Source organism: Hippopotamus amphibius, chromosome 7 (genome assembly GCF_030028045.1).
Source record: "Hippopotamus amphibius kiboko isolate mHipAmp2 chromosome 7, mHipAmp2.hap2, whole genome shotgun sequence".
In the NCBI taxonomy this organism is placed as follows: domain Eukaryota; kingdom Metazoa; phylum Chordata; class Mammalia; order Artiodactyla; family Hippopotamidae; genus Hippopotamus; species Hippopotamus amphibius.
The window spans coordinates 86,034,113-86,149,490 of NC_080192.1; the positions used below are offsets into that span (position 1 = coordinate 86,034,113).

At 45.3% G+C, this 115,378-nt stretch overlaps 1 protein-coding gene across 1 annotated transcript; it reads left to right on the forward strand.

Annotated features, from left to right (window-relative positions):
• Positions 1-20,847: 20,847 nt before the first annotated feature.
• On the forward strand, positions 20,848-113,795 carry SLC4A5 (solute carrier family 4 member 5). Its single transcript, XM_057741229.1, has 26 exons — positions 20,848-20,861; positions 33,253-33,333; positions 38,490-38,660; positions 51,412-51,541; positions 72,138-72,298; positions 73,067-73,222; positions 73,939-74,034; positions 76,463-76,518; positions 79,817-79,974; positions 80,406-80,493; positions 81,457-81,611; positions 81,978-82,190; positions 83,788-83,962; positions 85,795-85,928; positions 86,617-86,888; positions 91,165-91,223; positions 93,341-93,541; positions 95,633-95,746; positions 97,152-97,313; positions 98,117-98,295; positions 99,535-99,607; positions 107,733-107,801; positions 108,283-108,456; positions 110,782-110,934; positions 112,592-112,676; positions 113,761-113,795. The coding sequence occupies exons 2-26, from the start codon at positions 33,255-33,257 to the stop codon at positions 113,793-113,795; spliced, it is 3,348 nt and encodes a 1,115-aa protein (XP_057597212.1). The 5' UTR covers positions 20,848-20,861; positions 33,253-33,254.
• Positions 113,796-115,378: the final 1,583 nt, after the last annotated feature.

Below are 115,378 nucleotides of genomic sequence, written 5' to 3' on the forward strand. Positions count from 1 at the left end.
TTTGTTGTACAGCAAACACTGGCACAACAGTGTAAAGCAATTATATTCCAATAAAGAGCATAAAAAAAAAGAGAGAATAGATTTTACTGTATATAAATTATTTTATTTTATTATTTTTAACACATGCTTTTTTAAATTTACTTTTTGAAGTATAGTACATTTATAATATATTAGTTTCAAGTGTACAACATAATGATTCGATACTTTTATGGATTATACTCCATTTAATGTGTATACTTTTTTTTTAGTAAATTTTATTTATTTATTTATGGCTGTGTTGGGTCTTTGTTGCTGTGCAAGGGCTTTTTCTAGTTGCCGCTAGCCTGGCTACTATTCATTGTGGTGTGTGGGTGTGGAGCATGGGCTCTAGGTGCACGGGCTTCAGTAGTTGTGGCTCATGGGCCTTAGAGCACAGGCTCAATAGTTGTGGCACACGGGCTTAGTTGCTCCTCAACGTGTGATTTTCCCGGACCAGAGCTTGAACCCGTGTCCCCTGTATTGGCAGACGGATTCCTAACCACTGTGCCGCCAGGGAAGTCCCTAATGTGCATACATTTTAAAAAGTTAATTTAAAAAGAAAAGGGAGTTCCCTGGTTAAGATTCCACCTGCCAATGCAGGGGACATGGGTTTGATTTCTGGGCTGGGAAGATCTCACATGTTGTGGAGCAACTAAGCCTGTGCACCACAACTACTGAGACTGCGCTCTAGGGCCTGCGAGCCACAACTACTGAAGCCCATGTGCCTAGAGCCCGTGCTCTGCAACAAGAGGAGCCACTGCAATGAGAAGCCTGCGCATCATAAAAAAGAGTAGCCCCCGCTCGCCACAACTAGAGAAAGCCTGAGCGCGGCAATGAAGACCTAATGCAACCAATCAATCAATAAAGAGAAAGAGAGACCCCAGAGAGCTCTCTGATTCAAAAAAAAAAAAAAGAAAGAAAGAAAAAGAAAAAGAAAAAAAAGGAGCACTTCGGTTATCAGAATGACAAAACATGACCACAGCTTGTTAGAATTTTCCTACATATTTATTCAATGATATTGGAAATTCAGTTTTCAGTGGAAAAAAATCCTAACTTTCCATTTTGGAATGTAGGTAGTTAGGCTCCTGTTTTAAATGAAGATATGTCTGAAAAAGAAACATATCCACTGACCTAGGGTCAGTGGGGGGACAGAGTGGACAAGGGTGCAGAGACTGGAACTTACTTATGCATCCTACTCTTGATAGACATTGGGTTGCTTCCATGTTTGAGCACCTACGAACAATGCTATGTAAACATCCTTGTTCAAGTGCCCTGGTACACACATATACAAGTGACATTGCTTGGTCATTCAGTATGTATATTTTCATCTTTATTAAACATTGCCATATTGTTTTTGCAGAGTGGCTGTGCTGGTTTACACCCCCACCAGCAGGGCGAGTTCCCTTGGTTGGATTCAAGTGCACTCCCTTTGGGAGTGGGGGGAAATCAGTCTTGGAAAAAATGAGGAAGCCAGGCAGGGATGGCCTTGGGTGCCAATCCAAGGAATTCAGACTTTATTTGACTTATCTGTGAAGCCACTGTCTATTTTGGAACAGGAAACAAAATGCAAAAATGAGGTTTTAGGAAGGTGGGTCTTTAAAGCTCTCAATTTGTTTGTGTTGTGGGGGAGAGTGGTGATGACGGTGGGGTTGGCTTAGGCCAGCGCAGGATGCAAGCTCACAGGAGAGAGGAGAAAATTTGTGGGGAGAATGTAAAAGGGGGATACTGAGCAAATGCCAGGGGGCAGAGACCCAGAGCATCCCAGATCTACCAACTCTTGTCTTTAGATAATCTAATTAAACTATGGCACACTGCTACAACCCCTCTGGAAAACACTGTGGCATTATTTAACAAAGATGAAGATGCACATACCCAATGACTAAGAAGTCCCCCAAATTTACCAAAACAAACAGGCAAAAAAATCACCCCAAAAGAAGTGATTTCAAGAAGGAAAGAATTGCCAACAATGTCAAACATACAGAGAGCTCCATCAAGAAAAGACCTGAGAAGCATCCACAGACTTTGGCAATTAGGATTCTGATGATGAGCTTTACTAGAGAAATGTTTGTGACACCATGGGGGCAGAAGTCAGAACACAGTGGCTTGAGGGGAGAGTAGGTAGTAGCAAAAGGAGACCGAGTGTAGAACATGCTATCAGGATGGTTGGATGAGCGCAGATGCAGTACACAGAAACATTTGGTATGTGAGAAAGATAGTATTTTGAACCAGTGGTCACAGGGTACAAAGTTTGACAAATGGTGATGTAACACGGGAAAAATAATAAAGTTAAATCCTTATCTTATAGCATATACCAAATTAAAGTCCAGAAAAAACAAAACCAGAAAAGAACTAGAAGAAAATATAGGTGTACATAAACTTGGGAATAGTTAAAGCATTTCTGAGATTGACAATAAACCTAGAAACCTTAAATGAAAATATGGATAAATTTGACTTCCTTAAAATTCACACACACACACACACACACACACACACACGAACTAAACACTTCTCTAAGGAAAAGAAGAAAAATAAAAGATCATAAACAAGAATAAATGACAAATGACAAACACAGAAAAATATTTACAATAAATGGTAAAGAATTCCTATAAATAAAGAGAAATACAGCAATATAAACATGGATATGAATGTCAGTTCACAAAAAGTGCACTTGCATTAGGGCTGGACCAGAGGCACAGGCAGCGCTCCAGCCAACTCTCAGTGGACGCTGGGCACAAGGAGGAAAGCACTTTGCTGCCATCAGGAAGGATCCTCAGCCTGCAAACCTGTTCCCTTTGTGCATCCTAGAGGGAAAGCTACGCATCCCATATCCTCTTGTTCCCTCCCCAGCCCAGGCTAGAGTTCACCCTCAAATACCTGTATGAAGTAAAAAAACAAAAATGAAAATTAGAAGCTAAAATAATCTGAAGTAAATGTCTAAATGGTTTAGACAAAAGCTGGGTAGGTAGAAACTAAAGGTTTTCACTTGAAGGCTTGGCAGTAATGTCCCCACTGGTCTTTTCACCTGTGTTGCAATCCACTCTGAAGCCAATTATTCTGTTCTTGTACAAAGTCCCTTTCCACATTCCTTTGGGTTCAGACACATTTGCTGATGTTTATGCCTCTCCCTAGAATGGGCCAGCCCATCTTATAGGCCCAAACCTTTTTCTCCCCAAACTTGCCCCGTGCCAGGGAATCTGCCTCCATGTTCCCAGGATACACGGTGTTCTTCCACCTTTCAGTTCTTCATGCTTATGGCTCCTTCCCTCTGCCTCACACACCCTTAGAAGGCAAGAAAAGACCATTTGTGGAACGAACTAATTCTCCAAACACATATAGTTTCTCTTTCACTGAATGCCTTTCTCCCTTTGTGTTTCTTTATGGGCCTCACACTCTTCTGCTTGTGAATGTGTCTAATCTCTGGCCGGCCGGAAGCTCCCCATGGAGTGAGACTGTATGTCTTCTGGCCTAGGCTGTCCTGGTCTGCCTGAGCCCGAGGGGTTTACTTGGTCACTGGTCTTTTCAGTGCTCAAACCAGGAAAACCTCAGGCAAACTGGAATGAGTTGGTCACCATGGTCTGGCTAGTCTTTCCTTCCAAGGATTATGAAGAGAACTGGGATGTATGGTTAATGCGATGGCTCAGCCATGGCCTCTGGAACATGTTCCACTGTCCCCTGCAGGCAGGACTAGGTCCAAGGGTGTGGCTTTTCCACTGAGGGAAAACTCCACATGATCTAGGAATAAAGTGAGACTTTAAACCAGGGGATTAATTTCCTACATGAAGGGGATGTAAACCCTGAAACACAGGTCTGAAGACAGAAAATCCACAGAAGTGCCTGTGGAAGAAGAGGAGTAGCTTCCAGCCCCAGCTCTTCCTCCTATTTCTATGAGTCCGTGGGCAAGTATTGTATTCTCTGAGCTTCAGTTTCTATGTCTACAAGGTTGGGGATGAAAATGCTGTCCTGGCAGGACCATTGAAGGAGTTAAACAGGGGAAGGTGTGTGTAGTACCAAGCCCAGCACTTGGTGTCTGGAGATGCCGAAACTGCCAGAGACTTCCCAGCATGCTTCCTGCCCCCTCTGCACTGGTGCCTGGCCTCCCACTCCCACTTGCTTCTTTTCTTTTCACTTCCCATTCACTGTCTCTCCCCCTTCTCTCCTCTCTCCAACCTTCCTATTTTCCACTAATTGTTCCCTCATCTTATGTTTCCTACTTATGAAAAAGGAGTTAAAATGAGGGCAAAAATCGGCATAAAACCTACAAAAATCAGAAAGCACGCAACAATTTCTTGCAGGCTTTGGTTTGTTCTTTGGTTTTCCTTGTCTGTATCCTTCTCTGAAAAGTCAGGAATTGGGGTTTGCAGAGCTGGCTTGGCAGTGGGATGTGGAACGTTCTCCTTCATCTCAGGCTTATGGAGAGAAGAGGCAAAAGGTCTGACGTCTTTCCCAAGGATTGCCTATTTTAAGGAGCTGATTCTCACTGAGTGAATGCCTCAGCTGGCCCCGTTGTGCTTGGACAAGCTAAACCAGCAAGTATAAGCCTCCCTAGGACATGCCGATTAGATAAGCCAATGAGAATCACGGAAGACTCATACAGCAGATTAAAAAACATAAAATGAACGTTACTTTTACAGTGTCTATGAATAAACAAAGACTTTTTGGTTCTAAAATAGTTGGTTGGTGAGGCAATAGAGGAGGAGCTAATTCAATAGGAAAGGTAGAAAAAAGGAGTGGTGGGTGGGTTCCAAATGCAAGGCCCACTTTAAAGGAATTGGAGTCAAGGGCCCAGGAGCAACAGGCCACTGCGCTGGGGGTGAGTAGAGTGAATTTTAAATACATGGAGTAACAGCTTGGTTGTGGGTTTTGGTTTGGGGATGTGAGTGAACAAACTGAGTAGTATAGGTAGGGATCCCCAGCTCACCGAGGGTCAGGTAAGAATTGTATTGCTTTTTGCTAATGTCTGTGCAAGACTTAGAGAACAAAGGTAAGGGACAATTTAATTGTTTAAATTAATCTATAACTATTCCGGCACAGTAAAAGACAAGTAAGAGAATGACCAGTTTGTCCTGTAGTAGTGTTGCTTTTCTGTGCTCCCAGCTCTGCCTTTGAAGAAAGGATCACGTATGCGTGTACGCATCTGTGCAATGTCAGACTTCTACAGTGAGGGACTGAGATCTACACCTAGTTATATTCTCTGCATGGAGGTCTAACTACCCCTCTCCAATCCATGCTTTTCAGCCACGGAAGTCACAGTGGTTGGTCCTGTGCCTACTTTATGATTCATTCAGTTCAATAAGGATTATTTACAGCATCTTTTTGAAGGCTCCTAAGAACCCAGGAAACATGGGACTTGTATAAAAATCCCCACTTCAGCTAAGCTTTCAGTCCTGAGGGAGGCATCCTTTTACGAAGGATCTGCTTCTTGGGCTCTTGAGGGAATAAGAGAGAGGGGATGCATGAGAGGCCAGGGGGTGAGTCCCCATCTGTCTCCCTAGACAGAACAGGCTGCATAGTTCTTGTGTATCAGGACCCCTTGGGATCACATGGCTTTCCAAAGAAAGTGTCACCCAGCCCTTGATGAAATTCTGACCTAGGAAACGAGAGCCCTTGGCTCTGTGGGCTTCTCTCCCCAAAAAAGTGTGTTTTACTTTCTCTCTAAGCAGGCATCCTGGAATTTGGAACTGAGCTGTAAGCTCATGAACTGAGGGATTTCCTCGAGAGTACCCTAAAGACCCATCACCTATGATCTTTCTCCCTCTTACCCCCCAACTTATTTTGGATGGACCAGTCTAAGGAGAGACATCTTTCCCCATCAATTGCAGGCACCCAGTAAGTGGCTTATTGCTTGACTGAATGCCTGCCCACTCTTCCTTCAGCCAAGTTCGTTTTCTCAGAGAGGCAGTAATCAAGCACTTAGGCTTAATAATGGAGGCACTCAAACATCTCTTTCGCCTCCCAGCTCTGTGAACAGGGATGGTGCCCATGCCAACAGAGGAGATAACTTCAGCATGAGTGATGTCATCACAAGAAACAGACAGTAGGGTGTGTTCTCCAGTGTTATCATTCCCCAAACCAGAAGCGACTGGTCTTGGGTTTCCTTTTCTCAACCTACCTTGTAGAAAAGATTGCTTCTTGAGCTACTTGAGATCTATTTCTCTATCTAAAGAATTGGGCTCTGTGTTTCTGTTGATTTATCATCTCAAAAGTACATGATTGAAGATGACTTTATATAATCTTGAGGACAGGAGCCCTTTAAGTTTCTCTTAAAAATGAATTCAGCTTGGTTCGAGACCTAATACTCGAGGCACTGCAATACTCACTTCTGGTATCACAGGTCATAAACTGGGTCTAACTCACCCTCCTCTTGGGTTTTAGCCTTTCTCTCCTTAATCCAGTACAAGAACAGCCCTAACAGAGAAATGGAAAATGACCATCCACACCTCCTTCATCTCTGCCTCTTTTACCTTAAGTCTGTGCAACCTGTAATATCATTTTATATCAGACTTCGAAGAACATAGGCTCTCTCTTTCAGAAGAGTCATTTCAACTCAGCCAGGGCTTGTTACTCACCTGCTCTGTGCTGGGTACTGTGTAAACACACTATGGCCTGGTGCTGCCTCATATGCGATAATCCCTCTTGGTTAGCAATTTAGTCAGCAGCCATTTCAGTGCCTACTGTGTACATGCAAGGCCCTTTGCTAGGCTATGGGGGCAATATGAGGATGAAAAGCACATGGGCCCTGCCTTCAGAGAGCTTACAATCTAGGGGTGGTGTAAGAAACATGCCTTTCAGTTAACAACTGAAAATAATACCGTGTAACTATTCCATTGAATAAGCATGACTCATCTGATGAAAACAGAAAGTAACTTGATTTCTTGTTGCTTTTTAAAATTTATTCTGTAGGTCTAGCTCTTGCTCTGCCACTGGATGAAATTTAGACAAGTCACATGATTGTTCTGGTCACCCTTGGTCTCAGCTTCATGTCAGTAGTGATAATGTCCATCCCAGTTAGTAACCCAAACTTCAGTTTCAACTTAAAATTGAAAATTCAGCTTCCCAGTCCCAGGTTGGTGTTTTGAAGAAGAGAAGCCTATGGGAGTTGGTGGTCTGTGTGGGGAGTCTACTCTTCCTCACTTATTTAGCTACCAGGAGTCTGCAATCCCTTCAAGGTTGTTGCTTGGAGAGGGAGAAGAAATAAGAGGAGAGGGAAAATTCTCTACACATTTGTGATCTCCAGCCTCACCAGGCTCCTCAGTGGAACGTGGTGATTCTTTTTTTTTTTTTTTATAAATGTATTTATTTATTGGCTGTGTTGGGTCTTCATTGCTGCACACAGGCTTTCTCTAGTTGTGGAGAGTGGGGGCTACTCTGTTGTGGTGTGCAAGCATCTCATTGTGGTGGCTTCTCTTGTTGCAGAGCACAGGCTCTAGGTGTGTGGGCCTCAGCAGTTGTGGCACAAGGGCACATGGGCTTCAGTAGTTGTGGCTCACAGGCTTAGTTGCTCCGTGGTAGGTGGGATCTTCCCAGACCAGGGCTCGAATCTGTGTCCCCTGCATTGGCAGGCGGATTCTTAACCACTGCACCACCAGGGAAGCCCCAAATGTGGTGATTCTTTTACACATCCCTGGACTGACCCCTCTGTTATTCCCCTCAAAGGCCAATCTTTTCCAGCCCCCTCAAAATCTAATTTCCAGCATTCCTCATGGAGAAAGTCTATGTGGTCTGGCAGGAATTTCTTCCACTTCTGTACCCACCCATCACCTCTTCCCTTCCATTTTCTTCCCTGTCTTGGATGAAGCTGCCCTCCTGCCCTGGTCCTGGCTCAGCCTGTCACCTCTGCTCTGTACCCATTAAACACTAACTCCCCATTTCTCCTTCCCCCATCCCCAGATAATCACTATTTTATTTTCTGTTTCTATGAATTTGGCTATTCTAAGTATCTCATATAAGTGGAATCATACAAGTATTTGTCCTTTTGTGACAGGCTTATTTCACTTAGCTTAATGTCTTAAAGTTTCACCCATGTTTTTGCATGTGTCAGACTCATCTTCCTTTGTAAGGCTGAATAGTATTTCATTGTATGGATAAGCCATGTTTTGTTTATACATTCACCTATAAATAAACATTTGGGTGTCTCCACCTTTTGGCTATTGTGAGTCATGCTTCTACAAACAATGGCATACAAGTATCTATTTGAGTCCCTGCTCTCAACTTTTTGGACATATACCCCAATTTGTTTAATTGTTTTTAACTAGAGAATACATCCCTATGGTAGACATTATTAAATGTACAAGAGGTTTTACAGTGGCCCTTGAGCTCCTGCCTCTCAATTTCCCTCCCAAGAACCGTTACTGTTACCAGTTTCTTGTGAATTCATCCCTGGAGAGACTACACACCTATAGGCACACCCCACACACAAATGGTGACAAATCACAAGCATTTGTCTACACTGTGTTTTTCATCCATTTAAAAATATTTCTAAAAGATCATTCCATAGCACTGTTTAAAGAATATCCTCATTGTATTTAAAATCTTCGTGATTTTCCAATGTGAGACAAAACTTACCAGTTCCTTATACACATTCAAGTTGTTTCCAATGTTTTGCTGCCATGAACAACGCTGCAGTAATAGCAGCCGGCACTTACTGTGCACTTGCTCTGTGCCAGGCTTGCTTGCTTTTTCTTTTCTTCCTTCCTTCCTTCCTCCCTCCCTCCCTCCCTCCCTCTCTCCCTCCCTCTCTCTCTCTCTCTCTCTCTCTCTTTCTTTCTTTCTTTCTTTCTTTCTTTCTTTCTTCTCTCTTTCTCTCTCTCCTTCTCTCTCTCTCTCTCTCTCTCTTTCTTTTTGGCTGCGTTGGGTCTTCGTTAGTTGCAGTGAATGGGGGCTTCTCATTGCGGTGGCTTCTCTTGTGGAGCACAGGCTCTAGGCTCTTGGGCTTCAATAGTTGCAGCACGTGGGCTCAGTAGTTGTGGCGCACGGGCTTAGTTGCTCTGCAGCATGTGGAATCTTCCTGGACCAGAGATTGAACCTGTGTCCCCTGCATTGGCAGGCAGATTCTCAACAACTGCACCACCAGGGAAGTCCCAGGCTTTCTTTAAAATTCTTTCCATGCATTATATCATTTAATTCCCATAATAACCCTCTGACATAAGTGCTGGGAGGTGAGTTGCCTCAGACCACACATGTGTCTTTGTCCACAGGTGGGAGTATATCTGTAAGACAATTTTCTAGACAAAGAATAGCTGCTACCCAAAGGTATGTGCAATTTCAGGTGTTATAAATATTGCCGCAGTGGCGCCATAGAGCGCATCTGCAGTCTCTCCCACCAGTGTGTGGAAGAGGGCCTGTTTCTTTCCACTCTTGCTATTGTGAAACCTTTTGATATTTGCCAATCTGAAGGTAAAAAATGATATTTCATTGTGGCTCTAATGTGCTTCTTTTCTTTTCTTTTCTTTTTAAATGAGTGAGGTTGAGCATCTTTTCAAATGTTTAAAGGCAACTTGTTTTACTAGTGGGGTTTTAAAACCTTGATAAAATGATTCCACCGTTGATCTAGGCGCCTGAGTTCCTTTATATTTTAATTTCATTTATATATTTTTGAAAAGGTAATATAGTAACAAGATTCAAGATTCAATAGGAGTAAGAAGGTATAGAGTAGCCAGCCCCGCTTCCATGTCTCTTGCTAGTTGCCCAATTCCTATCCCCAGATGCAATTGGCTTCCATGTCTTCTGCCTGCTCCCATGGTCATAACTTGGGCCGTGCTGTTACCCTGTGCTACTCCATGTCTGAAATATGAAGTTCAAACATCCCACTCTGACCCCCACCACTGTCCTCTCAACTCCACACAGCACCTGACCTCCAACCTCACCATGACTCCTCTCATCACGCAACACCTGCCGCTTCCTCTCCTGTCCAGGTGAGATTCTCAGCCCCTCTGGAGCTTCACTGTCCCACAGCCTCCAGCCACGCCTGCCTGGAAATCCTTACTTTTAGTTTCATGGCACATTGCTCAGAGTTGGTCAGCCCACGGGATCACTCATTTACAAGTCTTAAGCAGAGCCCCGTGCTCTGTAACGGCCTAGTTGGGTGGAATGGGGGGCGGGGGAGGGAGGTCCAAGTGGGAGGGGATGTGTGTACGCGTACGGCTGACGCACGTCACTGTGTGGCAGAAACGAACACAGCACTAAAGCAATTACACTCCAAGAAAAGAAAAACCTCAGGCAGAGTAACCATATACCTTATTGCCCAGACTGGATCCCTTTTGCGAATGAAAGAGGGCACTGCTAATAATGAAGCCTAGACAACAGGGCAGATGATGACTGTGCAAGGCAAACTGGGATGTAAGTTCAACCCCAATCTAAAGGGACAAGCACTTTTAATTTCAGAGCAGAGATAAATGTGCCGAGTCCAACGAATGATTAAATTTCTGCCTTTGTCTGCTGCCCAGTCTTCTCTTCTAAATGTAAGTTTTGAAATACTGCATTTCCCCAACATTATTTTCTTAAAAAATCTATCCTTTGGAATACCAGTTTTGACCCCTACACTCAAGGGTGTAAGAAACATTAGTTTCTAAAACTCTCCATCTATATTTTGAGCCCTCATTTTAAAAAGGTGCTGACACTTAATCCCTGTCAGTTCTGAGTGTCCCTCGGGGTTTCCATTTTGGGTTTGGAGTGGGGTGCACTGCAGGGTTCCAGACTCCTAGGGACCTACATAGGTCCCTACACCTGATGTCATTTGTTCTTCTTCCATATAGTCCTTGTTCATTGGTGCCTGCAGATCATTGTGGAGCTTGGAGTCCCCGTCCGTGTTTCCATGTGGCCTTGAATGAGGGGTAGGGGACAGCCTTGATCTTTCTCTTGAACATCCTCTCCTACACCTCAGTCTGGGTTAGCCAGGAGCCTTTTCTCTTTCCCTAAGGGAAGAGTCTCCTTTTGTCTCTGCTTTCTGCTTTCACACACACTCCCTGAGGCAAAGCATGGAATAGTCTGGTTATTTGAATGGGGGAAAGAAAAGAAAGGAGGCAAAGAAAATATCAGGCTGGAGAAGGCATTGGCTCATCTGAGGAGTGGCTTTACAGGGTGTCCCAGGTTGGCCCAGGTGGCCAGAGCATTGTCCCCTGGCTCAGGAAGTACAGCCTTGGGGAGGGGAGGGGTGGACTGGCCTTGCTCTGGGTCCCTCTTGGGGTCTGAGGGATGAATTCCTAGGTACCCGCAGTTCCTCTGTGGTCTCAGCGATTCCCAATCATGTTTGCCACATGATGGCTCTAGTGGCAGTTTTGTCAAGGGCCAAACTTAAGTAAAGGGACTGCCATCCAGTAAAGCCTCCTTCTTCCCTAGGAAATACACCGTCCCCAGAGTCCCTAGCACGGTTAGCTGTCACCAGCCTCCAACCAGGACCTCCAGAGGGCAACAGAGAGCAGGCGCAGAGGAGAGAAAAGGACCCTGGTTGAGAGCCTGCAGGGGGATCTTGGCTCCTGAAGTAACAATGAGTGCTCCGTTCCTGCAAGCTGCAGGAGTGCCACTCTCCACCTCCTCAGAATACGCTTGTTGTGAGCTTCCTGGGAGTGTAAGAATTATAAAAATATTCCTAGTTAATACTAATTATCTCATATGGGTCAGACATTGACCTAAGATTTTACATACAGATTCAATCAGTTCTCATAACAACCCTTGAAGTAGATATAATTATTATTCTCATTTTTCAGCAGAGGAATATGAAGGAAAAAAAAGGTTAGTTGCCATAGATCACATATTTAGTGGAGCCAGGATTTGAACCCAACCATTTATGAGTCTCTATTTTTTAAATATATATATTTTTAAATTTATTTATTTTATTTTTTATTTATCGGAGAGTCTTCGTTGCTGGGCACAGCCTTTCTGTAGTTGCGGAGAGCAGGGGCTACTCTTCATTTTGGTGCATGGGCTTCTTATTGTGGTGGCTTCTCTTGTGGAGCATGGGTTCTAGGCGCTCAGGCTTCAGTAGTTGCAGTGCATGGGCTCAATAGTTGTGGCTCATGGGCTGTAGCACGCAGACTCAGTAGTTGTGGCTCGCAGGCTTAGTTGCTCCTTGCGTGGCATGTGGGATCTTCCCGGACCAGGGATTGAACCCGTGTGCCCTGTATTGGCAGGCAGATTCTTAACCACTGCGCCACCAGGGAAGCCCTGAGCCTCTATTCTAGATATCAAGGATAAATCAGTGAACAAGACAAAATCCCTGCCGTATTAAAGGAACAGACGATAAATGAATAAACAAACAAACACAAAATATGGTTTTGGATAGAAATGTCATATAGACAAGGAAGGCAGAGTTAAGGACTAGAGAGGGCCATTTTAGATGGGTTGGTCAGGGAAGCCCCCTTGGGTAGATGGCATTTGGTTAGAGAGCTGAATACACAAGGGAGAAAGTCATGCTGAAGTTTAGGGAAATAGTAACTGCAAAGGTTCCAAGTAGGAATGAGCTTGCAGTGTGGCTGGTAGACAGTGAGCTAAGGTCTCTGATGCTGCTGGCCACAGGCCACAGCAGTGATCAGAGGGTAGACAGAAAGGTGCAAGGCCAGGACCCAGCCCCTGCCTAGCCTGAGCCTGGCCTTTTGGGTGTCTCAGCTTCCCTTTAAGATATCTACCATGGTTTGCTTTGCCCTCCTGTACAGACTTGACACCATCACAGTATGTTCTCTCCTTGACCCTGGATACCGTTCAAAAGCAGCTAAAGTTGTCAAGAATCTGGAGCAGCCAGTCTTGTACCACCTGCCAAAGCTTGGCACAAACAATCTGAGAGCCAAATATTATACATACTGGAGTGAGTCTCGCCCAGATCATGGAGAATTTCTTATGGATAAAAGTTCTGGATAGGCCTGCTGGGGCCTTGAAATGTGTTCTTATTCCCACCAACAAAAGGACCTGAACCATGCAGGCCTCTTCAGGGTAAGAGACTTGTTCTCTCTTTATACTTTGCCCCCCATGCCAGGATCCTGTGTCAAACCTGCTTAAACCCTGCCATATGTTAAACCCAGGTGGGGTTCAGCTGGCATCTGGCTAGGAGCTGGAAGGGAATCTGTCCCTGTGAGTAGCCATCCCTCTCTGCCAGGTCTCTAAAAGGAAATGGAAGCACAGACATCAGAAGCTGCAAGTTACTAAGAATCTTTGCCCCTCCTTCTTCCTTGTACAGCCCAGACCAAGATGAGCCCATGTGCAATGCTATTTTGGCCTGGGTTAGAGATAGCCTAGAGCCCCGACCAGAGGACACTGAGCTGTCTAATCCAGGACCTCTCGACCTCAGCACCATCGCCAGTTGGGCCCAGCTGTTTCTTTGTTGGGGTGTGTGGGAGTGTATCTCTTGAGGATGTTTGCTAGCAGCATCCCTGGCCTCTACTTGCTAGGGGCCAGAAGTACTCTCCTCCCAGTGTGACAGCCAAAAATGTCTCCAGATATGGCCAAATGTCCCCTGGGTGGGGGATACCTCTGACTGAGAACCACTGGGTCCAACTTTTCCTTTTCCCCTAAGCCGATGAGTGGAGGTCTGCTGTTACCACTCTGGTGATTAGGAAGGACCAAAAGCCTCCAAGCATTTATCCCAGAGCTTAAAGTCAGCTGGGTGAACCAGCCTTCTTGGAAATAACATGGAGAGAGACGTGGAGGGAAGGGAGTGGAGAGAAAAGGGATGGCCAGATCTTCTCTTAACAATTTTTGGCTCGCAAAACTAAATCATGGGGAAGGGCATGGATGGTGTTGGCCACAGGCATCACGGGGTTAGGTCTCCCCCTCCTTCCCCATTCTGTCTGTCCGTCTCTGTCTCTATCTCTGTCTCTCTCTCTCTCTCTCTCTCTCACACACACACACACACACACACACACACACACACCCCTGCCACTCTGTGTATTGGCTTTGTTCTCTACCCTTGAAGACAGAGCTTCTCCAGAGATGAAAGGGAGCTTACTGCTGGAGAAGGTTAATGGGTGGCTAATTTAGAACAAGGGATGGGAAGGGCAGGAGCCAGAAGTTATGGGTGTCATTGAGGGAGGGGTGAAGGGATTCATCATGGGGTCCAGATCAGAACAGGGAGTAAATGAAGCCATGAGGGGCTGGTGGAGAGGGAGAAGAGGAAAATGTTTGAAGACTTGAGGTCTTCTTTGTGTTGAGAAGCAGGAAGGAGGAGAGTCAGAGATTAGGAAGTTGTTTGCTAAGGGTCTGATTTTTTCCAGAGATATAGACTTATAGAATCACAGGGTGTTAGAGCTTGAGGGAAACTTAGAGACCACTTGGTCCAATCAACTCTATGCAGGCTCTCTCATTAATTCACCAGCACTGGAATTTGAGAGTGATCCTTGTTCCCAGTCGTTCTCTCCATGCTTGGAATCAAAATGAGAAATCAGATACAGGGGTCAAACTCCTAGAGATTAAAATAACTTCATAATAGATAAAGCTGATTGGAGACTTTGGTTTAGAATGTACAACCACAATCAGGCTTCCTAACTCTTTCCCCAAGAACCAAACTTATCTTTCTAGCACTGAAAGACTCCGTACTTGCAGGACAAGAATCTGCCCTGGAAAGTTTACTTCCCAGGGAGGAGGGGAGGGCAGATTGGGCCTTCTCTGGTGCAGGCAGTTCTCAGAAGGATCTGAGTCAAGGCACGTGCCCATTTTATTCTCTCAAATTCATCAAGCACCTGAGCCACTCCTCATCCACTAAGTAGGAGTAAGTAAGGAGGTAGAGAGGTGAGTGGAGAGTACTTTCCTCAAAGCTTCAGAAAGGACAGAAACTCCTACTTTGTAGGGAAGAGTAAAGTGCTTGGAGGGAGAGAGATGAGTTCCCCTAAACAAGCCACTGTTTATTAAATGCCAATTCTGCTCCAAGAAGACTGAAGCCCAGAGAGGTGAAGTATTATCTCGAGGTCACACAGCTTTGGGGACAGAATAAGGTTCTCCAGATTCCTAATGCCAAGGCTTTGCCATTTCACATGTGTAATCACAGAAAGTCAGATTCATGCAGGGTCATCAGCATAATAGTAACAAGAATCTCCTCCATCATTTAGGAGGTCTTCTTACCCTTTCCTCCGTCACCACCACTGCCTCCACCACCTCCGTCTACATCTCTACCATCTCTATATACACCTCCACCATCTCCACCTCCACCACCTCCGTCTACACCTCCACCACCTTCACCTCCACCACCTCCATCTACACCTCCACCACCTACACATACACCACCGCCACCACCTCTGTCTACACCTCTACCACCTCCATCTACACCTCATCACCTCCATCTACACTTCCATTACCTGCATTTATGCCCAACTACCATATTGCCACTTCTACCATTCCACCTACCACTTCCACCTCTACCATTTCCTCCATTCTTATTACCACCTCCCCACCCCCCGCCTCTTTTTAGCAGGCAGCGAGCACAAACCATTTGGGTGGAATGGCAGATGTGAGCTAGAAGGTTACCCATACAGCTCTGGTCTCCAGAAGGCTTCAAGATCTTTGAGATCAAAGATTTCCCAAGCTCATGACATTCCCTGATCCCAAAAAGATCATCTTGGAGTATTTTATGAAGATTGTGATAGAGATACAAAATCCTAAGTACACATGTCTATACAAAAACTCATTGACCACAAGTACAAATTGCTATAATTTCTAAGCCATGCCCTAATCCGATAGCTGCAGGTTTAGGTACCTGCAGTGTAAGATTCATTTAACTGGCATCTCAGCAGTTCTCAAAGCTCTAAGGACCTAACGGTTGAAGATATTCAAGTGAGCTGTAATACTGGTGCCAGCCAGTCTGGGTCTCTCCAGCATACATTCCAGACCCAGGCCTCTGCAGGCTTCTAGAAATGCTATTACCTGCCTATAAAATGGGTAGCCCTGGGGCAGAAAGGGATCATCTCTAAGGTCCCTTAGACCTCTACCTCTAAGAGCCCTCTAAGACAGAATTCAAAAGGATCTGGGATAGAAACCATGCAGGGGGATAAACCAGCATTTCAAAATCCAGGCTGAAACAATACTGCCATGTAAAATCACCAAGTTAAAATCTAAGAAGAAACTTAGAGCAAAGATGTCTGCTTATGATGCTGGGCAGCTCTGTTCAGACCTTGCACTACCCTGGTCTGTCAGCCAGCCAGGCATCAGTCCCTCACCCTGCGGGAGTGTCCCTTCCCCCACCCTGGTCACATGGCTGGCCGCCACTGAGCCCCACAAGTCAATCTCCAATGCCCCAAATACTGTTCAGCCTGGAAATCACAGAGCGTCCTTCTCGCCACCCAGCAGCAACGGAACGAGTGGGCTCTGGCCTCCCTGAGATTTGGACTGTGGTTTCCAGTGCTAAGAACTTGAAGGTAAGTTTGCAGCATGGGCTTCAGAGATAGTAGACAAAGCTACGCAGATGAGGGAAAATGTGCTTTACAGTATGAGCACAGAGTATTTAAGAGTGAGCTTTACATACACTGAGAAGGAGAATAGCATGAAAGCTGAGCAAATCCTCCAAATGAGCATTGAATATTTGCCTTTCCTTAAAAAAATTATAGTGTATGTCATCTTGGTGCCTTGAGTTCACTGGTTTGATACATATACCAAATGAACAGAAATGACAGGAGATCATTCTCTCTGACACCCTGGTGAGTTCTTTTTTGTTCTCATCTGATGGAACTGAGACTCTTTTTCTTCCAGGCAAATAAATTTCTATTGTCTTTGCCAAAGTTACAAGACTGATTGAAGTATTTATGAAGTAGGCAAAAACCCCGAGACTTGCCTCTTCCTTGGAAAACTATCAGACAATAGATTACCTCTGTTAATGTAACATCTTGGGATTGAAATTGAATCATGGCTAACCTCCTTTTATTAGACATTTCTGTTGTTAGGTTTCGGATATGGTGCCTGGTTTTGTTACTGCAAGTTTGCTTAGGGATATTCTGTTGGCTTGTTTTTCTTTGCTCTCCTGGGGCATGCACGGCTGGGCTCTGGTAAGCCCAGAGGCAATAGATAAACTATTGGTTGTGAAGGCGGCCGTTCTCTGGCTTCTAGCTTAGTTGTTTTTAAAGCCCAGTAGGACCCCATGTCATTCTTGTCAATTCAGTTCACAGAATAAACACAGGTGAGCCCTTGGGGAGGTCCTTTTCTTAAACACTTTGGGCAATCAGAGGGATTCACTAGATACCATGTTGGTCTAGTCCCAGGTTCTGAAATATAATAAGGTCAAATGGTTCATAAGATGAGGTGAGAAGAAAAGCTCCCAAAAGGCTGACTTTTGACGAACGTGGCACAATTTCTTTTCTAGCTTTTTTTTCCAGAGACGTAAATATCTAACCTTAAGGATTTATTACCATATTTTGCCCTTCGTCCCTAATAAACTATTTTGTTCTGTTTGTTTGCAGTGTCTAGCGCAAATATCTGGAACAAAGTGAATGTGTTGGATTGAAGTGATGTGCCCTTGTGGAAGGGAGATTGGGGTGGGGGTGGGGAGGTGGGGGGTGGGGTGGGGGGAGTGTTTAAATGGCAGATGATTCAATCGCTAGGGTTTTGATGGTCAAAACACACCATCCACCTCTAAGACTGGCTGTATCACCACCTTGTTGCAGTGGACATGAAGGCTGCTTGGGCAGGGGCCCTGAGTGCTCGCTGGTGTTGCACCCTGGGCCTTAGCTTTACAGGCTTAAGGCACTGATTTTGTCAGTAGGGTTTGGATTCTCAGGGTCGCCAGATGTGATTTCATGCTGGTAGCAGGGGCAGTAAAGTGGAATGGGGCCCTGAAGTGACTTGGGAGAGAAGAGAATTTGGTCTGATCCCTCACTGGTAAAGCCATGCTCATCCCCAAGACGATCTATGATCTAAAGATGGCTGGGAGGATACTGGTGAGCTAGTTGGGCAGTGGAGGGGCTGGTATAGGAAAAATTGCTGTTACAAGTTCTTTCATTTGCTGTATGCTGGGGCTGCTGTGTTCTAACACAATTGCTTTGGCAACATATTGAGGTGGATAGCTGGACTGGTTAATACTCTTTGGATGCAAGTAACTCAAATCAACTGAAGCTAGCTGAAGAGAAAATGGGGTTTAGTATAAGGCCATTGCGGGGGCTTATGGTTGGGACCTGAGGAAGGGTCTGGAATCCAGAAGTGAAAAAGTCTTCTTCCAGACCCCCTCTGTATCTTGTTTCTTTGCTCCTCCTCCTCCCTCCCTCTCTCCCTCCCTGTCTTCCTTCCTTCCTTGGGTCCCAGAATCAGAGAATCCAGTTTGACTCCTGGCTCCATCATGCCTGGCTCTGTGACTCAGGAAAAATTACTTCATTTTCTGAATCTCCATTTCCTCATCTATAACGCGGGGATCAAAATTATGCACCTCACTGAATTTTAGTCAGGATTAAATAAGATTATGAAAGCAAAAATATTTGACAGTCAATTAATATACAGTATACGAAATAGTGGCTATAGAACTTCTGTTTCAAAGTTTAGGGCATGATTGGGAATTTTTATGATGGGCCATGTAGCTTCTGTGTGGTCAACACTCTGCTTGAGTTGTCCGAAATGGATGGCTTTCTTTGAAGATGATCTGGGGCAGCCTGGGTTCTTCTACTGCTGCATACTCCTGGAAAGGAGCTTCTCTCAAATTGTGAGGAAGCGGGGCCCAGCACAGAGGAGGTGAGGAGGGAATGCAGAGCTGGAAGTTATGCGCCTACCTGAATATGAGCTACCTTATAGCTCCACACCTCTGTAGCTCTGGAGAGTTTTCCTCTCCATTTGCATCTGTGTTCTCTCTTTTTTTTTTTTTAAGCTCTTTATTGGAATATAATTGCTTTACAAGTATTGTCATTTTGTATTCATTTTTGCTTGGTTTTCAATCTGAAGATCCATAGAACTTCAAATATGACAAAACACATTTTTAAAACATGTTGGAAAACTCTTACTTCATTCATGTTACTCAGGAACTGTTGACTGCAAGTGTCAGAAACCCAGCTCGAACATGAGAAAAAGTAAAGTGAATTTATCAGCTCAACACAGCTGAGAAGGCCAGTTCAGAATTAACTGACTCAGGAAGTTACAGTGTTATCAGAACTGTTTCTCCACTTTCCTTGGATACATCCTCCACAGGGCAGGTGAGATAGTAGCCCCCCAAGCCTCTCAGCTTCACAATGCCAGAACCAGAGCAAAAGCCAGAACAAGGCAGTATTTTTGGATGGTTCAAGTGGAAATGTCCCGGGAAGAATTCTGATTGGCCCAGCTTTGGGCATGGGGTCATCTCTGAGTCAGTCTCTGGGACTGGGGACTGGGGAGTGTTTGATTGGCCAGCCTAGGTCACATGGCCTTTCCCTTTTGCGGTTGGAGGCGGTCTTTGTGGGAAAGAGGATTTGTTAATCAGCTTCTCATTACTCCTCAGCTATGCCTGAGGGGGTAGATACCTACTTTCAAAAAATCACCAACCTGTTGGAGCTATCAGTGTGTTCTCACTAAGCTTTCCAGTTCACAATGCTCAGTTTGAAGGAAAAGATGTGATATTGTTATGTATGTAAACCTCATGTGAAGCAAACTCCATGTGTGGTGATTCAATTTAATAGAAAATATAATAGGAGCTATTTCCTTAAAACCATGGTTCTCAAGGTGTGGTCCCTGGATCATCGCCAGCAGCATCAACGGGAAACTTGTTGGAAATGCACACTCTCAGGCTTCACCCCAGATCTGCTGAGTTAGAAACTCTGGGGCGGGGCTGAGCAATCTAGGCTTTAATCAGCTCCCCAGATGACTCCGAAGTCCACTTAAGTTTGAGAACCACTGTCTTAAAAGTTCTTATTTTGTAGGTCTCCTGAATATTTTAAACATGATTCAGTTTGAACAAACAGGTTTAACCATGGATTTTCAGGGAATACAATTATCACCTAAAGTGGGAGCACATATTAAATTATTTGTCATATTAATTATTTGCTTTAAAGTGTTTAAAGTAAAAATAATATATAACCATAATTTAAAAATCAAGTAACACATGTAAGAGCTTATAATAAGGGCTTCCTAGGTGGCGCAGTGGTTAAGAATCCGCCTGCCAATGCAGAGGTCACGGGTTCGATCCCAGCTCCAGGAAGATCCCACATGCCACGGAGCAACTAAGCCCGTGTGCCAAAAAAAAAAAAAAAGAGCTTATAATAAAAAGCAATAGAACTCCATCCCAGCTTTCTGCACACCCCACAGTTCCAATTTCCAAAGACAGTCACTTGGAATTATTTTTTTAAATTGAAGTAGAGTTGATTTATAATGTTATATTAATTTCAGGTGTACAACATAGTGATTTGATATTTTCAAGGATTATACTTCATTTAAAGTTATCATAAAATATTGTTTATATTCCCATGCTGGACATTACATCCTTGTATCTTATTTATTTTATACCTAGTTGTTTTTACCTCTTCTCTCCCCCTATCTTGCCCCTACCCCCCACCCTTCTCTCCACTGGTAACTATTAATTTGTTCCCTGTATCTATGAGTCTATTTCTGTTTTGTTATATTCATTGGTTTGTTTTATTTCTTAGATTCCACAAATAAGTGAAAACATACAGTATTTGTCTTTCTCTGTCTGACTTACTTCAGTAAGTATAATACCCTCCAAGTCATTCCATGTTATTCCAAATGGCAAATTTTCATCCTTTTTTATGGCTGAGTGATATTCCATTGTATGTATATGTGTGTGTGTGTGTGTGTGTGTGTGTATCACATCTTTATCCATTTGCCTGTTGAAGGACACGTGGGTTGCTTCCCTATCTTGGCTGTTATAAATAATGCTGCTGTGAACATTGGGGTGCATGTATCATTTTGAATTAGTGTTTTTGTTTTCTACAGATATACACCAAGGATTGGAATTGCTGGATCATATGGTAGTATTATTTTAAACTTTTTTTAGGAACCTTCAGATTTTACCATAGTAACTGCACCAATTTACATTCCCATCAACACTGTATGAGAGTTCCCTTTTCTCAACATCCTTGCCAAGATTTATTACTTGTTGTCTTTTTGATGATAGCCATTCTGACAGGTGTGCGGTCATATCTCACTGTGGTTTTGATTTGCATTTCCCTGATGCTTAGTGATATTAAGCACATCTTCATATACTTAATGGCTATCTGTATATTTTCTTTGGAAAAACATCTATTCAGATCCTCTGCTCATTTTGTAATTGTTTTTTTTTTTTAATATTGACTTGTATGAGCTCTTTATATGTTTTGGATATTAACTCCTTATCAGACATATCATTTGCAGATATCTTCTCCTATTCAGTAGGTTGTCTTTTCTTTTTGTTGATGGTTTCCTTTACTGTGCAAAAGCTTTTAAGTTTGATGCAGTCCCAGTTGTTTATTTTTGCTTTTTTTCTCTTGCCTGCGGAGACAAAGCCTAAAAAATATTCCTAAGACTTAGGTCAGAAAGTATACTGCCCATGTTTTCTTCTAGGATTTTTATGGTTTCTGGTCTTACATTTAGATCTTCAATCCATTTTTGAGTTTATTTTTTTATGCGGTATGAGAAAATTTTCTGATTTCACTTTTTTACATGTAGCTGTGCAGTTTTCCTAACACCAAATACTAAGGAGACTGTCTTTCCCCCATTGTATATTTTTGCCTCCTTTGTTGTAGATTAATTGGCCTTAAATGTGCAGGTTTATTTCTGGGCTCTCTATTCTGTTCCATTGATCTGTGTGTCTGTTTTTGTGCCAGTGCCATACTGTTTTGCTTACTGTGGCTTTGCAGCCTGAAGTCAGGGAGCATGATACCTCCAGCTTTGTTCTGTTTTCTCAAGATTGCTTTGGCTATTCGGAGTCCTTTGTGGTTTCATACAAGTTTTAGGATTAGTTGTTCTAGTTCTGTGAAAAATGTCATGGGTATTTTGATGGGGATTGCATTAAATCTGTAGGTTGCTTTGGGTAGTATGGACATTTTAACAATATTAATCTTTCCAATCCAAGAACAGGGATATCTTTCCATTTGTTTGTATCATATTCTATTTCCTTCATCAGTGTCTTATAGTTTTCAGAGTACAGGTCTTTCACTTCCTTGGTTAAGTTTATTCCTAGGTATTTTATTCTTTTCGATCCAATTGTAAATGGGATTTTCTTGCTTTCTCTTTTTGATGTTATTAGTGTATAGAAAAACAACAGATCTGTATGCTGATCTTGTATCCTGCAACTTTACTGAATTTATTTATTAGTTCTAATAGTTTTTTGGTGGAGACTTTAGGTTTTTCTATACATAGTCATGTCATCTGCAAATAGTGAAAGTTTTACTTCTTCCTTTCTAATTTGGATTCCTTTTCTTTCTTTCTCGTGCCTGATTGTTGTGACTAGGATATCTAATATTATGTTAAATAGAAATGCTGAGAGTGGGCATCCTTGTCTTATTCCTCATTTTAGAGGAAAAGCTTTCAGTTTTTCATCATTGAGTATGATAGCTGTGGGTTTGTCATAAATGGCCTTTATTATGTAGCGATTTATTCCCTTTGCTGAGAGTTTTGTCATGAATAGGTGTTAAATTTTATCAAATACTTTTTCTGCATCTATGGATATGATCATGTGATTTTTATCCTTTGTTTTGTTAATGTGGTGTATCACATTGATTGATTTGTGGATATTGAACCATTCTTATATCCATGGAATAAATCCCACTTGATCATGGTGTATGATCATTTTTATATATTGTTGAATTCAATTTACTAATGTTATGTTGAGGATTTTTGAAACTATATTCGTTAGGAATATTGCCTTTTTTTAGTATTTAGTCTGATTTTGGTATCAGGATAATTTTGGCCTCAGAATGAATTTGGGAGTGTTCCTTCCTCTTTAATTTTTTTGTAACTGTTTGACAAGGATAGGTAATAACTCTTCTTTATACGTTTAGTAGAATTTCCTTGTGAAGCCATCCAGTCCTGGATTTTTGTTTGTTGGTAATTTTTTTGATTACTGATTCCATTTCTTTTCTTTGGCTGTGCCACACAGCATATGGGATTTTAGTTCCCTGACCAGAGATCGAACCTGTTCTCCCTGCAACGTAAGTGCAGAGCCCTAACCACTGGACAGCCAGGGAATTCCCCACTGATTCCTTTTCAGTACTAGTAACCAGTGTATTCAGATTATCTATTTCTTCCTGATTCAGTCTTGGAAGATTGTATGTTTCTAGGGTTTTATTCATTTCTTCTGGGTTGTCCAGTTTGTTGGCATTTAACTGTTCCTAGTATTCTCTTATGATTGTATTTCTGTGATGTTGGTTGTAATTTTTTATCATTCATTTCTTATTTGGTTTCTTTCTTTTTTCTTAATAAGGCTTGCTAAAAGGCTCATCAATTTTATCTTTTTACAAAATCAGCTCTTGGTTTCATTGATCTTTTCTTTCCTTCCTTCTTTCCTTCCTTCCTTCCTTCCTTCCCTCCCTCCCTCCCTCCTTCCTTCTTCTCTCTCTCTCTCTCTTTCAGGGGTGGGTCTCTATTTTATTTATTTTCTCTCTGATCTTTATTATTTCCTTCCTTCTTCTGACTTGGGACTCTGTTCATCTTTTTCTAATCCCTTTATTTGGTAGGTTAAGTTGTTTATTTGAGATTTTTCTTGTTTCTTGAGGTATGCCTGTACCACTAGAAGCTTCCCTCTTAGAACTGCTTTTGCTGCGTGCCATAGATTTCAGAAAGTTGTATTTTTTATTTTCATATATCTCAAGGTATCTTCTAATTTCTTCTTTGATTTCTTTGTTGATCCATTGGGTTTTTAACAGCATGTTGTTTAGTCTCCATGTGTTTGTGTTTTTCCCATTTTTCTTCCTGTAATTGATTTCTAGTTTCATGCTATTGTGGTCAGAAAAGATTCTTCATATAATTTCTATCCTTTTATCTTTTTTTAAATTGGAATCTAATTGCTTTACAATGTTGTGTTAGTTTCTGCTGTACAATGAAGTGAATCAGCTGTATATATACATATATCCCCTCCCTCTTGGACCTTCCTCCCACCCCACCCCCATCCCACCCATCTAGTTCATCACAGAGCACCAAGCTGAGCTCCCTATGCTATACAGCAGGTTCCCACTAGCTATCTATTTTACACATGGTAGTGTATATATGTCAATCTAAACCTCCCAGTTCCTCCCATCACCCCTTCCACTCTTTGTCCACATGTCCATTTTCTAGGTGTGTCTCTATTTCTGCCCTGCAAATAGGTTCATCTGTACCATTTTCCTAGATTCCACATACATGTGTTAATATACCATATTTGTTTTTCTATTTCTTTTTAAATTAATTAATTAATTAATCTTATTTTTGGCTCCATTGGGTCTTCGTTGCTGTGCATGGGATTTTTCTAGTTGCAGTGAGCGGGGGCTACTCTTTGTTGTGGTGCACAAGCTTCTCATTGTGGTGGCTTCTCTTGTTGCAGAGCACAGGCTCTCGGCACGCGGGCTTCAGTAGCTGTGGCTCATGGGCTCTAGAGCACAGGCTCAGTGGTTGTGGCACACAGGCTTAGTTGTTCCGTGGCATGTGAGATCTTCCCGGACCAGGGATTGAACCAGTGTCCTCTGCATTGGCAGGTGTATTCTGAACCACTGCACCACCAGTGAAGTCCCTTGGGGATTCTCTTGTATGTGACTCCTTTTTTTCTTGTGGCCTTTAGAATTCTCTCTTTAACTTTTGCCATTTTATTTATGATATGTCTTGGCGTGGGTCTCTTTGTGTTTACCTTGTTTGGGACTCTGTGATTTCTGTACCTGGATATCTGCTTCCTTCTTCAGGTTCAGGAAGTTTTCAGCCATAATTTCATGAAGAACATGTTCAACCTTTTTCTCTTTCTCTTCTTGTGGGACTCCTTTAATGTGAATAGTAGTATGCTTGCTGCTGTTCCAGAGGTCCCTTAAACTATCCTCATTTTTAAAAATTTGTTTTCCTTTTTGCTTCTCTGATTGGGTGATTTCCATTATTTTATCTTCCAGATCGCTTATTTGTTTTCCTGTATCACCTAGTCTACTGCTGATTCCCTTTAGTGTATTTTTCATTTCAGTTATTGTATTCTTCAGCTCTTCCTGGTTCTTTTTTATATTTTCTAGTTCTTTGTTAATATTCTCACTGTATTCATCTATTTTCCCCCCAGTTCATGTAGCATTTTTATTCCTGTTGCTTTGAATTCTCTATCAGTAAATTATTTATCTCTGTTTCATTAGGGTTTTTTCTTGTTTTTTTTTTTTATTATTATTCTTTCATTTGAAACACAATCTTCTGTATTCTCATATTGTTTATTTTTCTCTGTCTCTATGAAATTAGGTGAACAGTTACCTATCCTGGTCTTGAAGTCATCTCATTGTGTAGGAGCTCCCTGTGTAGTCTGTGTGTGTTCAGTGGCTTTGGTGGGAGAGCTGGATCTGAAGTGAACATGGGCAGTATCCTCCCCCAAGGTATGCTGGCAGCCACAGCCTTGGTGGGAGGCAGGGATGGAGTGGGAGGGGCTAAAGCCAGAGACTGACTGAAGCCATGACTTATCCTATGCTCAAACAGGAACCCTGAGGGAGTTGTTTCTTCCATGTGTGGTGGACTTCACTGAAAGCGTGGCTGGAATCCGAGGGCTTGGGGCTGCACTTCTGTGATGGTTTCACTCTTTTCCCAGTGTGCACACTTTGGTTATAGGCTGGGTTGGGGCTGGAGGAATTAGTGCCATACCACTGGGATGGCCCTGCACCCTCCTAAGTGTGCAAAGGGATGTGTGCCTCAGCAATGGTGGTCTCTGCCTAGGAGCTAGCTTCACTCCTTTCAGGTGTGCAGGTCTAGAGCAGATTGCTTCTCCTCCCTTCCAACCAGACTCCATGTGGATCTTTCTTTACAACTTGTCTGTAGAAGAACTGTTTTCCTAGTCCCCAGGTAGCGTTCAGTGAGATTCACTCTATATATAGTTGTAGGTGTTTTTGTTTGTTTGTTTGTTTTTTGTGGTGCTTTTTTCCCCATCACCGCAGAGCATGTAGGATCTTAGTTCCCTGACAGGGATTGAATCCTTGCCCCCTGCAGTGGAAGCACATAATCTTTACTGGACCACCAGAGAAGTTCCTGTATAGTTGTACTTTCTTTTTTTTTTTTTGTATAGTTGTATTTTAATGTGTTCATGGGAGAAGGGGAGCCCAGTGTCCTCCTACCTGCCATCTTGATCTCTCACTTGGGATTCTCTTAGGTTTTTTTGTTGGTTACCTACACCCCTCTAGTATCAATAATAATAAATCTCCTACTAGTTATCGTTAGATATCAGCCACCGACAGGTGGATATTTAACTATTGTACACCACACCCATCTCCTCTTCTTTAGCCTTCCAATGTAGATATATCACTGCTGTTTTTAGTTAATTCAAAAATAAGTGTTTATACTCTTATGATCATGTATATACCATAATCACATTTTATTTCATGCGGTTTTAATTTTCCCCTAGTGTTTCTAATTGCCTTTCTTTTTCTTTGCACTTTCTGTCTTTGTCACTTCCTTAGTTGTTCCAAATTCTTAAGGAGTGTATCAAATCTCTTGAATTTCATCTTTTCCTTGGTGATTCCTTCTGAAACCTCATTTTTAGCTATTTTGAGGACTGATTACTCTCTAGGGCTATATTACAGCCGTTGTCCAGGGAACCTCCTTCATTATTCTTCTGGTTCGAACCATCTCTCCTGGATCCCATTGTCTTCCCCTTTGTTGTTCATGGAAGTAATATAATATACTTACATAACTTCCTAAGAAGTTATGAGAGAGAAGTGAAATTTTTTTTTGAATGTCAAAAAATGTCTTCTACCCTCACTCTTGACTGGTGGTTTGGGTGAGTAGAGAATGCTAGGCTGGAAAACATTCTCCCACAGAATTTTGAAGGCATTGGTTTCTCTTCTCTTGTCTAAATTGCTGAAGAGCAGTCTTCTAATAGTCTGATTTTTATTCATTTGTAGGTGACCTGTTCCTGTTTCTTTGAAAGTTTTTAGAATTTTTCTTTTCTTCACACTTAATATTCTAAAACTTCATAATGAGATATCAAAGTGTGAGGATTTTCCTTCCCAATCATTCTTTGCGTAGAGTACTCAGTTGACCCATTTTATTTGAGACTACTATGTCACAGTGTTGGGGAATGATCTTATTTATTATTTATCTTATTTATTTAAAAACTAAAATTTTAATAATAAAATATTTCAAACCTGTAGAATGATAGATATTCATACATCACTGCTCAGAATTAGCAGATGTTAACATTTTATCATATTTGCTCCACATCTATATCTATCCATTAAACATATCAAAGATACATCACCATTAAACCTTACCTGTCCCCTTCAGTACTAACTGAAGTAAGTGTGTCTCATTCCCCTGCAAGATTTTATGCTTTTATTACTTATAAATGTAGCAATAAATAATATTGATAGTTTTTTGTGTTTTAAAGTTTTATATAAATAATTTCATTTTGTTTGTATCTTTTTATAACTTGCTTTTTCATTCATTATGTTATTGAGATTTATACATGTGATATGTAGAGATCTAGTTCATTCATTTAAATTCCCTATGCCATTCCATTATGTATCAGTTAGGAAGACCTTCAGCTAAAAGTAACATAAAACTTGGCTAGTAGTTTAAATATACTAGGTAGATTTTTTTCTTTTCACGTAACAGGAAGCCCAGAGATAAACAGTCTAGAGCTCAGTGATTTTATCAGGATCCCAAATTTATTCTGGCCTTCTGCTTTGTCCTTAGCCTGTGACTTTGGTCTTCATACCTATCACATCATAGTTGCAAGATGACTGCTTCATCTCGAAGTCTCATATCCAGGGTCTGTGAAGAAAAAGGGGGAGGGTAAAGGGCAAAACATGCATTCCAACTGTGTCTGTCACTTTTTTTTTTAAGCTCTTTATTGGAATATAATTGCTTTACACTCTTGTGCCCGTTTTTGAGGTACACCAAAGTGAATCAGCTGTATTTATACATATATCCCCATATCCCCTCCCTCCTGTGACTCCCTCCCACCTTCCCTGTCCTGGCCCTCTAAGGCATCACCCATCACCGAGTTTACCTCCCTATGTTATGCAGCAACTTCCTACTACCTATCTATTTTACAGTTGGTAGTGTATATATGTCAATGCTTCTTAGTCTTACTTTGTCCCAGCTTCCCCTTCACCCCCTCCCAACCCCATGTCCTCAAGTCTGTTCTGTCACTTTTTATTAGGAAAATAAAAGTTTTCCTGGAAACCCTACCCAGTAGGCTTCCATTAAATCTCATTGGCTTGGTAGGGTCACATGACTACTCCTAAGATCAGTTACTGGCCAGGGCCATAAGATTACCATGAATGGTTTAGACAGATCACAATTTATGCCTGGGGTTGGGGAAGGTATGTATAACAATCAAGGGTCCTGTGTCTATACCTGAGCAAAATGGGGTTCTATAAACAGGCAAGAAGAGGAAGGAACGAATGTTGGAAAGTGTAGCAAACGCTGCTGGATGAGTATTCAGTGTCCATTCTCCCCCTTTTCCTTACTAGCAGAACCCAACCTTATTTCTCCAGTAAATACTTACTGTCCCAGGGTCTTTTGATTCAGGTGTGATTTTGAGTAACAGAAAAGCTAACTGTAAAGTTAGTGGCTTAGTTGTTTGCCATAACAAGAAGTCCAAGTGTGGGCTGCCCAGTGCTGGTAAAGTGGCTCAGTGAAGATGTTACGGACACAGATTCCTTCATCCCCTTGTATCCATAGTCAGCATACGGCCTTCGCTCCCATGATGACAAAATGGCTGCTGCACTTCTAGGCATCATTTTCCAGGCTCCGGATATAAGGATAAAATATAATTTGCCAGATATAATGCAGTTTACCAGATAAAATACAATTTGCCCAGTTAAATTTGAATTTCAGATAAACAGTGAATAGTTTTTTAGTATAAGTATGTCTCAAATAGTGCATGGGGTATACTTATACTAAAAATTATTTATTGTGTATGTGAAATTCATATTTAATTAGACAAACTGTATTTTTATTTGCCAAATCTGGCAACCCTATTCAGGAAGGGAGGAAGAAGAAGGAAAAATTAAGGGGGTTTCTTTTGCAGAGGCTTTATTCAGGAAGGGAATCTTTCTCCAGTTTCTTTCACCTATATCTCTTTAGAGAGGGATTGCTGAAGGTCATCTGGGGGAAATGATTATTTTCAGGGCCACATTGCTGCCCTGAACAAAATAAGAGCGGAAGAGGGGACGGATATCAGGCAGGTAGCTGGCAGGGTCCTCCACACACATATCTCTGTGCACATCACCCCCTTGTTTCCCCATCATCCCCAAATAGCTATATCCAGTGGGGACGTTCAAAATATTTCACAACCAATATATCACCAACACTAACCAATCAAAACGAATACCCAACTGTTAAGAATGGATACCAGTCACAAACAGAAGCCATACTGGTGCATATTAGTAGAAAACCAATTCTGCTTATATCATAATTTTTGGTAAAATTAACATTTATTTTTATTTATTATGCTTGTATAAATATTGTTCACAGTTGACTTGCATAGTGTACCATGATTGCTTTTCCTTTCTACAACTCTATTCTTTTTATTTTTATTTTTATTTTTATATATATATATTTTTAAGTTTGTTTATTTTTGGCTGCGTTGGGTCTTCATTGCTGTATGCAGGCTTTCTCTAGTTGTGGCGAGCAGGGGCTACTGTTCGTTGTGGCGCACAGGCTTCTCACTGCAGTGGCTTTTCTTGTTGTGGAGCATGGGCTCTAGGTGAGTGATCTTCAGTAATTGTGGCACATGGGCTTCAGTAGTTGTGGTTTGTGGGCTCTAGAGTGCAGCTCAGTAGTTGTGGCACACGGGCTTAGTTGCTTCAGGGCATGTGGGATCTTCCCAGACCAGGGATCAAACCCATGTCCTCTGCATTGGCAGGCAGATTCTTAACCACTGCACCACCAGGGAAGTCCCTACAACTCTTTGTTCTTGATAGAATCTTGGTATCCTCTTAAAATTGTCAAATACATGCAGATAATTGATCAGTTTTAGGTTTTTCTTGGAGATGTTCTGTCCAGTGCCTGATCTAAGATGCACCTGTTGATCCCTGGACTGCTGCACAGCTCCCCTCCTGGGACCTACCTGTGCCAATCTTTTGTCATGAATCCCATTTCCCAGATGCCATAGTCCTTTCTTGGATGCTCCTTCATCTTGCTTCAATCACTTCCTGAGAAAAGGTGCATAGGAAGTAAATTTTTGAAACATTTCATGTCTGAAAAATGCCCTTATTCTACTCTCACATTTCATTGATAGCTTAGTTAGGACTGGGATTCTAGATTGGAAATAATTTTTTTCTTGGTTTTGAAGGCATGACTCCCTTATCTTATAGCTTCCATTGTGGCTATTCAAAAATCAATGCCAGTTTTCATTGTGGATTCTTTGAAGGTGAATTATTTTCTTCTTCTGGGAGCTTTTAAGGTCTTCTCTTTATATGTAATATTCTAAAACTTCATGATGATGTGACTTGGAGTAAATTTCTTAAAAAAATTATTTTTCTGAGCTTTCAACAGGCCTTTTCAATCAGGAAATTCAAGTCCTTTAGTTTGGGAAGTGTTCTCATGTCATTTTCTTAATAATTTTCTCCCTACCATTTTTCCTGATTCCTGTTTCAGAAACTCCTACAACTTTGATTTTGGAAGCCCTGGATTGATCCCCTGATTTCCTTGTCTTTTTCCTAAAATTTTTCATTGTATTTGTGCTTTATTATCCGATGTATTTTTTTCAACTTTATGTTCCAACTCTTCCGACTCTGAAAATTTTCTTCTAACATATCTTTAATTTCCAAGAGTTCTTTCTTATTTTTAAAAGTTCCAGGTTTATAGCACTCTGCTTTTTTTTTTTGTCATGGATACAATATTTTTTTCTAGTCCACTTGAAGATATTAATTATACGGTTTTTAAGTGGTTCTTTGGCTGCTTGCAGTGCTCCTGTATACTTGGACTTTGTCTTTTCCTGTTTGTTTTGGTCTGTGTCATTCTGGTGATTCTGCTAACCATCATAATTTGGAGTGAAGCTGCTAAACAGCTGTATGACAGCCTGGACTTCTTGAATGATAGACTCAAGGTGGGCAATAGGGTAGAGCCCTCACCATTTTGTTGGAGATCTCCAAAATGTCAGAATCTTTAAGTCCTCCAATCTCCTGCCTGGAGTGTGTAAGCTTCATTAGAATTCCAGGAGTCAAGTAGTCAGAGGGCTGAGTGGTTAACTATCTTTAATTAAATCATTTTTGCCCATAGTGAAATGACACCTTCTCGTTCTCAGCTATCCAAGGGCCTTCTGAGTTAACCTTTCCATCTTCTTGGGTAGGGGAGCCGTTCTAGGAGACTGAACTAGGACAGAGGTCCGAGGGTTTAACTTAGACCTTGTGAAGATTTTCAACCGAATCTCCTGTTTTCAGCCCCATCCTCTATCCTGGTTTTCAAGATGTAATGATTGCCTCCAACTCCCCTTTCTCTACTTTTGAGAACAATTTTGTATAAGTTAGAGACTATGTAATACTTGAAGTTTCAGATAAAACATTAAAAAAAAAACTATCTGCTTCTGGTGTTTATTTTTCTTTACAGAAAATTTTCAAACTTAATAAAAATAGAAAAAATAATATGATGATTCTTTTGTATCTACAAAACAGCTTCAATAATTATCAATATGTGACTCGTTGTGATGCCTTTCCCATAATCATTTCAATTAATGGTTATTGGTTAATTCAGGGTTTCTAATTCTTTAAAGTTGTTTGATCATTTCTATTATTTTTCTAATCAAGTATGTGTTTATTAGCTTTGTGACTAAGAGCTATAGTTGCAGAAACAGACAGTGTGGGTTTGAATTGCTGTTACCCCATTTGAGCATCAGTTAAGTTCTTTGTGCCTCAATTTCCTCATCTGTAAAATGGGAACAACAATGTTACTTATCTCATAGCAAAGATTCAAGTAAGTCATACATGCAGAGCAGAGCATTTAAAATAGTGCCTGGCACATTGCAACAGTAGCTGTTATTATTATCTAAGTTAAAATGTATTAGTATGAAGTTTTTCATGGCATTTACTTATAATTTTTAAATTCTCTACTGTATTTTTAGTTACATCTGTTTTCACTCCAATGTTGTTTACTTATGAATATTCTCTTTTCTACTTGATTAGTCTTGCATGGTTTGCCTATTTTAATAATCTTTTCAAATAATTGCCTTTAGATTTATTATCCATCTGTATGCTCAATTGTTTTCTATTTCATTATTTTTTGCTTTCATCTTTTATATTTACATTCTTCTACTTTCTTTTCTCTCTTGTTTTTTTCTAAGTTCTTTAGTTAAATATTTATCAAATTTATTTTCCTTCTACTTTCCTCTCTCCCTCCCTCTTTCTTTCCTGTCTTCCTTTTTTCTCACTCTAAGTATGTTATATCCCACAAGTTTCAAGTTGTAATTGTTGACTTCTAAATATGTAATAATTTCCATTGTGATTTCCTATTAAACCCATCATTACAAATTATTTTTTGTTTCTAAATATATGTATATATATTTATTACATACATATTTATAAATATATGTATATATTTATTTATATATACAGTAATTCCTCAGTATCTGTGGGGGATTTGTTCTAGGATCACTCCCTCCATACCAAAATCTGCCATGCTGAAGTCCCTTATATGAAATGGCATAGTATTTGCATATAAACCAAGGCACCTCTTCCTGTATGCTTTAAATCATCTATAGATTATTTATAATACCTAACAATGTAAATACTATGTAAAAAGTTGTAAATACATTGTAAATGTTATGTAAATAGTTACCGATATATGGCAGATTCAAGTTTTGCTTTTTGGAACTTTCTGGAATTTTTTTTTTTTAATATTTTTGGTTCATGGTTAGTGGAATTCATGGATGCAGAACCCACAGATAATATGTATAGTTTTGGGGTTTTTTGTTTTTTGATTTGTTATTATAGAAGTATGATACAGATTCTTTAAAATTTACTAAGGCTTTCCTGAGGCCTAGTACATGAAGGTTTTCATGCACCTAGTGTGTATATATATATATGTGTGTATATATATATATGTGTGTATATATATATAAAATCGCCCCAATGTATATATATTTGAGCTTCCTCAATTTGTTTATATGTTGTCTTAATTTTTTTTGTCTGCACTAAGGTCTTCGACTATTGAGTATGGATTTGACCATTTCTCCTTGAAATTCTACATTATTGTGTCGTATACATTTTGAGGCTGTGTTCATCTTTTACTTTATAGTTATGAAGGTGGAGGAGGAAAAGGCTGGGGTAGGGAAGCTGGACCCTGCTAACTACAGGAGGCGAGGTCAGGATGAGGAAGGTAAGGTCATCTTGAGAACTTGGTGCAAATTCTCAGAGGGTCTGGGAATTCCTCGGATAGCCTTATAACAGCCCTTCCAGCTGGGGAAAACAGAGAGTTGGTCCCTTTCCCTGACCTATCCACTGTTCTCCTCTAAATCTAGTGGGACCAGCCTTAACCATGTCTTAAAGGGACTACGTAATCAGGTTGGAGACAGGTAACTGGTACTTTGCTAAGATTACGGCATAGCTTCCCTAACACAAAATTAAACTCACAAAATTTTACAAGCTCTACACATCATACCAAATGCCAAATAGCGACATTTTATAGATTCTAAAAATGGCAGCTCAGTTAAAACCAGTGAAAGAGGGTACTGAATGGGTATCCTCTGAGACCCTAAGTATCCTACATTCTACAGAAAAGCAGCCATAGAGTTTATGAAGAGGCACTTCCCCAGCCCTTTTGGAGGGAGACAGTAATCTTCCTATCCAGCTGGATGCTCCCTCAGCTAAGGAACTTGTAGAGCCACTCTGGGGCTGTTGATGGAGAAGAATGCAGTGAGGAGCTGGCACTGTCCTGAGCCAAACTACAAGATGTTCACAGTGAGAGGAGAGGTCCTGCAGAGCTAAGAAAGAAGCTGAGGGTGGGCTAGTGATTCCCTGCAGTTCACCAGCTAAACAGCTACAGTCTGATGGTTATAGTGGAGAAAATGAGACAAGTTAGATCCAGGACAGAAAGAAAATATTTCCTTGACAGCCATCCCCTGATTTCTTTAAAAAGGATGCTCTTTGTTTGTATAGCCCCTCACAATTCTCATAATCATGTTTCCATTCACCATTCCATTCTATCTTCTCAAAAAACATACCTAGCCAGTAGAGAAAGAATTTTTATGTCTGCACTATTGGTGAGAATACTGAGTCCCAGAGAGGCAGATGCGCATGGCCATACAGCAGGTGAAGAACAAGCCAGGGAACACCCAGGGCAGCTAACTCTTAGGTAGAGGGCTTTCTGATACATCTGCTTCTTCTTATTTCCATTCCTAGCCATAAGGGTGGAGAATAGGGACTCATCATTGAAAGAACCAAGTATGCTAAACCTGTAGAATAGACCTACTTACCTCTAAATATTGGTGTCCATGGCTTGCCTCAAATTACAGCTTGCTCAGTCTCAGAGTAGGGGAGAGAAGGAAGGAGAAGCACCAGTCATTCTGATACTGGTTCACTAGGAAGTAAGGCTGCTCTTCATAAAAATATCTACCTCAAATTTCTCATTACACTCAAGAAAGACTGAGGGTTGAGAAAAGCAAACAGTAGGATGAGGTGGGGTGAGCTGGGGTTCTAAAGAGATTTGGACACTGATGTCCACATAACCTTACTCTCCAGTGCCTAGGAATGCACCAGCCAGAGTGCATTCTCACACAGAATCTGCTCACCAGAGTGGACACTCAACTATCTCTAAAAGGCTTAGACATGCTTCTTCAAGGTTCAGCTTCATGTGGCTTCAGGATGATATATGAAGTCAACGATGCCTGGGCATCTAGTATCTCAATTTCATGAGTTTGAGCCAAGAGGCAGCCCTCTCTTCCAGGGGAAAAAAAAAGAAAAAGAAAAACAAACAAACATCCCAAAAAACAAACAAACAAAAAATCCCAAGCCCCCCACCCCAAAGTTAATGTAGATCTTGATGTGAGAACACAAAATCTAATTTCACGGTATGCTATAGACTTTCAAATTTTAGTTGCTATTCTTGGGCTTCAAAAATAGTCATAATGATCAATAGTTGTTGACCAGCCCTAGGGAAAATTTTTACCACAAATAATCAATGTGATGCACCACATTAATGAAATGAAGAATAAAAATTATATGACTATCTCAATAGATTCAGGAAAAGCATTTGACAAAATTCAATATCCATTCATGATTTAAAAGAAAAACACTCAGCAAACTGCATATAGAGGGAATGTACCTCAATATAATAAAGGCCATATCTGACAAGCCCATAGCTAACATCATACTCAACAATGAAAAGCTGAAGGCTTTTCCTCTAAGATCAGGAACAAAACAAAGATGCCCACTCTTGCCACTTTTTTTCAAAATAGTACTGGAAGTCCTAGCCAGAGCAATTAGGTAAGAAAAAGAAATAAAAGGCAAGAAGAAGAAAATTTTAAATTGGAAAGGCAAAAGTAAAACTGTCTCTATTTGCAGATGGCACGATATTATAAATAGAAAACCCTAAAAATCCCACCAAAAAACTGTTAGAACTGAAAAAAAAATTTAATTAAAATTGCAGGATTTAAGAAAAAAATCACATTATGCACTTTAAATATATGCAGTTTATTATATGTCAATTATATCTCAATAAAAGTCCTTAAAAAATCTAAATTCCAAATCTGAAAAAATAAAATAAAATTGCAAGATACAAAATCAGTATACAAAAATCAGTTGCATTTCTATACACTAACAATGAACTTTCAAAAAGAGAAATTAAGAAAACAATTCCATTTACAATTGCATCAAGAAGAACAAAATACCTAGGAATAAATTTAACTGAGGAGATAAAAGATCTGTGCACTGAAAACTGTAAGGCACTGATGGAAGAAACTGAAGACAATACAAATACATGGAAGGATGTTTCATGTTCATGGATTGGAATAATTAACATTGCTAAAATGTCCATATTAGCCAAAACAATCTACAGAGTCAATGGAATCCCAATCAAAATTTCAATATTTTTTTTCACGGAAATATGAAAAACAATCCAGAAATTCATAGGAAACCACAAAGGACCCTGAATAACCAAAGCAATCTTGACAAAGAAGAACAAAGCTCAAAGTTCACATGTCTTGATTTCAAACTATATTACAAAGCTATAGTATAAAAACAGTATAGTATTGGCATTACAGACATATAGACCAATGGAACAGACTAGAGAGCCCCCAAATAAACTCACACATATATAGTCAATTAATTTACAACAAAGGAGCCAAATATACAATGGGGAAAGGATAGTCTCTTCAATAAATGATGTTGGGAAAATTAGACAGTCGCATGCAAAAGAGTGAAACTAGACCCCTATCTTACACCATACAGAAAAATCAGCTCAAAATGGATTGAAGACTTGAATGTAGGACCTGAAACCTTAAAACTCTTAGAAGAAAACATAAGGGGTAAGCTCCTTGATATCAGTCTTGGCAATGAATTTTTAAAATTTGACATCAAAAGCAAAGGCAACAAAATAAAAAACAAATTAAGCTACATCAAGCTAAAAAGCTTCTACCCAGCAAAGGAAACTATCAACAAAATGAAAAGGCAACCTATGGAATGGGAGAAAATATTTGCAAATCACATATCTGATGATAGGTTAATATCCAAAATATATAAAGAACTCATACAACTCAATAGCAAAAAGCCAACAAACAACAACAACAACACCAAAAAACCAGACAATACAATTTAAAAATGGGAAGAGGAACTGAATAGAAATTTTTCCAAAGAAGACATACGAATGGCCAACAGATACATGAAAATGTGCTCAACATCATTAATTATCAAGGAAATTCAAATTAAAACCACAATAAGATATTACCTCAAAACTGCTAGAATGACTACCATCTAAGACAAGGGATAACAAATGTTGGCAAGGATATGGAGAAAAGGAAACCATTGGGCACTGTTTGTGGGAATGCAAATTGGTGCAGACACTGTGGAAAACAGTATGCAGATTTCTCAAAAAATTAGTAACAGAACTACTGTGTGGTCCACAATTCCACTTCTGGGTATATACCCAAGGGAAATGAAATCATTATCTTGAAAATATACATGTACTCTCATGTTCATTGCAGTATTATTTATAACTGTCAAGACATGGAAACAACTTAAATGTCCATCAGCAGTTGAATGGTTAAAGAAAGTGTGATATACACATGAATATTATTCAGCCATAAAAAAGAAAGAAATTTTGCCATTTGCAACATGAATGGACCTTGAAGGCATCATGCTAAGTGAAATAAGTCAGAGACAAACACTGTATGATCTCACTTATATATAGAATCTAAAAATCCAGACACATGGAAACAGAGAACAGGTTGGCGGTTACCAGAGGCGGGGGGTGGGAGGTGGGAAATTGGGTGAAAGTGGTCAAAAGGCACAAACTTTCAGTTATAAGATAAATGGGGATGGAATGTACAACACGGTGACTATAGTTAACAATACTGTATTGTATACTTGAAAGTTGCTAAGAGATTACATCTTGAAAGTTCTCATCACAAGAAAAAAATTTGTAACTATGTGTGATGGTGGATGTTAACTGAACTTATTGTGGTAGTCATTTTGCTGATATATATATATCAAATCATTATGTTGTACCCCTTAAATTAAGACAATATTATATGTCAATCGTATCCTAAGTTAAAAAATAATAGGGGAAACTTTATGGAGGTGGGGGTATGGTCGGATGCATGGAACTTAATGTACTATCTGCTCAATTATTCTGTAAATCTAAAATTGTACTAAAAAAGCTATTAATTACTTTTAAAATTGTTGAGCAACTCAAGACAGTACGGATGAGAAACTGGTAGCAGAACGTCCTTCCTGAGATCCATGGGAATTCTAACTGCCTCTGTGCACACAGACTTAGTAGCTGATTTACATAGCAGTCAGGCTTCTTAGTGGAATTCTGAATTAGGGTTCTTGGTAGCTCTAGTTCTTGAAAATTCTAGTTTACAAAATAAGCTTTGAGAAATCCTTAATAACTCACTTCTCTGATGAATAGTAGTTCACATAGTCCTTGGTTGTTAGTAAAAATGGAAATGCATGTGGTTTTCCCTTAACAATCGAAGCCGGGGCTTGGCATTTTGGACTAAATCTGTGACCCACCGAGGGCCTCTCTCCTGGACCATGTGTCATAAACCACATGTGGTCATTGCTGCTCTGAACTGGCAAGGATGGGGAGATGGGAGTTCTGCTCATTCTGACAGAATTCTCACGATAGGGCCAAGGGTCTCCCTTCCAGCAGCTGCTGAGCTGGTTCAGAATTGGAATTCTGTCAAGCCCAGTGGCCCCGTGCAGGAATCCCATGTCTTCTTCGATGACCTCAGCTCTTTGTAACTGGAGGATACCAAGGAGAAATGCCAATTTTCAGTAACTCTGCCTACCCTCTCTTTCATTCTGTCCCTGCAGACTGCCGTTCCATCCACATTGGGCTTTCAGTCCCCAGTTACCCTCACAGGAAAAGAGACCAGAAGGGACATCTTTCAGGCCTGCAGAAGGTCCCCTGGGGCTTGCGGCCAGACAAGCCGCAGCAGGGGCTGGCCAGTACCCGCAGCAGCATGGATCACATCAGCAGGACCCGTGAGTTCTTAAGGGGAGCAGAGTGGGGAGCCATCTGCCGGGAGGTCCCGACGGGGCAGGGCAGGGCAGGGGATACTCTGGCGAGTATGAGGAACGCCCCAAGTGGCTCAGGTCTGTCAGGCCCCTCTGCTCTGCTGCCAAGGCAGACCAGCCTCCCTGCTCAGGGACGCTTTTAGTCAGGCTGAGCCCCTGTACCTCTCTGGTGACCTTGAGACCTCCGCTCTGATCCATTCTGCTTTGATGTCATGGTTTAATTCTCAGAATTATTTCCTGTTTCCAAATTCCTAGGGGCCACGCAGCCGTTGCCCGAAGAGCCAGTAACAAACATGAGTGGCGCCAGGTGTTGTGCTCAGTAAACCGAATTCCTTGTTGCATTACCTCCTCCCTCTCTCTTCACCTGAGCTTGAAGGAATGGTCTGGAATTATCTGGGCACCCTGCACACCAGCTTGCAGAGTCCTGGAGCCTTTCTCCCAGGTCAACAGAGCCCCTGAGGCTTTCCTCGGCTGCTGAGGAAATCAGTTCTGGCCTGGTTAAAAATCAGTCTTTTGTTCCTTCTTAGGGGGAAGAAAAGTATCAATCTTAGGACTGAAAAGACTAGAGCACAACTGTGACATTTTATCCTTTTGAGCCCTCACTGTTTCTAGGGACATGATTTCAGCAGCAGCATATCCCACATCTGCATAACAAATGGTATCTAGTTGGTGTCTACTGTATCGCTCCACTGTCTTGCGCAAGGCAAAATGAGTTATTTTACCATCTCAACCTTCAAAGGGATGTCAGAGACAGTAACAGCCTCTTAACATGCCTGTAGGGGACCTGACACACACGCCTGAGAAGGCCATCTGAGTCACCCCCAACCCCGCACTGCCCTGGACAACTGCTGTCATTGGCACCAAGTCTGCTGCAGCCTGTGACGTTTCCAGAGAAAATGTGCCTATGTGAGAGAGGGCTTAACAGGGAGTCCTTTGGAGGTGCCTAGTGTAAGAGATAAGCTTTGATTAAAGTACGCGTGTACACACAGACACACAAACAGGCACGCACAGGCGTGTGCACACATGCATGCTCGGGGGTAGGCATACCAGAGACACAAAGGCGGGCAAGCCTGGTGGGAGGGCTTGCTCCCCATTTTGGATGTGGGTGCCTCCCGCTCACTCTCTGGGGCATTCTCCTGTCACCCCACCTCATTCAGGGGTGAAGTCAGCCTTTGAAAGTTGAGTCTGCTGGGTCCTTCCTGAGTCAGGGAAGAGGAAAGTGGGTTAGAGCTGGTTGGTGCTTTCTGATCAAAATTTGAAGGAGGTCTAATAAATGGTATATACTGATGCACCATGGTGCATCACAGAAGTGGTCATGAATCATGGATTTTATGTTGTTTTGGTGGTTTCTGGTTGAGGTAAGGGGACACTGGTTTTAACTGGAGACCAAAGGGAAGAGAATGGAGAATCCTTTGGTACATTCGCACATTCAGTTGATTCCCTTCACAGCCTGCTATTCCCATGCACATCACATGGCCTGGCTGCGGAACAGGGGAGAGAATGGCAGGGCCTAGGAGGACGGGAAATTTCAGGCCATGTCTTTCAAGCTGGAGTAAAGTAAGAACCCCCTTTAAAGGGAAAATAAATTATTGTGAACCCATGAAAATGCACTTGTACATTTGTAGAGCCCCAGGGGACCATAAAAATCCCAGTTTGAGAAATAAGATCTTAATTAGGGTTTTATTCCATAAAAATATCTTACAATTTTGAATTATAACAACAGAAAAGGTTGCCCTTATATCTAATGAAAGAAATCTTTTTAAGATTATCATCAAAACAGAAACATGAAATTTAAAAATTCTAACAGAACCCACCTACCCCTAAGAATACTTTCCAGAATCCAGTTCCAGACATGCTGATTTAAGGGAGCCACAAAGCCTGCTAGCAAAGTCAACAGCTGCAGCCAATTTTCTGTAGCCCGTGGGGGCTGAGTTTGTTCCCGCCATTCTCTTAGGGGTGGTAGAGGTTCACCCCTCAGTCCTTCACTTCTTCCAAACCAAACAGGGCATTGTGTATGTGATGCAAATATAAACCCTGATCCACCACATCCCTGGGTCAGTGACAGTGACCTGAGGAGGGGAAAACAAAACAGCACCCAAATAATTTTACAGCATCATCTTAGATAACTGCCTGAATCTGACACTTTTCTTTGCTGTAGGGCAACTGACCACATGTGTTTTTCCTCTCTGAGTGTCCTGTCTATTCTGTGGAAACATTCAGACAACCCAGGCAGGTGGTCCAGCTGGCCACAAAGTCCAAGTGGCACCTACCTCTACAGAAGAGGGGAATCATGCAGAATCGGGTGGGGTGGGGTGGGGGGGTGTCCAGGCCAGGCAGGGTGGCTGGACATAGCTAGACCTGAGAGTAAAGCTGTGCAGATGAAGGGTTGACAGGTGACTCCTTTAGTTCCCGTCTCACAAAACAATGACAAGAATCCAACAACATAGTGTACGTGAAGGAGATTTGTGCCATGAAATGGTACTTCATTATAATTTTGTTAACTAAATGTATAGTATTAATAAAAAGGACATATTATCATCCCCATCTTCAGATTGGGAAATCAGGGCTCAAAGAGATGTAGTGTGATACAGCGGTAATCGGTGAAGCTAGAATTTGAAAACAAGTCTGTAGACTCTAAAACCTGTGTGTCCCTTCCACTACACTACTGTCCTTTGTAAGTCATCACTGGTCAGTCACCATGTTTGACATGGGCTGAGAATTACATCCTTTCAAGCAGCCAAATTGCCTTATGATGAAAGGGATAGGTAGGTGGTAGTTATGCCATAGTGTGCCATAGCAGTTGGATTGTTCATCCCCTCTCCTTACCACCCCCTCCTCCAATATGAATAGAATTTAGGAAGTTGGTACTTAGCAACCCATCAATTTTGACTCTAGAATAGCACATGTAGGGAATAGAACCATCAAACTGTGGTGAGACTCGGCAAGAGCCATGCTTCCTTCCCTGGAAAAAATGCATTTTCTGGGCTCTCAATGCCTTCATCTGTAGAGTGAAAGACTGTTGTAGGGTGACCAATGGTTTCCGTTTGCCTGGGATGGAGGGCTTTCCCAGGACAAGGGATGTAGTACTGTCAGTGCTAAAACTGGTCAGTCCAAAGCAAACTGGGATGTTGGTCACACTAAGTTGTGAGCTCCTAGATGAAATATAAACAGACACGAAGTACTTCACATGGTGCATGGTGCATGACAGGCACTTGACATATGTTATATCAGTTGATCTATGTTAACCCAATTGAAAAGGAAGAAGCCCAAATCGTTTTCCTTTACTAGTGGACCTCTGGTTTGGCTGCCCTCATTGGTACTGGGAAGCTTATGAGATGCTTCTGGTGGGAGGAGTGTAGAAAGGTATTAAGGTCTTCTTCTACTTGTCAAGTGCTGAACAACTCTAGGGTCACTAAAAGATCAAAACCACCCCAAGATGAGCAGTAAGGGAGAGAAAGGCTGTTTTCTAGCCAGGTGTTTGAGCCTCATAGGATTCCAAGGCTTTAGGACCAAAGATAGATTTCATGTGGTCTTTCTTTCCCATTTCTGTTGAGGAAAGAGCAACGGTTGGGACAGAAGACAAATTTATCTCTAAAGCATCTCCTCCTCTAAGGAGCTCCTGAGACAGGCTGTGTTTCCAACACAGGAGCAAAGACAGTTGGATTTCTTTTAGAGTCTGAAGCTTTCAAATGAGGTGGTTTCCTCTGTCTACTTTACCAACTTGTTTCTGGGAAACAGTGGTGAAGAGAGGAGAAGAGAGAAAGGGGGACAGGAGGAAGGAAAGGAGGAAAGAACATCATTCTAGGTTTTTCGTGCACCCCACCCCCCTGCCACCCCTGTGTGTGTGTCTGTGTGGAGGGGGGAAGCTGGGCAGACAGGAAGGCAAATTTTTAAAATTCCCAAAGGAAGCCTGTATTTACTCCTCTCTCTTCTTGCCCTTGACATCTTAAAACCTGGATTTCCTGGAATTATCAACACACCCAGCATTCAAACAAACAAAAACCCCTATGGGAAGAGAATCCTGAATTAGTGACCTTAAGACCTTGAGGGGAAATTAGGGTTGAAAGCTCAAGTTGCAAGTGAACCAACGAAAGTTCTAATAAAGGTATCTTAACCTGTATGTTAGCTGGATTTACCTTATTCCTTGAGAGTTAGTGTCCTCACCTCTGCCTAAATGTCTGTGAATTTCCAGAGGCTTCCAGCCTCGGTTTCACTCTAGCTCCAAGTCCTGCCTGCTGGGCTCACAGTCTCACTTTCTATACGTGTTCTCTGCCCTCACCTCCAGGCCAGCTCCAGCTCAGGCATGAGGTTCAGTCCTCCTTTGGTCTCCCCCAGATTGGTCACATACCATATATAAGTGAGCTGCAGCATTTCGTGAGGTTCAGAACCATGGAGCAGTTTTACCATGCAGAGATACACAATTTTTTAAAATTAATTAATTAATTTATTTATTTATTTTATGGTCTGTGTTGGGTCTTTTTTGCTGTGCATGGGCTTTCTTTTTAGTTGCGGTGAGTGGGGGCTACTCTTTGTAGTGGTGTGCGGGCTCCTCATTGCCGTGGCTTCTCTTGTTGTGGAGCATGGCTCTAGGTGCTTGGGCTTCAGTAGTTGCAGCACATGGGCTCAATAGTTGTGACTCACAGGCTTAGTTGCTCCGCGGCATGTGGGATCCTCCTGGAGCAGGGATCGAACCCGTGTCCCCTGCATTGGCAGGCGGATTCTCAACCACTGCGCCACCTAGGAAGCCCCAGAGATACACAATTTTTAAAGTGAGATACTAGATATTCCCTTTCTCTAAAATCCCCTGGTCACCGGAAATTTCCTAATGGCCACTTTTCTCTGCAGTTTCAGCCTCCTACCATATTTTTGGCAACTCCCACCTCACCCCCACTCCCCCTCCCCAGTCCCGTTACATGTCCTGCTCCTCAGTTTTCAGCCATCCCACCAGTGTCTCCCCTCCCTCTCAGCACATACTCACTCCCCTCGCTTTCCAGCTGCATCAGTTTCCCTCTGCCCAGCTTACTCACCACCCATTTTTGCACAGCTAAAGACACACAATGTGTTGAACTAAACTCAAAGATCATCTCTTGTAAGTCTAACCCTTTAGCTAGACTTAACATTCTTTTATAATGCTTACATTTGCAGTTTTTGAGAAGGTAACAGAAGAAAATCTCCATACCTTAGAATTTCGTATAAGGGAGACCCATGATTAAGAAGGTAATTTGATCACAAGTAACAGAAACCTACTTGAGCTGTCTTGGGCAAGGAGGGCATAAGGGAGGGAGAGAGAGAGTTTATGCTACAAGAATAAAGGAGTTTCTCACAGTCCCCAAAAGAAAAACCAACCAGGCTCAGCAGGAGGACGAGCACCCTCTCAGTCCTCCTCTGGGACTCACGGCCTTCCCCCTGCTTGCCCTGTGAATCTGCTTTATTCCCCTCTCTCTGTAGCCTTTTTTGCCTCTCTGTGACCTCAGCTTCCAGTGTACATGCTCCTTCTCTCAGAAACCATCAGGAAACACCCAGCTATCTCAGAAACCGAATTCAAAATTTCCAGGCTTGAGTCAGGTGTCCAATTAACTCTTCCTGGTCCAATTAACCATGGCAGAGGAGTACAGGTCAAGCATTCCACAAACACGGCCACCAGAGACTCATCTTTTGGGTGAGGGACTGTATGGGCCGATAGACAACCCCAAACCTACTGACGACAAGACGGATTCCCATAAACACTGCAAGTCTGCAGAGTCTCTCCTTTTCCTTCCCAGAGAGTACATTTTGAGTTTATGGACTGCTTTCTAGGGAAAAAAAAAAAAAAAAAACCTTACTGTCCATGAAACTAGGACTTGGGGCCTTCCAGTCCCCTCTTGAAGACCACCTCAAATGACGGCAAGCGTGACTTTGGAGCTCTCAGTTTCTGTCTCTCCCACTACCCAGTACTTGAGCTTGGTCCCCTACCTAGCTCCATTTCCTTGTTCTTGCTGAGGCTGGTCGCAGCTGATATACTCATGAGCATTAAGCAGTGAAATTCACCTAGCAAACATTTATTGTGTGCCTATGCTGTGAGCTGAGAGCACCCCTGAAAGGACTCAGAGCTGAGGACCCCAGGTCCAGGTCCTCATCCTGACGGTCCTAAAAGCCTCCTGAGTCTTCTAGGAGTTGGAGACTTGCAGGTTGCAGTCCACACGATGATTCTGTGCTTTGCTCAACTAATGATTGGATAGGTGCCCCCTGCCCCCTCCCCAACGCCCCCAGTAAAAGCACGATTCTGTTTGCTTCTTTTCATGTACTTCCTGAAGCTTGCTCCTCCTTCTTCCAGAAACTACTTGGTTGAGTCCCTTCCTCCAGTTGGGTCATCCCTATGTGACTCTTGCTGTGAGCTATTATCTGGGGCCTTTCTCACTTGCAGATTAACTTGCGTGCGGGGCCCGCCCCCACAGTGCATTAGAGATGGCACTGAGACCCTGAAGCAGGAAGCCAGCACCTAGCAGTACACTTCTGTGGACCTGAGGGACGTGAGGGGCCTCTGGGTGGAGTGGGTGGGGTAAGCGTGGGAGGAGCATGGGTGTTTGGAAGCCAAAAAGGATTGAGCCCTTGAAAAGTTTAAAAGAGCTGTTATTAGGGAGGAACGTGTCAGACCTTTTGGCAACATCAATCATAGCGATATTTACTGGGTAACTGGCATATGCCAAGCACTGTGCCAACCACGTCACCTATATCATCTCATTTAATGGACACCACAATCCAGTAAAGCAGGTGTGATTATCCCCACTTTATAGATGGATAAACTAAGGCTCAGATGGCTTAATGCCTTACCAAGATCCCACTGCTAGTAATTACCAGATTCGGGAGCTGAACCCAGGTCTGGGCTCTTAAAGCACCACACGAGTAAGGAGAAAACTCTGGCGTCCTAGGTGATCTCTCTTTGGGTGTTCCTCTGGGATTTCAAGGTCACCCACAGCCCCTGACTCAGTGTGGCGTGCAGGGTCTGCCCAGTGGCACTCAGGAGGAAATGGGCCGACTTCAGCCACAGTGCAGTACGAACTGTAGAGCCTAGGACCCTTGGAGGGGCCCATCTCCTCACTGCCCTGCCCTGCCAAGGAGCTAACCAAAGCAGAAACTCCTCGGTGGTGGCATCTGCCGGGGCCCTGCACCTAAACACAGCCCTGGCCCTCTGCTGCTATACTGTCCGCTTTAAAGTGGGCGCACTTGATCCTTGAGCCTCAGGCATGAAGACTAGTGAGGGAGCCATCGGGCAGTGTGGGGTGAGGGTGTCAGCAGACTCCTGTCTGCTAGGCTCCCCTAACCTGGGGCCTGGTGGGGCCTCTGTGCTATAAACTAGGTCTCAGATTTCTCATCTGCGAAGTGAGGCGTTTGGACTCAACCATGGCTCCGCTCTCTCCCGGCTCTGAGGCTTAGAGAATTCAGGCTCCAGAGCTCCTTGGAGCAGCAGCCACTCATGACCTCTAATCAACCTTGGCACATTCTAAGTATTCAGTAAGCACTTGTTGAACTGAACCCAGGAGATTAGGAGTTTCTCAGCAGAGCAAAATAATTCCCCAGGGGGGTTCACCACACACCCCGAAGTGACCCGTTCCCACTGTCCCTGGGCTCTCAGCAAACACTCACTGAGTGACATTTGGCATTTTGTCTTAGAAGCAGACTAAGAGGGAAAGGATCAGGAGTTTGGGTTTAGAGTTGGGAGGGCAGAAACCAGCTGCATGGAACATTATTGAGGAAGGGTGAGTACTGTGAAACGTGAGACCTCACAGCACCTCTCCCCCTACAGCCTCCTCCCTGGGGCTGCGCGGCTGAGACAATGCACCTGCCAGGACACGCCCTGCTCCAGCCGGCTCACTTGCAGCCTGAAGGAGGCCCGGGGGAGTCTCAAGGAAAATCCCACCCTTGCCTTTATAAAGGGGCCTGAGGAGAGGTGCCTGGGCGCCCCTTGGGCCGCCAGGCTTAGTGGGAAGGGCTCATGGGGGAGGGGGAAAGGGGCCGTTCTGCCAGTCCTCTCAGAGCCTGCAGCTGCCACCCCTGCTGCTGTGGAGACCCGGCTGCCTGCGGGAGGTTCTGCCCCCATCACCGAGGCCTTCTCTCTCCAGGGCACCTGAGAACCTGAGCGCTCATGCTCTCTCTCTCTCTCTCACACCTGTGTGCGTGCACACACACACACTCACAATTCTCTTACACTCACAGTATCTTTAATTCACTCTCAATATTTTTTTCTCTCACGCTTACTACATCTTCTCACATACAGCCCTCTCTCCACTTCCCCAGTCTTTCACACATTCCTTCTCTCTCTCTCTTCCCCTCCCTCTCCCTCTCCCTCTTCTCCTCTCCCCACACCTCCCCCGGTGCTTAACGGGGAAACAAAAGTGGGTTTGTTGTGCCCTGCTGGTGGGGAAGACGACTGACGTGTGGAGGCCGCAGCCTGGGTGGCAGCCGCGGAAACAGGCTGGGGCCAGAGGCAGTGTCCGCAGCCGGAGACCCCAGCGCTCAGCTATTCCAGGGAGCAGGTAATGCCCAGGCAGGGCTGGTTCAGGCACCCTGCTCTTTGTCCTGTCTCATCATTTCATGACTGTTCCATTTATTTGCCTTCTTATTTGGCTTTGAAGGGGGAAAGGGATTGCAGATTTAGGGAATGGTAGGCACAAAAGGTCCAAGGGTTGATGTGGTCTCCTCTTCAGAGAACTGTGTGTGGTCTGATGTGGCTGGGGTCCAGGGCATGTGAGGTCAAGGATGGCTGGGGTCCAGGGTAGCTGGGGTCCAGAGCATCCACGGTCCAGGGTGGCAGGAGTCTGGGGTGTCTGGATGAGGAACATGACAGAACCTACCAAGGCAGGTTAGGGATGTTTTGAGCCATGTGATAGACCCTAGGCTTTAGGTAATAGAGAGCTATTGAGTGTTTTTCATCTGAAGAGTAACATGACAAAATCTACATTTTAAAAGAGTAGAACTACTCTTCAAGAACTACTGTTCTCCAATCCTGTGTGTGCCTTTTCAGTATCAAGCAGTCATAGACTTCTCCCAATTTAAGGAACACATGTTATTTGTTCAATTGTTAAATTTTCTGCTATAAAATTTTCTTAAACCTTTGACATCTGCTAGCAAGTGTCAATAATCAATGTCAATAAAAAGGACGTAAGTTTAAAGTGGTAGAAAAATTCAGAAATAAAAATCCATTAAAAAAAATCCATTTAAATACATGCAGTCCGTTGAGCTATATACAGATAAAGTGGTAGTATTTTCTGCTAGTAAAATTATTTCTAACTCATATGCACAATATTTTAAATAGAGCACCAAGACTCCCAGGAGTTTGCGATGTGAACATGATTGAAATGTCTTCAAAGCAAACTCTGCTGCTACATGGGGAATGGGATGGGTTGGGCAACCAGAGGCAGTGGGAACAGTAGGTAGCTCTTGCAATGACAGGAATAGGAGATAATGAGAAGCTGAACAAAGGTGGTGGCAATGGTGGGGAAAAGGGAGAGAGCTACAAAATATTCAGGAAGTAAGTGAAAGAAGTTAATGTCTGATTGGACATGGATGATGAGAGAGAAGGAGGGTTCAGGAGTGAGCCCAACATTTCTCCTCTGGATGGCTGTGTAGCTAGGAGCACTATTAATCAACGCAGAGGAGGGCAAGGTTGGGATGTGGGAAGCTGGGAGGCAGAGCTGCACTGAGTATGTTGAGGTTGACTTGAGAAGGCTGCAGAACTCCCAGTTGGAGCAGTCCACTTGACAGGTGGAAACGCTCAGTGTGGTCAGGACCTAGAAACACAGGTGACCTTGGCTGTAGGGTGACACCAAAAAGAACATGAGATGGTCCAGGAAGTGTGTAGAAAGAGAGGAGACAAGAAGACCAAGGAGGAATCCGGGGGAAGATCAAGACTTAAGTGAGACATGCAAGAGGAGCCAGGGGAGGACACTGAGAAGGAGTCCTCAAAGAGACAGGAAAAAAAATCAAGAAAGTGCTCTCTTATAAGAACCCAAAGCATTTCAGTTCAGAGGGAGCAGTCAGCACCACTGATGTCCCTGAGAGAAAGCCAGACCATAGCTTCACCGTGCTGTTGGCTTGACTGATTTTATTATTGACTTATTGATTTGAGAATAAGACAACAAGAGAGATCTGAGATCTGGGTTGTAAACTTGGGTGCTTAGCATAAATGAGACTAGCAGGGTATAGTAGGGAGTAGTGGGGACTGTGGCAAACTAAAATGCATATGCTCCATCATTCAGCTCTAATTGATAGTAGAAATATGGGCACTGTCATCAGAGTATCTGAATTTTCAAGAAAAGTCAGAAATCTAGATTTTTATATGAAATCTCATAATTTTTTATGTGAGCAATAACTTCAAAAAACGTTTATACTCTACGAGGGCTGAATTAGACACACCTTTGAGTTGCCAGTTTAAAATCTCTGCCTTGGTCAGTGTCCTTAGTGTGAGGGGGATGAACCAGTTGCTGCAGGTTGGGAAGTGATTAGGTAAGGAGGAAGTGGAGACAGCGAGTGTAGACCACCCCTTCAAGAAGTTGAGGGGCGAGAAGGGAAAAGGAGAGTTGCAGAGCTTAGAAGGCAGGCAGGATCAGGGCAAGGTATTTTATGGTGGGAAAAGCTGTTTATAGGCTGAGAGAAAGAGGGTGGAGGGAGAGAAGCTGAAGACCCAGTAAGGAAAGGCTGGTTGATGAAATAAGCATCCAGTAGAAGGGAATAGACGGGGCCAGAGATAGGCTAGAAGAAGAACTGTTTTGTTCAGAGATGGACTGCAACAATGGTAAGGACACAGAAGGACCAGAAGGGAGGAAGTTGATGGATTTCGTGCCTGGAGGTCTTTTTTTCTTGGTGAAGTGGGGTAGGAGACAGATCAAGGGGCTTGCAGAGAGGAGCAAAGTTTAGTGGTGGCATCGAGGAACATGGGAAAGGGCACTGATAAGGATGTGTGGAAATGGCCTCTGAGACCTGCTAACTGTGGAATCTGCCATTTGTACAGCTGGGTGGTTTTCTCCAGAGGGGCTCAGGATCCTGGGTGCTAGGGTTGGTGGCACCCAGGGGGATTAGCACCTGCTGTATTCCAGACCCTGTGTCACGTGTGTTATTCTCCTTAGCTGATTTATTGGGACAACAACCCTGTTCACTCAGACTGAGTTCACTAATGAGTAAGTAGCAGCTCTGAGATGCACACCCATGTCTAGCTGGACTAAAAGCCTTGCATGTGCCTTGCGTCCACCGGTACCACCATACTACATTGCCATTCCCTGCACCCCAGCACACACCTGCAGAGGTGGAGACTGGGCCAGTGAATTCTTGTTTGGGCATCAGCTGCCTGGTTTTTTGGGGAAGTCAAAGAGTAAGAGAGTGGGGACTATATTGAGAAGAGTAGTTGAAATTATTGACCATTGGGAGTCCATGGAGAAATAAGTGAGGGCCAAAGGGGATGATAAACTGAGGGGATAGGGAGGCTTGAAGGAAGAGGAAGACTTGATGAAGGCGGAAGACAGTCAATGAGAGACTGAACCAGGGCAGGGGCAATGAGATTGGTGAGGAAGGAAAGCATTCTCGAAAACTTTTAATGTGGAAGTTGAGGTGAGAGGAAGAGGTGAGTTGAGGATGATGCCAGGGTGTCTAGCCTGTGCGGTTGGGTGGACAGTTATGACTTTAACCAAGGCATTCAATGTTATGTGATACCTCTCTCTCTCTCTGGCTCACCGTGCTCTAGACACACTAACCAGCACACCCCATCTCAGGTCTTTGGCACACTTACAGCACTCTTCTCCCAGATATGCACAAGTGGCTCCTTCTCATCTTTCAAGTCACAACTCAAATACACCCTCCTCAGAGAGGCCTTTCTTAACCATGCTATCTAATGTAGCTCCGTGATCTTTATTTTTTTCAGAACACTTATTACTACTTATCACTGAAATGACTGTTGATGGATTTGTTTACTTGTTTACTGTCTGTATCTGCCCCTGGAGAAGCTCAAGATATCAAGGATGTATGGGCCTTCTTCACAGCTTCGTTTCCCTACACCTAGACCAATGCCTGGCATACAGTAGGCATTCATTAAATATTGAGTGAGAGAAAAAAGGAAGGGAAGGAGGGAGGGAGGCAGGGAAGGCAGGAGAAGCATGTTTGGGGAAGGGTGTGTGTTCTGTGTCAGAATGCTGACTTGAGGAGCCTGAGAGACACCCAGGAGGTGACATCCCCTGGGCAGCTGGAAAGCAGACTGGGACTCAGGGACAGCCTGTCACCTTGTACATGAAGAAGGTGGGCCCACGTGGCACCCTGGTGCAAGCACATCCTTTCACACAGCTGATTGCCCCTTCAAGGCCAATGTTGGGAGTTAACTGTTTGGGGCCCAGTGGAAAAGGGATCCCTCCGGGTTTGTTATGCTGAAGTTGGGACAGAATTTTCTCACCTCACTTATCTATTCTGTTCCCTGTCCTTGCTGCTGCCCTGGCTGTGGCCATTTTCCATCTTTCTTCAGTGTCAGCTACGAGACCCTGGAGTCTGAATACAGACCAAATCCTTTCATCTCTTTTATCTCAAAGGATATCCCACCCACATCCAACCCACAGAAACTTGAGTCTAGCTTTGCCCAGAAGGTGGACTTAGTTTTCCTGAGCTAGGAAGTATTTTCCCTTGCCCTTGGCTCCTGCCTCATTTCCCTTGGCCTCCACCTCCCACAGGGCACTCAGCAGAGCCTGCTGCCCTCCTCTTTCAGGGTCTCCAGCTGCTGAGCAGCTCCAGGACATCCTGGGGGAGGAAGATGAGGCTCCCAACCCCACCCTCTTCACAGAGATGGACACTCTGCAGCACGACGGAGACCAGATGGAGTGGAAGGAGTCGGCCAGGTGAGGCAGAGCCCCGGAGGGAGGTAACGGGGGCTTCCCACTGCCGTCTGCCTGGGCCCAGGCTGAGTTGACCAGTGACACCTCGTAACTTGACTTCTGCTAGGGCGCTTCTTGGCCCCCAAAGACCCACCTACCAGCTTTCCTTGGTGTCCAGAACTGGGCTGGGCACTATGGAGCAAAGAGAAACTTCTGACTTTGTCTCATCCTCAGAGAAATGAAAATCCAGGTGGGAGAGTAGAACAGACACCTATGAAACCGGGAGAGAATAACACAGGGGCACATATCCTTTCGTGTCAAATGGTTCAAACTAAATGTAGACGGGAAAGCACCAAGCAGGCTGGGGTAGACGGGAGTGATTCCTGGAGGAAGGGAAATGCGTGCCGGGAAACATTCAGTTGGGGTTCTCCAGTGGGCACTGAAGCGAAGGGACTTGGAGAGTCTGGGGCAAGACGAGCAGCGTGGAGCTACAGAGGCACACGTGGGGGCAGAGAGAGCTGCACACAGAGGGGCAGGAGAAGGAAGAGAAGAGCCAGAGGGCTGGAGGGGAACCACACAGTGAAGCCATGGGAGCCAAGGGAGAAGCAGGGTAAGGAGTAGTGCTGGCCATACCCAGTGCCTGGGGCAGAGCGGCCTCTAAACTGAACTGGACTGATCAAAGCATCGAATGCTGCCAAGAGCCCGAGGAAAAGGCAGAATATGGTAGGGGCAGCAGGAGGGGCTGGTGAGAGGAGGAGGGACCCTGGGACAGAAGTCGAGAGTCCGGAAGACAGAGCATACCCATGTTTCTCAAACGTTTTTAGTAGGAAAGCCACTCCTTTCTAAATTTTTAAATTTAAATTAACTTTGTTAAAATAGAATTAAATTTACTCCTACTGAGAGAAATGAAATACTAAGAAATTAGATTTTGTCAGGTAGGGTTGCGCTTTGGAGTGCCACAAACCATTATACTCTCAGACATTTTTGCTCTCCTAAGAAAAAATTCACCTTCTTGGGGCTGGTACTGCCCCCATTGAGGATGCCTGGACTACCTGCCAGCGGTGCCCCAGGTGGCTCTGCCTGGGGGCCACCATGCACCCCAGGACCCGGCAACTGCCCCAGTCACAGCCTGGGCCCCTTCCTCACCTACCAACCTCACTCACCTCAGTAGTCGTTCTGCAGAACGAGGGGCAGGTTTTGACATTCCCAAGCTTCTCCCTCCAGTCTCTCCTAGGGGTGAAAAAAAGCCTTTGAGTGACTAGCAAATTCCTGCAGGCCTCAGAAGGCATGAATTCCCAGCCTCATGGCTGGGCCCGGTCCTTGCCTGGAAGCTGGGGAGCCTCTTCTTAACAGCACATTCAACGAGCCTTTACTACATGTTCAACAATTCACAGGCTCATCTCATTCAGCTGCACAATGACCCTGAGGAGGCAGGAAATATTATCATCCTCATTTGACAGATGAGGATAGTGAGGTTTAGAGGGTCAGCGTATGCAGGTAGCTGAGTCTGGTGCTAGCACGGGGCCGTCTGACTCTGCAGCTTAAGTGCTTATGCACTTTGTCACGTTTTCCCCATTTTCTCAGCCACTTCTCTCCCCTTCCTTCAACTTCCAGGGACTCTTTTGATTTCCATGGAAGGACATAAATCTGGAGGGAATTCGACTTGTGTGAGAGATAAACGGGGACAGCCACAGAGCGCGGGACATGCATCCAGGGCTGAGAAGAGAGGGGAGGACACGTCAAATGACCCGGGCCCAGTCTGGGCTGCTGTGGCTTAATGCCTCTGAGGCTCTTGTGTCTCTCTGGGCAAATCCCTTTCTTGCCCAGGGTGGGCGTACAGAGGAAGGGCCTTCTCCAAGGCCCAGTAGGGAGAGCGTGACTTGCCCCCATCCTGGGCAAGGTGTGCATTCAGGATCCCAGGCAATAATTGCCAGGATGGGACCCTCCGCGAGGGCCTGTCACACGCACCCACAGAGCCGCTGCTGAGAAGGCCTCAGGGCCCTCGTAGACGTGATTGTTGCCATAGTGGAAATATCCAGTGTCTCTCTGAGTGTGGATTCATAGAGCCTTGCTCACTGTAGACCCTGCAAGGAAAGTGATAAACTGTAGATAATAATGTTTCTGGAAAAAGGCTCCTTTAAAATATAAAGGGGCCTGGGGTTCCTGACTGCAAACCAGGGTGTTTCCCCACAAGGCGGGTTTTCCAAGGACAACATTTGAGGAGACCTGGGAAGAGCGCTGGAGTAACCCGAGTAGACCTCGAACACACAGCAAGAGGAAAGTGGAGGCTGGAAGAAGTTAAGGAGCTGAACCCAATTCCAGGCTGATGGAGAGAGGAGCATCCTGAGGGCCAGCTTTGGGGCAGGAAGCAGTAGGGGCGAGCCACTCAGGCCTCCTTCTCTAGCACTCCTTTCTCCAGCCCAGCCTCCTTTAATCTTCTCTCCAGCACAGCCCAGCTGGTTTGCAGCTCCCTGCTGGAGGTCTGAGCAGCAGGCCTTTGCAGAGGTCAGAGACAGGGTTTGGTGATCGGCCAGCAAGTCTCCTTGGCCTGGACAGCTGTGCTGGGGGCTCCTCCTGGCAAACTGCAACAGAAGAGGCTTGGGGCCAGGCCTGTTTGGGGTCTGTCACCCCCACCAAAGAATGGGAAGAATTTCCCTCAGTCGACAGGCTATGCAGTCCACTCAGGGAATCCACTCAGAAGTTTCCAGAATCCAAAACCAGCAAATCCTAGTGGGTTCTGGGCCTTCTTGGAATAACAGGAGAAAATGATGGGAGGCAAGAACAACCCCTCACGTGGACACTCAGGCCCTGAGAGGGTTGCAGGTCTGTACCCACATCAAAGAGATTGGGGGAAGGGACCATTTAATGAAAGTATTTCATTTGTTGCGGGAGTGTTTGCTTGATTGCGTTAGGAGATTAACGGAGTGAAAATCTCAAATCCGCAAGGAATTTTCCCTGGCAGCGCTTTTCCGAGGGTTATTGGTTTGGGGGATGTTTCGGGCACTTGGAGAAGGAATCACCCCTGGATAGATTAAATGGCTTTTTGAGCTCCACTGAGCCGGTCCTGTGTACATGATGGGGACTGTGTGCAGGCGTCACTTCTAATGGGATCAATGCTGGTAGGTCAGGCTGTTCATAAGATAGATTTTTATTAAGTTTGTCTCTTTAGCGTTCCCCGGAGGGGAGTGCAGCTGGCTGTTCGCTGACACTGACCTTGCCTGAAGGGAGGGTTGGGTCGGGTGGGGCAGGGTGGACCCCCTCACTGTGAGCAAACAATTTACCCAGAATTCCATTGACTCTCGCACTCGAATCTGCCTGGTGGCAGGGGAGAAAGGGGAGGAGGATGATCTGGGCTGGAAGTCGGCCAAGTGTGGAGGGGCTTTGGGGCGACTCAAAAATGGAGCTTTGAGCCTTCCATGAACTCGGAAAGCAAACTCCAAATCCAAGCTGCCTCTGATCTCAACTCAGAGCAGACCAAAAGTGTGAACTTGCCAGAATGTTCTTATAAGACACATATGCTCTGAAAATATTCCTGCCATGACCAGGAAAGGGCAGAAAGAGGGGCGGGAGAATTAGGTCAGCTTAGGTCAGACCAGATCGGTAGGTTTTCAAAAGCCCTGAATGGTTCTCCACACGCAGGTGGGGATGCTTTTCACGCTGTACAACCCGAAACTGCTCCCGCTTATAGCCTTGTAGCATGTTCCCCTACCATCATTTCCCCTCTTAGTCTGGGGCAGAAGACACCCAGCCCTCCGGTCTCGCCACTCACCTGCGATCACCTTTATGGGGCCAGAGCTGCCCTCTCTGTGTAGAAAGCAGAGGAAGGAGCTGAGAGTTCTTAGCATAGATGTCAACAGACCTCACTCATTCATTCAACCACTGTTTGCTAAGTGTTTCCTGTCTGTAAGCCCTGAGCCAGGTGCTGAGAGATCCAAAAAACATGGCAGATGCCATCCCTGCTCACTCAGGCTCTCCGCCTAATGGGGCGCAGAGGTAAATCACCACACACTTGGTGATGGGCTGCTAAGAGAGCACAGTGTAGGGGCACCTAACCCAGACAGGGGGGATCAAGGCAGGTGTGCAGGAAAAAGAGTTGTTCACATAGACAGTTGAGGGATGGGTCAAGAGACCCTTAGCCAAGAGACGGTATGGAAGGAGGAAGAGGCCCCTGGAACAGGGGAAACAGAGACAGAGAAAGGGGCAGAAGTTCCCTGTAGCTGGACTAGGCAGTGAGTGGCCAATGATGCATGTCCTAGGCAGACCATGTTGTGAAGTTTGCACTTGATGCTGAGAGCTTTGGAGGACCCCTGAGGGGTTTGGGGTGGGAGAGTGACAGGACTGTTTGAGAGAGGTCACCCAGGCTTTAATGTGAAGTTGTATAAAAGGAGGCAAGGCTGGGCCAGTTAGGAGGCTGGTCCAGGTGAGAGGTGATGAGATTCTGAACCAAGATGTTGACAGTGGGAATATAGAGAAGGTGTGGATTTGAGACATATTTTTTGAGTGTATAATTATAAGCATATAATATATTATATATTGTACTTGTGTTTCCTTTTTAAATATACTTTATTCTTCAGAGCAGTTTTAGATTCACAGCAACACTGAGCAAAATGTACAGAGTTCCTGTGTGCCCCCTGCCCCTACACATGCATAGCCTCCCCCATTAGCAACATCCTCCGCCAGAGCGGTGCGTTTGTCACTGCTGATGAACCTACATTGACATCATTATCGCCCAAAGTCCGTAGTTTACATTAGGGTTCATATTTGATACTGTACTTTCTATGGGCTTAGATAAATGTGTAATGACATGTATCCACCATTATAGTATCACACAGAGTAGCTTCACTGCCCTAAAAATTCTCTGTTCTCTGCCTATTCATCCCTCTTTCCTTCCTAATTTTTGGCAACCAGTGGTCTTTTTACTGGATTTGAGACGTATCTGAATAGGACTTAATGACAGATGGCATGTGGGAGAGTAGGATAGTCAAGGAGATGCCCATGTTTCCAGCTTAAGCAAGTGGGTAACTCGTGGTATCAATTTAGGAAACACAAGAGGAATAGTAAGGTTTTGTTGTGTTGAATATTTTGTTTTGTTTTGTTTGGGGGTAGTTGATGATAAATTCCATTTTTTTGTTGTTGTTATTTTTCTTTTTTTTAAATTAATTTTTATTTGCGTCTGGTTGCTTTACAATGTTGTGTAAAGCACTCCACTGCACAACACAATGAGTGAGTTTCATTTTGAACATGTTACGTTTGAGGAAACTCCAGGTGGAGATGTCCAGCAGATCACCACGTAGACTTAGAGATCTGGAATTCAGTAAAGAAGCATAGGTTTGTGAGCCATTAGCATCTAGATGGAAATCAAACCCAAAGAAAAGGATAAGGTTGCCCCCAAGACCTGTAAAGTGAGGAGAGCGCCCAGGACAGAGCCCCCAGGAACACTAACATTTGAGGGATGGGCAAAGAAAGTGGAACCCACAATAGAGACTGAGAAGGGGCTGCCAGAGAGGCAGGAGGGGAAGGAGAAGAGTGCTGTGTCCAGGAAACAGGGGCAAGATGGGGGAGTGGCCAAGAAGTGGGGGAAGAACTGAAAAGTATCCACAGGATGGACGGACACAGCAGTCTTGGGGGAGGGACGGGGGCAGAGAGTGGAGGAGAGAGTCGGGAGGACCAAGGTGGGTTCTTCGGACGGTTCTTCTAACGTGCTTGTCTGTGAAGGGCAGGCGTCTCTCCAGGAGCACATGGGGTCAAGGCAGGCTTTTGTTTTTTGAGAGAGATCAGAGCATGTTGAATGCTGACAGAAAGGGGCAAGATGAAAGAGAGTGGTTTTAAAGGTGCAAGAAGCGGAGAGGAGCTGCTGGACGGCAGGTGCAGGGCCCAGGGCACAGTTTGGGGGTTCCCCCAGCCAGGAAGACCCACACCTGTCGCCTGTGACCGTCCCGAAGGAGCAGAGGGCAGGGCAGTGGCAGCAAGGTTAGGGGCCTCTGAGCACGAGTTGAGAGCTCTGAGCTGATGATTCCCAGACCCTCTCTCATTTGAAGAGAGAGCAGAGTGGAAGAGCTGGCTGGAGGAGTTGCAGGTCGCCAAGGGGTCCCGAGGCAGGTCAGCAGCTCCTCACCGTGGCCGTCGTGGAGCCACGCATGGAGATTTATGGTCACAGGAAAGATTTTAAGGTTGTTTGACTTTGACTTGACACTTATCTACTGGCCTGAGTAATCGTGCTATTTAGTATTATCACACTGCTTTCCCATCCAGTATCTAACGTGATCTCTCAATACTGATACCTGATGCTTGTGCTGAGCAAGCTGGAAAAGTGATTTTTTTTTCCTTCCAGCTTTGTTGAGCTATAATTGACATGCAGCCCTGAATAAGTTTAAGGTGTAGCGTATGATGATTTGCCTTACATACATCATGAGATGGTGACCTCAGTTAAGTGTAGTGAACATCCATCATCTCATACAAAATTCAACAAATAGAAGAAAAAACTTTGTCTTGTGATGAGACCTCAGGATTTACTCTCTTAATGATTTTCATATATAACATAGCAGCAGTGTCAATTATATTTATCATGTTTACATTACATCCCTAGTATTTATTTATCTTATAACTGGAAGTTTGTACTTTTGACCACTTTCATGCGATACTCCCTACTCACCCCCACCTCTGGTAACCACAAATCTGATCTCTTTTACTCTTTGTTTGTTTGTTTTTGAAATATGATTGACCCACAATACTATGTTGGTCCCTGTGACACAACATAGTGATTCAGTGTATCTATACATTTCAGACGGATCACCATAGATAAATCTAGTTATCATCTGTCACCATACCAAATTATTATATAGCTTTTGATTACATTCCCCACACCGTACATTTCATATCTGTGACCCGTTTATTTTGCAACTGGAAGTTTGTACCTCAATGTCTCTCACCTATTTCTCTCCTTGCCTCCACCCATCCTCTCCTCTGGAAACCACCTGCTTGTTCTCTGTATCTATGACTCTGTATCTGTTTTATTATGTCTGTTCATTTATTTTGTTTTTTAGATTTCATATATAAATGAAGTCATACAGTATTTGTCTTTCCCTGATTTATTTCACTTAGCATAAAAGCCTCTAGGTCCATCCAGGTTGTCACAAACAGCAAGATTTCATGCTTTTTTATGGCTAGTAGTCCATATATAATGGAATATATACATATATATATTATCCATTCATTTGTTGGTGGACACAGATTGCTTCCATATCTTGCCTATTGTAAATAATGCTATAATGAACATAATGGTGCGTATATCTTTTCTAATTAGTGTTTTTATTTCTTTGGATAAATACTAGGAGGGAAAAAGTGATTTTATATGAATCAGAACCTGGCCCAAGTCCCAGGTAGAAGTGGGCAAGTTTCCCTCAGGCCCTCAAAGTCCCTGATTCTAGCCAGCACTTTCACCTGCGAGCTGTGCTAGGGGCCTTCAGCCCCCAGGGACTTAGTGATCACTTACAATGAGCACAGCCAGGGCAGGTCTGCAGGAGGCCTAGAAGACCAGAAGGGGCCACCTTCATAGGGCCTACAGTCAGGTTGGGAAAGCACCAGTCCACATCCACAGTGACAGCCAGGCAGTGATGCAAAGCCTCACACAGTGGACTGAGGATGGTAAGATTGGATTAGCCGGCCAGTGAGTGTGATAGTAAGGCTAGTTCAATGAGGAGAGAGGGAAGGACTCTTCCTGGATAGGGCATGACTGGCTGGCTGATCCTTAGAATCCCTGGAAGCTGGTCAGCTGGAAGGACCACCTCCTCCCAACAAGGACGTCCTTGGACAGCTTCCACAGTTGCAGTGGACAACTGCCTTCCTGTAGTTGTCAGGAGTGGAGAAACCCCAACATCAGACCACCTTGCATTCCAAGATCCCAGTTGATTAACCTGTATATATTACATATATGTAAATTATATATATGTAATATATATATAATTTATATATCTATCTAAAGTTTTTATTATGGAAAATTTCAGACACACAAAAATAGTACAATAAACCCCCATGTATCCATCATTCAGCCTCACCAATGATTAATATTTATCTATCTCCAAGAGCAAAATATTTTGTTTGCTTTTAGGGATTTTGTTTTGTTGTTTATTTTTTCTGGAATGTTTTAAACAAAATCCTAGATGTTGTAAACATTTTAGTACACGTTTATGAAATTAGACTTCTTTTGTAAACACAACCACAATGCCATTATATCTCCTAACAAAATTGAGAATAATTCCTTAATATGATGGGAAATCCAGTCTAGATTCAAATGTCCCATCTTGTCTCAAAAACATCTCTTTGCTGTTGGTCTGTACAACTTAGAATAAAAACAAGGTATACACACTAACTTTGGTGGTTATGTCTCCCATCTTGTTAGGATCAGAACCATCAGGCTCAAGAGGTGCTGAAGGCATGGTCCTCCCGGAAAATGTTTTGCCAGGAGCTTTTTATGCTAAAGTCAAGAGCCCCTACCCCCCACCCCATCTGGTATGTCCAGCTCTGCAACTACAGCCCAAGCTCAAGTGAGCTGTCAGAGCCTATGTATGATGGCCGAGGGAAAGAGAAATGCCACTGTCATTTTCAGGATATTTTAGGCTGCAAGTAACAGGCCCATTCAAGCTAACTTATGCAAAAATAGGGAGCATCAGCAGAACATGGGGTGACCTCATGGTACCCAGGGACAGTCAGATCTCTCAAGGGCTGGACCTGGGGAGCCAGACTGTCCTCTTTTTCTGCTTCCGGTCCCTGCCTCTCTCTATGGGTATCTTTTTTACCCTTCTGCAGCCAGCTTCTTCCCTTGTCCCTGCCCTAGGCCATTCCTCAGCCTCTAAACTTACATCTACTCTACTCAAGGGACCATCCCAAAATGTGTTCCTCAATCCACCAATTTCTAATTCCTCAGAGATAATCTAATTTGCCCAACCTTGGTTGTTCCATCATTGTGCCCCAGATCAGAGTTATGGGGAAGTATGGGAGGGCTGGCCATAGACTGAAGATTGCATCTGTATGGATGGCAGCAGAGCAGACATCCCAAACATGTCTTTTACAAGTAAAGCTGTGCACTTTATGTTATCTATTCACTGGCCACACTTGTGCTTGTCATGCTAACCAGAACTTTCCGAATTCTTCAAGTTGCCCATGAGAGTATAGGTGGTGGAGTTTTGCAAACTCATCTCTCCCTTGGACAGGCATCTCAGAAGTCATGCCTTGTCTTTGTAATGGACACCAGCTGTCCATGTCACTACAACACCATACCAATCCCTAGGGCAGTGGAAAAGTGGAAACTCTAACCTGTGGGTCTAGAACTTTGGAAAATTTGTCTTATCCACCACACCTTTCTCCTTTCATTCTAAAAACATTTTAGGGGATGTTGTGTTAGGTCCTGTGGGAGAATTAAAAGGAGTAAAGTATGAATCTGTTCTTGAATTGCTTATCATCTGGAGCAGGTGTCAACAAACTTTTCTATTAAGGACCAGAGAACAAATGTTTCAGGCTTTTTACTCATATATGATCTCTTCTACCTCTTCCTTCTTCTACTCCTTCTTCTTTTTCACAACCCTTTAAAAATTTAAAAACCATTCTTTGCTAGCTGGCAATGTGGTGTGCTTTTAATCTGTAGGGCATGGTTTTCCCACCCCATGTAGTGTAAAAGGCAGGCATGTGCTCATATACACAGATAAATAAAAACCAGTGCAGTACATGTGAACTGGTGAGAACATGTCTCTCAAGTCAAAAGACTTACCTTCAAACCCTGTCTCTTATAAGCTGCTTGACCTTGGGCAGGCTCCTCATCCTCAAAGGGTCTCCTTACCTAAACAACGAGAATAGTAACAGATCTACCTCGGGGATCGATTTGCAGATTAAGTGAAATAATATTTGTAAAGTGCTTAGCATAGCGTGTGGCACATAGAAGGTACTCAGTAACTTTAACCATTGTCTGTATTATTGTGCATGTGACAAAGTGCATGGGAGTCAGGGGAAGGCGTGGTCTCTTCAAGCTGGGCCCCTGGGGCGGAGTGGGGGGGAGGGGGTGGGGGGGGCATTGTAATGAAGGAAGTGGCCTTTGAATGAGGCCCTGAATAGCACAGGTGGAAGAGAGAACATCCAGGTGGAGGAGGGGGCATCTCCTGAGGGCCAGTGAGGAGAAGGTGCTGGCAGACTCTGAGGGAGGCTGACAAGTCTATAAATGACAGACCCATGAGGTAATTATAAATGCCCCCGGACACACAGACAAGTAGCCCTCAGAGAAGTTTGGCTCCAGAAATCTATCCCTGAAGGAGCCAGTTCAGAATCTGCCAGTAGCTTTGTCTGATGGCCTTCACTTAGCCGTGGGCTCCTCCTTACCCCTTACCCCCTCCTTACCTCATGAAGATATAAAGTGTAGCAGGATGGGCTCTTCACCAAATGCATGAGCTGGGAACAAGCCTCCACCAACCCCCTTCAATTCCCCACAGCTCCTGGAATGCCACACCTCTGCCCCATCCCTGCCTGCTACACTGCTGGGCACACTTTTTGGGAAGAAGTGGTTCTCCAGTAATGCCCAAATCGCACAGCATAACTGAAGGTCCTTAAAGGAGACTCCTAGGTTAGCAAGAGGAAAGACTTTCAATCACAGGGAGTTAGTCAGCCATGGAAGTTCATGGGTTCATTCCAGAACAGTCTAAAACAGGGGTCTCCACCTGTCTGGTCCCAGTCCCAGGCAGATCTCATTTGGAGGGATGGAGGATTCCAGACATCTTATTCTGAGTCTGTTAAACATCTGAATCACTTTGCTAATGTGCCTTGTTCTGATTCTGTAATTTCCTGATGATAATTTGACTTTCCATGTATGGTTGCCTATAAGGAGAGGACGCAAGGGCTAGAAGATGAGAAGAACTAACCCTTATAACTGTTGTAAATCTCATTGTAAATTAAATAAATTGGCTTTTGGGTTTATACACCAACCCTTGTGAACTTGATTAGTGTTAGTTAATATCCCTGGACCTAATCATCTCTGGGACAATAAAAAGACAAATTTCTGAGTCTAGTCTGGAGTGGATACCCCAAGAGGACTTTGGGGCATTTCTGGTGCCATCCGCCCCTCCTTGTACCTTCTAAACTCCTGCACATGCATGTTGACCCTTGACCCATGCCTGCTTGCTCATTCTTACTTACTTTACAGTCTTTCAAATTCACTGTCAAGTTTGGTTTGTGAACATATTACTGAACTCAGATTTGGTTGCTCACCGCTCAAAATCCAGTACTCAAGGGACAAGTACTGGTAGGAATGGAAAGTTTGCTTTATTCAGGAGGCCAGCAACCTGGGGAGATGCAGACTCATGTCCAAAAGCCAACTCCAAAGATTCTGCTTCACCATGAAAGCTCTTTTGTTTTTGTTTTGACCATGAAAGTTTTAAAAGGGAGAATCATTTGGGGAGGGTGTCAGAGTCTTCATTAGCTTTCACAGTGTGCTGACTTCCTTTTGATTGGTTGATGGTAAGATAACAGGTCAGTGTTCGGGAATCTTGGCTCAGCCTGAAGTTACCATCCTCCACCTAGGTGGGGGCTTTAGTTCCTACAGAAAAAAAGATATTGTTATGTATATTCCTTGAGGAGGAGCCAGGACCCTGCCCCTTGGCTGCACTTACTGTTTCTTGACCAGTCCTCCTTAGTTTCTGCATACTTTCCCTTCCCTGATAAACAACTGTTTGAATCTGCTCTTTGGAACTCAGGGAGGGTCAAGGAGGCTGAATGAAGCCTATTTCCTACAAACAAGAAGTGGGGGACACAGAAAGAATTTGTACCCAGGAGGGCCCAACAGCGTCTGCTCCCTTTCAAACGTATACACCATATGTGTAGTTTTAATCAGTTGTATAAATAACTTTTTACATTATTTCACATACATATTTTAATGCATGTGCTTGTCATCATGTAGTATGAATTTGCCAAATAACTTGTAGGAATGGGCAAGAATTTGCTTAGGAGTTCCTCTTCTGAAAAACTTTCCTTCTATAAATCATCTCTTGGTGCTTCTGTCAAAGACTTAACCTAGGGATTATCTGATGGTTCCTCGATATCTTTAGGACAGTTCTTCATTGGCCAATAAAAGAATTAACACTGGCCTTTGGTTTCTGCTGGAAAATTCAGGGCACTGATAAGACTCAATGTGGAGTTAAAGAGCTTTGCTGGGTAGTGGGGAAAAACTGACATTCACATTACTTGCAAGAAATGAATCTGTTAGAATCACAAAATTTATTACAAACAAGCCTCAGGCATAAAGTGAAAACACTGTCTTGATGCTTTGTAACTAATACATGGAAGTCAAGTCTTAGGATGATGGATGATGGGGCAGGGATGCAAGGGTTACAGAATAAAAGTCAATGAGGCCAAATAGAGAATTACCACAGTGGGGGTAGATACTTTACAACTTTTAGGTGAGTAAACTTAACTTCATCTGAGAAATAAATTCATGCAGTTCTAAGTCTTAAAACAAGTGTTTAGAGGCAACATAAATCTTATCATTAAAGGTTGCATTCTATGGGAAATTAAATTTTTAAAAAATCTTTAAATCAGGGTGTCTTAGGGGGAATTTTTGCAAATGAATTAGCCAGGACATAATTTAATGATAATGATATGCAAAATTAGTGCAGGAGGAAGGGACTTTCACTCTAATTGCCATATATATATATCTTCCAGATTTTACTCTTATCTAACCACACATAATGGTCTGCTCATTGCTTTGTCTTCTCAAAAACCTATGCCTTCCTTTTAAAAAGTATTGATGTCTGATTCTCAGGCCCCTAGATTCTGATATCATTCGTCTGGAGTCAGCCTGGATGTTGGAATTTGTTAAAAAGTTCCCAGATGATCCTATTGCAGCTAAGGTTGAGAGCTGTTGATACACATGCTAGCCAGGGCAGGGCCAGTGGGGGTCATAATTTATTTCCATCTGGGGATGGAACTAGAGTTCAGGTCTCTCAGTTTTTAGCCCTTTCCAGATCCTAAAAGGAGACCCTCCCATCTGGTGATTTGGCGGTGCCTGGTAGCTTGCCCCATGAGGCTTTCTACCACTCTTGGTGTTAACTGAAAAGCAACTTCCTCTAATTGTTTAGTGACCGAGTTACTAGTCACAGAAAAGGCCTCAGTTCTGGACCCGTTTGCGTGACTGAGACCTGCTTTCTGTGACATGTGACTCTTCGAGCTTCCATTCAGCTTCATCCCAGTTGGGAGGGGCACTTGGTGCCTGCCCCTGGCCCGGACAAAATCCCTGAGAGTTCTTTTCCAGCCCAGAGATTTTCTTTCCATTTGCCCTGCTTCTCCAACTCTAATTCCCCACTTTTGAAGACAACTGTGGTATAAAGGTCACTTTACAATGAGTTGCTTGGGGTTACACATTAACCGTTTTATCAGGCTTCCAAAAGTTTTTAAGCCTGGCTTTGGTCAGAGGCTTTTTAAAGAGCCCTTTCCTCTACTCATTCTGAAAAGCGGTTAAACGTTTTATTATGGAAAATTCAAATTTATTCAAAAGTGGTAGTAGAATGACCTTCTTCAACGTACCCATCACCCAGCTTCAATGGTTACCAGCTAACTCATGGTCAGTTTCATGCCTCTGTTTCCATCCACTACCCCAGACACACACACTGGATCACGTTGACACAAATCCCACACACCATATCAATCCACCTGTAAATATTTTAGTAGGTGACTCTAAAAGATAATGCCTCCTTCTTCCTCCCTCCATTTTTTATTGTGGTAAAATATACTTACTATAAAATTTATCGTCTTTACTTTTCAGTATATAGTTTAGTGGTATTTAATGCATTCATAATGGTGTGCAGCCATCACCACCATCGATCTCCACAGCTCTTTTCATCTTATAAAACAGAAACTCAGTACCCATTAAACAGTAACTCCCCATTCCCCTCCACCCAGCCCTAGACACCAGCATTCTACTTTCTGTCTATGATTTTTAGCTACTCTAAATGCCTCATGTAAGTGGGATCATACATAAGGCTCAATAATATTCCTCTGTACGTATGTACCACATTTTGCTTATCCATTCATCCATTGGTGGACAGCTGGGTTGTTTCCACATTTCTATGTCCTATGCAAGCTGAAAGTGAGCTTAATTTCTAGCGGTAGCCATTAAAAACACAAAATTAAGTTCAGGTCTTGGGCTGACTGTTTCAATATCTGGATTCCCAAAATAGTTGCAAGGACATCTGAAGAGGTATTCCTAGTGAAGTTGTTAAGTATCCTGGACTTTTTAAAAACCAAGTTCTCAAGGGATGCTGGTGGCAGGCAGGAGTCTAGTTCTGGCATTGCCCTGAACCTGGAAACAGGTAACTTTGCTTTTCTGCAGACTGTGCTCAGGTTGGTTGAGACCTTGTCTGTGTATAGAGCTAGTGTTTTGTGGGTACCTATAACACAGTACAAATGGTTGAAGGCCTGGGAAGTGAAGAGAATTGATTGTCCTTGCTATCTGGAGTTACTGAAAGGTCGTTTCAAAGGGTTTCAACTCACCCTTCTTCCATGTGCATAGGCAGGAAGCCGAAGGATGGATGCATGGGAGAGAACTGCCCAAATGTCCACCCAGGATGTTTATGAGACAGTGTAGAAAGCAACCCAAGTGGCCCCATTTACTAGGACATATCATACCTTTGGGTGGATGTGGTAAGGCAGTAGAGTAGCAAAAGGGTCCTCAGTGGCAAGGAGACAATGTGGTTTATCTCGTGTATTTTTGAGGTAAAATGGGGCAATCTGAGTGATTAAATAGGAGAAAGATTCTCAGGGAGAAAAGTGAGCATCTCCTGACCAAAACATTTGGACCTGTGCTTTGATTTCTTCCTTGCAAATCCTTGTGTTAATACAAGTTTTAGAAAAACTTTATATTGATATTATACAGACCTGGGTCTACCATAATTTTTTTTTTTTTTTTTTTTTGGCACATGGGCTTAGTTGCTCTGCAGCATGTGGGATCTTCCTGGAGCTGGGATCGAACCCATGACCTTTGCATTGGCAGGCGGATTCTTAACCACTGCGCCACGTAGGAAGCCCCTACCATAATTTAAATAATGCTCTACCAAACATATTTCCCCACTAAAAACATCCACTAAGGACTTCCCTGGTGGTGCCGTGGATAAGACTCCGTGCTTTGGGTGCCCGGATTTGATCCCTGGTCAGGGAACTAGATCCCACGTGCATGCTGCAACTAAGAATTCGCGTGCCACAACTAAGGAGTCCATGTGGTGCAACTAAAACCTGTTGCAACCAAATAAAAACAAAAACAAAAACATCCGCTACACCTTGGTGAGTCTCTGAGTCAAGTGTCTGAGGGTCTCTGCTCCAGCCCCATGTTTTAGGTCTTCACCTCCAGGCCTCCTCTAATCAAACTTCCTCATCCTTCAGAGTTTGGGACTAGCATGCAAACTATTATATATAGAATGGATAAGCAACAGGATCCTATTTTAGAGCCCAGGGAACTGTATTCAATATCCTGTAATAAACCATAATGGAAAAGAATGTGAAAAAGTTTATATGTATAACTGAATCACTTTGCTGTACACCAGAAACTAACACAACTTTGTAAATCAACTATGCTTCATTTAAAAAGGAATAATTGAGCAACTTCCTGGTGGTCCAGTGGTTAAGACTCCGAGCTCCCAGTGCAGGGAGGCTGGGTTCGATTCCTGGTCAGGGAACTAGATCCTGCATGCCACAACTAAGAGCCTGCATGCTGCAACTAAAAAAATCCCTCATGCCACAACTGAAGATCCTACATGCCTCAGCTAAAGATCCCGTGTGCCACAACTAAGACCCAAGGCAGCCAAATAAATAAATAAATAATTATTTTTAAAAAAAGAGTAATTTACCTGTAATAATAGGTCCATAATAACACTAGTCAATAAACATGTGTATAGTCAGGAAAAAAAACCAAAAAAACAAAAAATCCTCCAATCCTGTGTCCATCCAAGCCCCCAAGTCCCCACCAGGCTCCTAGTTAACTTGTCTCAAATAAATGTATTGAATCAGGATGTTAAACACTGATACTGCAAAGTACTCACACAATTGTATAAAGAGGAAATCTGACAAAGGAAAAGATGTTCAACCTCGCATATAGACAAAAGAATGCAAATATGATATAATTTTTCAATTACCAAATGAACAAAGGTGAAAAGACATGACAATACTAGAGTTTGAGAGAATTCAGAGAAATGTGAGGTCTCCTGTACACTAGTGAAAGTATGAATTGGCACAGCTTTCTGGAGAAGAGTTTGACAATGTATGTCATACACATAAAAATGTGCAGGCAGGGACTTCCCTGGTAGCGCAGCGGTTAAGAATCCGCCTGCCAATGCGGGGGACATGGGTTCAATCCCTGATCTGGGAAGATCCCACATGCTAAGAAGCAACTAAGCCCATGCGCCGCAGCTACTGAGCCTGCGCTCTAAAGCCCTCGAGCCACAACTACTGACCCCACGCGCCTAGAGCCTGTGCTCCGCAACAAGAGAAGCCACCACAATGAGAAGACTGTGCACCGCAATGAAGAGTAGTCCCTGCTCTCTGCAACTAGAGAAAGCCCACGTGCAGCAACGAAGACCCAACACAGCCAATAAATAAATAAATAAATCAATTTTAAAAATTGTTCAGGCACAGCAATTCCACTCCTGGGAGTTTATCATAAGGAAATTATTGAATAGGGGCCAAGGATATTCAAACTAATCTTGTTTATAATAAAGAATGATTACAAATAATCTTAATGTCTACCAAATGAGGATTATTCACATAAATTATGGTCTATTCATACAAGTGAATGCTAAAGAGCCTTAAAATGATATGAATATTTATAGACATTTGCAGACATAAAAGGATATTCATTAACTATCACACCCTTATGGTGTCATTAATGTAAAAGTGTGTGTGTACGTGTGCACACGTGCATGTGTGCACACAGAGATCTAACACGAAGGGCATCAGAATACCAACCATGGTGTCTTCTGGCTGGGAGAGCTTTGAATGCCTTTACTTTCCTGTTTTCTTATTGTTTCTAAACTTACAAAAGCAATGTTCTTTATTTGCACATTAGTAGCTAACACTAACAGAGTGTGCATTACCTGCCAGGCACTTCTCTAATTGCTATAAACGATAAGTATCCCTGAACAAAACGAAGGCGGTGAGAGATTGAGTAACTTGCCCAAAGTCCATAGCTAGTAAACGTGAAGCTGGGGTTCAAAACCTGGTTGTCTTGCTTCACAGACCACATTCTTACTACACTCATTAACCCCAATAGAGTGAACGTCTCTTAAATCCTCCGCCTACCAACAACCCCACACATCCTTTCAGGAGTAATCATTTAATCACCTGACAGGCATCCTTCCAAAACTGCTGCTGGGCATGTAAAGGCACATGTGTAAACACACATGTGCACACACACGTGTGTGTGTGTGTTTATAAAATGGGATGGTATTGTCCATCTTGTCAGTATGCATAGTTCGCCCTCGTACTTTTTATCTCTGAGGGGTATTCTGCAGCATGGATGTATGAAATTGCTGTGAACGTGTCCCTGCTGAAAACTGGTGGTTACCAGTTCTTCACCCTAATGGACAAAGCTGCAGGGAGCGTCTCCTGGTATACATATTACTGTATGTATATGTATATCATGCAATGATACTCCTGTGATAATGTCCTAGAAATGGAACTGCTCTGTCAAAAGACAAAAGAGCCTCCCCAGTTCCCCACCCCAAGAAGGCTGCATGGCTACACTCTGTGTGTACGTGCAGTATGAGTGCCCGCCTCCCCATGTTTCCAGGAAGTTGTCAATCTTTTAAATTTTTGCCAGTATGGGAAGTGAAGAATGTTGTTTCATTTGCAACAATTTAAATGTTCCTGATTACTAGTAAAGTTGAACAGCTTTTCGTAAGTTTATTGGCCATCTTCATTTCTTTTCAGAATTGCTCACTTTTCAGTTGGGTAATTTGAGTTTTTCTTATTGATGTGAAGAAACTTTGTGGACTTCCCTGGTGGTCCAGTGGTTAAGATTCCAGGCTTCCAATGCAGGGGGCATGGGTTTGATCCCTGGTCAGGGAACTAAGATCCCACATGCCATGTGGTGCAGCCAAAAAAAAAACACAACAATCTTTTGATGCCCTGTTTGCGGCAAATATTTTCTGAGTATGTTGCATTTCTTTGAACTTCATTTATGTCTTATTGTGTTATACACAGGTTTTAGTTTATTTTTATGTAACAAAATGTGCCCATTTTTTTTTCCTTTATGGTTTTACATCTTGTTCAGGAAGTCTTTCTCCACAACCACAAGAATATTCTCCTATAATCTCTTCTAGTATATTTATATTTTTGTTTATAGATTTTAACAGTTATTTATTTTAATTGTGGTAAAATGTATACAACATAAACTTTACCATTTTAATGATCTTTTTAAATATAAATTTATTTATTTATTTATTTATTGGCTGCATTGGGTTGTCGTTGTTGCATAGGCTTTCTCTAGTTGTAGAGAGTGGGGGGCTACTCTTCGTTGCAGTGCTCAGGCTTCTTAGTGCCGTGGTTTCTCTTGTTGTGGAGCACAGCTCTAGGTGCGTGGGCTTTAATAGTTGTGGCATGCGGGCTCAGTAGTTGTGGCTCATGGGCTCTAGAGTGCAGGATCAGTAGTTGTGGTGCATGGGCTTAGTTGCTCCTTGGCATGTAGGATCTTCCCGGACCAGGGCTGAACCCATGTCCCCTGCATTGGCAAGCAGATTCTTAAGCTCTGCGCTACCAGGGAAGTCCCCATTTTAACCATCTTTAAGTGTACAGTTCAATAGCATTAAGTACATTCACATTGTTGTCACTACCATCCATCTCCTAAACTCCTTTATCTTGCAAAACTGAAACTCTATACGCCTTAAACAGTAATTCCCCCACCCTTCTCCCCTCCACCCCTGGCAACCACCATCTACTTTCTGTCTCTATGAATTTGACTACTCTAGGTCTCTCATATAAGTGGAATCTTACAGTGTTTGTCCTTTTGTGACTGGCTTATTTCACTTAGCATAACGTCTTCAAGTTTCATTCATGCTGTAGCATTTATCAAAATTTCCTTTTTTTTTAAAGGCTCAACAATATTCCATTATAGATTTATTTTTATATGTAGTCTTTAATCCACATAAAATTTAGTAGTGTTTGATAAGAAGTAGGAACTTAACTTTTTTATATTTAGGTTGGTCATCTTTTAAACAACTCCTCAATCAAAACGCAAGCTCCCATGGGGGCTCAGGTCTGTTTCTGGACTGTTGTTTTATTGATCCCTTTGTCTATATCCGGACTGGAATGACAATGCTTTAATTATTCAAGGTTTTCAGTAAGTTTTTATATCGCTAAAAGCATGTCTCATTCCCATTTTTTTTAAAAAGCACTTCATTGGAATATAATTGCTTTACACTGTTGTGCCAGTTTTTGCTGTATAACAAAATGAATCAGCTGCATAACAAAGTGAATCAGCTGCATCTATACATATATCCCCATATCCTCTCTCTCCTGCAAATCCTTCCTGCCTTCCCTATCCCAGCCCTCTAAGTTATCACTCATAATCGAGTTGATCTCCCTGTGTTATGCAGCAGCTTCCCACTAGCTATCTATTTTACATTTGGTAGTGTATATATGTCAGTGTTACTCTCTCACTTCCATTCTTCTTTTTCAGACTTTCCCCAACCACTCTCAGACATTTACTTTTTCAGAGGAACTTTAGAATTAGATAGTCACGGTCCAAAAATACTCCCATGGGATTTTGACTGGAATAGCTTGACGCTACTCACTAATTTGAGGTTGACATCTAGTAAAGCTGAGCTAGCTGGTCTCCAACCAGGAGACCTTGCTTCCCAGCAGCTCTCCAGGCTGTCTGGTGGTGCCCTCTGCAGGGGAGGTACCGGCAAGAGCTACCTCCGCCAGGTTGCCCAAGGCCTTCCCACTGGGTCCCCTCCTCCCCAGCCTATGATTCCAAGGCTTCTATAAAGGACGAATTCTTACATATCCTTGGTTTAATTTCTTTCCTTCCTCAAATGACATTTGGATTTTAACTTGAACTTTCAGAGCCAAAATCCGAGTGGGACTCGTGGAAACCTCAGGCCCTACAATACAACTGTGGGGAAACACTTCCCTGCTCCCAGGGAACCACATCCCATAAGGCAAACACTGAACACATGTGTGATTAGTAGACGAGCAACTGGGGCCCAGTGGACAATTTTTTTTTAACAGCTCTGTTATTGTAGGATACCATAAAGTTCCCTTGTTTCAAGTGTATTAATTAAATGATTTTTAGTAAATGTACAGAGTTGTGTAACCATCACCAAATCCAATTTTAGAACATTTCCACCACCCCAAAGGATGTGTCACGCCCATTTATGGTCATTCTCTGATGCCACTTTGTCCGGAGCATGACCACATAAGAAGGAATGGGGGACCGACGGGGGAACCCCAGGAGAGCCTCTGCCTGTGAGTCTAGGAGCACTGCCCCAACAATGTGCACAGCATGACTTGCAAGCCACCAACCCTCTCCTGAAGACGCCCAGCTGGGGTCTCCTCCTGAGGGCAATGGCCATGCTGAGCCCCATCCTTGCTTTTCCAGGTGGATAAAGTTTGAAGAAAAGGTAGAGGAAGGAGGCGAACGCTGGAGCAAGCCCCACGTGTCCACATTGTCCCTGCACAGCCTCTTTGAGCTCCGGACCTGCTTGCAGACGGGGACGGTGCTGCTGGATTTGGACAGTGGCTCCTTACCACAGATCATAGGTGAGGCAAAGACCGCTGCGGCCCCCGCAAATCAGGGCAGTGCCTAATTCTGTAGAGACCAGGCTTTGGGTCTGATGCTCCCAAGGCAGTGTCACAGTTTCTCCAAGTTTCAGATACATGTAGAGACGGAAAGATCAGCCTCTGAAATGCCATCCAGCAATGTAACAAAAGAGAGAAGGACTTCTTAGCATGGTTGGACACACCTATTGCCATGGCAACCTGTTTCTTGTCAGGGTAGATGGATCATCATTCATCTTTAGGAAATTAGCTCTCATTTGATGGCATGGCAAAGGGAGGCAGTGGCTTGCCTTATTGTCCCTAAAACTTCTCATGAATTTTGGTTTAGCACATTCAATTTTCCCAGAACTATATTGCCCAAAATACTCGTCTAAAAAGAATACATGTTAGGACTAAAACCACTTAGCATAGTACCTTGTGCTTCTTGGGGTACAATTTCATTTATTTTCCACAATATTATTGATAGAAAAAGCAGAGAATCCTATACCCACACATGCACCCACATGCACGGACCCACGCGCCCACATGCACGAACTCCCACAGATATGCACATACCCTTTTACATATAAGGAGGCTGAGGGTTCATGACTGGTCCAAATTTTCAGTTTGTGGCAAAGGTGGGACTATTTCTACATTCCCTGCCTCTTTTAGTTTACTTTTAATCTCACTAACAACAGATAAAACTGAAGAGCCCCCACACCCCTGGTCATTCTGTCCCACGTGGACAAGGCATGTTTGTTTCCCTCTTAGATGATGTCATTGAGAAGCAAATCGAGGACGGCCTCCTTCGGCCAGAGCTCCGTGAGAGGGTCAGCTACGTCCTCCTGAGGAAACACCGTCACCAAACCAAGAAGCCCATCCACCGCTCCTTGGTTGACATTGGAAAGTCGGTCTCCTCCACCACCAGTGAGTCGGGCCACACACTGGTGGCTTGTTCTACGCATGCGTCTCAAATCTGCAACCCTCTACTCTTGATATCCCAGAGTCGAGGTGCCCAGACACGAGCCTTGCTGGACCTGTCAGATAAATGCAGTAATCAGTACAAAGCTGCTAACGCTGCTAACTGAAGGGACTTGAGGAATCTCTTCAGACGAATTATTTTAAAATGGAAAATATTTAGCCTACTCCACACTTAACTTACCCATGTTCCAGGCTCTGTCTGAGTGTTCCACGTGTGTTAACTCACTTCATCCTCATAATAGCCCCGTGACTAGGTACTGTTCTCATCATCCCCAGTCTACAGATGAGGAGGCTGAGGCTGAGAGGTTAAGTTACTTGCCTAAGATTACATGGCTAGTATGTTGTGGCATCAGGGGTGAACCTAGGTCATTTATAACACCTGGTGTCTATTGAATCAACTGTATATCTATTTCACTTTCAACAGTACAAATATTTTCTCTAATAATGTTCAGACTATTCACTTGCTTCAAAAAAATCCTCAAAAACAAGAATCAAAACCAAAACAACCAAAACATCCTTTCTTCCTAGAAGGGGAAGAGACATGTCTTGCAGCCTAGCTTTATTTAGGTGAAATGATTGTAAACGTGAACTGTGCTAATGGAAGAAGCTGCGCCACTCCAGCAAGTCTGCCAAAGCCAAATCCCTTCTGTGCCTCCTCCCAGATCGCAGCCCAGCCCGGAGCCCTGCGGCAGGCCCAAGCCTACACCACTCCACTGAGGACCTGAGGCTGCGGCAAAGCGCAAATTACGGCCGTCTGTGTGAGTATCTTTTTTCTCTGCCACTGGGCGGCAGCTTCGTTCTGGCTCTAGCCACTCTGGTGTCAATTTTCATACTTTCATAGCAGAGGAGCTAAAGCTCAGGGTCTGTCTAGAAATCTCAGGCATCAGAAGAAATCTAACTTTCACCCTAAACCTGAGCTGTCCTCAGTCTAACTTACTATCATAATTTTCTAGATAATTACCCTCCCCAAAATGCAGCTGTAATTAAGTCCTGTCATAATCAATACCCAATCCTACGTGCTAGGCATTTTTAACTTAGTCTATGGCTTTATTTTTACCAAACGGATCATTAGCCCTGTTTTTGTTGAGAAGTCTTCCTAGAAACAGAATTAAAAGCAGGCTAGGTCCTTTCCCCCAGGACAGAGAATGTTCCTGTCTCTGGATGACAGTCTTGGGCCCCACGACAATGAAACACTGGCGGAGCTGCAGCCCCCTGAAGGCTGCGACTGGGTGAGAGGGGGGGCCTGTGAGGGGCGTGGTCACAGGCCAGGCTTTGTCAGGCGATGCGTCAGGGATGAAACAGACGGGTAAGCTGTGAGGCAAAGAAAAGAGGAGACTTTGGGAAGTGAAAAGAAAAAGCAGTGTGAAGGAGTACTTTCCTTGAAATACTTTTACTAAAATGACAAGCTACGAACAAGCACAGCCCAGAGCTGTGCCCCTGACCAGGCCAGAGGAATGCTTTGGGACAGTGATGGTGATGTGACCTCTGCCACAGCAAGGGTTTTCTGTGATCTTTTCTCTCTGTTCTTAGTAATCCCGGGATGCTCTTAGTCTCCCTGGTCTTGGTTATTCCACAGAGGGATGCTGGCAGTCAGAGGCGGTGAATGGCTTTGGGACAAGCCTTCTGCTCAGTTATTCACTGTATGCGAAGCCTCCCCTGTGCCAGTGCTGCCATGGTGGGGACCTGGATACAAGGCAGGAATGAGCTTTGTGTGCACACTGCCCCACCCCAAAGTGGCACCTGGGAAGGCTCAGGGAGGAGGAGGCAATTGCCTGAGTCTTGGAGAGTAAATAGAAGTTTTCCAGCATCTGGGAGGAAGAGGGTGTTCTTTAGAACAAAGGAAACAAACAGCAGGTGAAGGGAAGGCGCTGTGAAGGGTGCCGCATGTTCGGGGAAATACAGCGATTCAGTTCACCAGGGCGGTAGGTTCTAAGGGAAAGAGGGTCCAACTGAAGGGGGCCTGTGCATCCTGCAAAAGGTCCCAGCCTTTATTTTGAGGGTAATGGGGACTACTGAGAAGTTTTATGCAGGGACATATCGTGATGAGATTTTTATTTGAGACATAAACTAGAAGGGGCTGAATGATTGGGAGCAAGAGGAAAGGGCCGTGTTCAGGCAGTGAGAGCAAGACCCAGGGAGAGAAGGACCCAGATGGGATTCAACAACCGGTGGGAACTGGGAAATAAGGAAGACGGAGGTGTCAAGGCCGGCTCCTAGGTCTGCTCTGATTGCCAGTGGGCAAGGGGGAAGAGGCGTGGGTGCTGCAGAGTCCACGAGGGAGTCATTCATTTCCAGGTGTGTTGAGTTTGAGATGTCAGGTCGGGCTGCTCAGAGGAATCTGGAGCTCAGGAGAGAGATCTGGACTGGAGACCCAACCTGGGCACCCCCAGCGCAAATGTGGTTGTGGAAGAAACGGGAGTGGATGGGATTGACCAAGGAGGCGCGGGGGTGAGGCCTCTGGAGGGTTTGAGTGCAAAGCAAGGCCCTGAGGAGAGCCCAGCAGGAGAGGATCCTGGGTGGAAACAAGAGAGGGCAGCCACAGGAAAGCAGAGACTGCAAGTGCGGGGACAGCACAGACCGCAGAGAGCCTGAGAGGGCTCACTGGATTTGGCTGCTGGTGGGAAATGAGAGCTGACCTTCTCCTGCCTTAGTGGAGGGAGGAACCACTGTCGGGCAGTTCAAATAGTTCACCACCGCTGTTCTCCCCATGGGGAGCCCTGCCTTCCTTCCCTCTGCCAGCCCAAATCCCCAGCCATCTTTCAAGACTCACATGGGTCATGGAGGACAGAGGTGAAACTGCTCTTCTCTCTCCAACAACGTCCAAGTTCAGTGACGCCTGGCTCCTCCCCCAATCGTGTGTCTGTGTCCTTCCCCACCTCCAGGTCCTGGCACAGAGCAGACATCTTAGTCTCTGCTCGAGAAGGCAGGGTGGAGGGGTGGGACCAGGGCGTAGCACATTGAGGAGTGAGAAGGAAGCAGTAGAACCTGGGGTCCAGCAACTCTTTTAAGAAAGCTGCCATTGAAAGGAAGAGAAGAGAGAGAATGCTAGCTGAAAGGGGCTGCAGGATTAGGGGAGGGGGTTTTGCTTTGGTTGTGAAGATGGGAAAAGCCTGTGTAGAGACCAAGAGAAAAAGACCCGTGAGAACCTGTCTTCCCCTGATGGACCTTCTTTTCCTTCTCTCCTAGGTCACGCCCAGAGCAGAAGCATGAATGATATTTCTCTCACCCCCAATACAGACCAGGTAGTAAAGCCCCTGCTCTTGGCTGCAATGGAGGTCCAGGGCAGGAGGAAGTCTTTGGTTTCAGGGGTAGGAAGCCCCTACAGGCAAAACTCTGCTCCCATGAAAAAGTGGGAGTCCCGGGGAAGGATGCGGGTGGGGCTCTGCCTTGGTGACTCGGCCCAGTCCATCACTTGGGTGCTGGCTCTGTGCCAGGCCCGGGGGGGGAGCAGGGAACAGAGACGTGTGATTAGATCAGATGCCAGCTATCCCTGAACTTGGGATTTCTTGGAAAGAGAAGACTGCCACGCAGAGTTTCACCTCTGCCACAACCCACAAGCACTTTTAATGATGAAGTGGGGACTTGGGCTGGTAGAGAAGAGCAGAGGGGCCTCCCTGTGGGGACAATAATGACAGTGAATCACCTGGACTGCCCAATAGTGTATCATTCTCCTTGGCTAGTGCCCGGTACAGTCAGTTCTTGTCTCCTGCCAGCCTGGCTGAAACCTCCTTGATGAGATCAGGATCCTGCAAACAGGTTGAGTCCAAGTTCTAAGCTCTCAGCCCAGGAGCCGCATGACTACGCCCCCGAGGGAAGCCCGCAGGAGGCTGCCCTCAGTTTCCAACATTCACACCTCAGGGACAGAAGGTCTCAAGGTGCCCTTGCCTGTGCCCCCAGGAGTGGGAAGGAAGGTAATGAAGGAAACCTGAAATTTGGCACCTACTCCTCAGGAGCTTGGGTGACCTCCAGGCTTTCAGGGCAGCCCCAAGTTTGGTGGAAGGCAAAACAAAAGTATTCCCTCACGTCAGTGTCTCCAGGGCCCTTTGGTGGCCAAAATAATAAAATAATAACAGCATCAGCCAACATTTGAGGTCCACACATTGCACATACTACACTGTGCAGAGTGTTTTCTGTGCGTCGCGAAGGCACTATATCATCTTCACTCTACAGACGCGAACATAAAAGCAGTTAAATAACATGCCCACGTTCATGCGTGCAGGTGGCATAACCATGACGTGATCCAGGCAGTCTGACTCCAGAGCCCTTAATTTGGGTGTGACTTAGGAACGAGTATTCTGGAATATTAGAGAAGCACCCCACTTAACTATACTCATGTGCACAGACAGTGAGGTCATTATAAGAAAGCACTGCCTAGTAAAAGTTTTTCACAACCTATTTTTCACTACCTAAGAGGTAAGAAGAATACTGTCTGCTACTTCCCTCAGGCAATGCTGCCTTTGATTTAGGGACGGGACCCCAACACCAGGCGCCAGCGTCCAGCTCACCTCACTGGTTGTAGCACATGGACGCTGCGTCTCAGAATTTGCAGCAGCCTGGCTTGTGGAGGGGACAACAGTTTGTACAACAGTGGGTGTTGTGCAGGTGCATCTTTCTTCACCACTCCACATTGGCCCTAAGTTCCAGTGAGTCCCCAGTAAGCAGAGTGTGGATTGAGACAGCATGACTGTGCGCAGGGACTCAGCAGAGCTGGGCCGCAGTCCCCTGGGTTCAGGCAGTGGGGTCAGCAGGACCCTGGTTAGACAAGCCCATGTCCAGAGTATCACCAAACCAGGATGGCCAGAATGCCAGCATGGCCCACTTCCGGGAAGCCACCACCCTGGCCTCCTTACTGGGGTCACAGCCTACCAGGGAGGACCAAGGCCCTGTTTTAACTCCTGGTTACAAGTGTGCTGCACAGGCCACCCTAGAGTGTGGCTGTTTTCAAAACCTTATTCTCCAGGGCACTCTTGTCACCCACCTGTCCTCCTGTCCCCTAGACCTGCTCCCTGCCTGATGCCCCGGGACACGGAGTGGCAGGGGAACAGGTGCTGCCCAGGCACACCCAGCCCTCCATCCTGAAGAACCTGCTTATGAGTCCTCTGAGTACACCTGGGACAAAGGGACTTGTTGAGTTGTGGGGATTCTGGCCTTCCCATGAACTCCTGCTGCTGCGTGTTCCCACTGTGCTAGGGTCCGTGGGGTGGTTGCCAGCTGGTTATGGAGAGCTTTATGTTTTTTAAGGGAGTTAAAAGATCACATGGGCGCGGGCCTTGCTCAGGAGCTTTTCTAGTGCTGGTAGGTCCCCAGCCCAGTATGTAGTATGTCCCCCACGAGTCAAATCAGGAAAGGGCTGTGGGCCCAAAGGGGCAAGACCTGTTGGCCGTGCCCGTGCCCATAGCTGACCCCTCTCCAGGGACAGAAGGAACCTATCGTCACTGAGCTTATGAGAAACAAACATGTCTGTGCCCACAGGAGAGGCTCCCATCGAGGGGGAATGGGTGGCAAAATTGTGGCATCCACAAGATCTCTCTATAGCACTTGCCTCCACCTCCTGGGCCCTTTCTTCCTTTGTTGGCCACTGTGTCCTCCCCAAGTGCTCCCTCCCCACCTCTCTCTATGAAGCTCTCTCTGTCCCTTGCCTATCTCCTTGCTGCCCAGAGGGAAAGTGATCTCAAAAACTAATGCACCCTAAGATGTTAAAGATTAAGAAGACTGCATATGGGACCACCCCTGGGCATTTTCATCGTAAGAGAGGACTCGGGAAGAGTCAGTGTCTTATCCGTAGGATGGAAGTCATAACTGCAGAGAGTGGGACTGATTTGGGGCAGAGGGCTTGTCTCCACCACCTCTGACATCAGACCCCACTCACTCTGCCTATTTGACCTTCCAGCCGAAGGGACTGGACAGAGGGTACTTCGATAGTCTCAGTTGCAAAAGCTCAGAAGCTATAAGTTTCCTGGGAGTTCCCCTAGAGTTGATGTGGGGGCGCAGATGTCTCCCACAGACTTGGACTCACAAGTCCAGGGGTTCCTATCAGCCAGGAAGCTGGTGGCAAAGAGAAAACAAAGTGCATCCAATCTGGCCATCAGGATGGTCTCGTTCCTCCCATAGCCACCCGGGGTAAAGGCAAAGACGGAGGGCTGGGCAGCTGGGGTGTTAGAGCCAAGACTCCCACCTACTTGAGCTACTGCTGGGGGAAGAGACCTGATGTCCAGCAAGCCCTGGCTTTCCTCTCTGACCCTCAGCTCACGCTTCAGTGGAACAAAGTTTTTGCCCATCAAGGACTGTCTTAGGGGGTCAAGTCATTGCCTGTTCCTTCCCATCTACAGAAGGCTTAATTGGTCCCTGGGGTTAACCAACTTTGAGTCTCCGCATCTGCAGATTACGGAGGAGTGTCAGGTTATTTCCTTCAGTCTCTTGAGAAATGCTGGGAGAATTTTGTAAGGTTAGGCCTCCACAGTGGCCTGAATGGGCTGAGCGAGAGCCGAAACCACTGCATGTGAGTATCCATGGGTATCTCGTGTCCCCTTCACTGACCAGCGGAAAAACAAATTCATGAAGAAGATCCCCAAGGACTCAGAAGCCTCCAACGTGCTCGTGGGCGAGGTGGACTTCCTGGACCAACCGTTCATCGCCTTTGTGCGTCTCATCCAGTCGGCCATGCTAGGAGGCGTGACCGAGGTGCCTGTCCCCACCAGGTGAGAGCCATTGAAATCTTCCCACCGTACCCACCCTCGGGCGGCCAGCTGCCCATGCAGTCAGCCAGCAGCGCTACTGGAGACACCCCTAAAATGAAGAAGGAAAATTAGGGAACTGGCTGGGGAAGGCGATCTGACTCAGGAAGTTTTAGAGAGTTTATTTTAAATAATCATAAACAAGAAGTAGCCAACAGCTGGGAGAGGCGCTGCTGGGTGAGCTCTGGGATACCAGGGCATGGTGAGGGTGCTCAGGCAGGAATGAAGAGGCGTGTCTCTCCCAAGCAAATGCGGGATTCAGGGGAGGGAAGGGACACGTTCATGGCCAGATAAAAAAGTAAGAATGGATACTATTTAGGGCCAGAAAATCCTTCTCTCCACCTGCTTTTATTTTTCCTTCTCACTTTCCTCCTCCACCTCCATCTTCTTTGCAGATTTCTGTTCATCCTGCTGGGACCTTCTGGGAGAGCAAAATCCTACAACGAAATCGGCCGTGCCATTGCCACCCTCATGGTAGACGACGTAAGTGCCACGAGACGTGTGTCCTCCTGAATGTCATGGCTCCTGCATCAAACACGGTGGCCTCATTCATTCACTTATCCAACAGTCATGTTTAAGCACCTACTGTATGCCAGGCCCTGTGCAGGGTGTGAGGATTAAGAGAATGAGGGCATAGTCACTGCCCTTTAGGAGCACCAAGCAGGTGGGAGAGACAGACCTGCAATCCTAGAGTGAACCACGTGCTAAACTGCCCAGGCAGCCAGGGGGCCCTTCACACACGAGGGGGCTTTAAAGCTAAGGATGAGCGCAAGCCCAGGAGGCAGGCATTCCAGGCACAGAGAGCAGGGGCCATGGCGCAGAGGAGGAGAGGCTGGATGGAAGGGGTCTGATATAGGCTCAGTGTAAGAGCTTTAAGAGCAGGGGATGACTCCACAGAGAGGAGCCATATATACACGGAGCCTGTAGGCAGCGCTGAGCGTTGACACTCTGTGACAGGGCGCCTAGAGGAGTTTAAACATGAACACGACCCAGTCAGATCTGTAAAGTCAGAAAGAACCCTCTGGAGACAGTGTGGAATGATGCAGCCTGACCCTCCAAAGATGAAGGGCCGGGATGTTAAAACGGATTTGAAATACCTGAGCTTCTCCGACTGGGCTCTGCACAGGTTTTCTGATGAGCTCGCTCTGTGGGCAGCTGAGAGAGGAAAGGTTAAGTAACTCAACCCAGGTCAGACACGTGGAATATAGAGACCTGGCCTTCAGGTCCAGGAGGGGCTGCCTTGCCCCACGTCCTGCTGTCCCCACTGTGCCATGTTTCACTGCCGCGCTGTGTTCTCATCTCAGAAACTGAGAGCAAATTGGCAGCTGGAGTAATGGTTCAAGGTGACTTTTTTGAAAGTATACGTGGTGTGCCCTGGAGGGGAATGAGATAGGGACCGCAGCAAGAGAGCAGCCCTTTCTCTTCCTCCGCCTCTTTCCCTGCCAGCTCTTCAGCGACGTGGCCTACAAGGCCCGGAATCGGGAGGATCTGATTGCAGGGATCGATGAGTTTCTGGACGAGGTCATCGTGCTTCCCCCTGGAGAGTGGGACCCAAATATCCGAATTGAGCCACCCAAGAAGGTGCCTTCTGCTGACAAGAGGTGTGTGTGAATGAAGGGGTGGCAAGCAGGGAACTGGTCCAGAGGGAGCTTTCAGTCCGTTTCTTTTTTTGGATTTGAGAGAAAGATGTCAGCATATGTGCGTTTATACTTTTTTTTTTCAGTTTCATTTTATTTCTCTTTAACAATAAAATCAGAAGCAAATATGCTGAATATGAACATCTGTAAAACCTGGATGACCTATGTGTGTGGGTATTGCTAGATCATTTTCTGCATTTTCCTCTGTATTTTAAGACATTTGATAATTTTAGTCGGAAGGGTAAGCGAGTTGTGAGGACAGCGCTGGAGGTGCCGAGCTCGTCCCAGGATTTGGAGCCCCACTGTCCCCTGTGCCCCTTCTCCTTCCAGGAAATCCGTGTTCTCCCTGACTGAACTAGGCCAGATGAACGGCTCCGTGGCGGGAGGCGGCGGAGGGGCTGCAGGAGGCGGCGGCGGCGGCGGCGGTGGCGGCGGCGGCGGCGGCGGCGGCGGCGGCGGGGCCGACGGCGGAGGGAGCAGCGGGGATGATGGAGAGATGCCAACCGTGCACGAAATCGGGGAAGAGCTTATCTGGACTGGAAGGTGCCCACTCCAGGCCTGACAGTGACACCAGCTGTCTTAGATTTCTCTTCTCCTCGCCCACCTTTTAGGAACCTTCTCCCTCTCTGTCTGCAGTGCCCACTCCCAGCCTTGGGGTCTGGCCACTGCACGCTTTTCCTCCCCGGCCCTCAAAGCCCCTCCTGGATCCAACAGGAAAGGGGAAGCTAGTGGAGGAACCCAAACTTTTCTCAGGACACCTTTTGTGACCTGTATTAGTTTTCTAGGGCTGTGGAAACAGCCTGGGTGGTTTAAACAATAGATATTTTTTCTCTTTACAGTTCTAGCGCCTGGAAGTTCCAAATCAAGGTGTCAGCTGGGCCATCCTCCCTCTGAATCCTTCCTTGCCTCTCCGTAGCTTCTGGTGGTGGCCAGCAGTCCTTGGTGTTCCTTGGCTTGCAGCCACGGCGTTCCCATCTCTGCCTGTGTCCTCGCATGGTGTTCTCCCTGTGTTTCTGTCTTCATATAGCCTTTTCCTCTTCTTATGAGGACACCAGTCATATTGGATTAGGGTCCGCCCCAATGAATTCACCTTAACTTGATTACATGTGCAAAATAAGGTCACATTTACAGGTTAGAATTTTGATATATCTTTTTGGGGGATACAATAAGAGTACCTTTTGAATTTTTTTTAACCTTACGTTCCCTAGCCAAAAAATCAGAAGCACATATGCTTGTTTTAAAAGAAAACAATAGAAAATTTTCCTGGCTTGTGTTTCTTTACCAGCTCTTAGAATAACTCAGGTTGGTCTGAATTTAGGAAAGTTATAAATCATAACTTGGAGAGGGAATCATGTTTTATATGCCCTTGGCTCTCTGCCAGCCAGTGGTTCCCAGCTTTACCCACTCTCCACTCCCATCCCTACCCAGGGAACATTTGGCAATGTCCAGACACAGTTTTGTCTGTCCCAGCTGGAGGGGAGATGCTGCTGGTATCTAGCAGTTAGGGACCAGGGGTGCTGATCAACATCCTCCAGTGCGCAGGGCTGCCCTCCCCCCAACAAAGAGTTATCCAGTCCAACATGTCAGTAGTACCAAGGCTGAGAAACCCTGCTCTGTGCTAAGCACTGCGTTAGGAGTAAACACTCTCCCTTAACCTAAAATTCCCCATTTGTTTGTTCCACAAAGAAACCAGTTATAAGGTTCAGAATCTGCCCTTGATGAACCTGTTATAAACCAGGGTCTCTCCATCGCCTAAAGTTGGACACACCTGTGTTAAACAAGCACAGGCACCCCGCAGATGACCAGGGACGTGAGGAGGATAGCCATCTATGGGACCCCAGGATTTCCATTCCCTGTGGAACGTTAGGTCTACCCCAAGACATATTCCCATAAGGCCTTACGTCTCCCACCCAGGCTGTCTGTGACCACCCTTCCCAGTGGAGATGGTGCCAACCACAAACTCAGTCTAATGAGAGAATTCTTCCCTGGTCTTAAATGTTCTGGTGGAAAGAGCCCATTCCCCATCCACCCCTAGTCAAGTTCCCTTCCTCACCGCAGACTCTGCAGGCTCCTGTAATTAGCCCTGCCCCTGCACTGGTGTTTGTGGTGAGAAAGCAGTATCTGGGCCTGTCTTGAGCAGGTTCTTCGGTGGCCTGTGTCTGGATGTCAAGAGGAAGCTGCCCTGGTTCCCAAGTGACTTCTGCGATGGCTTCCACATTCAGTCCATCTCTGCTATCCTATTCATCTACCTCGGCTGCATTACCAACGCAATCACCTTTGGTGGGCTTCTGGGGGATGCCACTGACAATTATCAGGTGTGTGTGAGCTGGGGCCATGCTTGTAAACCTCAGAAAAACCTGCTGCCACCAGGTGGTGGTAAGGAGCTTCATCCCACAATCCCAAAACCAAGGTTTGTGTTTCACCTGCCATCCAGGTTCAGACCATCACTTTTAGTAATCCTTTACCCTTGAGAAAAAATAATAACAAGCTGACATAATTAAAAGGTCTAAAGCTAAATCATATTACTAAAGACCAGCTTTAAAGATGATGTAAATAGATCAAATGTTTAAGGGGAAATCATCTGCTTTGATAGTTGATACTTTTCCCACCGATGCGTTAATGAATTTAATCAGCACAGTTAACTGAGTTGCTGATTGTGACCTTCTTCCCATACTTTTTAAAAAAACTAACCTTAAATTCTTAGCTTGAAGTTAAGACATTTTTAGAAATGTCTACCATGGCAACAACACATGTTCTTCCCGGGGAAGACAGTTCAGCAGAGACACTAGCCTGAGATCCAGACAAGGGTCTTCTCCAATGGGGCCCTTTGGGATAGTATCACTGGAAAGCTCAGAGCACCAAGGTGAAGACCCATTTTCTCACATAAACTGAGATGAGTGCTTGTCTCCAGCACACACCACTCTCCTGAGCAGCCGGTTCAATATCCAGCTACTTCCTGGGCATGTCCGTGTAGCTGGCCCCTTGGGATCCCTCAACTCACTGGGCCAACATTGCATCCATTATCTTCCCTCCAGACCTGCTGCTCCCCCCAGCCAATGAGCGACACCACGGTTGACCCAGATATTCACACATCATCCTTGACTCGTAAATCCCAGCTTCCCCCTGTAGCCCTCATGACATGGTCCTACTTGCCTCTCAAGCCTCATCTCCCAGTATTCCCTTTCTCAAATTCCTCTCCTCACTCGTCTGCATTCTGCTTTCCATCAATCCTGACCATCTTTCAGTTTTTCAAAGGCATGCTCCCTTTCAGCTCCAGCCTTTGTAAACACTGTTCCCCATCTCAGCACGCTCTTTCTCATCCACTTACCCTATTCTCCTGGTCAATTCTCTGCTCATTTTTTGGGTCTCAGCTTCCGTGTATCTACGTCTTGGGAGGCTTTCCTGACCACCCCTTGGCTCCTACTGTGTGCTTCTACCTTATTCCAGTTTATCATATTCCTTGGCAGTGGTTCTTAATAAGAGACAATTTGGACCCCTAGGAGACATTGGGTAACATCTAGAGACTGTTTGGGTTTTTGTAACTGAGGGTGAGGTGTTACTGAGATGCTAATGAACATCCTACAGTGCAAAGGACAGCCCCCCACAGCAAAGGATTACCTAGCCTCAAACGTCAGTAGTGCTGAGGTTGAGAAACTGCTGTATGGAAATTGCCTAGTTACTGGTCTGCATCTCCCTCTAGAATGATGATGCATTATCTTGTTTGTTCGTATCTAGCACAATGCCTGATATGCTGTAGGCCCTTAACAGATTTTGAATGAATGAATGAATGGTCTGACCTCTAGAAGCACCTGCTCAATCTTTGAATGGATAAATGATTGGGTGGATGAATGGGCTGTCCTCTGGGAGTGGAATGGGCACAGGAACAAGCGCAACCATTGGCAGCCCTGTTTTCTAGGGCTTAGGGTGCCAACAGGAAGTCAGATGGGACCTAGAATTAGAGACAGTGATGCTGGCAATTGTGGCAGGTTGTGGAGTCAGAGATGGGGAGCAGAATTTGAGGAGGAGAGGGCCTAGGATAGAGGACGAGCACTGTGGCCTGGGCCCTTGCTGAGATAACCGGCTTCTAGCCTGTTGGAGAGGACCCTTCCCACACCTCTCCTGAGCCTCACACTCCTCATGCCCCCAGGGAGTGATGGAGAGTTTCCTGGGCACTGCCATGGCTGGCTCCTTGTTCTGCCTCTTCTCGGGACAGCCTCTCATCATCCTCAGCAGCACAGGGCCCATCCTTATCTTCGAGAAGCTCCTCTTCGACTTCAGCAAGTAGGTGCCCTTGGTGGCCCCCAGTGCCGGCTCTCACACTTGGGACGGTATGCCAAGGTTGGGGTGGGGAAAGAACCCCAAGGGGGAGGCGGGGTGAGAAGGTACCAAAGCTGTCTTTACCTGTAGGAGGCACTGCCAAGTGGTCCCTCCTGACTCCCTTTGCTACCTGCCTTTAAGCCACCTTAGTGCATATTGGCACAGCCCATAGGAAGAAATCCAGGCAAGACAAGAGGAGAGAATTCACACCACTCTGCTCACGGGCAATTATGACTTGAAAGTCAATGCAGTGTGTAAAAAGTTTCAAGCTGGAGGATGGAAGGCTGTACCCTGACTCGGGCAGCTCTGGGCTCAGTTGCCTCACTTACAACATGAGCCCATTTCTAAGGCCTGCTCCAGCTCTGTCGTTCTGAAATTCCCAGCTTTTCATTCACTCTGGATGTTTGTCACCAAATGTGTAAGAACTGAAGTGTGTGAGCACCTTTCTGCCACCCCATGAGATCCTTTCCCACAATTCTCAAAGACCAGACAACCCCACCCCAGAACTGTCCCCGTCCCCAGTCCTCTTGCAGTTCCTAGGAGGGCATCTGTGCCACAGGAGGGACAGATGTGCCACCCGGGGTGGGTCTGGGGAGCTGAGCACAGCCAAGAGCCTTGGGCTGGAGGCCCTTTGCTTCCCTCTGCTTTCCAGAGGCAATGGCCTGGACTACATGGAGTTCCGCCTCTGGATTGGCCTACACTCAGCCATCCAGTGCCTTATCCTGGTGGCCACAGATGCCAGCTTTATCATAAAGTATATCACCCGCTTCACTGAGGAGGGCTTCTCCACCCTCATCAGTTTCATCTTCATCTACGATGCCATCAAGAAGATGATCGGTGCCTTCAAGGACTACCCCATCAACGTGAACTTTAAGCCTGACTCTATCACCACCTACAAATGCGAGTGCACCGCCCCTGACACAGGTGACCGGTAACCTCGGTGATGCCCTGGGTCCCTACCCACTCCCCGCTCCCCCTAACACTCACTCCCCCTCTGCCTCCCCCCTCCACCCTGTTGTCTATTCGAATGCAGTAGCTTCAGCCTGCTTGGGAGGGGCTGTTCAGCCAAGGACTTTCTGTCCCGAAGGAGCAAATACAGGGTCTTAAACCAGTTTTTGGAAGGAAATCGAGGGGACAGGAGCTCTAATGAGGATCACAATACCAGAGCCCAGGGTTATAATCAGGAGGGAGCGGTGATAGTGGTACCCCAGGAAGGGAAGAAGGCATGCTTGTCCTCAGTGTGGGGTGATGTGTAGGCCGCACCTGTCAGGAATGCTGCTCAGGGGTTCCTGCTCTAGGCCAGAGGTAGACCTGATGGGGCCTAAAGTCCCGCCCAGCTCCATGAGTGCATGACACCATGAGCTCTCCCTGACTCATCACTGCCAGTGTGTTCACACCAGAGGGATGAACGTCCCTACAGATGGGGACATGTCCATGGTGGAGGAGAGCCTGGCAGCCATGTCACTGAAGAATGTTTGGAGCACCTGCAGTTATCCAGCCTTTTAGAGGGGTATGAGAGAAGTACGGTCACGTCACAGAGGGGCCAGATTCACCCTGTGTAACTATAAGATGCAGAATGAGGGCTAAGGAGCAAAACTCCAGGGAGCCAAATGCTGGCTGAATTCAAGATATAATTTACAGTGGTGGGAGCCACCACTCTGAGACGTATTGCCCCACCTCAGGTGGTAGCAAGCTGCTTGGGTAATACTTGGACATCCATCAGCCACAGGCATGGTGAAAAGGATCCCTGTACTGGGTGGGAGGCTGAATCAACCAACTGGTCAACCCAATAATAGTGCCATTCCGGTGAAGTCCCTTTCTGACCAAAGAAGTGTCATCTGTAAAGGTGGGACTTTCCATAGTTGAACCGCTGGCCTCCTTCACAGTCATAATCATGCCCCTAAGAGCTTTCAGTGGGATGTGCCCAGAGCAGAGGCTAAGAGCCATCCACAGATCTCCTAGCACCACCAGGCTGGACTGACAGAGCAAACTGAGGTCCAGAGACACCCAAGGTCACACCAAATGTCAGTTTCCCTAAGGGATTATCAATTTTGGCCCTGCCGGTCTCATGGAATGCTTGTGAAGTTTTCATATCTATACTCAGATTGGGTTGGTGTTTCCCATAAATATATACTGTGTTGTTCAGCACCTTAATACATGTGATTGATAAAAAAAATTACGTCAACCAAAAATATTTCTTGCACAATTATTGTGCACCCAACTTTAGACTAGGCCTTGTAAGGTAAAGTTGTTCTGACCTCAGGGAATATAGTTTTGGTTGCACCCTCTCACCCTCTGTCATTGCTCTGAATTTGTAAAGATGTCGAGACAATTTTTTTCTCTTTTTTTTCTATAATTAATGTTGCGTTATTTCATTAAAGTCCAGCAGTAGGTGACGCTGTCCTTGTCTTGAGCCAGGGCATGTTACTTGCCCAGGGGACTGAGGAGATCCTACCTGCAGGCTCTTGTCATCATGCTCTATAGCAAATCCCACCTCAGTGGGCTAAGCCCCATCAGGGCACTTTCGTTTTCTGCTCACACCTTCTGGACTACAGATCCATTGCACTGAACACAAATGTTCCCACAAACATGGCTTTCGGAAGTACACATCCTTGATTTCTTTCAGACATGGTCCAAATTCTAAGGTCATGTGTGGAGCTTTGGCCATTCTGGGAATCATCTGTCCACAGGAGAAACCAAACATAGGGGTTCCCTAGGAACAAGGGATGTAAGCCTAAAAGAGCACATAAGGTAGGATGTGAGAACTGTAATGGAATCCACCTACCTCCAAACAGTGCCCCCTCTGGCCTTGCCTAAGGTCACCTCATTCTTTTGGGTCATGCGATTGCCACGGTTCTTAAAGCTGGTCCCTGGAAGCAGCATCAGCACTATCTGGGAACTTGTTAGAAACGCAAATTCTCAGGCCCCATCCCAGACTTGCTGAATCGAAAACTCTGGGATAGAGCCAGCTGTATGCTTACAAGCCTTCCGGGTGATTCTCACGCATGCTTAGGTCTGAGGACTCCTGCTCTATTAAACGGAGTCATTATTAGCAACTAGCCATAGCGAGATCAGGTTTTCAGTTTCTTCATGGAGAGTAAAGGAACTGGAAACAGGACAGGTTAGGTCTGATTAGGAGAATATGAGAGGGAAAATTCTAGATGTTTAGGAGACTGGGGAGAGGGGAGCTAACTAGGAGGATTTCTTTCCCAGTCCATGGGCCATGCGTTTACGAATTGTTCCATAATCCTAGTATTACTGTAAAACCCAGTTTGACTATGACACACTATCACCCTTTGTCACTCTTCATCGTAAGAGCTTGTGTGGGGGCACTCTTTTTAATTTAATCTTGTTTCCATTGTAACTGATTTGTATTCTATTTATGAATGCTGCACACACTGATTTGGCTGCTTTCAATCCCAAGTGAGTACCACTTTGTAAACACTAGAACTGAAAAATATTTGATACTTGGACCCTTTCTGAGATTTTCCATGTGATAGTTCTTCCTTCTTCATCTCAAGGTGGCTTTCAGATAAATCTTACAAAGTTCTCGATATAAAAGAATGGCAAAGCCTTAGCAGAAGACATCAAAGGAATGTCTGGTCTGCCAGCCTCAGGCAATGGCAGGGCACCTGCACCTGCCAGGCTCAGTGTTAGCTGGGAGTCCTGTAGCGTTTGCGTGGGCAGCCTTGAGTCAGCCTTCCTGGCCGCCTTCCCTGCTCCGTCGTTAACTGCGCATCATGGTCTTGTGGTCCGTAGTGCGAGGAAAGGCAGATGCTCCTGATTTCTCTTAAGTGAAGCGTTCTTCAGAATAATTGTAACAAACCTCTGGGGTTGTAAGAACTTCTCAGAATGTTCTGCCCTGGGTCAAGACTGAATTCCTTAGCCACTCCCAGCCCCAAGTGCCCCAGAAGTAGGCAACATAGGAGGGCCCCGCGACCACATCCACTCCATGACAGTTGTTGGAGGTTGAAGGAAGCTTCAAGAAGAGCCTCTTATTTATTCCCTCTGGGTTCCTAGAAAGAGCCAAATGGGGCTTGCGATGCATTTAGGTTATTGCCAGCAAACTGACTGGGCCTCCTCCCTCCCTCCTTCCTTAAATCGGCTGCAGAGGAAGAGCTTAGTTAGACTTCATGTGGAGAATGAAGGCAAGGGGGACCTGGCCCTTGTCCTCCACCCATGCAGTGCAGGAGCAAGAGAGAGGGCAACCAGCAGCCCTCCGAATCTGCCTTTGTAATAAACGGCCACATCCCCCAAGGAGGGGATTACAGTTCTTCTCAACTCGTCCCATGGCCCCTGAAAGGAACCCTCCTCTGCTCCGCTTACTTAGGGACACTGAGGCTGGGGCAGAGGTTCGTGGACAAGGGATGCAGAGTGAACAGCACCTCTGAGGTCCTGATTCTCCTTCAGGTCCTGAGCCCAGGTTTAATTTTCCTCAACTAGCATTTAACAGGCACATTAGGGAAGATAACCAACAAGTTCTTACAGACCCAGCTAACCTTAAAAAACAAACAAATAAAAAAACACCTACGGACAGGGCAGCAGAGAAGGGAAGTGTATGTGGGAGGGAGCAGGGCAGGGAAGCGAGCTCACTGCGTAGAGCTGGGAGGTGGCGTAGGCTCTGGGCCAGCCTGCCTGGGATGGATAATGGCTCTGCCAAGTACAAGTTGTGTGACCTTGGGCAATGGTCAGGTTGCTTAGCCTCTCTGGGCCTCAGTTACCTCATCTTCAAAATGGAGAGATTTCTTGGGGATTTAGGAACTTAGCAAGATGACGTGTGTCAGGGTTTGGCACAGTGCACAGCAAAGAGTAAGTTCTTTGAAAATGTTTTTTTTAAGTCTAAGAGCACAGACATCGGTCAAGTGGGTGGTAAGGATTCACAAGGCACGTTATTTACCCACTTGTGTTAGCATTTTGTCTTAGCAGCAGTTTTTAAAGCCAGCGCTTCCATGTCAGGCAGAAGCTGCCCTAACCTGGCCCAGCTGGCCTGTCAGAGCTGTGGCCCAGGCTCCCGCCCAGCACCCCTGCCCTCCCTGGGCAAAGCGAGGAGAGTGAAGAGGGGCAGTTGCCCTCACCGTGAAAGCCAGTGCTTGGCTCTAAGGAACTGGAAGGAAGTGGGGAAGGGCGGGGGCTGGGGTGGCGCACAGGCTCCCCACCCGGCAGCTGCTCACCCTTCCGCGTGCCCTGTGCTCATCCACAGCGAACACGACCGCGCTCAATGCTTCAGCCGCGCTGCCACCAAACACCAACACGTCTCTGGTAAGTCCTTTCCTCATGTCAGACATCTGAGGGTTTATGTTTGTGGGGAGATTGAGATGATGTGGGAAACTTAGACCATCTCACTGTGACCCAGACTTGCAGAGGTTAACCCTGCTGCACACCAGGGTCACCCGCAGAGCTGTGAAAATGTGTATTTTTAAGTATATACTGTCTCATGGAATTAAATCCATGTGCATAAACCTCTCCCTCCTCCCTCCCTCCCGCTCTCTCTCTCACGCGCACACACACACACACACACACACACACACACACACACACACACACACACACACTAGATACCTGGGACTCCCAGTTTCTACCTAACAGTGCTACCCCCCAGCCCCAGAAAGCTTATTAATGCTCCCCCCCCGAATCCGATCTGTCCTTTGCACTCATGCGTCCCCGAGGGCCTCAGGTTGGTCTGACTTTCCCAACAATGGTGAGCAGTGGCCCTCAGGAGAAGACACCTAGCCTAAGTGGCACTAATGGTGGCAAGTCCAAAACCAGGTGAAGGATAGCACCTGGTCGGTGCTGGGGGGAGACTTTTGGACTTTTAGTGTCCCTAAGGTTATCCCTTAAGTTACCCCTGCACAGGCAGCTGACTGCTCAATGGCAGAAGAAAAATGGAATCAGTCAGTGCCTATGTCTGAATAGTTACTATGTGTAAGGTGCTGTGTGCGGGTGTCCTGATGGCTCAAAAGACATCTAAGAAACAGATGTGGTCCCTGCCCTCTAACCTGCTTGTAATATGCATGCGGAGATTAACCTGAAAAAGTAACGGGCAGCACAAGTAGAGCGTGCCAGGCATCAAATATAGGTCAAATGCATCCTTCCAGCGGTGGAGGCAGGACCTACTCTGCAAACTAGAGAAGAAAGTCTCACAGAGAAAGTAGAATGTGATCTGGTCTTGAAGGTTGGGAAAGTTGGTTGCATAGCGAAAAGCACATTCGAGGCCAAGGGACCAGCATAGACAGAAGGGCACAAGAGGGAAAGCACAAAACCTGTCCTGAGGACAGCGGGTGGACCGGTCCTGCCGAGACAGAGTGAGGGTGGGGCATCACACAGGGAAATCACGAGAGAGAGACCTGGACAGAGATGTTGGGGCAGACTAGTGGGGCAGCAGAGGCACACTACGTTGCAGGGGGCATTCCTGTTGTGTCGGTCTGTTGATCCCCATCCTATTGGTCTATCGATCTAAGCAGGCCCAGGGCCAGGTCAGATTCAAAGGGGTGGAGAAATAGACTTCACCTTTTGGTGGAAGGACCATTGATGTCACATTGCAAAGGAGTGTGGACACAGGGAGCCATGATCCATTGGGGACCATTATTATATCAAACCACCACACGTCTCTTAATACAAACATACATTATGGCTAGTTGCAAACGTCTGTTTACTCTATTATGTAGGTTCCTGAATATTTGCTCATTAATTTTTCAAAATATATATTAAATTTTATTATACATTACTCTCCTTTTATTATACTTAGAAACATATATATTAATATACATGTGTGAATATACATATATGAATATATGTGTATATATATATACACTTAGGAACATATATATGAGAATATAATAGGAATGTATATTTTATATATATATAAAATGTTTTGTATGTATATATAAAATATATATATTGTTTTTTGTCCTGGATTTTAGGCATCTGGGACACCAAAGGTTAAGTGACTGAAGTGACTAACCCAAGAGAGGTCTGACAAGGGTGGGGTGTGAGCCCCAATATGTGAAAGGATGTGCATAGAGGAAGGAAAGGGGAGGATAAATGTGAGACACTCCAGGAAGGAGGTGTGGACAGGACCCATGGTTGAATGACTGAGATGGGAGCCAGTCCTGCACTTTTCCTCCTCACTAACAAAGCAGTACATCCTCAAACACAAGGAAGCAGCACATGTCAGCTCCTAATCTTCCCAGGGAACCTCCTGCTTGTCATTTGTTGAAATAGTTTGTACCCAGGGCCATCACTCTGTTGCTGGGCACCATAATGGGGCAGGAGGAGGGTGGGAGGGGTATGTGGGATGCCTGGAAACTGCAGAGGGGAGGACACAGCTGACCTGCCAGGAAGGCCCTGACCATTTCTCTCCTGTCTTGGTCTCCAAGTACAACCCCCTTAACCTCACAGTGCTGGACTGGTCCCTGCTGAGCAAAAAGGAGTGTTTGAACTATGGTGGGCGCCTACTCGGGAATTCCTGCCAGTTCATCCCAGACTTGGCACTCATGTCCTTCATCCTTTTCTTCGGGACATACTCCATGACCCTGACCCTGAAGAAGTTCAAATTCAGCCGCTATTTCCCTACCAAGGTAACTTCACCCTGCAGTTAGGAGGGGACCTACAGTCAGAGAGTTCTCATAGAAGCCTCTACTGAATCCCTGAGAGGGTTCTGGTCCATCTGATGGACTGAACACCACATCAGCACTTGTTCACTGAGGTTTTTTCAAGTTAAGAGCACAGACTTTGGATCAGAGAGAACTGAGTTCCCTCGTTGTCAAGATCCATGACAACACTTGATATTGTCAGACTTTAATCTTTAGCCTAGTAGTATATTCTGTTTTTTTTGTTTTGTTTTGTTTTCATTTTATTTCACCAATGACTAATGAAGTTGAAAATCTTACCATGTGTTTATTGGCCGTATGACCATTGATTTTCTTTTTGTAAGAGCCTGTTTAAATCTCTTCTATATTTTCAATTGGGTTGTCTGTCTTTTTCCTTCTGATTTCCAACTCTTTATATATTCTGGATAGAAACTTTTTTGTGATCATATGTGTTGCAAATATCTTTTCCTGCTCTATGACTGGCCTTTTTACTTTCTTAATGGTATCTTTTGAGATAGAAATTCTTAGCTGCACTGTAATCCAATATATCCAATTTTTCCTCAAGGAAAATATTGGATAGAAGATATTCTGATATTCTCCTATGGTATCTTCTAAAAGCTTCATTGTTTTTTCTTTGATGTTAATCTATAATCTACCAGAATTGCTTTTGACATATAGTGTGTTTGTTTTTTATTTAGATAGCCAATTGTTCCAGCTCTTTTTTTTTTTTTTAAGACAATCCTTTCCCCCCTACACTGCAGTGCTTCCCTTGCCATATATCAAACGTTCACATGTGATGGGCTCTGTTTCTAGGTTCTTTATTCTGTTTCACTGATTTATTTGTATGCCAATATCACAGTCTTCATTTCTAAAACTGATAATAAGTCTGTATATCTTACAGATCAAACTTTCCCTCTTTGTCTTTTTTTTTTCTTTCAATAATGCCTTGGCCCTTTGTATTTTCACATAAATATTAAAATCTTAAATTTCACCAAAATAAAAACTTATTGGAATTTTGATAGAATTATATTGACTCTAAATGTCTATTGGGGAGAATTTACACCTTTCAAATTCTGAGTCTTCTAATCCATGATTATGGTATACCTTGCCATTTATTAAGGTCTTTTTTTTCTCTTCATAATATTTGGTAGTTTTTGATCTTTAGGTCTTGCACATTTTTTATTAGATTTATTCCTAGGTACTTGATTTTTTTTACCTATTGTAAATGCTAACTGATATTTTAATTTCACTTTCTAACTGTTTTGTGGTTAGAATAAAGCATTTATTAATCAAAACAGCACTTGCATATGTGAGCAACAGCTATGAAATGAGGAGGGGCACTTGGAAGATTTTTAGCAATGCTCTTCTAACATAAACCCTATGAATACTCTCCTAAAACCATCTCAAATAAATTTGCTACCACTACTACCACCAATTATAATAATGATGATGAAAAAAATCTTTGATATGAATAATTGAATTTTTCCCAATATTTTGTAAAAACTAAATAAAAGGCTTTTTAGGAAGCTTTACAAAATACAAATTGAGCAAAAAATAGTGTACTTGCAACATGAATGCATCCTTAAGATAAATTCCCGCCCTTCCTTCCAACTTCCAACCAGATCATATCCCTAACTTGCCTTTTATATAAAATTTCTAGAGCAGTGACTGCATCTGAGAATATTTATTGCCTGAAGGATGAAATAAAATTCATGTTAGTGTCAAATTCTTTTATCACTACCCCATTTTCCCCTCAAATTAAATACTTACAAATTGCCATGTTGCCTCCTGGAATTTAGTGTTGCAGAGAACAATGAGATCATACCATTTCACAGCCATCAGATTGGGAAAGACACAAGGGTTTTGGAAAACCAAGTATTGGAGATGAAAAGCGATGGGCGGGAGTGTCACCAGGTTCATCCAACTTAGAGAGTGACTGGCACTCCCTGAGATAGCTGAAGATGGGTCTTCTGACTCTGGAGCTCAAGCTCGCAGCAGCTCTCCTCTTTGCTACTGGAGGATGGGGTCTGCCTGGAGAGGGCAGGAGCTTCTCTGACTTGCTTCTCTCTTCTTTTGCAGGTTCGAGCTCTCATAGCTGACTTTTCCATCATTTTCTCCATCCTGCTGTTCTGTGGAATTGATGCCTGTTTCGGCCTGGCAACCCCCAAGCTGCTCGTGCCCAGTGTCATCAAGGTTGGTCCGGGTCTCTGCTCTGGGCGTTCTCTCCGCCTGTCCACCAGCTGCAGATCCTTTCCCCTCTATGCGGATCGAATTTTTATGTATCCAGCCAAGTGACCATGTGGGCTCTCTGTGTATGCTCCACACTTCCTCTACACAGCCTGCTGGGGGCAGTCCTTTGAGATAGTGGTTTGAGGCTATATCCACGATGAACTCCTACTGTGTAGCCATAGGATGGGGAAGGTGCTGGAATCTACTCACCAGCCCAGCTGAAGCCCCTTGATTTCCACTTACAGGTCTACAGTTCCCTTACTCATGGCAGTCTATACGTTGGGCCATCTGTTGAAAACGATCCTTTAAAACAGTGATCCTCAAGAGTTCTCTGGTGGCCTAATGGTTAAGATTCCGGGGTTTCACTGCTATGGCCCAGGTTCATTCCCTTTTGGGGAACTGAGATCCCGCAAGTCACACAGTGAGGCCAAAAAAAAAATGTGATCTTCAAAGTGTGGTCCCCAGACGAGCATCTTGCCATCATCTGGGAACTTGTTAGAAATGCAAATTCTCAGCCCCACCTGAGACGCATGGAATCAGAAAGTCTAGGGGTGGGGCTCAGTGCTCTGCATTTAAACAAGCCCTCCAGGAGATTCTGGGCCCTGCTTAGGTTTGAGAACCACTGCTTCAGAATTTCCCATTGGTCCAGAGCTGTGCCATTTGCCTGTAGCTCGGCTTGAGCCCTGCTCCCTCACAAGCAGCACCACCCATCTAAACTGGACTGGGAGGTATAGGTTCTAGAACTGACCCTCCCTGCCTTTGAGGGCTTGACCCTTGCAATATTATTTCAGCTTAAACATCTCATAAAACTCACGTTGGCTTTGAAATTTAAAGTACTTCTTTCTCTTAAATAAACAAAAGGTAAACTTCAGCCCAGCTCCTGCACCGATAATCTTTCATTCTTACTATGCAAGTCTAAAGTAATGTTCTGTGTTTTACAGACAATTTTATAACGCTCCCCAGACAGATGACTCAGAGGAGAGGCAGAAAGCATCAGGCACTGGGCCCATTATTTTCTTTTTTCTTGCCTGTTGGGCCTCATTTCTATTTCTTGTTAACATATTTTGCAATTAATGACCACAAGCTCTCTCCCAATGCCCTCTGACTCTGCACCTCCCTGTTTCCCAAAAAACCCCAGGGCAGCTGCAACAAATCACCTCCTTTGTTCTGCAAGACACCACGCCCTTTGCAGGTCTGTGCCTGCGGGGTCTCTTTAAAGTTGCAGGTGCCTAAGGTCTTTAAGGGAAAAGATTGCACTTGAAAAGTACCCCACGTGTGGGAATAGCGGGAAGGCTGGGAGAGTGGTGGGCCAGACGAGCGCTCCGGGACCAAGGAGAGAGGAAAGGGCCCTCTCCTTTGCTCTGCTCAGCCCACACGGCCTGACCGAGGCTGGTTCGTGGCCCCCTTTGGGAAGAACCCATGGTGGGTGTACCTGGCGAGCATCCTGCCCGCCCTGCTGGTGACCATCCTGATCTTCATGGACCAGCAGATCACGGCCGTCATAGTCAACCGGAAGGAGAACAAGCTGAGGGTAAGCCTGGTGCTAGGAGGAGGGGCACAACCTCTTTTTTTCCAGGGTCGGGAGCTATGAAGGAGGGGGGAGGCGTTTCTTTCAAAGTGTTGGGCCATTTGTGAAGCAAAATATGAGGGCAGAAGACTGGAGTTCCGGGGGGTGGGGGGAACGTGACCCCCAGATGTGGGTAAGGCCGGAAGGGCCAGCGGGGAGGCTGCAAAGACCAGGACCAAGCCTCGGGTGGGCCGCTGCGCACGGCTCCTTGCTTCTCCCAAAGTGAGCCTCCCGCTCTGTCTGCTGACAGTGAACTTGGGAGTCTGAACAGATTCTAACAAGGGGGTTTTGACCCAGAACCATAAGGCAGAGGAGCATCCTTAGCCTTCCTGGCCCTTCTAACGTTCCTCCCTGCCTCTGGGTCTGAGGAGACGCAGGCTACTCTCTCCCTCATCCCAATCTGGACCACTCTAGGCCTGGTCTAGGCCTAGACCCCCTCTGGGACCTCTCATTAGGGAATTGGAGAGATATGGGGCTTCTGGGTAGGAGACCTTCTTCCCAAGGACCCAAACCCAGGGCCTCTCCAAGCCTGAACACCCTCCCTTCCCTGCATCAGTTCCCTGGTTCACCAAACCCTGGGGTGGGTGAGGCCTGACCGCCTCAGGGTGGCAGTCCTCTCAGGGTACTGTACAGAAGTCCAAGGGAAGCCCTCCAAACATGTCCCACAAAATGACTGCTTTGGGGGAGTTCTTTCTCCCCCACCCCACCCCAACAGGTGGTTGGGAACAAGCTCCCTAGACGGCTTCCTCCCTCCCCTGCCCCTGCAGAAGGCTGCTGGCTACCATCTGGACCTGTTCTGGGTGGGCGTCCTCATGGCTCTCTGCTCCTTCATGGGGCTCCCCTGGTACGTGGCTGCCACAGTCATCTCCATTGCCCACATCGACAGCCTCAAGATGGAGACGGAGACCAGCGCCCCTGGGGAACAGCCCCAGTTCCTGGGGGTCAGGTAAGTGGAGGTCAGGGCCTGGGGACCACCTGAGCAGGAGAGGTCAGATTGGAGGCAGTGGGGAGAAAGCAGGTTTTTCTTACCATCAAGGTATTTAGGTGAATAGGGCCCCTTCTCTGACAACCCAGGAACCCCAGGGATAGGAATGATATCCCTGAAGGGAGGGAAGAGGGAGGCAAAACGTCAGTTTTAAGTGGTGCTTTTTTCTTAGTAGGTTCCAAGCAGTACATCCCAGCCCCTACGCACACGCTCACCTCTCACCTGTATAGGCCACTTGAGGGTCCCCCCAGAGCCCCTTCTGACCTGACTCTGTCTCCTCTTCAAGGCTCCCTAGCCGTGCTGTCCCCCAAACCCCCCGCAGCAGGGTTCAGGTCCTGCTCAACCTCCATTCCTCCAGAAAGCCTTTCCAGGCCCACTCCCACCCCCTGGGCCTGCCACTTCTGTTCCTTCACCCGCCCCTCCTCTCATGCCCATGTCGGGTCCCTGACCCCTTTCAGGCAGGGAAGCACACCTTCCACCGCTTAGGGCCTCTGGGGTGAGCCTACGTCAGACTCTGGCAGCCGGCCCTGAGCAAGCTTCCTGTGGTCAGGACGGGGTCCCCCACCCCACCCCACGGCGCCCATGACTCCTGAGCCCCAGATGCCTGGGCCTCGGCAACCTTCCCCACAGCCCCAAGCTTCCCGTAGGCTTGTGCCTGGGTCTGAGCACTCCAGAAATCATACCTGCCCTCCAGCCCCTGATACCTGCTTTGCCAGCAGCCAGGCCCCTTTCCCCAAAATCCTCGTCAGTCATGCCCCACAAACACGGGGTTTTATTATAATCAAAGGGCAGGGATAGTAAGCACTTCATATCCCACTTCATCCTCACAATTACCCCTGAGGTGGGTGCCATTAGGTACATCCTACGGATGCTGAAGACATTTAGGGCCTTGCCTGATGCCACACAGCTAAGTGAGTGGCAGAGCCAGGATTCAACCCAGGTTGGTCTGGCTCAAGCACCCCCTGTTAGCCACTGTACTGGACAACCTCCTGAATGCCCCTACAAACACCCTCACCTCAGTGGGATTCCCTCTCTTCCCATGTGCCGGGCAGCTGGTCCTCAGGTCACTGGTTTACTCTCAGCAGTGGGGCAGCAAGGCAGAGGCCAGAGCCTTGGACACAACCTTCAGGAGCCTGCAGGGGGCTGGAATGGTCATGGAGCATCTCCAGTCCACCCTGACTATGTGCTTTTCTCTGCCAGGGAACAGAGAGTGACCGGCACCATCGTCTTCATCCTGACAGGGATCTCTGTCTTCCTGGCTCCCATCCTGCAGGTGAGGCTCTGCACCCTCTACGGCCCTGTCTGCCTGAGAAGGCACTGGCCTGATGCCTCAGAGTGGGGAACAGGCTTCCCACATGGCCCCTAAAAAGGCAGGATCCTATTAGGCCAGAGATATTTCATCATCATTCCTGTTTTCTGTCATGTTGCATCCTTTATTATCAGCACCAGGTCATCCTCACTGCTCTTTCCCACCACTCCCAGGGTCCACCCTCACCTTTTTGGAGGACACTTCCCTAAGAAAGTTCTGCCAAGTTCCAACCTTGCTTAAATCAGGAGCTTCTCAAGCTGGTTGTGTTCCACGTTGTGGTTTATGGCCTCCTTACTCACCTATTTTCTGAAGTTTAAAACCTGCAGGGTAGAGGGAGGCTTCTGTCATCGTCCTTAGGCCTGTTTTCTGCTCCTCTGTCTTGCATGTCTTGGGCACATAAGTGACGTTTCCCCACACTGTTTGAAGCTCCTCTTTTTTTTTTTTTTTAATTTATTTATTGGCTGCTTTGGGTCTTTGCTGCTGTGCAGTCTTCTAGTTGCAGTGAGTAGGGGCTGCTCTTTGTTGTGATGCACAGGCTTCTAGTTGCAGTGGCTCTTCTTGTTGCAGAGCACGGGCTCTAGGCGTGCAGCTTCAGTAGTCATGGCACATGGGCTCAGTAGTTGTGGCTCTCAGGCTCTAGAGCACAGGCTCAGTAGATGTGGCACACAGACTTAGTTGCTCCACAACATGTGGGATCTTCCTGGGCCAGGGCTCGCACCTGTGTGCCCTGCATAAGGCGGATTCTTAACCACTGCACTACCAGGGAAGTCCTGAAGTTCCTCTTGCTCACGTCCTTGCAGATCAGCTGGAAGAGATGACAGCAATGGGGAGGACATTTGGAGCATGTGTCCCCCAGAATGGCTCTCCACATCCAGCCACTCACCTGTTGTATCATTTTGCTCTGGGTGCCATAACAAAGTGCCACAAGCTGGGGGGCTTAAACAATAGACAAGATTTTTCTCAAAGTTCTAGAAGTAGATCATGGTCTTTCCTCTGTGTCCTACGTAATGTCTCCTGTGTCTCTTCTTATAAGAACACCGGTTGTATTGAATTAGGCTTCACCCATATGACTTCGTTTTACCTTAATTACCTCTTTAAAGGACCTTTCTCCAAATTCAGTCACATTCTGAGGTACTAGAGGTTACGACTTTAACATATGAACTGGGCAGGGGACTGGGCGGGGGTAGGGGTGGGCGGCTGGAAGGCGGAGAGCGTCAATGGCCCTTTCCCTTAATGCCTACAAAAGACTTTCCTTTCTTGAATTACACTTAGTTGTAGTTGCCCAGTCTTTTGCAGCTATTTCCCCCTTTGAATATCTTTTTTACGAGCTCATTTGCGGTGAGCTTATAAAAAACAAAGACTAAATAACCATGATGTTAATTGATTTGTTTACAATGGAAAATATTTCTGGCTTGAGAATTGGCGCTGGGCACAACCAAACAAGTTTGAGGTTGGGTATTTTTTTAAGGGATGCTTCCATTTTGCAGGAAACAGATTACTTGGGGGGAGGGGAAGGTGGGGAGGAGGGAGGAGGCAAACAGGCATTTTGTTTATTTAAATGAGTATTTTAAATGGCCAGGGAATGTTTACTTATGTGGAGAGGCTGGCAAAGAGCCATTGTGCCTGTCCACCCTGACATGAGTGTGTACATAAAAAAACTCCAACACGCACTTTAGAGCCAAAAGTTCCTACAAATTCTCTGCAGATGCAGTCTGCCTCCCTGTGACACAGTCCTGCTGCCCCAGCTGCTGAGTGTTCAACTATTTAGTCATTTTTTGCAAGCTCTTGCTTGTGTTTGAATAGAACACAAAACAGAAAATTCCACTCGTTTCCCTCCTTTTGTTCCATTTGCATTTTAGTCAATTATCTTTATATATTTATTATATATAAATATATAATAAATATAATATATATAATATATATATTATATATAATATATTGTATAGATTTTACATTTATTATATTATGTGTATAAATATTCTAGGGTTTTGTACTTACATTTGACATACCTGATTTTAGTAGATTTTTGTTTTTGTGCTAGTATTGTCTATCTTCTTAATGTAAATAGCATGCCCACAGAACATACTTGAAGTAATTAGAATGAAAATAGTTCTGTGTATAAGATATGCTACTGCCAAAGCCTTTGATGAACATCTTTATTTGTTTGTTTTGTTTTTTTGGCACACGGGCTTAGTTGCTCCGTGGCATGTGGGATCTTCCTGGAGCAGGGATCAAACCTGTGTCCCCTGCATTGGCAGGCAGATTCTTAACCACTGCGCCACCTAGGAAGCCCTGATGAACATCTTTAAATGATGTGTAGTCACATTGCTCATTCTCTGGTGATTTGTAATAGTTTTCTATTTTAAGCAGTAATGGAAACTCCTTTCTGCAGCAATTTTTGGCACAATTGTAACTTTTCCAAGCTGTGGACTGTATGTCTGTATTGATTTATGCATCTTATAAATACAAATGGGGGAATTCCCTGGCAGTCTAGTGGTTAGGACTTGGCGCTTTCACTGCTGTGGCCTGGGTTTGATTCCTGGTCAGGGAACTAAGATGCTGCAAGCCACACAGTGCGGCCAAAACAAAAACTAAATGGGCTCTATAAATAGGGTAAGATGCCAGATAAGGGGAAATGTTCATTATTGCTTTGGCTCTCATGAAAAAGTTTTTATGGGCTTTATCATAGCTCCAAATGCTCTGATATTGTCTTAGCATTCAATCACAAAAGGATTTGAAAAATCTGCCTGCTCATATTTTTTTACAATTGATCTCTGGTGCCTTGGCCTGCAGCTGCTTGAAGTGGGGTTTCAGCTCCTGGTCAGTGATTGAGGTCAGGTAGCGGTGGTGAGAGCACTAGTCACTAAACCAGTGGTCAGTGACAAGGCCCTGGCCCTACAGCTTTGCAGAAAAGAATTCCCACAAAGACGGAAAGTAGTGAAACAAGTAAAGTATTTATTAAGAAGCAGAATACATGTGGATAGACACATGGGCGGGCTCAGAGAGAGAGTGGCGCCCTCATGGCACTTTGAATCACTCATATTGGGCATTTCTTCCATGTTTCCTTTGACCAATCATTTTGATTTGCCTGGTTCAAAGTCCATATTTGGGGGGCTTCCTAGCTGGCGCAGTGGTTAAGAATCCGCCTGCCAATGCAGAGGTCACGGGTTCGATCCCAGCTCCAGGAAGATCCCACATGCCGCGGAGCAACTAAGCCCGTGTGCCAAAAAAAAAAAAAAAGTCCATATTTGGTGTATCTCAGGATTTCCCCATATGTGCGGTCCCATCGCTTAGCCAAGGTGGATTCCACCGAAGAGGCCTATAGGTGGGTTTGGCCACTTGTCATCACTCCCCTTTTGACCTCCTAGGAGGCTTTCTGTGCATGTGTGGTCGGGGGAGGTCTGCTGACTTTGAGAATGAGGACTATGTTGTCTCTTATCTTCTATCTGGGCAGGGCCCAGCCTCGTCTCCCAGTTGTCCTGTTTTTCCTGTCTCAGAGTGTTGGTCCACAGGGAATGAGCTCAAACCATTTGCCCTGGAGGCCCATCTGTCTCTTGCCTCACAATGAGTGGAAAAAATATGTAATCATTTTATTTAACCACTAACCTACTTGATAAATTTTATAGCAGGGAAGACATCTAGGCTTTTATTGATCATATGATGTAAGATCTCTGATTTGATATCAAGGCTTTCAAAATTGCTACGTGATTAAAGCATTATCACTAGCTGACACCAGTACTAAATATTAGGTTGATTTTAGGTAAAGAAGAGATAGTTGGTATAGCCAGTTCAAGAAAAATACAACTTAATCCAGATATGAGTTCCTAGATTTAATCCTAGAATTTATTTCCAATCAGGAAAATTTTCCGTAAAGCTTGTTTAACTTTCTGCAACTGTAAGTTTGCCTAGTTATGTCAAGTTAGGCATAGCCAAACACTAGACTCATAGAGAGCTTACACTAGAGAGCTGTCTACCCAAGACCATACTTTAGTTGAAATTTTTAATTCTTATTTATGTAGCCAACAGAGGAGAAGTCACCCTGATGCTACAAATTTAAAGGGTGCAAGTTGGATTCTAGTTGCTAGTGTTTTTATTTTTATTAATGTTTCTATATCACTTATTAACCACACCTATTTTTGTACCAGTTCCTCCAGTAGAGTCCTGTTCCAGGGCTTCTCAAATTTTAATGTGTATTAAAAATCACGGTGGGGGGGAATTCCCTGGTGGCACAGTGGTTAAGAATCCACCTGCCAATGCAGGGGACATGGATTTGAGCCTGGTCCAGGAAGATCCCACATGCTGAGGAGCAAATAAGCCCGTACACCACAACTACTGAGCCTGTGCTCTAGAGCCTGCGAGCCACAACTATTGAGCCTGAGTGCCACAACTACTGAGGCCCGCACGCCTAGAGCCCGTGCTCTGCAACAAGAGAAGCCACCACGCAATGAGAAGCACATGCACTGCAATGAAGAGTAGCACTTGCTTACCACAGCTAGAGAAAGCCTGAGCAGCAATGAAGATCCAACACAGCCAATAAATTTAATTAATTAAAAAAGAAATCACAGGGGTATCTTTTTTTATATAAATTTATTTATTTATTTATTATATTGGCTGTGTTGGGTCTTTTTTGCTGTGCGCAAGCTTTCTTTTTAGGTGCGTTGAGTGGGGGCTACTCTTAGTTGTGGTGCGTGGGCTCCTCATTGCCGTGGCTTCTCTTGTTGCGGAGTACTGGCTCTAGGTGCGTGGGCTTCAGTAGTTGCAGCACATGGGCTCAATAGTTGTGACTCACAGGCTCTAAAGCGCAGGCTCAGTAGTTGTGGCACACGGGCTTAGTTGCTCCGCGGCATGTGGGATCCTCCTGGAGCAGGGATCGAACCTGTGTCCCCTGCATTGGCAGGTGGATTCTCAACCACTGTGCCACCTAGGAAGCCCACAGGGGCATCTTATTAAATGAAAATACCGACTCATTAGGTCTGGGTGGGGCCCCAAATCCTGCTGTGCTGTGTCTTTAGTTGCGGCACACAGGATCTTTGTTGCTGCATGTAGGATCTTCATTGCGGCATGCGGGATCTTTAGTTGTGGCAGGCAGGATCTAGTTCCCTGACCAGGGATCGAACCACCTGCATTGGGAGCACGGAGTCTTAACCACTGGACCACCAGGAAAGTCCCCCAAATTCTGCATTTTTAACAAGCTACCAAGGTACCAAATCATGATGGTCCAAAGATCACATTTTGAGCAGCAAGGAACAAAATCACCCCCCCACCCTCTCTCTGTATCAATGGATGGTTACACTGATATTAGATATAGTGTTGTTTATTAGAGGATCAGTGATGATGTTGCAGGAAGGGGGACCCCTTCCAGGGCCCGAGAGTGGGCTCTTGTCTAACACTTGGAAATGAATTGTCCAAGGAGACACATGTGCTGACAAAGCAAGAGAAGGGGCACCAGATGGCGAGCAGGAGGGTAAGGGAACCCAGAAGAACTGTTCTGCCACGTGGCTTGCAGTCTCGGGTTTTACACTGATGGGATTAGTTTTCGAGTTGTCTCTGGCCAATCACTCTGACTCAGGGTCCTTCCTGGTGGTGTGCGCATTGCTCAGCCAAGATGGAGTCTAGCAAGTAGGATTCTGGGAGGTTGGTAGGACATATGAACTGGAATCTCCTCTCTCCTTTTGACCTTTCCCGAATTCTCCTGCTTGGTGGTAGCTTGTTAGTTCCACATTCCTTACCAGGACCTGCTATTGTAAGGTGACTCATGCAAGGGACTACTATCTTGCCTGGCCAGGGTGGGAGGCTTCAGTCAGTGTTTCCCCTAACAATAGTCTTCAGTCCCTCTATCACCAATTTGTAAATATTTGGTTATCTTGCCTAATGAGGGCACTGGGGGATGAAATGGCCATGTATCTGATGGGCAGCATAAATGTCTTGCAGTCAGCTCTGCAGGTTCTTAGGTCATCCCAAGTCCCAAAGGGTTTTTTGTTTGTTTGTTTGATTTGTTTCCTTTTTTGCCTACAACTCACCACAGCTCATGAGGACTGTGGATTTCTGCATTCTGCCTCAGAGGAACTCCTGACCATGTCAGAAGCGCCCCCTCTAGTCCCCATGTTGTTCTCATGATCTCAGCCTCAAATTATATAGTAAGGCTGTGATGTCCTTATGTTTGTAGGACTGTGATCCTTGTTCATTGCTTTAGCTGGTAGTATAAAGCAGACACTAGAGGCACCTTTTTGCCTCTTGACTATGTCATTAATACTTGAAAAGGGCCTTTCCCAGGAGATCCAAGAAAGATTTGCGCTGGTTAATCTAGAATTTTAGATCACAGCCCTATCACTTGTGATGTCACGGGCCTTTGGGATTTTTTGAGAAAGCTGCTTCAGCCTGCAAATGACAAGACTGGAGACAATTTCCTAGTCTTGATAATGAGATGACTTGATAGTCAGCCACTGGTTACTACAAACTAAGATAGCCCAGTTCTCCTGTTTGATGTGGTTTTTACACTCATTAGGGCGAAAGGGAAGTTTTAAGCCATCTTAAATTTGTGTTGTTACAGATTATAGCTTAGTCTTTTAAGATTTTATTTCTCAAAAAAAAAAAAAGATTTTATTTCTCTCAATTGCTCCTACACTTTGAGGCTAAGACAGATTTTTTTTCAGATTATTTTCCATTCTAGGTTATTACAAGATATTGAATATTGTTCCCTGTGTTATACTGTAAATCCTTGTTGTTTATCTATTGTATATATAGTAGTGTGTATCTGTTAATCCCATACTCCTAATTTATTCCTCCCCCTCCGCCTCCCCTTTGGTAACCATAAGTTTCTTTTCTTTGTCTGTGAGTCTGTTTCTGTTTTGTATAAAGATTCATTTGTATTATTTTTTAGATTCCACATGTAAGTGATATCATATAATATTCGTCTTTGTCTGACAGTGTGATATTCTCTAGGTCCATCCATGTTGCTGCAAATGGCAATGTTTCATTTTTTATGGCTGTGTAAGAGAATAATATTCCATTGTGTGTGTGTGTGTGTATACCACATCTTATTAAACCAATAGTCTGTTGATGAAATTTTTACCTTATTTCATAATTAGGCAAAAACCTCCTAAGCCATGTACAAATGGGATGATGTAATGGGCCCAGGTTTCCTTCCTTTAATTTCAAGTGTTGTAGATTAAGGTTTATAGCATATGGGTCCAAATCATGCGTGGTGTTTAAAATATGAGCACAGCCTAGTTTATTTTAAATTAGAGGTTATTGATTAGTTTGGATTTGCCAACATTCTTAAATGACTTCTAAAAGTTGGATACAGTACTTTGTGTTCTCGAAAGTGTTCAGCACAGCAGCCCTGGGCAGGTGAAGGGAAGGATGAAAGAAGCAAAGACACAGCTTAGAGACACATCCTCAAAAGTCTCCTAAAGAGTCACAATGATGATTGTAGAACAGTATGAGTGACATGATCCCATTTTTGAAAAAGCAAAAGAACTACCTATGAGCACGACGGGAAGGAGAGATACCCACCAAACCATCAGCAGTTGGTTGTCAACCAGTAGTGGTTACTTCAGACACTTCTGTTCTGCTTGTTTTTTACTTGATCATATATGATGTTTTGTTCATCAGCAGGTTCTCCCCGCTCATAAGTAGGTCAGCTCATCACAGGCCCCCAGCCCCCTGCACGCTGAGCAGTTCAGTTTAGGAGGGCCCTCAGCTGGGGCTAGAGATGGGATGGGGCTGGCAGGAATGAGCAGTCTGTGGAGATTGCCATGTTCCAGAAGGTGTATCTTCAGCCAGACTACATGGCTTCTGCAGGGCCTAAAGGGGACGACCAGGCTGGGAGAGCAGCTGTCCACTGGGCTAAAGAAGGGGGCAGGAGAGCCCCTGGGACCACCTCCTTCCCCACTGACACTCTGGCTCCAGGGCTGCTCACAGACACTCCGTTCCTCCAAACGTCCAGCTCTTTCGCCACTTGGAGAAAGTCGAGGCTGACCAGGCTGCCTCTGTGGCTCAGCAGACACTGTCCTCCTGAACAGGGCGGCCTACCACCTGCCTTAGGCAGAGGCCCAGTCCAGAGCTCTGCTTCCCTCTCTCATTTCAGTACATCCCTTTGCCAGTGCTGTATGGAGTCTTCCTCTACATGGGTGTGGCCTCCCTGAATGGCATCCAGGTAAGGCTTTCCCCTTAGGTCCTCTGATCCTCATTTCACAATGAGGAAACTGAGGCTCAGAATTCAAAACCCAGATCGAGCTGACTCCTGTTAGCATTTCACTATACCTCTCTCTTCTCTAAGGCAATGTGCACAGAAGAAAACATTTTGTTTTGTTTTGTTCTTTATTTACTGTGGTACATCAGACATCTTGGATAGCTTGTGTTGCTGTTAAGTTGCATTTTCCTTGAATGTGGACAGTGTTTACTGGGGCAGTGCCAGGGCTGTACCCCTCACCAAGGGCTCAGTAGCACCCCCCCACCCCAAGATCTCATTCTACATCCTCCTAGACCTCCAGTCCCCTTCCTTTGCATCCTTAAGGCCTGACCAGGGGCTTCCCTCTATGAGACCCCGCTGCAGCACTCATTTCACCAGACCCAAGCCCCCAGCAGGGACACCAGGGTCCCCGCAGCCTGGCTGAGCCTTCCACTGTCCTTGCCAGTTCTGGGATCGCTGCAAACTCTTCCTGATGCCGGCCAAGCACCAGCCGGACCACGCCTTCCTGCGGCACGTGCCCTTGCGCCGGATCCACCTCTTCACCCTGGTGCAGATACTCTGCTTGGCTGTGCTCTGGATCCTCAAGTCCACGATGGCTGCCATCATCTTCCCGGTCATGGTAAGACGGGCACAGTCTTTCCCCTCCTGCTCAGCGGATTCAGCTGCGGAAGGTGTCCACGGGTAGACCCACCCTAGCCTTCTCCTCCACAGTGGCCTGACTTTCTCGGAGTCTCAAAGGCAGGCACGATCAGGATTTGGGTTGTGACTCCAGGCCAGATGGAGCTGGGGGTGGGGCATGGGGGGTAGAATGAGAAGGGGAGGGCAGTTGCGTGTGGTGGGTGGACGCTGTAGTGAAAGCCCGCACACCTGCCTCCACCTAGCTCAGGTCAGGGAGGCTCAGTGAGAATGCAAAAGCCACCCACGATGCTGTAGTGAAAGCCCACACACCTGCCTCCACCTAGCTCAGGTCAGGGAGGCTCAGTGAGAATGCAAAAGCCACCCAACTTCCCCACCTCTGGGGTGTAATGGAGAAGCTGGGCAAATTCAACAAGGAGACTGAGTTCCCCACTGCCAAAATTCAAACCAAGTGCAGAAGTAGATCTATACTAAATATAAATCACCCTTCAATATAACTGAATTTGAGACGATAAATGGGGGGATGGGATGGGGAGAGCTAGAATCAGAGATTTAGAACTTCAAAGTCTAATGTCATTAACATGTCATTGTTTGGAGCTGGGGAAAGTACATGAGCATTCTTTGACTATTCTTGAAATTGTGTGTAAGTTTGAAATTATTCCAAAATTAAAAGTGGAAAGAAGAAAAGCCAACAGCACGTTGCATCTGGCACCTAGATCACCCATGGGGGGGCAGTGGCCTCTGCCTTTGCGGGGGCAGGAGGAATGGAAGGAGGGGATTGTGGAACGATGCTTTGTGGGCCCCAAAGCCTGCAGGGCTGGACTAGGGACCACAGTGAGGACACAGAGTAGGATCTGAAATATCCTGGGAGGGTTCTGAGTGATTCTTGACCCTGGCTGCTCATAAGAGTCACTTGGGAGCTTTTTAAAAGTCCATGTGCCGAGGCCTCAGCCCAGCTCAATTAGGTCAGAATCTCTTAGAGAAACCCAGGCATTGGCATTTGTAGCAAGTCTACAGGGAGCATAAATGTGCAGCCAAAGTTGAAAACCACCACTCCAGGGAAGGTGAAATGGATCCTCCCACCAGTACCCTCGTGGGGTTCAGAGGTGATGAGGGGAAAGGATAGGCACAACTGGCATGTACTAAATGCTGTTTCATCTAGTCCACACTGGCCCCAAAGTGTGGTCCATTTTACACACTGGAAAACTGAGGCTCAGAGAGCATTTGTGAGTGACTCGAGTCACACAACGAGGAAGGAGCAGAGCCAAGATTCACACCTTCCCCCACATTGATATGTTTTAATTTACTTGCAGTAAAATTGACTCTGCTGTTCTATGAGTTTTGACAAATCACAGAGTAGTGATTCCACCACTATAGTCATGATACAGAACAGTTCCATCACCTCTAAAATTCTGTGTTGTCCCTATCTAGGCAGCCCTTCTTCTCACCCTTGCCCCTAGCAACCATGATCTGTTTTCAGAGCCAGGATTTTTTTAAAAAAACAGGTCTGTCCAATGCCTGAGTTCTACTTGCTCCCAAACACAGGGTCAGTGAGGACCCAGTGTTAAATCCAGCTGGATGGGTTTCTCCCTGACCTCATTTAATGGCTAGTTCCTGGTGTGAAAGGACAATACTCATAACAAGTTACTTGGACCCATTGCATTTATTAAAAGGTCAATGTTTAATCTTCTCCAAAGAGCACATGTTTTGCTTTGGTTATCCTGAACAGAAGCAAACTTTCCAGACATTCCTTTAAAAATTCTAGATATGCCAGTATACTTTATTCAGCTTCTGTTAGCAGAGAGATGGGCAGCTCTCAGAAATGGGGGCATGGGGACAGTCGGTCTCAAAGCATAATCCCTGAAACAGCAGCATCAACATCTTCTGGCAATCTTGTTAGAGATGCAAATCTCAGGCTCTACCCCCGACCTGCTGAGTCAGAAACAACCAGCGCCAAGCACTGTGTGTATTAACAGCCTGCCAAGTGATTGGATCCAAGCTCAAGTTTGAGAACCACTACTTTAAAGAATAACTGTGGTTCTCCACCCATGGTCCCCACCTGGCTCCCTACCTCAGCTGGCACAGGCTCTGTCCCTCTGGGTCACTGGTAGGCATGGCCACTCGACCGAGGAAAGGCCAAATGAGAGGAACCAAGATGGGTGGGAGGTGACCAATGGTTTGGGGGAGCTTTGAGAAGGTTCCAAAGATACCAGAAAAAGTCCCTGAACATAGCTGACTGAGGGAGAAAAAAAACTGTGCCCAAGTGTGCAGCCTTGAGCCCATGGTTTTCTCTGAACTCTCACCACAGATCCTGGGCCTTATCATCGTTCGAAGGCTTCTGGACCTCATCTTCTCCCAGCATGATCTGGCCTGGATTGACAACATCCTCCCAGAGAAGGAGAAAAAGGAGGCAGATAAGAAGAAGAGAAGGAAAGGGGCCCATGAGGACAGTGACGAGGAGGTGGGGAGGATGTGAGGCCTGGGCTGATGGGAGGGATCAAGAGACCCTCCCTCCCCTTTGCCGTGGCCAGAGGGGGTGGCTTCTCAGGTGGCCAGGAGCGATTGCCTGGGCCCAGTCCTGGTCTGGTGTGCTGAGATCACGTCTGTTCACGTGAATACAGACAGAGCGAATGAGCCCCCTTACCCAGGGAAAAGTCGGTTGGCCACGCCTACTTTCCCCCCATTCCCGTGGGCCCTTGGGGCCATTACAACAGCAGTAGAAGTCCCTGAGGGGACAGAGCAGAAGACGCGGCTCCATCATGGAGGAGGTTATGAGGACTGACCTCCAAAGAACAGAGCAGGCCCCAGGGGAGGGGTCTAATAGGGACTCGTTCGTAGACCGGACTCCCGGGCAAGTGGGAAGGCTGGGGACAACGCTTGCTTGGGTCCTGGGGAGACAGGTGGGGGAAGATGCACACGTCCTCCTGAAAGGAGGGTGACTACATTCCCCAGATGCCTGGGACCACTCAGCTGCCCCATCGGCCCCTCTCTTTTCCCATGCTTCTTCCCCATCTTATCCCAAAACACTCAGGGAGTCAACAGACAAGAAGCCAGTCCAGAACTCACAGTAAATCACAAAATGTTAGGGAAAAATATTGTCGAGTTCAAGTGTTCATTACAGATGATGACACTGTCCCCCAAAAGGGAAGTGACACCCAAGATGGACATATAGGCTGAATGTCTAGGAGGGAATTAAGAAAACCATGCCTGACTTTGATCATTTCCAATATGCTAAGCTGCCGTGCCATTCCTAACACCAGGCCTGACGCCCATTCTCCCAGTCTGACTCAAACCCACATCCCTACCACCACCGTGAACTGCGCTCCTAGCAATCTTGCCTTTTGCAGATCAAAGCTGCTCACAGGCAAGCCCTTGCTGACTGATGGGTGACGATTAAACCACCTTCTGATGGTAGTGATAGGCCCCAATTCCCCTGGTCCTGAATTAGTGTCCTCTTCTAGGGAGGTTAGAGGCCCATAATCCCCATTCACATGTTTTCTGTTGATGATTCTTTTTTCCGGCTGCACTGCACGGCTTGCGGGATCTCAGTTCCCCGACCAGGGAACTGAACCCGGGCTACAGAAGTGAAAGCCCAGAATCCTAACGACCAGGCCACCAGGAACTCCCCGTTGTTGATGACTTGGATGATTTGCAAAGTTAGGTTCTGAGGACAAAGAAACTGAGAGTCTAAGTGCCTTTTAAAAACAAATATTATTCTTTGATTCATTCACTAAATATTTGAGAGGCTATCACATGCCAGGAACTGTTTCAGGGGTGGGAAAAAGCACCTCTGAATTACATGATCTATTCAGTGGAAAAACGGGATTCAATTTACATGAATTCATTTTACACATCTTCAGCTATTGTGTGAGGTTCACTCCCGAGTGACTGGTTACCACAACAGTTGCAACTGTTCTGATGAGTAACGTTCCTGCAAAAGTGGTCCTTTCTAGTGTCTTCAGCGGGCCCCAGGGTATTTGCAGCACGTGCTGTCTAGTCTGGATGTGAAGAGGAAGGTGGCTTGCACACTGTGGCTGCATGTGTTTTCCATCTTGGCGAGAAAGCCAATGCTGTTGTGTTGGTCGTGTTTATCAGCTTTTCCCACTGTTTCTCTCCAGCCCCAGTTCCTTCCTCCCTCAGTTATAAAGATTCCCATGGAAAGTGTCCAATCAGATCCCAAAAACAGTATCCACTGCATTGCCAGTAAGTAAAACACATGGTGTCTCTCCCTTCCTACTTACTACTAATCCTCCACCTCTTCCTCAAGGAATTTTCATCTTTAACTCAGATCTATTGGTCTTAGATACTAAATGACTCCTGTGCTAGGCAGAGTTCAAAGAGAACTAGGCTACAAGAACTGGAACTCCAACCATATGGAAGCCCCAAATCAAACCACGTAGACTTCAGTGATCAATCTTCGTTAGTTTAGGCAGAACCCCTCGTTCCTTCCTTACCCCTAGTGCCCTCAGATGTCTGTGTCACCACCTTGCCCCCTCCTGCACTGTCTCAGACTACACTGATGCAAACATGACCTGCGGAGCCGCTCATGTTTGCCAGTGGTTGTTGAAATGATTGAGAGCTCAAGTCCAAGCTGAGTTGTCCCCTTTAGAAAAACAAGTGGCATCACACTGGGATTATAAATTAGTCAAGGTCCTAGCGGTTGGGCTGTGATTCTGTTGAGTCACGAGCATGTTGAATCACCTTCCACATGTTGAAAGGGAACCTGCCTGGGAAGGATCAGATGTGGCTTATGAGGATCCTGGGGGATTTTACTGCTGCCTTTACCCGCTCCCAGCCTCATCTTCCTATTGGTGGGTAGTCTTGTCATCCAGACAACACAGCCTATCCTGGGAGTCGTCTGGACGATGCCAACATGGGTCCTGACCCCGGTGCCCCTAAGGGCTTGCTGCTTTCCCCAAAGACCCATATTAGGGATCCTGCCAGCCCCGGAAGGGCCCTTCAAGGAAGGGCTTCCCATTACATTCCTCCTCTAGAAGTACCTCTTCCTCTTGAATTTCTCATTCTCCTTCCCCCTTCTCATTTGCATACCTCCATCACCCTTCCTCATTCTCCCCTGGCCCTCCCACCCACCTCTGGGTGAAGGAATAACGGAACCAGAAGCCACCCATCTCTACGAGGCCCCTGTATTCCTCTTGCGTGGTACTGGCCATGGGGTGAGAGAATAGAAAGGAGCAGAAACAGGTGCGGGAAGCACTGGAGAAAGAGGGTATTCTCCAGAATAGCTCTCAAACCTGCTCCACATCTGACACTTTAATTTTCCTGCCAGGACAAAGATCTTCCAGTTGGAGTTACTCACTCTGATTCTTCCTTCAGTGATTCAGACCTCGACCGAAGGTAACAGCCATGAGACAGACTCTTTGGGTGTTAGATAAGAGACTAAGCAATGCTTGTGAAAGCCGAGGGACTAGGATTTCCCAGGCTAGCCCGCGTCTCAGTAAAAGGCCCTTGCTGGTCTACCATAGGACACAAAGGCAGAGACCTGATTACTGAGTGTCAAGTAACAAATCTGTCCTCTTACTGATATAATATGATTACGACACACAAAGATATTCAACTTTAGAAAAGGAAATTATTACAAAATATTAAGTAGAATGAAAACTGAAAGTAAATATTGAAAACAGAAATGAGATATGATTTAAGTATATATTATTGAAAGCCAGGATAAGTGAACTTTAAGGATCAAAACACCAAGCACTCTAATACTCTGTGGGAGAAAATAACAGCATGGCTAATTAGCAAAGGTCAGAAAGGGTATCAGGGAAAACTAAATACCAACGATCAAGCGGAGATAAGAGTAGTCGAGAAAGGACTCAAGGCCCAGTTCCCATGCTAACAATGTGATTCCTTGGTGTTCTGAATGAAAAGCCACCCTCAAGTGGGACTACTTGGTGACTGAAATAAGGGGGGGATCCAAAATGGAAAAGAGGAATTCAGAGGCAAGAACGTCTGCCTCAGTCATTACCAGGGAAGATGGTGGGGGCACTTCCACTCCTACGGTGTGCCCTAAGCTGGACAGGAATCGCTCTGCACTAGATGTAAGCGTAAAAGCACGGGCTGTCCCAAGACTAGAGGTAGCTGCCTCCAGATGTAGATGGCACTCACCTGAGAGATTTCAGGAAACATGAAAGCTCTCAGGTGAGTGCAGGATCTTCTGAGTTATAAGTCAAAGCTGTTACCACACTGCCAGGATGAGAAGAGATTTATCACCAGTAGAAGCCTCCCTAAGCAGCCGACCCAAGACCACTGTGTCACATGTCCAAATGACATCTGTGCCTGCCTTCTCAGGCCACCTCCCCAATCAGGGCACCTATGCCCTTAATGCCCCTGATCTTTGTAAATAAATGTGTTAGGAGAAAAGCATGCTATCTTGATTTATTTTCACTTTAAAGTAGCCTACACAAAATTAAATCTCCAATTGCTCCAATTTCAGTTAATGGAGAGAGAAATTGGACCAGGATAGGACATTTTCAAAAACCTGTTAAAGTACAAAAAGCACAAGGTCAGAAATGCAGAAAATTTCATAACTGGTGATGGTACCTCCCACCTATGCTGGTGTTTTACTGAATCTATGAAAGTAGATAGAAGCAAAGACAGCTAATTAGCAGGATTCCATTTCAGTGAAGAAAAAGCTCAGCAACATGATCTAGTTTAACAAAGATTAAGCAACCATGATCTACCAGGCATGATGCTTAATCCCTAGGAATATAGAAAGACAGGCATGTGAATAAAGACATACAGCACCACATGCCAAGAATGGAGCACACGTAAGAGCAAGAACAGGAATCTAAGGGAGGGATCTGCCTTACCCAGAGAATCTGGGAACGATAAATAGGAGTCTGCTAGACGTACAGAGTAAAGGAAAAAAGAGAAAAAAGAAGGCCTTG

Coding starts and splice junctions, on each gene's coding strand:
- SLC4A5 (XM_057741229.1), top strand. CDS start 33,255: ATGAAGGTGGAGGAGGAAAAGGCTGGGGTAGGGAAGCTGGACCCTGCT. Junction 73,223..73,938: donor GTCGGTCTCCTCCACCACCA/GTGAGTCGGGCC, acceptor GCCTCCTCCCAG/ATCGCAGCCCAGCCCGGAGC. Junction 82,191..83,787: donor GAGCTTATCTGGACTGGAAG/GTGCCCACTCCA, acceptor TGTCTTGAGCAG/GTTCTTCGGTGGCCTGTGTC.